Source organism: Pelophylax lessonae, assembly GCF_965119305.1.
Source record: "Pelophylax lessonae genome assembly, chromosome: 13".
In the NCBI taxonomy this organism is placed as follows: domain Eukaryota; kingdom Metazoa; phylum Chordata; class Amphibia; order Anura; family Ranidae; genus Pelophylax; species Pelophylax lessonae.
Genome location: NC_138780.1, coordinates 127,261,682 through 127,388,847, shown reverse-complemented (window position 1 = coordinate 127,388,847; position 127,166 = coordinate 127,261,682). Strand labels below are relative to the sequence as shown.

Below are 127,166 nucleotides of genomic sequence, written 5' to 3'. Positions count from 1 at the left end.
ATTTCTATTTTATGAAGATCTTTATAGCGCAAAGAATGCAATCAAAATTCTTTGCCATATATAAGGTTTAGATAAAACAACGGGAAATGTGAATATTTTCATTAAAAGAAGGCTCTTTGTACGATCTGCAGCAGAATTCCATCCTGAATATGCAACTGCAATTATCAGGAGTAAAATCAGAACGACGTAAAGATGAGGATGCAATTAGATCCAAGACACAAGGCGACAATCATTTTCATCAGCATGACTCAGTTCTTATACACAAGACACCGGTGCTAGACGCCATAGGAGGATTCCATGAGAACAGAAGAGAAAAAGACCTCTCAGAATCTCAAATGCTAATTCTGTACAAAGAAAATAAAAGGGACTCTCCTGATCTGCTCAGAACGCCTAAGGGCGCCGTTCACCTGCCTTATATGTAAAATCTGTTTTGGTGGGAGAATTATACCTGCTATCAGATGCATTTCTATTTGAGCATCTGATTCTATCTGTATGTACAATGTACAGCAAACACAAACTTGTTCCATTATGAGCAACTTCTTGCAGCATAAATTGCCGAAAGGACTGAAATACCTAAAAGTGACAAAGTAAACTATGTTCGAACAACCTGGGCAAAGAATTCATCCCTTAGAAATGTGGCTGTCCCTACAATACAGATGTTCGAGTAATTATGGTATATTAAGTTTGATAATTAAAAGAAATGGTTGAAATAAAAGCACAGAGTTTCCCAGTGGTTCATCCTCATTGTATTTGTACTGATGCCTCTTTAACTGTATGTTTGCAAATCGTAAAGAAGAAAAATAATGGAAGCTGCCATTGCGGACCTTTTGTAAAGATGCAAGTGCCAGGGCTGTCAACCTTTGTTTTATTACTTAATGGATGAGTGAGTTGGGACACCTTAAGTTCTATTCACATGGGCACATATCTGCAGATACCGCCACTGGGTGCAACAAAACTCTGCTATGGCTGCAAAAACTGGTCGATTCGCTGCATTCAGAACTGTCCAGAAACAACAACTCTGGAAGCACACTGTTTGCGCCCAGGAGGCTCTAATGACATAACTGCCCAGATGAGAATTTACATAAGGACAATGGCCACACCGGTTATTGATTAGTACAGAGTACACATCTGACTGCCACCACTGACAGCTGCTGCTGGTCACACACAAGCATTTAGAATCACCAGCAAGAAACTACTAATTTTATTCAACAAACGACCCTGGCCACTGCTAACCGACTGTGCGAATGTAGCCATACTTCCATATTCAAAACTAAGCATCAATACTTTGGGGCTCACAGGTAGAGTTTGCACACTGTATGGCCAACAGTATGTAGATACTCCTTCAAATGATTTTTCATTCAGGATCCCAGGCCAGGTCCATACAAAGTATTGTTTAGCTTGGTGTGCAGGAACCCCAAAGACCTGCACAGAGTCTAGGCCTCAACCTTATTTAGCACCTTTCTGGTGAATTTGAATGCCATTTTTTTTGTGTGTGTGTGAAGGTGTAGTGTTAATTAATATTTGGGTATGAAATATGATAAATAGGGTGAAGGATTATTTTTTCTCCCACCCCCCCTCCCTCTTTTTTTTCCCCCTTCCCCTTTTTTTCTTGAGTGTTCACAGAATGCGTATTTAGGTAATTTTGAGTTTTTATAGGTGGCAGTTCTTACTGGTTCCCCCTTCTTACATTAATAGATATTGTTTTCACTCATGTGGGTGTTTTTTTGGGAAGTATAATGACATGGAGGAGTACTACTTCTCTTTCGGGGAGCATAAAGACATGGAGGAGTATTTAATGTTTGTATACTTTAGAAATGTTATATTTATATGTATGTATGTATTTTCTTTTTTGATTGGTTGGTTTTGTCTTGAAATGTTGTGTTTCCTTTTTTCAAGGTAAAAATTAATTTAAAATTTAAAATTATTAAAAACATTTAACAAAAAGGAATGCCAATAGTAAGCCAGGTCTTCTCATCTGACATCAGTACCTGATCTCTCAAATGCTCTTTTGGTCGAATGGGCACAAACCCCCTCTAGACAATCCAAAATCTTGTTAAAGTTATCCCAAAACAGTGGAGGTCATTACAGCTGCAAGTAAAGGAGGAGGGGTGACTTCACATTAATGCCCATGGTTTTGCAATGGGATGTATAAAAAGACCATATAGGTGCCCCTCTCAAACAGAAAGCAGCAACCTGGCTCTTCATTGGTCAACATGTAGAGGGCCAATCCACAGAGCTCTTGCTAGACTAGCAGTGTGGTTGATTAGAGCACTGTTTAGGGGGGAGGGGCATGTTGAAACATGTAAAAGCCGGGTCTCTGCTTTGTCTATGAGAGCAGGGGCCCAAATAAAAAGGCCTAAAAGAATCATATTCAAAATAGCACAGCTGCTTTACAGAAGTATATCTTGAGGGTTAAAGGAGTTGTAAAGTCAGAAGGTTTTTCTATCTTAATGCATTTTATGCATTAAGATAAAAAAACCTTCTGTGTGTAGCAGCCTCACAGCACCCCCTAACACTTACCTGAGCCCCATCTCTGTCCAGCGACGTCTACAAGTCCCATGGCCGTCTGGGACTCTCCCTCCTGACTGGTTGAGACACAGCCGCTGCGCTGCGGCTGTCAAAGTCAGTTAGCAAATCAGGAGAGAGAGGGGACGGGGTCTAACCACAACTTCATGTCTGAATGGACACGAAGCTGCAGTTTGGCTCAGGTGACCCCATAGCAAGCTGCTTGCTGTGGGGGCACTTGGCAGGAGGGAGGGGCTAGGAGCAGCAATGAGGGACCCAAGAAGAGGAGGATCCAGGCTGCCCTGTGCAAAACCAACTGCACAGAGGAGGTAAGTATAACATGTTTGTTATTTTTATTTAAAAACGAGACTTTACATTCACTTTACCTTGGGTTTTAAAAGTCTGTAAAAAATTAATCGGAAACTCAAAAAAGAGAAATTTTATTGTTTGATTGCCTATTGATTAAAAGAAACCTGAGAAATATGGGGGCTGCCATTGCTGACCTTCTTCTGAAAATGCTACTTCCCCAGCTGTCTGTGGCTTCACTTATTTTCTGCAAAACTCTAATCAAGGAGCATAGACCCAGTGAATTCATAAAGCTTCAAATGCATGCTTGTTCTGTCCTGTTGTCTCAACTGATTGCAACCAGTAAATCGGCATAGGGCATTTTTAGGAGAGGTTAGCAGTGGCGGCCTACAATTATCTCACACAGTACAGGTTTTCTTTGACACCAAGGACACGTTCAATGGCAGAAATTGATGTGGACAACAGTTAAACTTGGGATTGTTTCTGGAAATACAAGGCAGCTGGTAACTATAGAGGTTATCATACAGAGAAGATTGAACGCTCAAAAAACATTGTGTTAAAGCTGAGATGATGTACAAACGCCATAAAATCAACATCTTTTTTTATTACATAATAGAATGTATACATTATTAACAGCACAGGCCTACCTTATTTTGGGAAAACAATATAAATCAATAATCAATAAGACCATCAAGAAATACCCAATGAGGCTGGAAGGTGCCCCATATATCCCATTCATGACCACACAAGCATCTTATATATACAAGTACCATTTCATACACATTCTCAATCACAAAGATTTATCAGGGCCTTATTTGCACAGGTTTCAGCATTTGTAAAGCTTTCAGTGCAGAAAGCTTTGCAGAAGCCTTCAGAGTGACCCTGTTGATACACAAACAATATTTTAGCTTGCAGCACCCTACTAAAGAGGATTACTAATACTTCCCTGTCAGGCAGCCGGCAAAATCAGCATTCATTATCTCCCACAGCAAGGGCCCTGCTGACAGCCAACACTTCCACCTATGTCACATACCGTGTCCCCCGCTGCACACTGCGATCCTATCTGCCATCACTGGGCCCTTTAGTACTGCAGTGGTCAGCAATACGAACCACAGCATGCAGCGGGGGAAGCAGCATTCAACACTTCCAGAAGTATTGGGTAAAAATGTCACCCATAGTTCTGCAAGAGACTTGCCACTCACCGGGCAGATACATTTTAGTTTTCTTTATTTGCAGAAAACAATAAAAAAAAAAAAAAAGAAAACAGATCGATACAGATCTTAAAGCTTAATTTTAGGCATGTAAATTTATACAAAAAGTTACATTGGTCTAAGATGGATCAATGTAAGTATGTATGCGCCATAGCTGTGGGATCCCTGTGAAAGCTGCCACTAGCTTTCTGAGTCCCTTGCCAAGTTGCTACCCTGCTGCTTAGTGAACACAGAGGATAGCTCACCCAGCACATGCACCATTCAGGAAACATTTTGCTTTTTCTCAATTAAAACAAAGTATTCTCTGATTGGAGAAGATGAAGATTTTGGTGTAACTGACCCACTACTCCTCCCCATCCAATCAGAAAATGCTTTGCATTCAGTGAGAAAATAGCACCCATGTCAATGGGGAAGCCTCCTCTGTACACAATGCAGAAACGCAGGCGTTTGGCACAGGACCTGGAAGCCAGTGGAGCTCAATGTAGTAGTGGTGCCTACTACAGGGATTTCCAGCTTTTAGAGGGATTCCACAGGTATCCTATATACATAGTTACATTGGTCCAAGCTGGATTAATAGAACTATGTAAAAATTCCACAAAGAGAGAGACTCACAGGCCTCATCCTAATAACATAGAAAAAGGAATAGGTACAAACTGGAGCAATAATTCTAATCTTTTTGAAAATTACCATTCCTGGAATTCAGCTTTAATGGGAATGACGATTGTCACTTTGAACCAGATGCTCCTAAGCTTCAGTAGACTTTCAACAAATTCAGCTCTACTTGAAACCTGAAAGCCTACTGAAGCCTGGGGACAGTAGACCCTTTGTGATACCAGTTTAATGCTCCTACACTAGAGCTACGGGTTTCCATAAAGGCTTTAAGAAGGTGTTAGAAGCTTGCAAATGTTTTGTAAGGGCTTGTTGTTCACATCACTCTCATACCTATACATACAAGGCCTAACATCTGAATGTTGGAAGCTGTCAAGACCCCATCATTAACATTCCCTCCAGTTAGATCCTACCTCCATAACATTAGAAGATTATAGTTTAAAGCAGAACCACAGTAAAATATATTAAGCTTTATTACATTTACATAAGTCTACATTTTATTAAGCCATACTGTCTTTGAAATATTTTTTGTATAAAAAAAAAAAAAAAAACTGCTGCTGACAGCTGTTTGGATTGAACGCACCTTCCCACCCGCTTAACTTGATGTAAAGAACTTTTACACATGTACTGGACTTTAAAAATACAGTTTCACCTTACATTGAACAGGGACTACTGCTAAAATGACTACAAGTACTAGCAGACGTCTTAAGACACGGATAAAATCAGTTGGTGTGAAATCACCATCATTAGGTGTTAATTATCATCCAGAAGCCTATGCTGCAGCAAGGCTTTTCTTACAAATCAAGCGGCTAGAGGCAAACGCCTTTCCTGTCTGGAAATATCATCAACCTGTATCTCAAAAAGTGAACTGCTTTCCCCTTGATATATGAACAAAATGAAATCATTAGGACCTCAAGCCAATTTGTAGCAATAAATTGCCACAGTCCAACGCATCCAAAAATATATTCAATGATGCACAGTGGCTCTGTCATTTATACTTAAAAAAAAAAAAAACACCTTACTGCAGAATGGATTTGATCACATTCTGAAATTTTATTTTGTGAAAAAAAAAAACCAACCAACCAATCAGTTTTGATAGCTGAAATATTATTGGTTGTTGTCAAGAACACCTTTTCCTCTTCAGGTAAGCAAGTGTTTGAAAGACGAAGCGCCTATAAATTGCCTATAGCAATTGTTCTCTCCTCCTTTTAAGTTTCATGCACAGTATATACATGGGGGAAGATGGCCATACATTGTAGATTTACAAGTGAACAAAAAATTCTTAGTACACAAAATGACTTGAAGAAAGTCAATTGAAAATTCTTCAAAGTTTTGTTTGCTTAAAACGTTTGATGTTGGAATGGACTTTGCTAAGCAAAAACCAAACACTGTTAGAGATTTGTTTCTTTGAGAACATTTTATCACCACTGCAGTCACAAATGGGCACTGATCTGACCCAACCTATGGCTGGAAAATTAAACAAATGTTCTTAATATGAAAAATTTTAAAATGACATTCTACTAGTGTATGGCCAGCTTTAGTCCTATGTTGGCGACGTGGCAGGTCTGATATTTACCAAAATGGCTGATATGTCGGAGTATTGATAGGTTAATATGAGCCACTGTGGGATGTCAATCAGTTCATACTATTTTAATAAATCCAAAACTCACTGCAGAATATATTTGGCAGTGGTGATGCCAAATAGAAATATGATCAGCGCTTCTACTTCCAAAAAATTGTGGTTACACAAAAAAATAATGACAGGTCCTCATTAAATCTGCTTCTGATTTGCTCATACAGGCAAAACAGACCGCTCTTGTTTCAAACACTTTGCTTCATGAGGCTCAGATGGTGTTTTATCTGTAGAAATAAACGTAGTCGATTCCTGTAACAGAAATGGAATCTGGGCAGGTAAGGATTAAAACTTGCACAAATGGATATAAACTGCAATCAGGAGACCTGCCATTTACAAAATGCCCATTCCTGCCTTTGCTCTCCATGCTCCAATCACAAATAATTGGCACAATGCGCACTCCCTTAGCAGTAAGTGTTTTTTACAATTACAGATCTATAAAAAGAGCTTGCTGTGTGTAAGTGAGAGAGGAATCAAACGGGACGTGAAAAGCATTGCATGATTCAGGAGGCCCTTTGAACGTCAACAGTATCAGCTATAAGCAGATTTTAAAAATAAAAAGATGGTTCAATGTGCAATGGGCCACCTCACCCTCCTCTGGTTAATGCAAGCCAATTGCGGAGTGCTTTGCAGAAGCGGACACTGATACATCTATGGCAAATTTGATCCCTAGTTTCATTTTTGTTCCTCTAACCCTTTACATATGAAGGGGCAGGGGGCTTATAAGCAGATATGCATCCAGCCATGTGCAGTACGTTATAGAACTGCAAAGGAAAAGAAAATAGTGTGGCTGGTTAATGAGGCGTGATCACTGAACCGTGCAGCTAGCAGTGATGAAACAGTCATGTGATCAAATCAGCAAAACGGATGTCTTGTTTAAGAGAGCTCCTTTTCTCTTTGGGAACATCTACTAAGCTTCATTTCTGCCAGCTGAATGTACCGGATTACGTTGGTATCTAGAAGAAAAAAACAAAAGAGAAAAGAAAATAAAAAATATTTAGTGTGGAAAACTATCTGCACATTGGGTTTCATGTTTTCAGTGCAAAGGTACATTATTCTGAACATCTGCATAACCCCTGAGCTTGACCTCTAAAACCCAAGGTGTCCCTAAAGATCATCAGACAAAACTAAAGTATCAGTTTAAAGCATATTTTCACTTTTGCAGTCAAAGAGGAGAAAACCCCACTTTTTTTAATATTTCTTACCCTTTACTTGTTTCTCAGGAGGAGGCGTCATGGCTGACAGCAAGGTTTTTTGAACATTGTTAAAGTGAGCCTGTCCCAGGTCTGTCCTCATTAACATACTATTCAAGAAGCCCAGCCTCTGCACCTTTAATCTTTGTTAGGACAAACAGTGCTCAAATCTAGTTACAATTGATAATGGAGAAGATCTGTCTGCACAGTCCAGACAGGGATAATTATGGCATACACAACTACCCAGCCCCCTCCTAAACATTTAGAGCTATGTAGAATTGTTTAAGGGAAAAAGAGGAAGAAATCCCTAGTGCCGCACATCTACAGAGTCCTACATCTACAACCTCAGCCTGGGATCCTGCAAGGCCATGCACCAACGCACTCCACCCCCGAGGGGGCTAAGCTCTGTCCCTCCAGCGCTTAGTCATGTACACTTTGTCCCCATGACTAAGCTCTGGGGACGGAGTGAAACATGTTGAGGGCATGGCTGGACGGGAGCCCAGGCTGAGGTTGCCACTCTTACCACCATCACCATAGGACTGCATCGATGTGCGGCACTAGGGATTTTATCCTCCTTTCCCCTCAGTGATTACAGGAGCTGGGACGAGCTCCATTCCTCGCCTGCAACAGTTGCGGAGCTACTCGTGTTACTCCCCATGACTGAGCCTGACCGACACACTAATCTATCGTGGGTCGCAGTACGTAGGATTTTTCCTTGCACGAGGGTTCAGAATAGAGTATCTTAAAAAAGTTGTCGTTTTTTTAAATTTAAGTTATCCTATGTAATATAGAGCATGTAACAAATAAAAAAAAAGTAGGTGTTATCCCAATTTGGCTGCAAACGTGGAAATACATTTTAAGACAGATGTTGTCAGGTTGCATCACCCACCAGCTTCACATATCTTTTGGGGACTTGGGAAAAATATTAGTACTGAAATTCTTAGCTCCGCAAACCTCCTTTATCCGACTTTTAACATTTCAAGCAGCCAGAATTGGTAGGCTTCTTACATCACTTTTAGAAAGAATACAGGAGGATATGACCAGAGTAGACATAGTGCCAAGATTATCTCATTTAAGATTTGGATGTAATTGGTGACCAAGCCAAATTGTTGTGGCGTACAGCTACCTGGCCACAATTAAACAGTTTCAGTAGCAATATCCGTGGCTCTTAAAATACACAATGGCACAAATGTGAGGTTTTCCCAGCTTTCACACACTTCTTCGCACAGTATTGTGGTGGTTATCTGCTGGTTTAAGGCAGTTTATTATACCCACATGGAGAAGCACATACCTCCCCCACTGGCACCTCTTCCTTAACCGTGCACACGTGTACGTCTATCTCCCCAAACACAGCAATTTTGCGATTGAGGAAATATACTGTACATGCATGTGTTGGTAAATGCTGATGCAGAAGCAATTGCACTTTACACACATAAGGCTGGTCATAGCCGTTCACTTGTACTGGTGGCTGTATGTGGTACCCACGGCTTCTGAGACACAGGAAAGCAAGGGAATTTATGCTTGGGGAGTTTTCAGCTGATAAATGACAGCATGCATGAGGTTGATGAGCAAATATGACCAAATGGTGGAGTGATCACCAGGAGCTTTCAGACAAGCCTCCACAAAAATGTAGACCAGGGTTTCATGGAACACTAGGGTTCCTACAGAGGTTGTTAGTGGTTCCTTGAACAATGAGCAATTTCTGCTTCTCGCATAAGTTCCCACTGGCACCATTGATCTTTTTTGTTATCTGTGAGGGGGGTAATTCTTTCAAATGACCAAAAGTGTAAGGAGCATTCTTCCCAATGACCAAAAGTGTAAGGAGAATTCTTCCCAATGACCAAACCTGTAAGGAGCATTCTTCCCAATGACCAAAAGTGTAGGGAGCATTCTTCCCAATGACCAAACGTGTAAGGAGCATTCTTCCCAATGACCAAAAGTGTAAGGAGCATTCTTCCCAATGACCAAACGTGTAAGGAGCATTCTTCCCAATGACCAAAAGTGTAAGGAGCATTCTTCCAAATGACCAAAAGTGTAATGAGCATTCTTCCAAATGACCAAAAGTGTAAGGAGCATGCTTCCCACGAATATATCATGAGTTCTAGATATAGTAATCTTAGGCAGGGGTTTCCTGAGACCGGAAACGTATTTCAAGAGTTCCTCCTTGTTGAAAAGGTTGAGAATGGCTGATGTAGACACATGCTACACATGCACAAATATGCAGTTAGTACATCTAAGCCCCCGTTCACACTTAGGCGACCTGGTCGCCGCAGGTCGCCTTCCATAGGGAAGCTGCGGACCCGTTCTAATAGGAGCAACACAAGTCGCTCCGACTTCGAAAAAGGGTCCGGAGCTTCTTCGGGGCGACCAGGAGGCGACCGCCATAGACTTCAATGTTATGAAGTCCGTGGCGGCCGCTCCGAGGTCGCGGCGCGCTGCTCGCACCGCGACCTCGGAGGTCGCCCCTGGAAGTAGCGTCGCCCCTATGTGAACGGGGACTTAATATACAAATAATCAGACACTTATGTAACAGGTAGAGGTCTTAAAATAAATGAAGAATAGCAATTTAACTTCAAAACATAAATAGTTGAAATATTGTAGAAACATTTTAAAGCTAAAATGTAGCTAAAATGAAAAACATAAAAGTCAGCCAGGCTATGAATGGTGCAGCTAGACTGAAAAGGCCGGCAAATTCAGGCTCTCTTAAGGAGATATTCTGAGAGCCTGGGGGAACAGACAATTCAGGTCTGTGAATGCTGAAGCGGATTCCTTGTCTACCCATTCAAAAAACAACCATGCCAAATTTCAGAATCCTGAACACTGAATACCATTCAGCAACATTTGTCAGCTGGACATTAAAGATGTGGCACTGATATCAGAATACAGATTTCATAGTGCATACAGACAGACACAACAGGCTCTACTAGGAGGCTGGTGGTCTTCCATCACCGATCTGGGTCCTCCAGTATATATCCCCTCTGCACAGAGCCTGCACCAGGTCAACTACCAGCAAATACTGCACAGCACCTTCTTTAACTTTTTCGCTCTATGGAATAAACCAGTGGTCTCCAAATGTGGCCCTATTCTTCCTATGGACATCAATGGCAGGACACTATTCTTTCCCCTGATATCAATGATAGGGCACTGTTCTTCCCAACTGACACCAAAAGTGAGGCACTATTCCCTCCACTGACATCAATGATAGAGCATTGTTTACACCCATTGATGCAGGTATTTTTAACTCTCGCTGACTACAGTCTGGCCCCTCAAAATCTGAAGGACAGAAAACTGGCCCTTTGTTTAGAAAGTTTGGAGACCCCTGGAAAAAACAAATGACTTTTTTTTACTGGATATCCTGTCCCTTGCGTAATTGGGCGTTTGGGCATCCATCAGACACCCATTGCATGCAGCACATTTCACCGACAGTATCCATATGCTGCCTCAGGAGTGCCTGGTTGAGTGTAATTTTTTGGACATTTATAGAAACTGAATATTAATGAAAAAAAAACCCCTGGTAGGGAACGGACTTTAAGGGCCGAAAATAACACCACAAATGTAAATTAAAACATAATTTTAATAGGTCACAATAAAATCAAAATAATGAAGATGAATACATATAACACAATAATGAATTGTAAAAACTTGTCATGGTTGGACAAAGAGGTTGTGGAGCATAGATTTCCAATAGGCACCCGACACCCTACGCGTTGCGGGAGTACCCTTCATCAGGGGTGTGGGCAAAGGAATGTAATATGCATACATACATACATTTGTTTCCTTTGCTAAACTCCCTGATGAAGGGTATTCCCGCAACGTGTAGGGTGTCGGGTGCCTATTGGAAATCTATGCTCCACAACCTCTTTGTCCAACCATGACAAGTTTTTACAATTCATTATTGTGTTATATGTATTCATCTTCATTACATTGATTTTATTGTGACCTATTAAAATTATGTTTTAATTTACATTTGTGGTGTTATTTTAGGCCCTTAAAGTCCCGTTCCCTACCGGGGGGGGGGGTTTCTTTGTTATTCAATTTGGGATGTTGGCCCTATAACACCTCGCTCTACCTAGATGAGTGCCCCCTCTATCATTTATAGAAACTGGAATTTGGCAAGGCTGGTGCAAAGCCACAAGCATCTAATATGGTTAATTTAGCACACAGAAAATCAGTCAATATTTACACCACAAAACAGAGGTATTTCCCTGTATTAATTCCCCCCTCCTTTGTCCAAGGCTGCTCATCTATCCCTAACTGCAGGCAATTGCTGCGGAGCCTGTCATTGATTAGTACAAGCTGACCGGCTGCAGCCCATGAACACATGGCTGTACATGCCGCAAAAATGCTGATCTGGATGTTGTATGGCTCTGGTCGGCCTTGTGAATGAGGCCTTACTGAAGAGTGAAAAAATAAAGCTGGTTGCAGTTTTATCAGGCCGGACATTTGTGAACTGGTGGATATTTGTGAATGCAGAGAGACTGCAGCCAATTCTCTAATATAAACCAGACAGCAGAATTGGTCAGTGTACACAATAGGAGATGTGTTCCTCCCTTCTGACTTGGGCCACAGTACTGGCCTAAGCCGCACACACAAGAGTGCGCTCAGCATTACGTATTCTGCTGTCACAAGGCCTGTGTGTATATAACCTCTCCAGAATATTTCACAGTGAGGGTCTCCCTGAAAGGGGCTCACTGCTGCCAGACAACACAAATGCCTGAAGAGCTGACAGAGGGAGTTGGGTAGAGATCACATTTAGTGGGAATGCGTTGCATGTTCAAATTTACATAACTATTACCTACCATCATATTGAAACCATTTGGCTCCTAACTAATGAGAACATCTTTAGAAATGTAAACTGCTGCATGCAAATCCAAGAGCTTTGTTAAAAAATAAAAATGCATGCTCTATGGGGAGCCAATAGCATTTGCCAAGATAAAGCCAAGCTTCTTCCTTGCGTTCTGTGTTGGGTTGGTATAGATTGCCCCCTATCATTTCTGTACTACAAAAAATGGCCTTTTGTCAGAAAAAAATGGGCAGGAATTGTATAGCATTTCAGGACCCCGGATGCTGCATTTAGCTTTGGGCTGTAGATTTGCTATGCTAGAGGTTAAAAATCAGTTCCCAGTGGTACAAACAGATTCCATTGGAATAAATTGAGATCGCAGTCCAAATAAGTGACAGGAGGCAGACCTGACCAAGAGGTGTGTGTGTGTGTAATTATATATATATATATATATATTGTGAGGGGTTAGCTCGGTAGCGGGGTTCGTTACACAGAGAGACAGCCGAGGAGTGGTTGTAAACAACAGTCTATGGGTTATTCTTCCAATTTTCTTCAACATTTGCAAGCATCCAAAACAGCATAATTCAAAACAAATATAAAATAAACTCTGGCCACTTGGGGCATCTACCTTCACACACAGGAACCTACCTATGGTGTCTGTCCCAACCTACTGCTGGGCAGACACTGCTGGTCATACAGCAGAAAACTAACAGTCTTTGTTTTCTTTTCACACAGAAAAAATCCAACACTTCACCTTCAGAAGTCTTTCAGCTGACTGCTCTCCTCAACTCGCACAGCTCCAGGATGCATTGAACTCACTGCTCTCCTTAACACACAGAGGTCCAGGAGGCATTCAACTCACTGCTCTCCTTAACACACACAGCTCCAGGAGGCATTCAATCAGTAGTCATCCTCTGGATAACTTATAGAGGCCTTAATTGCCTTATCCTGAATAGCTGAAGCTTTTTCAACGTCCTTACACCTTTCTGGTTACCTCTGCAGCCGACACCCTATAGTAATTGGTGAATTGTCTACACAAGGCAGAAATGTATTTCCCGTCTGTGACAACACTCACAGATTTACCTGACTTCCTGTCACAATATATATGGGTGTATTCACTTTTGTAAGAGTGTGTGTGTGTAATATATATATATATATATATATATATATACACACAAACACACACACACACACATACATACACACTGGCCACATGGTGAAGCCAACTTGCTGAAGTTCAAACCGAGCATCAGAATGGAGAAGGAAAGGGATTTAGGTGACTTTGAAAGTGGCATGGTTGTAGGTGCTGAGGAATTTCAAAATCTGCTGATCTACTGGGATTTTCATGCACAACCATCTCTAGGGTTTACATAGAATGGTCTGAAAAAGAGAAAATATCCAGAGAGCGGCAGTTGTGGTTGTGTGGACAAAGATACCGTGTGCATGTCATAGGTTAGAGGAGAATGGTCAGACTGGTTTGAGAAGATAGAAAGGCAACAGTAACTCAAATACCCACTTGTTACAATCAAGGTATGCAGAATACCATCTCTGAATGCACAACACATTGAACCTTGAAGCAGATAGACTATAGCAGCAGAAGACCACACCAGGTGCCACTCCTGTCACCTAAGAACAAGAAACTGAGGCTACAATTCGCACAGGCTCACCAAAATTGCATATTGTTGCTGACCATATCCATCCCTTTATGAATACAGTGTACCCATCTTCTGATGGCTCCTTCCAGCAGGATATTTCACCATGTCACAAAGCTCAAATCATCACAAACTGACAATGAGGTCACTGTACTCCAATGGCCTCCACAGTCACCAGATCTCAATCCAATAGAGCACCTTTGGGATGTGGTGGAACAGGAGATTCGCATCATGGCTGTGCAGCCGAAAAATCTCCATAAAGTGGGCGGTGAATATATAGATTTGTTTTCTTTTATTATTTTTACTAAAATATTTACCCATTTGCTAGAAGTTCAGCTTTAAAAAAAAATACTGTGGTCTCAAACATAAATATCTTTCAATAGATATCTGATTTAGAAACCCATGATGACGTTTAAATGAAATGCCTAAATATGAGTCAAAGGGTGATTAATTACATCAGTTACACATTGTGATGCGTACGGCATTAGTCACTAAAGGTGGGAGGACTGATTTTATGCAATTTCCCTCGGTAACTTGACCACCACAATATTTTTTCTGTCCTCCCACCTTTAGGTTGGGTGCACAAAGGGCGTTAGTGCTACTAAGGGCGCTTTCACGCCAACGCAGTACGGTTTTTCCCCAGCGCAGTTGCAGCGCAGTGTGTCCGTGTTTTTTTTTGCAAGTTACCTGCGCTTTGCCATAGACTTCTATTAGATTGGGCAGTTTTGGTGAATTTTAGGAAAAAGCGCCACGATTCCTGTATGCAGGACTTTTAGTGCTCTTTCAGAAAACCAACCACCACCAAAAAATCAGATCTAATAAAAGTCTATGGCAAAGCGCAGGCAACCGGCATGAAAACTGGGGGTACGCTGTGTAAAATTTACAAACAGAATGCAATGATTTGCAAATCTCAAAATTGAAAAAATATACCATTTAAAAGGAAAAAAAAAAAAAAGGTAATTTTGAAATAGATGGCAACAACACATCTCAAAAAAGTTGAGACAGAGCAAACATGGTAAACACTACCACGGTGTAGCATCCCCCCTTTTTTTTAACACCCTATAAACATCTGGAACGTAGGAGACCAATTGCAGGCGTTTTGGGAGAGGAATGTTGTCCCATTCTTGCCTGATATAGGATTCTAGCTGCTCAACAGTCCTGAGTCTTCTTTGTCGTGTTTTTCCTTTCAAGACGCACCAAACATTTTCAGTTGATGAAAGGTCTGGACTGCAGGCAGACCAGTTAGGCACCCGGACTCTTCTACTACGAAGTCATGCTGTTGTCAGATGCAGTTTAGCATTTTCCTGCTGAAATATGCAAGGTCTTCCCCGAAAAAGTCATAGTCTGGATGGGTGCATATGCTGCTCAAAAACCTGGACATATCTTTCAGCATTGATGGTGCCTTTTCAGATATGCAAGCTTTCCATTCTATATGCGCTAATGCACCCTCATACCATCAGAGATACAGACTTTTGAACTGAGCGCTGATAACAAGCCAGAAGATCCCTCTCATCTTTAGTCTGGAGGACGCAACGCCCATGGTTGCCAAAAAGAATGTCAAATTTCAGATCGTCTGACCGTTTTCCACTTTGCAACTGACCATTTTAAATTCACTTTGACCCAGTTTCTGGATCATGGGCAGATATGGCTTCTTCTTTGCACAATAAAGTTTAATTTGCTTTTTTGGATGGCAACGCAAACTGTGTTCCCAGACAGTGATTTTTGGAAGTAGCCCTTCCCGAACCCATGCATGTCCATCATAGAATCATGCCCATTTTTTAATGCAGTGTCGTCCAAGAGCCCGAAGTTCACGGGCCTCTAATATTGCATTTCAGCCTTGTCCCTTTTACACAGATTTCACTAGATTCTAGGAAACTTTTGATTACCATTATGTAGTGTAGATGATATATTTAAAATCTTTGAGAGTACCAGTGGCATGGAATCTATAAATCGCTACCATGCAATGGTAATTGTATTTCTTTTGTCTTTGAAAATCTTAATAAACATCATTGATAAAGAAAATCTTCACAATTTTACATTGAGGAACATTATTCAGAAATTGTTCAACAATTTTTAGATGCAGCTTTTTACAGATTGGTAAACCTCTGCCCATCTTTACTTCGGAGACACTCTGACTCTCTAAGATGCTCTTTTTATACCCATATCATTTTTTTTCAGTTAAAAACATGTTATACTTACCTGCCCAGATCCTCCTCTTCTCAAGTCCCTCTTCTGTGCTCCTGGCCCCTCCCTCCTGTTGAGTGCCCCCACAGCAAGCAGCTTGTTATTGGGGCACCGGAGCTGAGCCAGAGCTCCCTGTGTCCATTCAGACATGGACCTGCGGCTCAGACCCATCCCCTTTCTCTCCTTATTGGCTGACCTACTTTGATTGACAGCAGCGGGAGCCAATAGCATCGCGCTGCTGTCTCAGCCAATGAGGAGGGGAGTCCCGGGCAGCCAAGACACTCCTGCGCTGCAACATCACTGGATCTAGATGGACCTCAGGTGAGTATTAGGGGCACTGCTGCAAACAGGTGGTTTGCATAGAATTAGGAGTACAAAAATCTTCTGGCTTTACAACCACTTTAGTTGCAAAATGTTCTTGTAGCTCTTCCTTGTTAGTACCACTTACTTTGCTAGCTTTTTGTTGCCCTATCCCAACTTTTTTGAGGCATGTTGCTGCCATCAATTTCAAAATTGCCTTTTTATTCTTACAATAGTCATTTTTTCCACTTTAAACATTTGATATGTTTTCTTTTTTTATTATGAAAAAATATGGATTTAGGAAATTTGCAAATCATTGCATTTTGTGTTTATGCAGATTTTACACAGAGTCCCAATTTCTTTGTAATTGGCGTTGTACATCTTCTTTAACCACTTTAAAACAGCGCTGAGACCACGCTGGGAACACTTCCTGGCTGCTATACTGGCCCAGGGTGTTTAAATTTATAAAGTTGACTGCCGGCTTTCATGTTAAAGTTAAACGTGCAGCACAAAGTGCTGCCCCCCCCTTGCCATGTATACTGGGCTCCACTGTCCCATCTGAGTGCAGTCATGGCGGGTGTCATTGGGAAGGGCAGCAGCAGCTCTATGAACAATGGTACATAGACATACTCCCTAGTAGATGGACCAGGAAGCAACATTTATGACATCACTTCCTGGTCTGGAGCTGTCCAGCACCGGGTGAAGCAGCTGATGGAACATAATCTGTGTTCCATCAGCTGCAGTGGAGTACAGAGGAGAAATCCAGAGCCTAATAGACCTTAGGTGTTCCAAAAAGAGAACCTACCACCTATATATATCATATCATATATTGGTCCCCTATGTGATAACAATAAAAGTTATGTAAAAAAACTGAAAAAAAAAAAAAAAAAAGAAAAGAAGAAGCTTTAAAACATTTAAAGAGACATATTAAAAATAAAAAAACAAAAACATTTTTAGAGAGCCCCCCCCCCCGCATACATATGAAAAGCCATGTGTTGGGGTGCCTACTTACAAAAATGGTGATTACCCTACACGTTCCATATCGCTAAACACTCTAGAGTGAGATCATTTATTTTAGCACCAGAGCCCCTGTGTAACTCTAAATTTAGGCCCTGTATGGGGCTTTTAAAGCGTTGGTTTTGCAAAATATAGGGTATTGAAGTTATTTTGCCGCTTCACGCAATTTAGACAATTTTAATGTTTGACATATTGGGTAACTTTTTACTTAGCACAACCTCATTAAATTAAATTGCGTAATGTATTGCGTTTATATGACCTTAAATTAATTTTAGTGTATTTTTTTACTGAAATTTTTCCTTTCATAAACAATTGTGCTAATATCATAGGACACAAACTTGGAACTATCACTATTTTATTCTCTAGAGTCTGCTTTCAAAAAATATATAATGTTTGGAGTTTTAAGTAATCTTCAGGCCTAAAATTATTTCGAGATTGCAATTTTTTAACGATTAATCGTGCAGCTCTAATCCTGCCATGAAAGTCCTTGTTCAGGCACTTCCTGTTATAGGATGGCACCGGTCTGTACCCATCTCCCAAATGCTCTTCTGCATTGTCACCCTGTCACAGGTAATTCCAGTGCGGATGATAAGCTGCCATACAGTTACTTAAAATGCTGGCATATTCTGCCATTGACACCCTCAGAAAGCCCACCCTGAGCAAACACACACAGCCGCAACTGGAAGCACATGTAGACAGGAAACAGATAAATAGGCTGGGGGATAGCAGCAGCTAAAAAAGGATGAAAACTGTATTTTCTAAGAAAAAAAAATGAGGGCAAGTATTTATGAAGTACAGAGCTTCAAACCAAGAGTGAACCAGTTAGGACCTGCATTCACTGTAACATCTTTTTCTTGTTAAGGGCTCAGTCACATTAGAGCACTGAAATTCCTGTCCATATTGGGGAAAAGAACAATTGGCATCTTAGTTTTGCTGTGAAAGTGTAGATCTACAAAGTCCAGTGACAGACGTCATCCTGGAATACCAGATCACCCTGCACATAAGCCTCAGTCTATCCCATAAATAAGCCTTTTATACAGCCGGGAAAGCATTAATCGATCCTTTGCTGGACACATGGGGTTAATTTTAGCAGAGATCCAATGACTTGTTGGATGGAATTTAGGCCTTGCAGGCCTTGGAACTGTCTCATTTTTACATGCCGACACAGGTGAGATGTCTCAGCATATCTACAGAGGTATGCGCAATGCCTCGTACAATGCCTGTTCAGACACTCCATACACTTGAATCATTCACAGCAGGCACCTCACTTTTGTAATATATTATATAAAGTATAAAAGTCACTCATCTGACCATTCAATGGTGTGTTCACGGACTCAACTTATTTTGAAGGACTTTTCATTAATTCAGTGTCTTGCTTCTCACTGCATGAAAGTTCTACTTCCAGATTAATTTTGGCAAGTGCAGGCGCATAAGACTAGTTACAAATTTACTCACCCAGGATCAAAATTTGCTTGTTGCCATTAGATTTGACAAACATTTTCCATCCTTGTTCTTTGATTTTTTTTTTTATAGTTCTGAACTTGATCGTTCCCTTTCCCTCTTAGATAATCAAACAAAAGTTCTGAAAATCACTATTTTCTATTAAAATTCTACAGGTCTAAGACCAGCTTTACACCATTAGACTATAACAGCCGTGCACTTAGATTGCCGATTAAATAGCAATTACTGTAACAGCTATGTTTGCATTAGGATAGATTAGAATACAACTTTATCTTGCCCCCACCCCCCAATTTATGTCCATTCACTCTGCCACTTGCCCTAAAAAGGGTCTCAAAGTTAGCATTTTAAGTATGGTCACTGCTAAACATGACTTCACTCCCCCTTCTCTTCTCCTGCATTCCATCATGTCAACAGCCACAGACTGTATAGGAGCACTGATGTCACCGGAGTAGAAGAGGGGAAGAGGGACAGCTAAATTCCAGATGTTGCAGGGCAGGGCCCTTCATCTCCTCTTCGCTACTACCGCATATCCACGATATGTGCATTCCATACTGCTCAAGCCACATAACTTTCCTCTGATGCTTTCCAGTTGTTGGGGGCAGAGCTTTCCTTCATTGCATGTACTGCGAGACATAACGTATGTGAACCTTTCTGGTATTCTGCATGAATGGCTTCTTAAAATTTGGTCTGAAATGTACGCAACTAATAATAATAAAGTTATTTTTATTTACCACAATACACAACATTTACATTTACTAAAGAAGTGATTTAAAAAGCTAAGATTATAGATGGAAAGAGTACGTGATGCCTTTTTATGTAGTATAGAGTGTAACCTTTCAACTAGCAGTGACCACAACCCAATGTTTTCTGTGGTTGCAGATCAGACCTGCAAAGCAGTCAGAAAGTATTCTTCACCTATTCCTGTATAACAGGGGTGGGGAACCTTTTTTCTGCCAAGGGCCATTTGGGTATTTATAAAATCATTCGGGGGCCGTACAAAATGATCAACTTAAAAATGTGCCTGTTATATTTGGTCAAAAATGTAATTAACTCACCCCTAATGTGACGGATGCAACTGCTTCTCTTTGGTGAGGTTTGTGATGTTAGCTGGTATTGATGTTGCTACTCGCAACTGGTTTTCCATGTTTGCGTCTGTCAGTCTGGAGCGTAGTTGACTTTGTGGTGGTAAGTTTTGAAAAGAACTGCTGGTGGGTACAGCTGGCTGGTACTGCTTTGGGTACTGCTGGCTCAGGCTGGTACTGCTGTGGGTATTGCTGATTCAGGCTGTTACTGTGCTGTGTGGGTACTGCTGATTCAGGCTGGTACTGTGCTGTGTGGGTACTGCTGGCTGGTACTGCTTGCTCAGGCTGGTACTGCTGGCTGGTACTGTGCTGTGGGTACTGCTGGCTGGTACTGCTGGCTGAGGCTGGTACTGCTGGCTTGTATTGCTGTGGGTACTGCTGGCTGGTACTGTTGTGGGTACTGCTGAGTGCTGACTCTGTTTGGTACTGCTGTGGGTACTGCTGGCTCTGGCTGGTACTGCTGTGAGTACTGCTGGCTCTGGCTGGTACTGCTGTGTATGCTGCTGACGGGAAATGCTGGCTAGCAGCGGCGCCGCACTGGAGGAAGAGGAGATGTTTCCTGTATTGGTCACAGGCGGAGTGCATATGATATAACGCTGCCTGTGACTCTCTCAGACCGTCAGAACGGAGCTGGAACTATATAGGAAGCATTGGCTCCGTTCTGTCAGATCAGCTGAGAGACACAGACTCAGCTGCACGGGGGGCCGGACCAAATGACTTCAAGGGCCGCATGCGGCCCCCTGGATGTAGGTTCCCCACCCCTGCTGTATAAGGAACATTTCAGCTCATGTATATTTTTGGAATGCCTTGTTTAAAAGTGCCTGCTACATGACACCGCACAGCCTTTCAATGAGACGGAGGTCAAGACTCCAACTTTGACACCAAAGTACAGAATTTCTTCTGTTTGGGGCATCCTGTTAATGATTTACTTCACAAAAAAAAAAAAAAAAAAAATTACAAAACACTCCAATTAATACTTAAAGTGGAGTTCCGGCCACCCAAAAAAATTTCAATAAAATTCCCCCCGGGACAGTCAGGGCTAGTGCATTCCACAATGAATAGCCTCTGATCTGTCTCGGTTTGCACTTACTTTTTAGAAGAAATACTTACCTTGAAAATTTCTTCTCCAGCGCTGCCATCTCAGGTGTGGGCAGCTGAAGCCAGCGCGATTCTTTTCTGCGTCCTCTTCCGTCCTCTTCGGTCCCACGATGCGCTGCGCCGGCCCCGCCGTCACTTACGGGGCTGCAGCGTCATCCCTGCACAGCTTCTGGCTGTCTCTGCCCTCTTCTCACCAAAGCTCTGGGTCCTCACATACAGGGCTAATAACCCTGCCCTGTACAAGGTGGGGGTGAAGGCCATCAGTAGCTTAAGCTGACCATAGATGGATCAAAATTCTGCTGGTTCAGCAGGAAATTAATGAATTTCGATCCATCTATAGCCATTCTTGCTCAACAGATGTTGATCTAATGAATGATTTCTATGGAACGTGAATGCTGGAAAACGCTAATTTGGTCAGCTGTTGCAGCACTGATCAGTGTATTCTGACAGTGGAGGAGTCAAAATGCAATAAGGCTCCATTCACAACTGAGCGTATAGTTTTCAGGTGTCTTTTTTGGACTTTTTTCTGGCGTTTTTTGCAAGTTGTTTGGAGGGAGACATTGACATCCGACCAAAAATGCTTGTAATCTGCCAAAAAAGAAGCTTGTGTACTTTTTTTGAGCTTCAGGCGTTTCGTTTCAAACGACAAAACGTTCATATGTGAACAGGGACCACTGAAATGAATGGGATTTAGCTGGTTGGGCATTTTGGAACTTCAGAGGTGAGCATTTTATAAGCTAAAAAAAAGCTCAGGTGTGAACAGGGCCTAACACCGCAGGGAGGATTCTTCTATCCAATTTGTGTGGATGGGGTTATCCCTTTTTTTATTTTTTTTAAAAATAAGCAAAAGGAGAAATCCATTCAGAGTGGAGGCTGCAGCGGGACAAGTCGCACCACTGGAGAGACCCTGCTGGAGTGAGGAATTATTTCAGGAAGTATTTCTCCTTATTCCAGGCACCTCTTGACTGAATGAGCATTTAACCCTTGCAGTGTGGAGAGCCCAACTGTAAAAGTAGTTTTTTTTTTTCTAATTCTTGGAGTTGAGTTGAAATAATATAGCCTTTATTATTACGAGTTAGCTGAAGATCAGCTCACAATTTGGGAGCCATTCATGTAGAATTCCGACAATTCCTGAGGGTTCGACAAACTGTTTCTCACAACTGTGTTCTGTGTGGTTTTATAGCTCTCAGTACTGCAATTAACTTACAAGGTGTGCTCACTTCAGAGGAAGGAAGAATTACAAGTGGAGTGGCAAGATCATCATTACCCAAATAATTATAGTAACACACTACTTTCATTGTTACCCACTCAAAAATCCCTGTCATTCTGGTGACATGCCCTCTTTAAGAAGTAGTTGTCTTCTATTAAAACTCCTAGCCATGAAAATAGCTTAATTCCCCTTAATTAGTGCACTACTTCATATGTTATTGGCATCAATGGATTTAAAGCCAGCTAAGCAAGGAACTGTTCAAGATAACAGACTATTTTTTTTCTAATTCACTACATTCTTGCAAAAGAAGAAGCAGGCAAAACTTTCTGGATAGAGTGAGGATGGTACGTATTTATTGCTGCCTGTGTTCCCATTGGAGAGATTCACCCCCCACCCAACCCCACCCCATTTACTGTCCTGAAGTCCGAACATCAAGTAGGTAAATATCCCCAAAAAGGCTACTGGCTGAAAAAGCAGTTAGCCCCCGTTCACATCAGCGTGATTTGACAGGTCAAATCGCACGTCAAATCCCAGCCTATTGCCAGTAATGGCACTGTCCCAATCAGTGTTACGCCAACTTTACGGCGCCGCACCGGTTTCCAAAAGCAGTTCCTGTACTACTTCTGGCAACTTTCTACATCCATGCGAGGCTCCTTTATATCACAAGCTGTGGCAGTAATGGCGTGCTTGTAAAGCAAAGAGAATTCGTTCTGCTGCATGTATTATTGGTTCTTTTTATTATCATTTCAGGGAACTCCAGGCATTTTATGGTTCTGAACATTTCTGGGTTCATGTTTGCAGTCATGGTGCCAGGAACCAGGTGAGCAGGAGATTGTGGATTCTCAAAATGTAGCAGAGGTGACATCATGGCTATTCAAACCACTTAGGTTTCAATAAAATGTACATATCCATACCCATGGAGCGACTACATTGCTAAATGGGTAGAGGGGGGTTGTGGTTGACGTTCATCCCCCTAAAATGATGACCTTATCAGATCTTTCTAGGAGGTCCTACAGAGGCTCTCTCTCGAGAGAACCTATACATGAGGCCAAAGAGCAGATCAGCCTACTTGTAAACAGTTACAGCTACATCATACATTAAGTAAAGGCAAAAAACTGTAATATTAAAAACAAAGCTCCAATCCCAGTTGACACCTAATCGGGGGAAATGCTTCCGGTTGAGACAGCTGTGACGTTAGCACGCACGGACCGCACTGCAGGCGGCCGTGAGGTCATGAGAACCGTTCTACATCTCAGAGTCTGTTTTTAAGTCTTTTTAACCTAATAAATATGATTTTATAAGGAATAATGCACTATTAGTCCTCCCTTTTCTACTCTATATATTCATCTGTGACCCTTAAGACGCTTTTCGTTATTTGGTCCATGGATCCATCCCTCACCAGCATACATATTCATTGACCCTTTTGGATCTGGTAAGCAGCCAATTCAACTCTATTTGCACATTGGTGATACATGCAGCACTCAGAAACGATTGAGTGGTCACTGGTTGAGCTTATTATCATATAAAGACTTTACATAAATTTTTATTTGCACTATATTGCACTTTTAGCTACATATATTGGCAATGTTAAGCATTGATTTTGCACTTTGTTTTCACAACAGTGCATACATACATTAAATATATATATATATATATATATATATATACACACACACACACACACATTTTTATATAAATTTTCTCCTAGTATTCAGGAAGCCTCAGATACAGCAGTTGTGATTGATCACAGGCCAGCGCTTCTTATTTTCACTATACATAAAAACAAAGACATTTTGGGAAACCTGGTTTGTCTCCCACCAAAATTGAGCATTACAGTGTTACTAAACCCAGGAGCCTGCATTCACTATATCTGGCCTCCCACAGTACACAGAACATGGAAATGCAATCATTTTTGTATATATAAACTGCTAATACTTTTTCTCATCAGCAATATATAGCAGTCTTGTGACTTCTAGCAGTGTCCAGCCAAGCACCTCTTAAAGCTTGTAGGAGGAGTTTTCATTCTCTTCTGACTGCCCTATGAGGCTGCATGACCCTTGACTTTCTGTCTGGACAGTGTTGATTGGCCCTGTACTGATCACATGCACCATCTCTAGCAATACATACCCAACTGAACATATGCAGACTGCCTCCTAGGGCTCTGTTCTATCAGCAGATGGATTGGGGACAGCAAAAGAAGGGGTGGATCAGAGAAGACAGGATCAAACAGCCTTTTTATATAACACGAAGGATTAACCCCTTAGGTTCCATAGTGAATATAACAGGCATGCTTTACTGTATATACAGACTGATTTTACTGTTGTGGATTTAGGAACACTTTAATAACCCTATTATGCTCCACTCATGACAAAAAAATCATCAGATTTGGCCAAAAATGCTATTTATGTTCTTTTAACGTTAACTTAAGCATGTGCAAATATTGTGGTGAAATTTACTTTGTACACTAATCAGATGTTAGCATATAGCTGTTCATACATCATTAGATTTCTTACTCTGCAGTGTTTATGAATGAATCCCCCTTCTGGACCATTGTATTCTATTCCATGGTAGTGGTGGGTTTCAAAATACCCAGACAGTGACTGCATCTGATTGGATGCAGCTGCTTTTTTACCAACAATTTTCCATTGGTCTCTTTTTCAAATCGAGTGATAGCTTGCGGACAGGGGCCGACTAGGCCACTCAGTAAGCAAATTTTAAACAGTATATGAACAGCTTAAGTCATGGTTTCTTTGTGGAAAAATTAAAGCTTGTTTGGCTGTACTTCCCCTGTGGATCACAGTACTGCAGTTCGTTCTGCACTCCTGTGACTTGTTTTTAGCTGACAGCAGGCTGAAGCCAGCTGGAACTACTGGAACTAATAGTCGCCGGCTCTCTGCTCATGAAGCTCTATGCACCGAGCGATCGGTTGTGTTGATAGATCCGCTCTCAGTCATAGACCCAGCTTACCTTCAAGAAATTGAGAAATCCCTCTCCCAGCTCCCTAGGCCCCTCTTATGTGTAAGTCACCTTGTCTATTAGAGGCACAGGGTGACCGAGAAAATAATGGACAACTACTTAATGGACACTGAGAATATAGTTTTGATTACTTCAAAGGGGACAGTAATATTTATCCACAATATTCCTCAAGAAATCTATGATACATTAACTCCACTGTATCAGAATGATAGAACATTGTATGAGCTTTGACTAACAATAAACGCAGCGCTTGCAAATGAAATTATTAGAAAGTGCTCAAATTCTTAAAATTCATTAAAAAGAAATCCAATGATATTGTGCAAAATAGTGCAAAGATAAACACTTTCGTGCAATACATAAATAAAAGTCTTTGATAACTCCCAAGTGGGAGGGCGAAACGCGTAAAAGTACTTCCGGTGCGGCAGAGTCTGACGTCACTTCCTGGTTTCCGTGGAACGCATGCGGATGCAGCGTTACCGGTACTAATCTCCTTTGCAAGCGGTATTGTTCCTCATCTATGCTGCAGATATCCTATTACACTGTAAGTAGATTTTAATGCGGAAATAAATATTACTTAAAACGGGCTGTGGATCTTTTCATTTTTTGGAGCTGCCAAGGGCCAATATATTTAAGGGGTCATTATTATAGAGTGCTGCAACTGGCATCATTGAGAGGATCCATCATTTAGTTTGCTCTGGCCAACCATTCATAAAGGGTCACAACAGGGAGTAAGCCCAGAGGAGTTTCCTTTTGGTGACAAAAAAGGATAGGTTTAACTGGATGGACTGATGTCTTTTTTTAGCCTCACAAACTATGTAACTATGACAAGCTTCCATTAACCGCCAAAGGGGTCCATCAGTTCTGGTGAGTAGGGTCCCAGAAGGGGATTGAGACACCTGGCACCAGTTATCACCTTAGGGCACTTCAGCACTTTATTTGCAGTATCATCAGCACCTCTTCTAATATACTGTATTATACTTTGGACTTTTTAGCACCATTACCACTTTTTTTAAGTATTTCACGAAAGTGTTAATATTTTGCACAATAGCATTGGATTTCTTGCAGTTTTGCACTTTTATTATGAATTTTAAGCATTTGTGCATTAATCATTTCATTTGTTGAACAGTAGCTGCATCACATATTCACATATTTATTTGGTTTTTGTATTCACCTAGCACGGGTGAATAAATGAAATTGAATTGCTAGTATTATTGTATGAAGTCTGCCATGAAGTCTGACTTCTGAATAATCAAAGCATTACTTAGATGTGGATTCCAAGTACTTTAATGTAGGAGATGGACAGTCTGCTACTATGGTCTTCTGCTATTGCCTGTTTAATAAGGTGTTCTGTGTTTATACTTGAGATAATGTGTAATGTACTTTGTTTTAGCCTTGTTGCAGTGCTGAGTTAATTAGCATGTTAATTATAACATTGTCTAGGTCTGGATTCCCATTCACCTATTGTTTCTGTCCAGGTGGCTAAGTAATTAGCTCAGGTTAATTAGGTTTCTGTATACAATTTAATCTTCATATGATAATGTAATCAGGCTCACCTGACCTTTACAAAGACACTTCTCTAAAGAAAAAAAAATGTTCCAGCAAATCCCAGCACATCTAGTAAGAGGTTTGCTCCTATTGGTGCTGTAGAGTGTAGGTTTCTATTGTACAGCATCATCTAGTGGCTGAAGAGCAACTGTATTATTTAAGAAAAAAATCTATATCTTTTATCATTGAAAAGCAGTCCCTAAGCTCTAGTCAATTAACTCCATCTAGGCCAAGATGTTATGAATGTGGGCCAAGTAGGAGAAAAGCATTTCCTTAGTATCCTCTACCCTGACAATCAGACTGTGACACTGTAAAACCATAGCATGTCACAAGGTAAGAGGCTGCAGCAGAATTTGTAACACCAAAGCATGTCACAAGGTATGAGGCTGCAGCAGAATTTGATCTGTGTCAGACATTTGTGAACATTGTGAAGAACTGTACAGGCACCAGGATCACCCCACAGAGTTGTGTCATTTCGGAGCTGGTATATCTGTCCAGTAAGTAGATGCTGACACAAGATAATGCCTGAACAAAGATGGCTTCTTATGAGAAGCAGATGGAAGTCATTGACAGGGAGATAATTAAAGCGGAACTTCATTCTCTCAATCAACATTAACTATTTTTAATCGTGATGCTGCTAGCATTAGCAAAGCTCAGTTCATATCGATGTGTGTGTGTGCGGGAAGCGTTTACTCGGTCAGGCAGCCCATTCATTTGAATAGGCTGCCATGCCTGCATTTTCCACAGTAAAAAGGTGCATGCACCTTTTTGAAAATATTGAGAAAATAATCGCTGCGATGCCTGCACCCGCATAGATGTGAACCGAGCTTAAATTGATAGTAAAATACATCATATTTACTGGTTTTAAACCTTTTTGTTTATATTTTTTTAGTTACTTCCTGGTTTCCATGCCTAGGCAAATGATGTCATACAGGAGGGGTTTTCTCAGCTTAGCACACTCTCCTGCCTTCAAGCTTGAGCTAAGGGCAGATGGATTCCAGGAAGTAAACGCTTCATGAATCATCTGCCCTCACTCAGGATGGGCACGACCAGAAAGGCTAAGGGGTGTTTTTCAAAGTGAATTCTTTGCAAAATAAAGTATGGGATCATGGAAAGATAGGTGAGATTTTTTGGAATATTGAATATTAAAATTGAATTAAATAGCATTTTTGGTTTGCGGTGCTTAGATGCAGGCAATAAACGTACATCTTACTTATGTAATCTACTGCTAATTTAATAATGTCAAAATGGCAGAACTCCCCCTACGTTCACATACATTTATTCCCATAATAAAATGTTACCTGTTGGCTGTCTACTCTTGGCTTCCTTCAAGTAGTAGAGTGCTTTGTCATAATCTCCCAGGTGGTAAAAGGCCACTCCAGATCTGTACAAGGCCTTGAAGTTCTCTCCTTCCTTCTTCAAGACCTTCAGACAATATTCTTTAACCCGTTCATAGTTCACCAGCTCCGCCTGAAGAAGGCATGCTGTGGGAAAATACAGAGACATTACACTCAAAATACCTGTAAAATAAGCAGCATACTTGTACAGAACAGTACATTTAAAGTGTAAATTGTACAGTGAATACAATTCCCCTAAGGGAAAGAAGCAAAGGCTAATGAAGTAGGATTAAGCAGGAGGTGGGGGTGGTGATGGAAACAAGAAAAGCATTGACTTTCCCATCTTGGGGGAAACCATACAACATAGGCATTAAACTCACAATACCTGGTAAAATAAATAGCATACTTGCACATAACCAAACATTTAAAGTAACTTGTACAGTGTGTATAGTTCCTCTATGGGGAAGAAGGAAGGGCTAATGGAGGAGGATTGGGCAGGAGCTTATGGTTGAGGAGGAAACAAGTATGCATTGACTTCCCCATCCTGGGTGAAACCGTACAACAAAGACGTAAATAAAAGGTGAGATGAAGGCATGAATGGAAGTAGACACAGCTACAATTTAAACAAGGGATTGGAGAAGAAGGCCAGAAATGTGAACGTAACGTTAGGCAAAACCTCACTTGTGCTCAGAAGTCTAACATCTCTATGGAAGGTGGTCCTCACATTAACATAGCATGGTAGGACATTTCATTTGCATGCTTGTGTTTGCCCCAAGCTCATGTTAGAAAAGTATTATGTATGGGGTGGGGGGGGGGGCAGTTGAAAAGAGACCATTAAAGGGTGGTCCAGAGGTTTGGAGAACATTGGACAGGAGCACTCTGGGTGAATGGGGGCAAATATGGAAGAAAGAGCAGGGGTGGCAGGGAAATATTGAACATACCTTGAGTAGAAGCAGAGCAGGGTAGTGGTGAAATATCACCCAATGAATAATGGATGAAGAGCGAGGGAGAAGACATAGAAGAGTGGACAAGCAGAATGGATAGTGAGACATAGAATAGTGAACAGACAGAATAGATAGAGTTCAGGGGAGCGGAGAGATATAGATAATCAGACAGACAGAAGCAAAGAGTTGAGAGAGAAGGGGGTCAGACTGGATGGGGGTTTAAGAACAATGATGACAATGAAGTGCAAAGGAAAGTTGTGAAATATGAATAAAATACAACAAAGTAATGAGCACAGCTTTTCTAGGCCAATTTTTAAGAGCCCATTGAATTAAACATGCAAATCATGATGTAATATGCCTGTTCCTTTCATCAGTTTTTATTGCTTTTTTTTTTTTTAAAACATACAGTATGAACAATATGTACATTTTAACATAAATGTTTACGGGTTTCCAGAATGAGGCGTATGTTAGAGACAGCAGGCACATGGTTTGAGTAAGTGTGCTGTCAGCCTATAATAGAACTTAGGAGCTGAGAGCAGTTTGGGCAGATCAACATTTTTCTGTAATTGCAGAGTCTTTAAAAAGAGAAGTGCTGGAATAAAAAAAAACAAAAAAAAAACAAAAACATACAGTACATACCTAGATGGCTGCAGCATCAATCCTAAGCTGTAGCTTTCCCACCACTGCCTGTACACCGAGAACTGAGCAATCAAAGACTGCTGATTGCCCAGTTCTCAGGTCTGCTCTGAGCACAGAGTGGTGACTGTAAGTCAACGCTCTGTGCTCTGCCCCTCCAGTGCTCACTGAAGTTGTTGGACTGTGGAGGGGGCAGGAGCAGCTGGCTCAGGCTCTCAGTAGAACACTGGGAGGTGGAACCAGCTGCTGGCAGGCATCTGGGAGGATCCTATCATTGTCAGGATCCCTTCAGAGCCTGCACCAGCTATGTGATATCAGCCGACAGCAGACTTTTGCCCCCTGTTAGCTGAATCTGGGTGACATGAGTGTAGAACTAAGTTCAGTCCTGTGGCCCACATGGCCAAAAAAGTGGTTTGGCCATACTTCTCTTCTTTAGAGAAGTAAAACAGAGAAATGTGTATGTATTACAGATATCTACTGCATATGTGTGTTTTTTTTTTTTACCTTACTATGCAGTTTAAGTTAAACTTTACCCCAACGGTTATTGTTTGGTCACTTGAAACCAGGAAGGTTAGTGGTTGAAAGCAACAAATGTGCCCAGTGTATGGTCAGCATAGAAGTGCAGACTGACCCGGTCACCAGTCCAGTGCTTGAGTCCACTTCTGATTCGAATAATCTTTTAGTCATCAAGGGCCCACTGGAGAATGCTGATCAAAGCAGCACTACTGCATTACAAGGTGCTGGTATATGTGGTATTTAGGATTTGCCCACCACCAGAGAGGACCAGAGGGATTAGAGTCACTTGGCCATACCAAAGAAGCCTTGAAAAAAAAAAAAAAAGGTATGTATATTTTTTTTTTTAATAGATGCAAGGGTTCTCCAATGGGGAGATCCCAAGCCTAAAGCAGGGTTTTTAGGAATAAATGCCGAATTAGGAAGCAATACACTAATTTTGTGCCTTAGACTTTTCCATGACATGATATTTCCCAGCCCATCATCATTAGCGGTTATTTTTTTCTTGTTATTTTTTCTTCAATATTGCTAAAATTATGAAACATATGGTCCTCCAGTTCATGTACAGTTTATCCACCTGCTTGTTATATAACAAAGCAATTTCAGAGCAAGCACTTTGTAATAACATATGTGCACGAGAATCGTTCGCATCTGTTTACTTTCGTGTCCCATTAGTAATCACAGAATTGTGCAAACAACATTCCAAACCACCTAATACAAAGTGCAACATTGTCTTTACAAACACAGTAAAAACACAGCGGCCAAAAAGAGATTGCCTCACTAGGATTTCCAAACAGGCAATAAATGTTCACTACTCAAAAAGGATTTTAAACTACTTCTATATAATTATGTTGGTCATAAAACTAGATGTGCATGTGCAAAAGATGTGAATATTTAAAAAGGCAAAATATAAGGGTTTGGGGTCAATTTTATAGGTTTTTAAACAGATATTTTATGCCTGGTTTGTACTATTTATATAAGATAAAATATACACCTAATAAAGGATATTCCAATGGCATCCAGACAAAAGGTAAGCGTGTTGCTACACCAAAAATCCCATATGAATAGGATAAGAGCCAGACACCTGTGCCCGAACTCACGTGCTACTTGCTGTTAGTTCAGTGAAGAAGTGAGACTCCGACACCAAAGCATCTTGGATTTAAAAGGAATCATTATATTTCTCCAACAGGACATAAAAAAAAAAAATATTGACGTGTTTCAGCCTTCTGTGGAAGCCTTAGTTATAATAAAATAACATACAATTATGCCTGTCTTGTAAAATGTATTAGGAGTATTTATATATATATATATATATATATATATATATATATATATATATATATATATATATATATATACCTAATACATTTTACATATATATATATATAATTTATTATTATTAAAATATATATATAATATATATATATATATATATATATATATATATATATATATATATAAAAATATATATATATATATTTTTTAATAATAATAAATTATATATATATATATAAAAATATATATATATATTTTAATAATAATAAATTATATATATATATATTATATATATATATATATATAATAAAATATATATACACACACATACTGTACATATATACAGTATATGTGTGTGTAATAAAATAACATACAATAATGCCTGGCTTGTAAACTTTATACTTTATGATATAAATATATATATATATATATATATATATATATATATATATATATATATATATATACACACACACATATATATATATATATATATATATATATATATATATATATATATACACATATACATATACACACACACACACATATCTATATCTATCTATCTATCTATCTATCTACACACACACACTAATAAAGGGTATCCCTATATCACAGTAGCCACAGAACACTTATGATTTTTTAGGGTCCCATTCACATTACTGTGCTAGCACACATGCATTAACGACCTTTAACGAGCGTTGCATTAAGTCACCTATCTACTGTAAAGTAGCAAAAAAAGTGCATGTGCAACAGGGATTCAGGCAGAAATAAAAAACTGACAAAGGATCAAAGTCTTTCCTCTCGTCTGTGTAGCTGGTGGCGAGTTCCTCTCAAAGGAAGTAAGGGGAAATCTCTAACTGAACCCTGGATAGGAGTAAAAACCTGACAAGGGTTCTAACCTTTTCCCACTCAATCCAAAACTAAGAAACTAAGAAAAATAAATTTTGGCTGGACCTACACGTTAACTCCTTTTGTTAAATTTTTACCTATAAGTAAACTTATAATAAGGCTTCTCTCTAGGTACAGTAAATATCCCCTTAACGCGATATTGACTTTAGAAGCAGCTGGTGACATTACTGGTTGTAAACCCACCTTTATAACTTTTACCTATTAGGTAAGCCTTTAATAAGGCTTACCTATAGGTACTTTAAGTATCTCCTAAACTTGCACCGTTTAGGAGATATTTACATTGCATGCAGCCGATGACGTCATTGGCGCATGCACTCTGAAGAAACCTGAGACAGGGCCACCTGTCCCTTTCTTTAGAGCAGTGGTTCCCAACTCCGGTCCTCGGGACCCACCAACAGGCCAGGTTTGCAAGATAACTAAATTACATCACAGGTGATATCATTTGCTGCTCAGTGATTGCAGTATTCTAGTCTGCATCCCCCAAGGTAATACTTAAAATCTGGCCTGTTAGTGGGTCCCGAGGACCGGAATTGAGAACCACTGCTTTAGAGCCCTGTGCCCTGACCGGCGGCTCCCGCCAGTAATACAGCCAGAGTCCACAGACCCGGAAGGAAGACGGGCGAAGATGGATGCGGCCGCCAGCGGGGACAACGTGGGCTTCATTTGCAGGTGTCAGGTAAGTGTCACAGAATGTGCTAGTATGCGATGCATACTAGCACATTATGCATTTACTTTGCAGGGAAGAAAAAAAAAAAAGGAAGAGTTAACTTCCTACTTAAAGGAACAGCATACCAGTGCCATTCCTTCAGAGCCCTGTGCTGTAAACATTGACTCCCACACATAACGTCATCGCGGCTCGGCCATTCATACGACCAAAGTCCGTGATCCCTGAAGGAAGACCATTGGAAAAGCATACAGCTGAGGTTTACTACCGCTTTAACGGTCAGACATAACGAGGAAGGAGTAATTTCTCTGACTTGTGTCTACTGTGCTTTTAATTTTCAGCTTCAGCTACTGAGCTCTGTAAAAAAAAGAAAAAAACAGGTGTGTATTATCCCACGATCCCTAACCTAATGTGTCCCTCACTTCTAACTTGTGTCTGGTGGCTGCAACCAAACAATTGCATTCCCACCAAACCAAAACCTTACTTTCAATACACAAAACTGATATCAATATTCAGTGACAAACTTTGTGTACAATAAAATAAAACAAATGTGACCGTCCCAAATGACATTAGTTCAATTAGTGCTTTTCTTCTTTCAAATATTTTTCCATTTAAATGTGCTTCTCATATCCCACAGTTTTTCCACCTTCTCCCTTGTGGATTTCAGTAAATACAATTGTGCAGTGACTCCCACCACCTTTCACTGCGCTCACCTCCAGTTTAGACCTGTTTCTGGGGCTCTTTAAGCCTCCCTGAATCTCTACTTCTTGGCTTGATATAGGAAACCTTTTTTCACGTTTTTTTTTTTGTTTTGTTTTGTTTTGGCCCAGACCATAAAAATAAAAAAAAATGTACACAAATCAATGGCAAGTTCTCTTTAAAATAACAGTTTAAAAGCTTGGCCATAAATATGTACTATACAAAGCTGGACCACCCTTTCGCCTTAAAGCGGAGTTCCGGCCTCGGGGGTCAATGTGAGCTAAAAATACCCCCGGGGCAGTCAGGGATAGTACATTCCACAATGGCTAGCCTCTGAACTGTCCCGGGTCGCACTTACCTGTAAGAAGTAATACTTGCCTTGAAAATTTCTTCTCCAGCGCTGCCATCTCAGGTGTGGGCAGCTGAAGCCGCAGCGTCCCTCTTCGCGTCCTCTTCCGTGACGTCGGAGTCCCACAATGCACTGCACCGACCCCGACGCGCGGCATCCCTGCACAGCTTCTGGGCATGCTCAGAAGCTGTTTAGCAGTGAATGCCACGCCTGCACCGGAAGTGACGAGCGGGGCCGGAACAGGCGCATTGACTCCTGGGAGCGATGACGTTCAGCTCCCAGGAATCATCGCAAACCGGAAGTGATGGCGCGGGCCGCAGAGGGAGGAAGTGGAAGGAAGGGGAGTATATTTTCTTCTATAATAATGTAAGTGACCAAAAAAAAAAAATAATCGCCAGTATCCATTTCTTTTTTAGGTTACCCTCAGCAAGTGGATGGCCCAAAATCGATTTTATCGATTTTGAGACCGGAACTCTGCTTTAAGTCTAACATAGTGTTGACATAGTAATCGGAGGTTTAGTATTGTTCTGACCAGTAAAATATTTCTTCTATACAGTAGTTGTCTAAACACTATTGTCTATCAAGTGACATTATTTAAACACAGACACTCCAGGAGCCACTTTTTCCTAACTCATGGAGGACAACTGAATATTTCCATATACAATTTACAAGATTTCCATATCAGTGATCAGTATCAGTATCAAAACATCCTTATAAGTTAAATTTGTTCAGCACTATGGGTTGACTAACCTGTTGTAGGTGGTTACACCAACAGCCAGAAAAAAAACATTTGGTATCCTTGTCCTCACATGTATTGACAGCTGGATCTAAAGCTTAATTACCAAAAACAAATCTATAAGGCCTTTATGACATTAGATATTCAATGCCTTGAACTAATCTCTGCAAGCCAACAGCGGGTCTTCAGCAATGTCTTAATTGTTGACTGCTCACTGCTTTAAATTTCTTAGCTCCTATTTTTCTTAACACTACCATTTGGAACCAGTGTCTACTACAAGACAAATTTCCACATTTAGTTACAAAAGAAAACCGGTCATGAAAGGATGGTACTATAGCTGCTGACCACTCCTTAAAGTAATCAAGTATATCACAAGTTTTGACTCCACTGGCTGCATGTTGGTTTAATTAATGTATGTCTCCATTTTACTACAAGCTTTAATTCCAAGAAAATTAGAGAACTGATAGAAGAGGAGCCATCAAAATACCTTTAATATAAAACAGCTCTTCTACCCCTCCAGGACCTTGTATGCAGTTCTTGGCTGAACTTTGCAGTTAAGTAACAAACTCCTTGCTTTGAAATGAAACGCAGTGCTGTTCAATGAGCTTTTAAGTGTGATGCAGCTTTGCAAACTCAATCTGGAATTAAAGAGTATAATAGGATAACTAGCATTACCTAAAGGATTAGACAATGCACTTGGATTGTGACTATTTTATCTCATTTGCCATGGAAAGCAGTGTGAGGTCCATCCCACTGGGCTTTATTAAAGCCCCAAAGACTGTTTCCTTTTTTAGAATAAACTCATGAGAAAAAATAATGAACAAATTAATTTAGAATAGGAAGTTATTTTTTTTTTCAACTTTGTTGGCTTTAGGTCTTTTTTTTTTCCATGTTGTCATACGTGGAATGCACCCATGGTAGAGCTACAACTGAACGAGCCTGTTTTTTTACATTCCTATTGAATTATACAGTAAGAGAAAAAAGTATTTGATCCCCTGTTGATTTTGTAGGTTTGCCCACTGACAAAGAAAGGACCAGTCTATAATTTTAATGGAAGATTTATTTTACCAGTGAGAGACAGAATAACAAAAATATCCAGAAAAATGCATTTCAAAAAAGTTATAAATTGATTTGCATTTAATGAATGAAATAAGTATTTGATCCCCTATCAAATCAGCAGGATTTCTGGCTCCCATGTGTCTTCTGTACATGTAATGAGCTGAGATTAGGAGCACTCTCTGAACGGGAGTGCTCCTAATCTCAACTTGTTACCTGTATAAAAGCGACCTGTCCACAGAAGCAATCAATCAGATTCCAATCGCTCCACCATGGCCTAGCCCAAAGAGCTGTCCAAGGATGTCAGAGATAAGGTTGTAGGCCTACACAAGGCTATGGGAATGGGCTACAAGATCATCGCCAAGCAGCTTGGTGAGAGGGCTACAACAGTTGGAATAGAAGAAACACAAAATAACTGTCAATCTGTCTGGGGCTCCATGCAAGATCTCACCTTGTGGAGTTTCAATGATCATGAGAACGGCGATGAATCAGCCCACAACTGCACAGGAGAATCTTGTCAATGATCTCAAGGCAGCTGGGACCATAGTCACCAAGAAAACAATTGGTAACACACTAGGCCATGAAGGACTGAAATCTTGCAGGGTCAGCAAGGTCCCCCTGCTCAAGAAAGCACATGTACAGGCTCATCAAAAGTTTGCTAATGTACATCTGAATGATCCAGAGGATTATGCCTCTTAGGACTATCTCTGGGTCTCTCTCTCTCAGACCACTCAACCACACAGAGGGCAACACCCATTTACCCATATCCTACACAACCACAGTGGCTAGTATATATATATATATATATATATATATATATATATATTGTGACAGGAAGTCAGGTAAATCTGGGAATGTAGACACAGGAAGGAGATACATTTCCACCTGATTTTGAAAAGTTCACTAATTATTATAGGGTGTCGGCTGCCAAAGGCAGCAGGAAGGTGTAAAGAAGTTGAAAGGCCTTCAGCTGTTCAGAATGAGGAGATCAAGGCCTCTATAATTTGTCCAGAGAAAATCTATTGAGTGCTGCCTCCTGTCGCTGTGTGAGCTGGGAAGAGGAGGACAGACATACGTGTACCTCCCGACGCCGTGTGGGCATGGGAGAAGGACTGCTGCCGCCTGTCGCCGTGTGGGCTGGGAGAGGGGGACAGTCGGATGTGTGCCTCCCGACAAGCTGGTGAGCATGGGAGAAGACCCCCTAAAGCGATGTGAAGCTAAGGAGGGTAACCACGAGTGAAGACGTCTCAAAGGTGAGAAGACAAAGTGTTCCATGTGAAGAGTGTGCAGAGAAGTGTTCCATGTGAAGAGTGTGAAGAGTAAAGGGACATGTTCAATGGACAATGTTTGTGCTGTGTGAAAAGCAAACAAATGGACATTTGAGTGTCTGCTGTAGGATCAGCAGTGTCGGCCCAACAGTAGGTTGGAAAGACTTCTTAGGTAGGTTCCAGCGTGAGAAGGTAGCCGCCCACAGAGGCAAGGATTTATTTTGTCTTTTATTTTATTTTGGCTGTTTTGATGCTTGCAATTGTGTTAAGTAAATTGCATGAATAAATCAGTCTTGTTTTCAACCTCTAATCGGCTATCTCTCTGTGAAAACGCACCCCCAAAGGGGTCATCCACACCCGCCACCGAGCTAATCCCTCACATATGGTGGAGGTATGCAGTGGGCATAAGCAGAGATCCCTGCAAGGAAGTGCAAATGTTTGATGAACTTTGTCTGGTGCATGAGATTGCACAATCTATGTGTGCAGGAGAGAAGATCCTGACAGAAAAAAAAAAAAAAAAAAAAGTGTTTTAAAGAGACAGGGGTCTCAAAATTATTTGATGAACTTTGTTGTGTCTGGTGCAAGTGACTGCACAAACTGTGTGTGCAGGAAAAGAGATCTTGCAAGAGAGAGAGAAAAACTACATGTGTTAAAGAGACAGTGGTCTGAAAAATTTTTGCTGGACTGTGAAAAATTTGTTTGTGGAGTTATTGAAGATGGGGCGTTCAAAACGCCTGAAGAATGCAAAGATAGATGAAATGAGAGACCGGATTCTATGGATGGAGGGGATGTTGCCGTCTGAACCAGCCCCATCCATGCCTAAAGAGAGTCTACTAAAGAGGAAGGTTGTTGTCCCTAGCAACACTGATGAAACTGCTATGGAGACGCAGTGTGCTCAGATGAAAAGTAAACCCAAAATGGGGGAGATGCTGAAACAACGGAGCTTTGCAGCTCAACAAAAGGATCACCAAGAGAGCATGGCAGGCTGGAAACAGAGACGCCAGCAGCCAATGGAGGCCATCGGTTTGGAAGAAACCGAGTATGTGTGCAGGGCTGAGTTGGATGCCTTGCAACGGAAAATGGAAGAAAAGGAACAAGCCTTGGAATTGCTTAAAATGGAGCATAGAAACTTGCAGGAAATGAATGAACTACTCAAGTCTCATGTGTTACAGTGGGAAGAATCCACTGCTCTTCTTTTGGTCGAGTTGCAAAAATGTCAAGACACTATAAAGGAGAAAGATACCATCCTCATGGAAAAGGAAATTGAAATTCAGACTTTGCAGAAGCAAAGTATGTGTGAAATGTTGGAGTTGCGTAATCAGCTGGAAAAAAGTCTTCAGTGTTTGGAAGTTACAAAAATAGACCTGCAGGAGTCGCAGGAACAGAATGTCGCTCTGAAAACGACATTGTCTCTCAGCGACAACGAGAAAAGTGAAAGAGAGGCTAAATTACTGAGTACTGTGTATGAGCTCACCACTTTGAGCAATGTGGTAGATGAATTACGTGCAGACTGTGAAAGTTGGAAAGGTGAAGCCCAACGTTTCCAGCAGCAGTTAAAGGAGAAAGAAGCCTGTGTGGCAGAATTACAGTCTCATTCCCAGAAACTAGCCAATGAGGTGAAGGCTCTTATGCAGGGAAAAGGAGATTGTGAACATAAGAGGGAAAAAGTAGAGGCACAGCTTCTGGAATCGCAAGTCAAGGTGTCAGAAGGTGACCGATTGTGTGCTAAGCTGTCAGAGAAGGCAAACCGACTGCAGGTTGAGTTGGACAATGTTACAAATCAGCTTTCTCAAGCAGACAGCAAATCTAGAGAAATTGCGGAAGATTTTTCTATCTTGGAATCGCAGCTGCAAGACACGCAGGAACTCTTACAGGAAGAGAGGTGTCAAAGGCTGAGTTTTAGCACAAAGCTCAAACAAATGGAAGATGAGAAAAATGGCTTCCTGGAACAATTAAAAGAGGAGGCGGAAGCAAAGAAAAACCTATCAGAGCAAGTCGCAACATTGCAAGCTCAGATAGCGGATATGAAAAAACGCATGGAAGAAAGCGTTGGTTCATTACAGTGTGTTGAAGATGTGAAAAAGAAGTTTGATCAGATGCTTGGTGAAGAGAAGACTGTGTCTGCAAAATATGCAGAAGAACGCGCACGGGCAGAAACGGAGGTGCGTGATAACGAGAGCAAAGCCCTGTTCTTGGCTCGCTCTTTGGAGGAAGCTCTAGAGTGTAAGGCTGAACTAGAAAGTGTTAAACAGCTGCGTACAGAAATGGAAGAATTGGTCAGCTCCAAGGATGATGTTGTGAAAAGCGTTCAGGAGCTAGAAAAGTCTAAGCGAGCCTTAGAACAGCAAGTAGAAGAGATGAAGATTCCGTTGCAGGAACTGGAAGAGGAATTCCAGGCAACAGAGGATCTGTCCCAAAGAGGGGATAGTGTGCCTGATGCAGTTTTTAAAAGGATCAGTGTTTTGGGGTCTGTCCTGAGTGAGCCTCAGAAATGTGATGACACGTGGCTTGAATCACCCCTTTGGAATAAACCGTTCCTTCAAAAACTTCAAGCATTGGAAAATGTATCATTAGAGCTTCAGCAAACAAAAGAGTTGTGTAAGAAATGTGATGATTTCTCAGTTCAGGCTGAAAACCTAGTGGAGAAAACTAAAGCGGAGAAAACTAAAGCAAGTGATATAAATCTGGGAGAAAAAAGCAAACGCCACCTAGTGGAGAAAACTAAGGCTGTTGGTGAAAACGTGAAGCAAATGAATAAGTGCCTTTCAGGGAGTGTTTCCAAAATGGAACTGGTGAAAGACGGGTGGCAGAAATTTGATCGTGATCTTGAGATGCATTCCATGTGGAATTCAGATAGAGAAAAAGAACTAGGTGACCTTGAGCGGTCAAATAGTTCAGCAGAAAGTGCATTGAAGAAACCTGTAAAAGAATGTGTTGCAGTTCCATGCTTCTTCACTGATGCAGAGAGGAGGTCTATAATGGATACCACCCAGATCGCTGGGTTCAACTGTGTTGTTGCCTTTGACCCATATGTTGGTGGAAGGAAAGTTGATGATGTTCTGGTTGGCTTCTTCTGTGAAGAGTTTGGCAAGAAATATAAACTCAATATCAAATCAAATAGTAGGCCTTTACTGCGACTCGCTCAGGAGGGCGAAAAGTTTAAGAAGTTGATGAGTGCAAATGCTTCAGATCTGCCTATGAATATGAAATGTTTGGTGAATGATATTGATATCTCTGGGAAAAGGAATAGGGGTCACTTTGAAGAAATGTGTGACAGCCTGTTGTCTCAATTGGAAAATCCTCTGCACAGCATCTTAGAGCAAGCAAAGCTCAAGAAGGAAGATCATTCCCTTTTACAACAAAAAGTCAATGATTGTGTACAGCTGTATGGAGAGGCAACTCAAGTCACAGAGGGATGTCAAGAGTCCCTACTTGGAACAAAGCTTAGTGAAGCAAAGGTTCTCAAAGTTTTGTGGAAAACATTTATGGATTGCAGAGAGAGGCGTCTTAAGAATGTTGAAGACATTAAGACTAGCCCAATTGAGTTGCCTATGGATCACGGTCCTCCATGGTGGATTGGACAGACGGTTATGAGGGACAAGCTGTCTGACATTTATGAGAAAGCTGTCAATGAAGATGACAGAAACGAGAAGGAGCAAAATGATGCCAAAAATGCAGTTGAAGAATGTGTATATGAGATGAGAGACAAACTGTGTGGCATTTATGAGAAATCCGTCAATGAAGATGACAAAACAGTTTCATCCGGAAGCTTGAGGATAATAGGAGGCTTATCAGTGAGTCAGCAGTGCTTGACACATGCGTGCCTGGAAATCTGTGTCCCAACCCTAGGGTTGAAACAAGAGGGGGGGGTATGTGACAGGAAGTCAGGTAAATCTGGGAATGTAGTCACAGGAAGGAGATACATTTCCACCTGATTTTGAAAAGTTCACTAATTATTATAGGGTGTCGGCTGCCAAAGGCAGCAGGAAGGTGTAAAGAAGTTGAAAGGCCTTCAGCTGTTCAGAATGAGGAGATCAAGGCCTCTATAATTTGTCCAGAGAAAATCTATTGAGTGCTGCCTCCTGTCGCTGTGTGAGCTGGGAAGAGGAGGACAGACATACGTGTACCTCCCGACGCCGTGTGGGCATGGGAGAAGGACTGCTGCCGCCTGTCGCCGTGTGGGCTGGGAGAGGGGGACAGTCGGATGTGTGCCTCCCGACAAGCTGGTGAGCATGGGAGAAGACCCCCTAAAGCGATGTGAAGCTAAGGAGGGTAACCACGAGTGAAGACGTCTCAAAGGTGAGAAGACAAAGTGTTCCATGTGAAGAGTGTGCAGAGAAGTGTTCCATGTGAAGAGTGTGAAGAGTAAAGGGACATGTTCAATGGACAATGTTTGTGCTGTGTGAAAAGCAAACAAATGGACATTTGAGTGTCTGCTGTAGGATCAGCAGTGTCGGCCCAACAGTAGGTTGGAAAGACTTCTTAGGTAGGTTCCAGCGTGAGAAGGTAGCCGCCCACAGAGGCAAGGATTTATTTTGTCTTTTATTTTATTTTGGCTGTTTTGATGCTTGCAATTGTGTTAAGTAAATTGCATGAATAAATCAGTCTTGTTTTCAACCTCTAATCGGCTATCTCTCTGTGAAAACGCACCCCCAAAGGGGTCATCCACACCCGCCACCGAGCTAATCCCTCACAATATATATATACACTGTATTTTCTGGCGTATAAGACTACTTTTGAACCTCAAAAAAATCCCCCAAAAATGGGGGGTCGTCTTAAATGCCGAGTATAATATCTCCAAGGTAACCTAAGTATAAGTATTACTGGTAGATGAAAATTAGGGGGGTCGTCTTATACGCCCAGTCGTCTTATACGCCGGAAAATACGGTATATATATATATATATATATATATATATATCCTTTTCTTGACAATTTTATTCACCCCTATCTATCGCTTTGACTTCACTATGGTCTTTTAACCTGGATACACTGTTCCTATTCACTTCAATTCAGTTGCTATTCTTTTGAGCACTGCGATTCATTGACACTTGGTCACTTCACTCTCCCCTTTCTTTGTTTTTTCCTTTTTCTTTTCTTGTCTTCTTTCCTTTCTTGCCTTTATATCCATGTTACTACTACACCTTTGGTATTTTAATCATATTTTCTTTTTTATGCCACCTGCATCATGTGGGGTTAGTAATTCATACACACCTTCAAAAACTCTGATTAGATTTTTCTCTCTGCTACGATTATCATATGATGCAATATTTATATTTACACATTTGCTTCAGCAGTATACATGGACATTCAAGGTATTTTCTCTACATCTCTTGGTCCTTTTTGTCCCCCATCTGTTCTCCATTGGGATGTTTGTCACCCACGCCTCCAGCTCCCGGACTGTGCTCTTTGCCACCACCTCGGGATCACAGTGGCATTTCATTCAATCTTGGCTCCTTCCAATTGCAAGTATGTATTCCCAGCATAGGGTCCTGCATAGGTCTTCATACTTTATTAGACAATATGTTGTGTGTGTGTGTGTGTATATATATATATATATATATATATATATATTAGAATTAATACTGATACTCCATGTACTTTTCAGACCAATTGATGATGAGCATACAATCCTGAAGAAGTGAGCATGTTTCTCACGATACATGTCAAGTTCTATGATGCTCCAATTCAATTATGCATTGTGTTTACTGTACTTTTAAGCATACTTTTATTCATGTATGTACATGTGGTCATACATATTATGATTGTTACATTTTCAATAAAATTGATTCATTGGCCCCTCCGTGCTCACCTCAATTCAAAGTCCCAGGGCATACTTCTCTCCTGTAATGATCCAGAGGAGATCTGGATGAAAGTGTTGTGGTCAGAGGAGACCAAAATCAAGCTCTTTGGCATCAATTCAGCTTGCTGTGTTTGGAGGAGGAAGAATGCTGCCTATGACCCCAAGAATACCACCATCAAACATGGAGGTGGAAACATTATGCTTTGGGGGAGTTTTTCTGCTAAGGGGACAGGACAACTTTACTGCATCAAAAGGGACGATGGATGGGGCTGCGTTCCATCAAATCTTGGGTGAGAAGCTCATTCCCTTAGCCAGAGCATTGAAAATGGGTCATGGATGGGTAGTCCTGCATGACAATGACCCAAAACACACGGCCAAGGCAACAAAGGAGGGGTTTAGGAATAAGCACGTTAAGGTCCTGGAATGGACTAGCCAGTCTCCAGACCTTAATCCCATAGAAAATATGTGGAGGGAACTGAAGGTTCGAGTTACCAAACCTCAGCCTCAAAACCTTAATGACTTGCAGAGGATCTACAAAGGGGAGTCGGACAAAATCCCTCCTGAGATGCGTGCAAACCTAGCGGCCAACTACAAGAAACCTCTGACCTCTGTGATTGCCAACAAGGGTTTTGCCGCCAAGTACTAAGTCATGTTTTGCAAAGAGTTCAAATACTTATTTCACTTATTAAAATGCAAAACAATTTAGGACTTTAAAATGCGTTTTTCTGGATTTTGTTGTAGTTATTCTCGCACTGGTAAAATAAACCTACCATTAAAATTATAGAATGACCATTTCTTTGTCAGTTGGGCAAACATACAAAATCAGCAGGGGATCAAATATTCCTCCCCCTCACTGTAGTATATTTTAAGAAGGTAAGGGGTAATTCTGTTATTTTTTTGTATTAAATAATTTTACTATACAGAGTTTATTAGATACTGACCTTTGACTTCATTTGCTTAGGGTTTGTTCCAGGTCAGCGTCTCCAAGTCTGGAAGCCATAGACAACTAGGAAGCTAGCATTTTCAAAATAAGGTCAGCAATAGCAGTCTACTTTTTGCTCTTGGTATCGGTTGCCTTTATAGATTGGGAACACATACTTCTATTAGTAAAAAGGTACCAAGTACCAAAATAAAACATAAGCCAAATCACAATGTTTTTTGTCGCAGTGGCTAAATAGTTTCTGGGATTGATCACACCCCGACAATAGATTATCGTTTCATTAAAGTACAACTAAATGCTCCTGAAGTACAATCTTATTGCAGGCACTACATGACACACAAGCCTCAAAGTAAGCAATAAAAAAAAAAAAATGTTTACCCTCCGTGACTGAGCCAAGTCCTCCTTTGCGTCTCAAACACTCCCCCTCCCAGACACTGCAGCTCACAGTGGGAGTGTTGCCTTCTTATCACAGAAGGCATTTACAGTTCCTCGCCAAAACAAGGAGCCCAGTCTCTGCTGATGGGTAAGTGGCTGGAGTCATGCAAATCATTCCTTTTTGTCATTTTAGCCATCTCTTCATCCAGAACAGCTGGTTTATAGTATAGCCATAATATTACAGAGCCAAAATTACCAAGTTGCATTATGACCACAGTCCCCTAATGAGATGGAAGGTATTTGAGCTCCTGAGCCATTAATCCCTTTCCTTGCAACCCAGTTACAACACCTAGTGGGCTGATAGGGAATGATAGGTAGGTTAATAGATTAATAGGTACTCATCTTCTTTCAATTGAATTTCCTATCATTTGCAAAGCCAGAATTAACAGCTCCAATTGCTAACCAATAGCTATGCTAAAGCATAGCTGCCCCACTTTGTACCTCATGGGGTACCGCTGAGCTCCTTATGGATGTTTTCCAAATATGCCCTCTTGTGGCTAAATAAAGCAGTTTATGAATTATATAAACTTGGGGTTGTTCCCCAATGGCAACACAGTCAATGTCTTTTATAAGCACAGTGTCTTGAAGTTGTACCTTCAATTGCATATGGATTTTGAACTCTGTAGAAATTCCTTTTATCAATGCCTCAAGCTTAGACAAGCTCTACATGCCAAAGAGAAAATACAGGTAATAAGAACTGCCCAAATTCTGTTAGCAAAGCAAACATGGGACCAAGACCTAGGAAATCTTTCTGAGCTATCCTCTCAGTATGCTATCTAAAATGTCATGATTAGTCGGGCTGACTAATCAAATTGTTTATGCTACATAGGGCATACCATACATCTTGGTTCTTATTCAAAAATCAGATTACATAATGACTCAAACTGATGCGGGAGAGATGGAGCGGATTTGTGGCCTCTACACTAAGCACTACATTTGGCATCTCTCTCATGTATGAGCCCCTTACAGGTATACATGGCTTTTTTGACATAACCACTCTGGATCAGAACACTACAGAAGCTGTCTGCAGAGCTCAGTTTATAGTGTGAAAACTGATCGCCAAGAGCTGGATTACCTCGCCGCCATCAACGGATGAGGAGAGGTGTAGAGTGATGCATACTACACTCTCCTTTGAGAAACTAACCTAAACTTGTAGGGGGTGCTCAATAAAATTCCAGAAAATGTGGCCCTGATGGTCTCCAAAGTTGGATAGCTTCTTGTGATCTGATCCTTCCCCAAAAAATGTGTTCCTCAAACACCCAGTCTGTAATAAATGTCCCTTGCTGGCACTTCATTTGAGTGGTAATGATAGTTGTGCTTAATAAGGACTAGACAAACTACATTATGTATATAATGTATTATGTATGTAAGTTGACATGTCTCTTGGTTATTACTCTTATTTTTATAGAAGATTGATGTGGAGTCCAGAGTTTTGAGGGGAGTGTTCTTGCAACCTGTACATGTTAAAAGGATGCGTCTGCAACCATTGTACATTGTTCAATGCAATCCATGACTTATAAATCACAGGAAAATGTGAAATTTTTGCTTTACTACCTGTCAGCAGAAATATAAGGAATGTGAGGGATGGGTTTTGCAATGCCCAGTGCTCTCAGTTCAACAGACTGCTAGAATTTTATTCACTAGCATACCAAACCAAGTGACAAGGGGACACTGACAAAATATGACATACATGGAATATCTAACAACACGTGACTTTAACCACTTCTGGGCCGGAAGGTTTTACCCCCCTAATGACCAGGCCATTTTTTGCAATTTGGCACTGCAGTGACTAACCGGTAATTGCGCAGTCATGCAATGCTCTAGTCCGAAAATTGAGAAAAAATTAAATTTTCTACTTTTTCTTATAAAAAATATCCAATAAACTAAATTTTTTTTTTTTTACACATTTAGGCCAAAGTGTATTTAGCTACAGGTCTTTGATAAAAAAAAAGTCTCAATAAGCGTATATTTATTGGCTTGCGCAAAAGTTATAGCATCTACAAACTACCGTGTATATACTGGAATTTACGCAGGCTAGTTTCTAAATGCAATTCTCATTTCTTGAAGTGCTAAATTGGCAGGACAGTATAAAACCCCATTTATTACCTTTTCAGAAAGTAGGCACCCCAAGGACTTTCCTGAGAGGCATGTTGAGCCCATTGAATATTGAAATTTTTTTGTCACAGGTGTTTTAAAAATGACAAAAATAACTACACAAAGTTGTCATTGAAATTATATATTGCTTACGCATGTCATGGGTATATGTGGAATTACATCCCAAAATACATTTTGCTGCTTTTCCTTAGTATGGTAGTATGGGGATACCCCATGTGTGAGAGACTTTTTTTGCACTCTAGCCACGTACAGGACCCCGAAAACCAATCAATGCCTTCAGGCTTTCCAAGGGCGTAAATTGTTGATTTCACTCCTCATTACCTATCACAGTTTCAGAGGCCACGAAATACCAAGATAGCACAAAACTCCCCCCAAATGACCCCTTTTTGGAAAGTAGACACCCTAAGCTATTTGCTGAGAGGCGTATTGAGTATTTTGCAGATCTCGCTTTTTGTCAGGTTTGAAAATTGATAAAAAGAAAATACATTTTCCTTTTTCTTCATTTTCCAAAACAAAGGAGGAGAGCTGCAAAAAATACTCATTATGCCTCTTAGCAAATACCTGCTTGTAAAAGCAGTCCAAATGGTAATTATCTGCTAGGATTGCTTTTACATGAAAGCCGACCGCTGGCTGTAAAAAACAATACCAAGATGATGCCTAAATCTGCAGGCATCATCCTGGCATGACCAGTCAAGTCCAGCGACATACCATTACATTGCTGGTCCTTGTTGGGCATATATTATAAGGTTCTCTCTTTTGCCATGCAGCCTGTAGGCTGAATGAAACAAAATAACCAATCTAACAGATTCCTCCATTCACTTTGATCGATGTGGATGAAGAAATCTGTCAGAAAGTGTGTGGTATGCCCACCATTAGACCTCCCAGCATCCACCCAATTCTAACTGTAAAAAAACTTCAAGGCTAGGGTTTCTCAAAATGTGATAGCCATCTAACATCTTTCGAGAACGTGTGACCATGTATACTAATACTCTACTAGTGTGAGGTAACGACGTAAACAGTCCCCGATGCAGAAACCAGGTTTGCCAGGACAGGAGGGGCAAAAAAAGCAGGTGTCATGACTATATCCACATTTTCTATAGACACAACATCTTCTTTGGTGTGCTCTTTGGGTAGAGGTACTAGGGAGGACATCCGGAAAATGCCTCTTATGCAGCCGGCTCACTACATCTGGATTGTGAATTTGGGCCCCAGCACCTTCTGGATACAGAAGGGCTGTGATGATCTCTTCCTGGAATTTTAGGAAGGATCCACTTCTTCCTGACACTTTGTACAGCACATTCAGCGTTCAGCAGAGCCAATTTAAATTGAAATTGAAGTATACAGACACTTTTTTGTACCAGCGCCTGGCCTTACGGGCAATTAAGTACCGCACGATCATCTGGTCATTGAAGTCCACCCCTCCCATGTTAAGGTTGTATTTGTGGACACAGAGGGGTTTCACAACAACACCAGTCGCCGTTACAATTTGGACTGTTTTATCTGCGTGAATGGAGGACAGAATGAAAACATTCTGTGTGCCCCTCTACTTCACTGCAAATTGCTTTGGTCCACAATAGATCTGTACAGATCTTCTGTGAAAAACAGCTCATAAAAAACCAAGGGGAGTAAAATTGTCTGAATTTCGGGTTGGCCAGTGAATGGGTGGGGGGAATACGGGCCCTGCAGAAGTGGTGGGCTTCCAGTCAGGATTTGCAAGCGCATCAGGAAGGACACTATGCTACACTTTTTAGGTACCTAGTGTGACTCGCAGGGGAAAAAAGCACCTGGTTGTCAAGGACTGTTTGAACCGCTACCAAAACAATCTAACTGCTAGTGCAAGCAGAGATCAGGCCTGACTCTGCTGATGCTGCAGTTTAGGGTGCTGTGTATTGGAAGGGACAGTAATCTGCAGATACTGCACTTCTTGGGAATGGGCGAAGGGGCTAAACACAGGTGATGATCCTGCCAACGCTACGTTTTGGGAACCCTATAATAAACTATTGGGGACGCTAGTATGGTTTTGATCTGATCAAAGATATTGATCCGTTCAGACACTATACTAGTAATGGAGGTGTTTAGTGTGTGTGTGTGTCACTGGCAATCAAAGGGTTCAAATTTATTACTAAATATACGGTGGGCAATCTGACGCTGTCCTGGATTGACGATAACTAACGTTAACGCTAACTGATGTCACCTGTGACACTGATACAGTGATCAGAAAAAAGATCTGCACACTATAATAGTGAAACTGACAGGGCAATAAAAGGGTTAACTGGGGGTGATCAGGGGGTTAAATCTTTATTAGGGGAGGTATGGCGGGTACCCTAAACCTATCTGGGACTGCCTCGAACTACCACTATTTCTCACACTAACTGAAGTCACAAGTGACACTAATACAGTGATCAGTACATTTTCTGTATACTGTATGTATATAGTGATACTCTAACAGGGAGCGAAAGGGTTAACTGGGGGGGGGGGGGATGATCAGGGGGTTAAATATGTGCCTATGTGTGCTGGTGTCAGTGTAGTGCTTGTTTACTCACAGTTGATGCTCTTTTCTCTCACGCTGGAACCGAAAAGGGCTCCAGGAGAGAAGAATGCATAATTTCCTGTGCCTGTTTTTCCATAGGCACAGGACATTCTGCAATTGGTCAGAAGCAATCACAAGGTCCAGGCGAAAGATCATTGGCCTGAACCTGATGACCGATTGGTTCTGAACCGAATCAGCACATTGCAGGGACGGCGGACACGGCACCCCCTAGCCCCGCGCGCAACCGACATACAGTTACGTTGGTTCGTGCAGCAGAGCCACCTTGCCACAATAAAACTGCGGTGGGTGGTCGGCAACTGGTTAAAGTAAAAACACCGGAAACTGCTCCCTGCCTTCATGAGCCTTGCATATTGAAACCGAATGCCAAATCAAAAGAGCTGTAAACCGCTACTCCCAGCAGTATGATGGTTCTATTCCCATAGGTTCCCCACATCCCCCTTTTGGGGTGAGTCGGTGAAGGACTACCCCCACCAACCAGTTTTTTGACTGGGACCCTTTTTGCATATACTCCCAGCAGTAACCAGTTACACGGCTATCAATCTTCTCTTGGTCTTTCCTGGTTCGGCATCTTCTATTTTTGGCCAATGGACATGGACACTTGAGTTACATCATCCTGGGGCCTGGTGCTGGAAATAGGCTAGGAGTGCACTGCACATGTTCTGCAGGCAGTGTACACCAAGAAAAAATAAAAATAATATTGGCTAGGTAATGTGTTTGGTTTTGTTTTTTAAAGTAAATTTACCAAAAGTTTACTGCTATCAATTTTTTTATTTTTAGTTGCATTTTACCTTAGCTAATTAGTACCCTGAACAATCTACCTTTTAACTTCAATTTCTCATAAGAAGCTGTAAAGTGACACTTTATGACATGTGACATCATCCAAGCTCTCCAGTTCCTTTAACCACTGCTGGTTATCTACAGTAAGAGGTCTAAGGCACATCCTCACCAAATTCACCATTATTGATGATCACCATTCTATTGAGATCTGTAGAGTCTTCCTAAGTACTGTAGGGATATTTAGGGATGGGACTACTTTGCTGCTCATAGTTCTTTTGAGGGCCTGGTAAACACAAAGCTGTAGCTGAGGATCTCCAGTTTCATTCCTTGTGCACATCTATGCTTCCTTCCATCTTTGCGGTTTACTGATTATTCCCCTCCTAGTACACACAATAAGAATAAATCGGACAGATGATCATCCGTTTTTTTTTCTTGCATACTAGTCTCATATCAAAAACGAATAGGTTACTAAATTTACGAAAATTCTAGTACAACAGAATACAACTTTCGGAAGGGATCCAATATTTTGTATTGTTTTATAATATAGCCTTTCGTTTCTGAGCATGCGTGGTCTTGGTCACAATATTTTTCATACAAATACTATACTAATTACAAGCAAATCGTTAGCTCTGTGATCGTACGAGAAAAAATGTCATGCTTTCGATATGGTCACATGAACAGTTATGATGGGCTCTCTAAAGCTGTGTAATAATGATCAGATTATCGGAGGATCATTCTGAAAGCGGTGTTTTTCATCCAATTTTCTCACTCACTCACTTGTACTAGGCATTACACATCAGTTCACGGTTTCTGGTCTATTCAGCCTGCTCTGGGTTTGATGATATCAGGAACAGTTCACTTTTCAAGACCGCTAGAGCGCTGGGGTGCTGGACCAGTCTTGTGCTCAGAGAATTGAAGGATTAGGTGTGTATATCTCCATTCTCCACAAAAACAAGCAGTTAACCCTTGCAGTGCAGGCACAGCCCCGCTGCAACTGAGAAAAAGAAAGAGTTCAGCTTTAAGGATCCACAGAATGGGCATACATTACCAAAAGTATTGGGGTGCCTGCCTATACACACACATTAACTTTAATGGCATCCCTGTGTCTATGGGAATGTTTGACCAATCTTCCAGAAGCGCATTTGTGAGGTCAGACACTGATGTTGAATGAGAAGGCCTGGCTCGCAGTCTCCGCTTTAATTCATCCCAAAGATGTACTATTGGGTTGAGGTCAGGACTGTGCCGGCCAGTCAAGTTCCTCCACCCCAAACTCGCTCATCCATGTCTTCATGGACCTTGCTTTGTGCACTGGTCCAAATCATTTGGTTGGAGGGGGGGATTTTGGTGTGGGGGTCGTTCTTCAAGGGTAGGGCTTGGCCCCTTAGTTCCAGTGAAGGGAACCCCTAAGGCGTCAACATACCAAGACATTTTGGACAATTTCATGCTCCCAACTTTGTGGGAACAGTTTGGGGATGGCCCCTTCCTGTTCCAACATGACTGCGCACCAGTGCACAAAGCAAGGTCCATAAAGACATGGATGAGCGAGTTTGAGGTGGAGGAACTTGACTGATCTGCACAGAGTCCTGACCTCAACCCAATAGTACATCTTTGGGATGAATTGGAGTGCAGACTGTGAGCCAGGTCTTCTCTCAAACATCATTGACTTACCTCACAAATGTGCTTCTGTAGGAAAAGTCAAACATTCCTATAGACACACTCCTAAACTTTGTGGAAAGCCTTCCCAGAAGAGTTGAAGCTGTTATAGCTGCAAAGGGTGGGCCAACTCAATATTGAACCCTATGGACTAAGACTGGGATGCCATTAAAGTTCATTTTTGTGTAAAAGGCAAGCAACCCAATACTTTTGGTAATATAGTGTAAGTTCATTTTAAGAGTAGGGTCTTCAAAAAGGTGCTATCAAGACAGTATAAAATAAAGTCCTAGACTACAGTCAATAAAATTCTCCCTGTAACTTGGAAGGATACTAAAATGCAGAGCTACACGCCAGTACAAAATATCAGTGGATACGTGTTGAAGCATGGAGAAACAGACTGGAAAACGTTCTCCTTCTACAACACCTGGCTAGAGTTTGGAACTTAAGCCTATGGCTTTCCATGCTGTAGAAGTGAAAAAAGCACAAGGTGCACAGACTGTATAATTCATCTTTGTACAACAAAATCCTACTGGAAACTTGCCAAGTCTCCTTGCCAGCATTTTTTTGTGAACAAACAAAAATGTAATTAACAAGAGGTGTCTGAAATCTGTAAGTCTTATGTAAAGATAGAGAGCCAAAAATAATCCCAAAAGGTGTGCATTATAAATCATAGAGTTTTAAAAAAGTTGATTTTTGAGGAAGGGAAGTGGAGCGTGGCAAGTACTGATTCCTTCCAAGCCGAAAACGCTTTACCTTCGTGCTGGGCAAACATTTACCGAATGTGAAATTTGCTTCTTTTATCCACATTTTTAATAAACGCAATATATTACTACGATTGGTATCCCTTTTTGTATAGAATGCTTATTTATGCACATTACTGGAGCTGGTAGAACAGAATGAGGAGTGGAAATATGTCCCCTTACCTATGGAAATGTCCATGAGCGCAATCAGACCTACTTATTAAAGAGGAGCTCCAGTCTCCCTACAAAAAATTAAAAGTCAGAAGCAACAAATACTGTAGCTGCTGACTTTTAATATATGGATTCTCATCTGTCCAAGGATCCAGCATTGTCCTCACCCGAGCCGACTCTTCAATCAGCTGTGGTTTCAGGCGCTGGCATCTTCATGAAGGGAAACCGGCAGTGTGGCCTTGTGGCTTTACAGCCGGTTTCCCACTGCACACGTGTGAGCCCCGCTGTGCTTTGTGAATGGTCCCGCAGTCTTCCGAGATCTGTGATATGTCCCAGAAGGCCTCAAGGGAAGGAGGTGGGGGCCTAACGACTACTCGGATTACCATGGTGATCTGACCAGAAGTGGGAGCAGGGTCCCGTCATAACCAGGTACCTGCTCCCCCCCCCCCCCCAAAAAAGTGACAAAGTTGGGGGGGGGGGGGAGAGAGAATGTAAATAAGCAGAACTTCTACTTTTGGGTGAAATTCCACTTTAAAAGAAGTCAATACCTTCTGGTGCATTGACCCCCCAAAAGGGTTTGGAGTGTTTGGGTGAAGGTTATCACAGAGTGGATCTCCAGTGGAAGTATAAGGAAGCGCGTAAAGATCCAATCGCATTTCTTGTTGCACTTTATGGGAGAACTGGTCACTTTATATGTAGCACAACAGAGATGTATGCCAACTTAACACAGTGAATCATTACACCCCCCACCAGCATTTTTTAGCTTACAACACTATTAAAACCCAAAACCAAAAACGTAACATATTGCAGCTTACCAATCAGCTGTGGTGGCTGCATTCGTTTTCTTTTTTTGCTTCTTTCCCCCTCTATTTTTATCTGGAGATCAAACCAGTAAAAACACCTCCTGTATTAGAGTACCCCCACTCTGGATGAATGAGCATAGGCGGCACATTTGAACAGCAGCATTGCAAGTCGGGGGGGGGGGGGAGTGTTGGATGACCTAGTAGATTTAGATACACTAAACAAATTGAAGCCAGACTCCAGCTCACACTTTATAAATCAGTAAGAGCAAACAGTTTTGTTTCCTTTTTAGATAACAGTTTTGCATGAATAAATAAAAGCTGATCATTGTGAGCACCCCTCTCAGTGGTAAATGATTTGTCTCATCTTTGTAACTCATACAATCTGAAAGAGATTGGGCTTTTGAAAAACAACAGACTTACTGACTGGATAACAAGGTGAAAAACAGAGGACGGGGAGCCTACAGAAGATGACTAATGTAGCAACCACTACGAAGAATTGGTAAGATGCAATATAATATAGGTTTGCTTTTGGGTTAAATGCTGCTTTAAAAGTGATATTAAAACAGAGAAGTATTATTTGTTATAATTCATTCATATAAATCATATATACTGTATATATTATGCCACTGTATTTTGTTTTTTTAATCCTCAAAGTACCCTACTCCTGCAGTGCTGTTGTGTGGTCACATGACCCTTCCCAGTTCTTCATCATCTGCAGGGAAGGATCCTTGGGAGGGCTTCTATCACTCTGCTGATGTTTGCTCTCTACAGTATGCGCCCGTGTCTGCACAGGCCTGATTGGTGCTGTGCCAATCACATGACTAAAAAAAAAGGTTTCAGAAGAGCAATTTAAATTATATTCTAAATCTCAAAAAAAACTTTTCTTCATCTTCCTTATTGAACATCAAACGTGTATTTTTGTGCATTAATTAATATGGTGTAGGTGGAGTCAAAAGATAATTGACACTAGCTTTCATTTTGTTCAGATGGCATCTGCATCCAAGGCCCTTTTTACTTTACAGGTGTTAATATTTAATACTGATTTAATACTGATTTATATTCAAACAAATCTTTTTTTTTTGTCAGTTTTTTAGTAAACTTAATCAGCATACTATATCCCTTCCCCATAATGTTTGGTAATATGAGGAGAAGGGAGGGGAGTGTCATTTACCACTGTGTATATGCCCACATATGTGACGCTATAGTCATGTGGGCTGCACAGATAAGAAAAAAAAAGGAGAATATGAAGAGCTTAGAAGGGAACTGAAACTGAAGCATGATCAGTAGATGACAACAGCTGGTCTACACAATCTCAGGCTACAATGGGGACTTGGAGAAAATGGGAGGGACAGTTGAAGGCAGGATAAATGACTTACATTCACTCTACACAAAACAACTGCTTCAGGGGCTGAGTGTGCACTCTGTTGTATAACTAGCAATGAGTCTTGGTTTAATGACACTTTAAGCACTTTGGCAGGTACATAAATTGTATATACATTGGGGGTATTTTATATGAACCAACGATCTGTCAGGGGTCATTCATGGAGGATGTATTTTCAGGCTTGTTGATGTATATTCCAATGCAATCAAAATAAACTGATATCCAAAAATCTTTGCTTTTAATAGGTATACATGTGATAATAAACGAGCAGGGCCCTCTAGTTCCTCCTGTTTTGAATTGTATTGTAACTGTATTGTCTTCCCTCACATTGTAAAGCGCTGTGCAAACTGTTGGCGCTATATAAATCCTGTATAATAATAATAATAATAATATATGAAGCAGCGTAGTGGGTTACCCTGCATTTAAATTCTCAAATCAATTTGGATTGGCTTAAAAATTCAATGTCTACCAGCTGCAGGCCAATGAATGAACAGGATCTAGGTGTGCCTGCTACCTGAAAGGGGAAGTTGGGATACTTTAACCACTTAAGCCCCGGATGATTTGGCTGCTCAAAGACCAGGCCCTATTTTGCGATTTGGCACTGCATGACTTTAACGGACAATTGCGCGGTCGTGCGATGCTGTACCCAAATTAAATGGACGTCCTTTTTTTCCCACAAACAGAGCTTTCTTTTGGTGGTATTTGATCACCTGTGCAATTTTTATTTTGAAAAAATAACAATATTTTTCACATTTTTTATATGAAATTCTCAAAAAAAAAATTAAAAAAATCAATTTTTTTTAACATTTTAGGGCAATTTGTTTTCTGCTACATATTTTTGGTAAAAAAAAAAAAAAAAAATCGCAATAAGAGTATTTTGATTCGTTTGCACAAAAGTTATTGCGTTTACTAACTACGGGAAAGATTTAGGTCATTTTTATTGTTTTTTTTTTTAACTAGTAATGGCGGTGATCTGTTATTTTTTTTGCGGGACTGCGATATTGCGGCGGACAGATCGGACCCCTGACTGACATTTTTGACACTTTTGGGGGAACCAGTGACATTACTACAGTAATCAGTGCTATAAATATGCACTGTTACTGTAAAAATGACACTGGCAGGGAAGGGGTTAACTCTATTGGTGATCAAGGATTTAAGTGTGTCCCTAGGGGGCGTGATTCTAACTGTTAGGGGGCGTGGCTAGTGAAGTAATCACAGTGACATACGATCCTATATAGCAGGATCACATAGCCTCTGTGCTTACTTCAGGGAGAATGACAGACGGCTGTGTTTACATCAACTGTCTGTCTTTCTCCCTCTTCTGTGGGAGATTGCGAGTGGCAGGCGGACATCAGAGCCGCTGGTCACACGCGCTGGCTAGGCAGGGAATGAGCGGAGGTGGGAGCGCGCCCCCTACAGGTCCGTGGGCGAACGACGTAGTACTACATCACTTTGCCCAAGAGAGGCTGACTGCCTCAATAAATAGTCATGCGGCAGTCGGCAAGTGGTTAAATAAACATACAAACTAACCTCCCTGCAGCAGAATCTGTGTGATGCTGCAACTGCCCCCCCTCCAGCTCTAAGACCGCTGATCGCTCAGTTCTCAGTCAGCCCTGAGCAATCAGAGGCGACTGTCAGTAACTGCTCTCTGCTCTGCCCCTTCAGCGCTCAGTGGAGTGCCAGTTTTGGGGGGGGGGGGGAGCGGTTTGCCGAGTGGCTGAGCCGGCTGCCAATCAGGCATGTGTGTGGACCCCAATAATATGGTTGGGATGCTTCCAGAGCCTGGAGTAGCTATGTTACATCAGCTGACAGCGGGCTTTAGCCCGCTGTCGGCTGATTCTGCGTCACAGGAGAACACAAGTAGGTGCACTCCTGTGACCCACAAGAGAAGTATGACCAAAAAAGCTTTGGCCATACTTCTTTTAACTCCTTCCCACCCGGCCACATGAATACATTTTAATAAATTTCAATGCACACAGAGACAATAGAACATCCACATTTTTGGTAAAATATAAAATATAGTGTTGCATCGGGTAAATAGATACCAAACATATCAAGCTTAAAAATTGTGCAATTTCCATAGGTGACGCTTTATAAGCCTTTATTGGTTACCAGTTTGGAGTTACAGGAGGTCTGGTGGTAAAATTATTGCTCATGGTCTGATGTTTGCGGTGATCTCTCACATGTGTGGTGCTATCACTGTTTATGTATGCGTACGGGACCAACGTGCGCGCTCACCTTTGCACGCGAGCACGTGGGAACGCAGTGCTTTAAAATGTGTTATTTATTTATTGGTGGGACACTGGTACACCGACAGATGTTTTTGTGAACTTTGTACACTGACAGGTGTTGATCGGCTACTGGTGGACACTGACAGATGTTGATGTTGCAATGGTACACTATTGCAGAGGTTTTGTGTACTGGCACAGATGTGATGGGGGACTGACAGATGTTTTATGTGGGCACTGTGACAGATGTGTATGGGGACAGGGACAGTGGTGCTTAGTGTACTGTGTGTTTTATGGGGGGGGGGGGGGGGGGAATCGTTGACAGCTCTATGTGTAAAATCATTGATTGATGCAGATTGGAGGAGGTTAAGATAGATGGCTATATAAAAAAATATCTTTGGACAGTAAAGAATACGCAAGCTACAAGACACGCTAGGAAGAGTAAAACAAATTTGTTCATCACAGCCGTAAACTAAGCTATTAGACCTTAAAGGAATTTAGTGTTAAAACACCAATATTCTCAGGGAATTTGGTACTAAAACAGCCAACGTTTTATTTCCAAGGACTCCATACCCTCTGGCATTGTGCCTAGCACTGGCACTCAGCAGATGAATTACCGTTCATTTAAAAAGGAATATCACCACCTGGGAGAGAAGCACTGTAGGTCATTATATTTAACCTCAACCGTACAGCAGTTTGTGAAGGGTTGCTCAGTAATAGCTTATCCATTATTTTAGCAGCACAAGAGAATAAATACAATCCATCTGAAATAAATGGACATGCCAATATTTGCTTTAAGGGAAACTGAACTCTGGAAGCTGTGCTCAAAAAACAGCAGGCAGAGGGCAAAGAACATGTCATGAGTATTGCCTGTGGTTTCCTTGCAGCGAATCCCCGAATACTAAGTTGCCATGCCTTCTTCTGCACTTTGTGTGTGTGTGGGCAACCAGCTTGGTAGAGGCAAGTCTTTGCTTCCTCATGTCAGAGCCTTCAGCTAGAACAGACTTTTTCAACCAGGGTGCCTTCATGTTTCTTCATGGGTGTCTTGGCAAAATGCCTAAAAATTGCCCAAAAATTGTATATAAGCCAGCGGTTGGATGGAGGCTGCCTTTTAGTTACACAAAGCCACAGGTTTTCATTGTGCACCATTTTACAACCTTCTAGCCATTGGCATAACAACAATCAATCATGTCATTGGTTGAGGAGGACATCGGGTGCCTCCACAGCATCCCTGTCTGTCTCTCTCTATCAGCACTGGAGGAGGTCACATTGCTAAATGAGGAAGAAAAAAAACTGAGGGAGAAGAGAAACATTGGGATACTAGACAGTATCATTATGCAAAGGTAGATTTGCTTTGGAAGAATAAGTCACCTCTAACATTAGGTGTCCTCCGTGTGTGGATGTTGCTGCATTATGTAAAGCAATTTGTTTATTTTTTAGATCTTAGAATGGGGTGATTTAGTGGGATTCTACCTGCTCTGCAGTAGTGAGGTTTGAGGTTGTACTGGTATCTGTATTAGCGTAATTCCTGGAGCAGGGGTCTCAAACTGGTGGCCCTCCAGTTGTTGCAGAACTACAAATCCCATGAGGCATTGCAAGGCTGACAGTTACAAGCATGACTCCCATAGGCGGAGGCATAATGGGTCTTGTAGTTCCGCAACAGCTGGTGGGCTGCCAGTTTGGGACTCCTGACCTGGAGTATGAGACCCCTGACCTGGAGTATGACATGACATCATTTATAATGATACTTAGTCCCAGTTCACACCGCTGCAGCTTTGAAATCATGCTACTTCATTTGTATACAGCGTCTTTTGAGCTTTGCCTTTTTCTTTTTTTTTTTAAATCAATAGGGAAAATGATCATCTGTTGCATCATTTGTTGCTAGATTTTTTCAGCGTTTTTAGCTTTTCCATCAGCATGATTTTTCTTTTTATTAATTATTCATTTATTTTTTTGTTAGGATAAGGGGTTAGGCTTAGGGGTTGGGGCTAGGGTTATTGTTTTCTTTTGTTAGGGTGTTACTACTACTAATAAATAAAATGTAAAATACACAAATAAAAATAAAACATAAATAAATACAATAAGTGAATACTATGTAATAATAAATAATTAGCCCCTAACCTTAATACCTAGCCCTAAAATAAAATAATATAAAAAAAAAACAATTATAAACACCCTAACACAAAATAAATTATTATTATTGTATTTTATTTGGGTGTTTTAATAATATTTTTTAAGGCTGCAAAGTGCAGACAACTAGAGGTGCCAGGAGAAAAAGGAAGGCAACGCTAGCCAGGTATTGGTATTTTCAAAGTACTGTGTAAACAACCCAATGGATGTAAAAAACATTTATTGGAAAAGTCAAAGTTTTAAAATATATGGAATATCAATTAAATTGAATACAACCAATGGTGTACCAGACCGATTCCAGGTGACGATCGGTGAATGACTGCAGGTCCACTGGGTCAGTTGGACCGAACCGCTGGGGTGAGCTGAAGGAGGAATATCATCCAAAGGCTGTGGGAAAAGCTGTATCGAATCTGTTGTTTGGATGGGAGCCAAGCTGGACCAGCTGGAGTTCACTGCGTGGACTTGATAAAGCGCATGCGCGCGAAACATGTTGTCACAGCAACGTCTCCTCCATGCGTTCCAGGCTGATTACACCTCTGTGTTTGAGACTTCCATCCTGCTTCTGGTTTGCTGACACGTCACGTGGTGAGAGCCGGCTGGTCCGGCTTGGCTCCTGTCCAAACAACGGCTTCGATACAGTTTTCCCCATAGCCTTTGGATTGCTTTCCACCTTCAGCTCACCCCAGGGGTTTGGACCAACTCACCCAGTGGACGTGCAGTCATTTACCGATCGCCACCTGGAATCAGTCTGGTACAGCATTGGTTGTATTCAACGTCATTGATATTCCATACATTTTAAAACTTTGACTTTTCCAATAAATGTATTTTTACATCCATTGAGTTGTTTACACAGTACTTTGAAAATACCAATACCTGGCTAGCACTGCCTCCCTTTTCTCCTGGCAACTTTAGGCTGGTTTACAGCAATTCACTATCAGCAGCACCGGTTTGGTTTGGAAGTTTCTACAGTACAGTTGCCACAGTGATAGCGCTGGAACTTTTGTTGCAACAGACAACTAGAGGTGCCTACATATACCTGTAAATGTGGCCAAAAAGTGGGTTCACTTACAGACAAAAATCCAACACTAGTTCTAGTGCCTTTCAGATCTCTGTAGTGTTGGAGCTTGCCACCATGTTTTGGTCCCCACATGCAGAAGGCAGGAAGGGCCAGGCAAGCTTCTTCACCAGGAGTACCAAAGCTTTGCAAACCGCAACAGCAGCACTCATCTCTGGGTTTCTGCACTTTAAACCTGGCGCAATTTTTGTTGCGTTTGTTCAATAACAGAATCTCTTCAAAGTTTAAAATAACAAACATGTCACACTCACCTGCTCTGTGCAGTGGTATTGCACAGCGCGGCCCCAATTGTTTTGTGTCCCCCAGCGGCGATCCTGGCTCCGCCTCTTCTCCATGTGTCCCTATAGCAAGCCGTTTGCTATGGAGGCAAACAGAGTCTGCGCACTCCCAAGCTTTGTGTCTTTGGAGCCGCACACCGTAGACTTACACAGCAGGACTTAGCTCCGCCCCCCAGCTTCCTCCTCACTGCATTTGACTGACAGAAGCAGGAACCAATAGAAATAAAAAAAAAATGTTTTGCCTTAATGAAAGGAATGTTTGAAACATTTTTAGCTTTAGTATCGCTTTAAAAGAATAACTAAAAGGCAAAACACTTTTCTTTTTAGTTTTGGATGAAGTGGAGAGGGATTAGAACACTTGTGAGTTTTTTTTGCCGTCTGTGCCCCCATTAGGGAGATTCACCCTCTTTGTCCTTTTTACCATTAGCATTAAAAGTGAGAGTAAGAGAACATCTCAAAATGTTGGGTTGCCCACAGAGAAGAAAGAGGGGAAATCTTCCAATGGTGGACACCAGTTCTGGTGACCTGGGGGTCCCCAAAGGATTCCCTTAATTTGCAGGGATTTATCTCACTTCCTGTTTGGCTATGGGACAGAAAGTGAAGGGGTAATATCCAAAATGGGACACAGATAGCAAAAAATATTGGACAGGGGTTATAACCCTACTCTATCCAGAAAAAAAAAAAAAAAAAAAACATTTTGCCTACAATTCTACTTTATTTTTAAGCAGATCTAAAACATAAATTGTACTCTTGCAAGATACCAACTCTAACATTCCAAAAGCTGGCTGTAACTTCAGAGGCTGCATTACTGCCAGCTTTTGGACACCTACCCGTCCGATCCATGCGCCACAGGCAGACCCCAACAGTATTATTCTCCAATAGCTTTCAACAGCAGCCCTGAGGAAGGGGGAATCCTTGTTCCCCCAAAACCCGTTGGCTTTATTTTATCTTTGAAACTTCAAATAAAATGTTTTTAACCCTATATTTACTGGACACCGGGTGCTACTTTACTTCTAACTTTTTCAATTACATTCCGAATTGACCTCTAGGCCGTACCCAAAGGCAGCAGCTCAGGCCCCAATAGCCCCGACCACCTTCTTCAAGTCCAGCACTCATTTCTGGAAGTAAATCGTTTCCTCCTGCCCCCACTTACTAACATCTAAAAGCAGCGCTTGTCAAGGGAGATCTCCGCCCCCAAAAAATATCTATGAGGACAACCAGATTGTCTGCCTTTTCTACATGTGACTCTAAAAGTTGGCCTTATAGCATTGTACAGCTTTTGCTGGTTTTCTATTATGCAATATTATAGTGTTTTTGCTGGATGAGATCTGGGACTGAACACTGATAATATGATTTATAACATATTTTACAGCGTTTTGACTGATTTTCCACTGCTAGTGTTGGAGTTTAGCAACAAAAGGGAGAATAAGGGAGGAGGCATAGTCCAAGCAAAATGCAAGTTAAATAAAAAGTCAAAGTTCCTCCCTGTAGCTGATTCCAAACGTGGCATCACAGGGCCCCAAATCAGAAAATAACTCCGGTTCATATGAGAATTAGCTAAACAGAAAGTAACTGACTGCTTTCTAACAGTAATTGAACTTGGCTGGATTCTCCCAAGACAAATAGAAAACAAATTAGTCTTATGGCAGCCTTCAGATTGTCCCCTGACTCAAGCACCACTAGATTTTATCAGCTGCCATACCCTACTGCCATTCAAGTACTGGTGGGGTCTCCATGAAGTACCAATGCAGAAGTGGAGTCACTGAACTCAGGAAGTGCCGCAGTCTTAATGCCATAGGTAAATCCATCCAGTACTACACCCTGAAGCGTTTTTTTCACACTTTTAAAAGTACAGTGATAGCATGCAGTGCCTTACCTTTCACAATCTAGTATGCTGGTTGGTGATCGGTGTCTGCTACCTGCCCTGAACATTGACTTTTGTCCTAGTTTTTCATGTCTGTCAACTGTTCTGACCTCTGCCCGCTATCCTGGCTGTCCTGGTCCTGCCATCTGTTCCAGTTCATGGCTACCTAGTGACTTCTGCTGTGCCTAGGGCAGGGTGAACCCAAGGGTCGTGACCTGGGGTCAACAGGCAGCTGAGTCTAAACTCCTATTGGGGGTTCCTGGGGAACACTGGCTGGCCCCAAGACTCCATGGCTGGGGGGAATCCCATATCACCTACTCTTGTGTGGGACCTTCCTTCAGCAACCTGGCCCTACACAGTTCCAACGAGAGCTGTGTACTGCATCTTCAGCTATCACTCTTTGCTGTGCTACATTCTCCTGAGAACTTGCCACTGGCCTACATCCCTCAAGTATGCCTACCATCTTGTGGAATATCCTGTTCTCTTTAGTTAAAAGGGTCCACATCAACGTGAAGCCTCACTGACACCACAGCAACGTGAAGCCTCATTGACAGCCAAAAAGTGGGTTGTTCATCGTCTTCTCAACACTGTACATTTCTACTGCATTTAATGTACTCAATAACATACTGTATAGTAGTCTACCAGTGTGACTCTGGGTAAGTCTTTAAAGCGGAGTTCCACCCTAAAATTATACTTACCTCCATCTTCTCGCTCCGGGTCACCTGAAAAACAAATGGATAATCGCAATTTTTTTTTTTTTTTACTTACCTTGTTTAGAAGAAAATATACTTACCTTACTTCCTCTTCCTCCCCTCGGCGGCCACGGCGATTCGTCACTCCCTGGCTTGCAATGATTCCTGGGAGCTGAACGTCATCGCTCCCAGGAATCAATGCGCCTGCAGCGGCCCCGACGTCAGTTCCGGTGCAGGCGCTGTCATACCTTGCTAAACAGCTTCTGGGCATGCCCAGAAGCTGTGCAGGGATGACGCTGCGGCACCGGAAGGGACGTCGGGGCCGGTGCTGTGCATCATGGGACCGAAGAAGATGGAAGAGGACACAGAAGAGGATCACGCTGGCCTCAAGCTGCCCACACCTGAGATGGCAGCGCTGGACAATACATTTTCAGGGTAAGTATTTCTTCTAAAAGGTAAGTGCAACGCGGGACAGATCAGAGGCTAGCCATTGTGGAATGCACTAGTCCTGACTGTCCCGGGGGTATTTTTATTTAAAAAAAAAACTTTCCCAGGGTGGAACTCCGCTTTAAGAGTCGGTTTCAGGTGTATTGCATAGAAAATGGTACATGTATTGCTAGGACCATACCTGTCAAGATGAAGGTGGAAACACTACTCTAGGGGTGCAATAACAGTTGGCCTCCAGGCCCACAGATCCCTTCTAGAATTATGAAACTGGGCAAATTGAACACAGGGACCCTTATAATACTTATCCCTCAGATTTAGGTAGCAGGTACCATTCCAAAACATAAGACGTCCGCTTAAAGATTAAACCAACCGTGTAAAAGCCCTTGATTTGTGACCTAGTGTGTTTATACCACCATACAATACTTGTGCTCCCATATAATTTTGAGGTGAAATTCACCATGTGTTATGGATAATGCGTACGGCCTTGTATATCCACACTTTTTGCTATATATAAAAAGAAAGAGCAAAAGGATCTCGTGCAATGGAAAACATGAACAAATTCTCAGGGGGATGTGAAGGAAACAGGTGAGACTCCCTTCAATGACAAGTCATCACATCTGTAAACTGCATAGCAACAGTTCTCCGACACCACCTCTACTAATAATGAACTGTGCTGTAATATTTATCGTGAGGCTATGCTGGTTGCAGGAAGTGTGAGGGATCGAGTTGCAGAATATGAAAGGACAGGATATGCCTTTTCTTGGCTGCTTCCATATATTGTTTTAGTTGTACAAGGTGCTGTAAAACTGCTCACAAATGCATGGAGAGCCCCTAAATATTATTGTGAGTCCTGCACTGCCAACGCATTTCAGCTGGAGTCCTTTATAGAAAAACATGTAAACTCTAACTGTGTGAGTATTAATTTGCAAAAGCAATGTATATCAAAACAATTGCCATGGTTTTTTTTTTTTTTTAATAATCTTTGAAGCCACTTCCTGTCTACATGCATGCAATTAGACATGTGCATGGCAAAAATAAAATTGTTTTGTTTAGTTTCGATAATCTAGTTATTTTTGTTTAGTTAGACGCAAAGTATGAATCGCCTAAAGTATGTACAATACCACCCAGTGTGTCTTAAGCTGGTCATACACGGGTACAAATTCTTAGGAAACGTCCTAAACTGGCCAAAGATGGATCCATCTATGGGCAGGCTTGATGTACTGAAGTCAACCCATCAGATTTTTTCTGCATTCGATTACTGCCTGAGGCTTTTGCAGCTAGCAGTAATCATTGTGTTCTGACAGCAGGGAAGGCTGCCTGCCAGCAGAACACAATAGCGCAGCGGGATGGTTTCCTCCATCAACACATTATGTGTTGATGGGGGGGGGGTTAGGTGATTTTCATAGGTTGCAGTAGAGCTGCACGATTCTGGCCAAAATGAGAATCACGATTTTTTTGCTGGGAATAAAGATCACGATTCTCTGTGTAACATCTTTTACATTATAAAAAAAATTGGGATAACTTTACGGTTTTGTTTTATTTTTTTATTCATTAAAGTGTATTAATTGCGTTTGAAAGACTGCTGCGCAAATACAGTGTGACATAAAAATTTACAACAATCACCATTTTATTCTGCAGGGTCTCTGCTAAAAAAAAAAATATATAAATGTTTGGGGGTTCTAACTACTTTTCTAGGAAAAATAAACTGATTTAACTTGCAAGCAACAAGTGTACGAAAAAGGTTTAGTCTTTAAGAGGTTAAACTTCCTTCCTCCGGCAGAGGGAAAGAAAAGATACAATGTAATCATTTGTGTTTACAGTTCAGTGGGAGACTAATGCTGATAGGCTTTTGCGGGAGGCTCTTTTTTTTTTTTTTGACAGCTGCTCCCTCACAGCAATGTAAAGAATCCAGCAAGTGTCATGTTAAAATCGTCAGGGGGGAGTGAATCGCGATCTCGATTCTGTTACGATTAATCGTGCAGCTCTAGGTTGCAGGTTAGAAAATTTCACCACCTTTGGCTTGCCTTAGGAAAATTTGTACAAAAATTCTCAAAACAGCCTGAAAACATTTGAATGTTGTTTTGTTTTTTTTTTTTTTTTTTTTGTTTAATATCTTTTTATTGTGGTAGAAAGTAAAATGCAAGAATACGAAACCAGTAAATAACATCATCAAGTAAAATTCAACAAAATGAAAACAGGCATGGATGAACTGGAGCACAGACGTACCATGTAATATCACTTTGTCCAGTATTTCGCTAATATAAAAAAAAGATAAAGGGGGAGGAGAAAGCAAAGCAATAGGAGAGGAGGAGAGAAAAAGGAGGGAGAAGGGTAGGAAGGCGAGGAGAAAGGGGAAGATGAGGGAAGAAGGGTTTGGACCGTTGGCTGATGGAGGGAGAACAGACTAAATAAAGAAGCAGAGTAATTAATTACCCCTATATAATGAGTGGTGGAGTCCATTAGGCAATTTGAATGTTGTTAAAAGGTTTCATTAGCTTTTAACATTAGATGATCGAAAAGAAACATTGATTTGACCCACTAATAATTAGAAAAAGGAATTAACTTTCTTAGAACACTCTTTTCTAAAAATTTTCATTTGAAATTCTACCAATCTATGGCCAGATTTACAGGTGAGCCCTTGCTTTTTACTGGTGAACTGTATATGAAAATGCAGTTAAAGAATTTTGGATTTGCCTTTTGTTGAGTTCTTTGCACCAACCTAGAGCGACCCATAGGCTTAAGCCTTTTTGCCATGGTGCACTGTAGAGTGTTTAGCTGGCTGATAGTTCGTATTAGGCAACGCTACGCCATCTTTAGCTAACACTACAATTTAAATTGATATGCCTTGGCACACCTTGGGGCACCCCCCCCCCCCGGGGCACAGGGCACCGGGGCAACCCCCCCCCCCCCAGTCATTTGAAGCCAACTGGCTCACTACACACAAGCATTCAGTACAGTTTAGCTGTTTTCTACACCTTGGTGAGATGAATGAAGAGTGTAGTTATCTGTGGGTGCCAACACTGCTGCCTCGTATATTTGTACTGTTCCCGATACTAGCATTCTTACAACTCTGCAGCAAGGATCTGTCAGTACATTGCCTAAAGCTGCACAAACATATCAAAAGAAATGAAAGCTTTATAATTATACCATATAGCTTCACAAAAATGTAGCTCTGAGCTCCAGGCTCCACATGCCTCTGCCAAAAAACATTACACTGCATAATGAATAGTATAGAAAACAAAATCCTATGTGTCGCTTGAAAAGTCCTGATAAACACAGTCCAACCGACACCTTGGGTTTGTTGAACAACTGTTTGTCGAGGGAATGATGGGGGAGAAGATGGCACATGGAGGTGTTACGATTTCATGCAGACGTATACTTTAAAACAAAGCACGCGTATCCTTTTTTGCCACATTTCCCCTACAATTCCTTTGCACCCTACTAAATGGAAGATCTGTCAAAATCAGCTGCAATATAGCGATCACAAACCTCTATGAGAAACCTATACTACAGCGTATGGCACATGCAAGTGAGGAGAAATCTCTGCTTGCTTTTCAACACCTTCCTTCCTCAGGCATGCCCTGGACATATTGGTGGCACCCAAGGAGGATAGTGTGGATAGCAGGACTCAAAGTACCAGAGTCTGATGCCAACAAGCAATTGGCCATTCACCACTCCTGACGCTATGGGAGCATAGAGAGAAGGAAAAGGTATGTGCAATGTACCCCGGTCCCCAATGGAGATGGAACTGGAGAGAATCCAGAGAAGGGGAACAAAGCTAATAAATGGACTAGAAGATCTCAGCTATGGGGAAAGACTACAAGCATTGAACAGAGAGGAGAGGCTTGTGAGGGGACATGAGACTGATGTACAAATACCATCAGGGCTTTTTTTCCTCAGAGAATAAGTGCAGGAACTCCCCCTTCTAAGTTATTTGTGTCTCCGCCCCCTACCCACCTCTGAGCACTAACCCTTGGTTCCACCCCTACCCACCTCCGAGCACCGACCCTTGAATCCACCCCCTACCCAGCTTCTAGTACAGTCCCTTTTATAGAATATAGAGCCAAGTATAATTTTGTAGTGGAATGTATGGAATTTGGTTATGAGAACAAAAAAAGCAATAAAATAGATCCCCCACAGCCAGCAGCAATAGACTCCCCCAGAAGCAGCAAAAGATCTCCCAGCAGCCAACATCAATAGACTCTCTAGCAGCCAGCAACAGTAGACCCCTCCCTAAACAGTAGATCCCTTCCAGCAACAATTAACCCCCAGTATCAAAAGATCCTCCACCAGCAACAATAGATTGCCGTGCAAAAATAGATCCCCTCCAGCATCAATAGATTCCCCAGCAGCCAGCATCAGTAGACCTTCCAGCACCCCTTGCCATGGCATACATTCAGTGCTGGAGGTGCCGGAACTGCGTTCCCCCGCGTTCCCGCTGAAAAAAAGCCCTGAATACCGTACTGGTGACCCTATTTTTTTTTCTGACCTGCAATGTAAGGGCATAATGTTCAAGTAGGCATCCATACTAGCACATGATGTGAAACTTACCTGCAAAACAAAGCCCTCCATCGAAGTGTTGTCATCGCGGGAGGCTGCCTCTATCTTCCCCATCTTCCTTCCGGGTCCGCAGACTTCAGTTGTATAACTGGCCGGAGCCACCTGTCACGGCACAGGGCTCCGAAGAACAGCAGGGGTAGCTGTTCCTTTAGAGTGCATGCGCAGATGACGTCATCGGATGCATATACAGTAAATACCTAATAAAAGGTGCACGTTTAGGAGATATTTACAGTACTCATAGGTAAGCCTTATTATAGGCATACCTATAGGTACAATTCATCTATGGGAGTTTACAACCACTTTACACTGCGTAGAGGGTTCCTTACTGTCAAAGCAGTAAGGGTGTGGAATTCTCTTCCACAAGCAGTGGTATCAGCAGGGAGCATCGATAGTTTCAAAAAACTATTAGATGGGCACCTTAACGATCACAACATACAGGGATATACAATGTACTACTGACATAAACACACTTACACCACAGGTTGAACTGGATGGACTGGTGTCTTTTTTCAACCTTACCAACCATGTAGCCACCTCCTCCTCTTGCCTTACATCACTATCATCCTTTCCCTAAGGGGGTCTCTAATGGAAGTGCAAAGGCTACCCACTTTTTAGTCACCGGCTAGGATTTTAGATAGTTTTAAGCTTACAGAGAACTCCTCAGAGGGGTCTGTCTGGGGTTCCTCATGTAATCAGTGCACTGTTTCTGGTAGAATACCTAATATTGTGGGTGATGTAACAATTATATTCCCAAAGCTGCTGTGGTAATAGCAATCTGCAAATTAATATAAAAAAGTTGTTGACAAATGTGCCATAATTATATTATTACACTGCTTGGCTATATACAAGTACTTAGTTATCTTAATGTGGTTGTAAACCTCAGACATGAAATATGAACAAAGCATATCACTCTATAGTGTGTAGTTGTCTCAATTAAGAGCACCGTGGCTTTTGTCTGCTGCTTTGTTCCTCGGTTATCAGCAATAATCACTTCTGACAAGTTTTCCTGACACCAAGAAAAAAAATGGTAACCGGGGGACCTCCGGCTTATTGACAGCCTTAGCTATGTTCCTGTGTGCTGTGTAGAGGGGGTGTGTCCCTCCAACCAGCTGTCAGAGCTCTCCTCAATGAGCTCTAAAGAGAGTGTAATTTCAGCTCTCCATCTCCTTTTTTCTGTCAGCTCAGAAAAGCTTTATAAATTTTGGACTTAATGTAGAGAAGCGAAAACAGCAGATCAACAGGTACAACATATGTAGGGCGACTGGTTTTATCTCTGTGTATCACCTGAGGCCAGTCATGTCACAGGGTTTATGTAAGAGTGTACAACCACTTTAAAGGATAAGTGTACTTTAGAAATATTTATAAAGTCCCAAATTTAGGCGTGCCTTGAAATGCCAAAGCCTGGAGGCCTCAAGAGTTCCCTTCACTGAAACTAAGGGGCCAAGCCCAACCCCTGAAAAAGAACCCCACACCATAATCCCCCCTCCACCAAATGATTTGGACCAGTGCACAAAGCAAAGTCCATAAAGACCTGGATGAGAGAGTTTGGGGTGGAGGATTCCTAAAAGTGATAGTGGTACGCACCACTATCACTTTTATGAATTCTATGTTTGGCAAGTTTCATGAGTACTTTGTAACTGGTGGGAGCAGCAATTTAAATAGCACTTTAGTTATCTTCAGGTCTCCCATAGCAGCACACATTTTTCATTTTCATTCTTTTGGGGTGGAGGAGTTCGACTGGCCTGCACAGAGTCCTGACCTCAACCTGATAGAACACCTATGGGATTAAATTAGAGGGGAGACGGCAAGCCAGGCCTTCTCATTCAACATCATTGCCTGGCCTCACAAATGTACTTCTGGAAGAATGGTCAAACATCCCCATAGACACACTCCTAAACCTTGTGGACAGCTTTCCCAGAAGAGTTGAAGCTGTTATAGCTGCAAAGGGTGGGCAAACTCAATATTTAACCCTACGGACTAAGACTGGGATGCCATTAAAGTTCATGTGCGTGAAAACTTTTGGTAATATAGTGTAGATATGGGGCGTTTTTGTATGCACCTTGGTTGATGCATTGGTGGACAGCCATTATTTTCTACAACAGTTCCTTTCCTGTCCTCACCTTGGTGCATGCACTGACCTGTAGCTTTAAAATTACCTATAATGGCTTTCTGGATTCGGGATCTCTGCGCAGGTAGTACAGTAAACTGTAAATTTAAAATCATCTATGACATAAACTCATTTTATGGGGTTCTTCTATGGTAGTTCAGTACTGAAATTAAATACTATTATGTCCTGATGAGGTGGCCATAGCCTGGCCCCGAAACATGCACAGACCTGTTTTGATGCACTGATTAATAGGACCAGGGCCGCTGATAGGGGGGGGAACACCAGCCCTCTTGTAGGGGGCCCGAGCACACAGGGGGGCCCACACAGAGAGGGGGATTAGTGATGGACAACAAATACAGAAATCTTCCTCCAGCACCTGAATCTGGTCTGTCCCTCTCCCTGCTATCAGCTTTTATCTGTTGAGAAAGAGACAGTTATCCCTCACTAATCCCCCTCCCAGCACTTATCTCTGCTCAGAAGTTTATTTGTAAATTGTAACTTTGTTTCTCTCTCTCTGGCTCTCTGATCCCTGAGCTCCAACTGCCCAGCCTGTATATTTTCTATCATTACTCATCTTTTTTATTTAACAGTTTTTTTTTTAGATTTAGAAGGAATTATGCGAGTTAGGTTATATTTGTGTCTGATAATAGTGATTTTGTTGTAATTTTAGCTAAATATATCTTTAATATTTTCTTGGGGGGGCCCTGCCAGGTAGTCTATACGGGGCCCCATGATTTCTAACAGCAGCCCTGAATAGGACCATTATGGTATGTTAATCCTGCATGAAGCCTTATACTGATTATCCTGATCCTCATTGACAACTGTCATTATTATCAGTTCTGTACTTATTTTACAATACCTACACATTACCTGCAACACTTCTAGAAGGACCGGCAAAAAATGATTCAGGGTTTCTCTTTCGGGAGATCAACTAGTTTAAATATAAGTGCCTTCCATGATTCTGATGCCGGGATTAATAGGTTATATTCAGCAATCTTAGCAGCTCCGTCATTAGATACTATAGAACATGGGTGCTCAACCTGTGGCCCTCCAGCTGTTGCGGAACAACAAGTCCCATGAGGCATTGCAAGCTGTTGACAGTTACAAGCAAGACTCCCAAAAGGTAGAGGCATGATGGAACTTGTAGTTCTGCAACAGCTGGAGGGCCACAGGTTGAGCACCCATGGTATATATGGAGTTCTTCTTTAGGTTTAGATAGGCTTTAATAAATAATTTTATATGTGTCTGAGGCTGCCTATCGTTTGCTGCCATTGTAGTGCAACTTCATACACCATCTGCATTCCCATGTACACAATAACAAAAAGCTTATGAAGACCGTTTACTACTCAGACAGGGCACTATATCATTCCATGCCACATGCCTGTATCTAAGTGGTGTAATAAAAGGCAGTAGTGACCACTCTCCAGCCAAGTATAGTCTTAAAGTCCCTCTGGAGCCCAACAAGGAGCAGCTGCCATTCCAAAAATAGGAAGTTATACAAAGAGCAGAGGAATGGCACTCATCTGCCAATGTACATCCCTTGGTGAAACTGCCCCCCCCCCCCCAAAAAAAAAAAAAGCCAATCCATCCTAAATACAAACACCACCATCACTCTGAGCAAGTTCTATACAGTACTCATCTGCTTAAAAAATAATGAGAAAAGCCTCTGCACTGCCAATTACCGGGGAAGTCTGGTGCCCAGCTGTCTGTTCGGGCATGTTGATCAGCTGCCTTTCCAGTGACAGAAGTGGGTACGCTAATCTGTAACAAGCTCATGCCCAGCAGTTGATACTGCAATATGGGGACGGTTTCCAGCTGTCAGTTATAATGCCAAAATAAGGACAAAGCATGCCAGTTTATTTACAGTACAATGCCAATCTCGATGCTTGAAAAATGGACAGCTAGCAATAACCAGTGCTTTCCCTTAAAATGTAAATCAAGACATCGGAATCTCTACTGCCGACATGCACACAGGTGTACATATATGATGTATAAAGCTTTATATACACTATACAATGTTAGTAGGCACAGATTACCAGCTCCACCTTTACCCAGAATGGCGTGTTTATGATGCAATTTGTGCATCTTCATCATTTATTTCAGACATAAACAGATCACATCATCAGCATTGCCTTCATTGGATAATTGTTCTCTGTCTGACCACAAAACAGCAGAATCTCACCAACTGCGGAGTAGACTAGGATACGGGTGGTGGTGGCTGCCAGCCATAGGTGACACATTGTGTCTGAATCAGGCACACGACATCTATCAGCATGATGGTAATGGAAAGGGTAACTGATGACCCCCCTTCCACAGCAAGAAAGAACATTATCAATCCTGATATAATGGAGGACACTTTAGGCTATTAAGGCACATTAGATGATGTCCCATCCCATGGCTCAGAACCAGGCAGGTCACTCTGGTAGGCAGCTGGAAACTGGCAAATAAATAGATTCTCTTTTATATAACCACGGCCATTCCAGGCATATAATGTGATCATAAACTGTGATGTCGATGTTTAAAGTGATATAAATCAATAATAATTATACTTCATAAAAATACACCGCAAACAGGAGGTGAGTGGCTGAGTGGGGCTATTAGTGAGATCCTGACTAAAGGCCCGTACACACGTACCGATCGTCGGCATACAAACGTCGGTGGACGAAGGATCTGCCGATTGTACGCGTGTTAGTATGGTGCCTCCGACAGATGTCTGCGCACAATCCGCGGACAAAAGTCTTTCTTGCAAACATGAAAATTTTTGTATGCCGACACCAGAACGGACGATTGTTCGCCTGTCAGTACACAATTCGGCCGACAGACCGCAGATTTGCAAGACTGGGCATGCTCAGAAAATAGAAAACACAGGGAAAGTTAACCATTACATGACATCACTTCTGCAGTCGGCGGACAAAATTCTTGTGCTGTCCTTGTGCTGTCTTTGCACTTTTCAGCAGACACCGACATCCCGGGGAGAAAAGAGGAACATTTGTATGCCGACCATCGGTACGTGTGTACGGGGCTTTAGAAATGACCAAGCACTGTGAACTACCGATTACTTCTAGAGAAACGTACCAGAGCTTGGATACAAGAAAAGGGAAAAAAGAAGGTATGGCAATGTTACACCGATACACAATGGTAGATCATGTCCAACTCTCTGGGGACCAATGGTGACATAACACTCCACTTTCCCACAGGTGGACTCTCCTATACAAGGGTGGCCAGCAAAGCCAGTCTTGTTTCAACTTAGGTGGATGCTCTACTCCTTTTCATTAATTCACATCTGCCCAGGTGGGTCACCATGCCCCTAACCTCGGTAATGACACCACTCTATGTGGAAGGATGTACCATCTGTGCAAACTATGCAGCTGCACAGGGGCCCCCTGGTAATGACACCCCTCTGTGGGCACCCAGTCGGAACATACAATCAGTGCACACCATGCACCATGCTATTCTATGTAGGCACCTAGGGAGGTAAAAGTATTTGTGCTCACCATGCAGCTGCACAGGCGCCCTCTGGGTGTTGGGTGCTGTCATTACAAATGTACACTACATGTGGGTGAAATGTGTGGTAGAACCCCTCTATGCTTCTAGTAATGGATGGGCACACAGTGTTAATACTCAGCAGGTAGTTGACTGTGGAGCAATAACTGGGTCTTATACAGGGGCCCTTTTGTGGCCCCATTCAGCACTGGCTGGCATATTTGGTCATCACCTACCTCCACCCTGAGTCTGGGGGCACCATCCACACATGGCTCAGCATTACAACCTTCCAACTATTCAGGCAGGGTGGAGTCACATTGGGCAATAGACATCACATAGGGCACAGCATATCACACCTGTACACCCAGGTACAGGACATCCTATGGGACACAGGACATCACACTCACACACCTGGGCACAGGACATCACATAGGGAATGGTATAACACACCTGCACACCCAGGCATAAGATATCCTATGGGGCATAGGCAGAGCCGCTGTCATGGGGGTACAGGTGATACACCTGTACGGGGCCTGAGCGTCAGGAGGTGCCAAGGTCCCCGGCAACCAGGAAGTGTGCACAGTGCAAGAGAGAGGAGATGGGATGGGGGAGATGGGACTGCAGGAGGAGGACATGGGATTAGCAATATGGGATGGAGAAGGAGGAGGACATGGAAAGGAGGATAGGAGGGCATGGGATGGAAGAGGGCATGGGATGGGACTTGGTGGGACAGCCAGTGGGGGGCCCTGGGGAATATTGATAGTCAGGTCCAAGGGGGGCCGAGGCCTAAAGCTGTGTAAGGGGCCCCAAAATTTCCAATGGCTGCCCTGGGCATAGGACATCACGCTCACACACCTGGGCACAAAACATCACATCTGCACGCCAGGGCACAGGACATCGCACTCACACATCTGGGCACAGGACATCGGACGTCACACATCTGGGCACAGGACATCGCACTCACACATCTGGGCTTAGGACGTCACACATCTGGGCACAGGATGTCACACTTACACATCTGGTCACAGGACGTCACACTCACACATCTGGGCACAGGACATCACACATCTGGGCACAGGACATCACACATCTGGGCACAGGACATCACACATCTGGGCACAGGACGTCACACATCTGGGCACAGGATGTCACACTTACACATCTGGTCACAGGACGTCACACTCACACATCTGGTCACAGGACATCACACTCACACATCTGGGCACAGGACATCATACTCACACATCTGGGCACAGGACATCATACTCACACATCTGGGCACAGGATGTCACACATCTGGGCACAGGACGTCACACATCTGGGCACAGGACGTCACACATCTGGGCACAGGACGTCACACTCACATCTGGGCACAGGACATCACACCTGCATGCCAGGGCACAGGACGGCACACTCACACATCTGGGCACAGGACGGCACACTCACACATCTGGGCACAGGACATCACACCTGCATGCCAGGGCACAGGACATCGCACTCACACATCTGGGCACAGGACATCGCACTCACAAATCTGGGCACAGAACATCACACATCTGGGCACAGGACATCACACTCACACCTTGGCACAGGATACCACACCTGCACACCCAGACATAGGATATTCTATGGGGCACAGGACAAAACACCCGGCCACTATGACAGAAAATTGTTCTGGTTGGGTGTAGTAGCGCCAACCTATACCATAGCGGAGCTGTGCCCCCTGCATATCGGTGATCACCCACCTGCCAGGCTGTTGTAACAATCCACCTCGATGCCCTCCACTGCCCTCCTCTGCTCCTCCGTTATCCCGGGCTGGGTACCGGCCGCACTGTCCTGTTCCCCGGGGAGCCCCTTCAGCTCCAGCAGAGCCCGGTGATACTTGCCGATGGCCTCCCGGTACTTCTTGTCCTTGTAGCACTGCGCCCCCTGGCATTTAAAGTCCATGGAGCGATGGATGAGCTGGCCCGGGTCCCCTCGGATGGCGGCGGTGACACCGGTCCGATCCATGTCCTCCGGGCTCCGCTTACATGCTGAGGATCCGCCGATCGGAGAAGCCGGGGATGGGTCGGGAGATCGGAGGAGAAGCCGGGGATGGGTCGGGAGATCGGAGGAGAAGCCGGGGATGGGTCCGGAGGAGAAGCCGGGGATGGGTCGGGAGATCGGAGGAGAAGCCGGGGATGGGTCCGGAGGAGAAGCCGGGGATGGGTCGGGAGATCGGAGGAGAAGCCGGGGATGGGTCGGCAGAGTACACGGCGTCTGATGAGAGCAGACACAGCACAGCCCAACCCCCGCCCCTTCCTTCCCCAGTTAAAGGGCCAGTCCTCCTCCCTCTGCTGTCATTGTCACCGACCCGTCCTCATCTATGGGGTCGCAGACACCCCCACCGACAGATATCTCCGAATGCCACCCACACATCTGCACTGACAACATCAATACGTCCTCTTTATTATTGTTGTTGTGTTTGGTGCAGATTATTTGTATTTAATGTTCTTTGTGTGTTTTGTGTATTTGTTGTTTCTGTCACTTCATATTGTTTGTTTTTTTTATCCGATCTTTTATTTAATTTTCTTGGCACAAATAACGGTACAGGAGAGCAGATCGGAGCTCCCATAACCCTCAGGAGCCGAATAAAGTCCTTTACACCCCATACACCTTAAATCGGTATTGAAGCCACTCTTTGAAAAAGTGCTGGGAGATAGGTTTCTTCTGTCATAAGTATCTCATAAAATTAGAATATCATCAAAAAGGTCATTTATTTTATTAAATCAAGTAAAAAAAATGAAATTCATATATTCTATATAGATTTGTTACACACAGAGTGATATAGTTTATTTTACTTTTGATGATTATGGCTTATAGCTAGTGACAACCCAAAGTTCAGTATCTCAAAAAATTAGATTACATAAGACCAATTAAAAAAAAAAAAAAAGGATTTTTAATACAGAAATGTTGTCTTACTGAAAAGTATGTCCATGTACATTATAGTGTGCACTATACCAATACTTGGTCAGGGCCCCTTTTGCATAAATTACTGCATCAATGCGGCATGGCATGGAGGGGATCAGCCTGTGGCACTGCTGAGATATTATGGAAGCCCAGATTGAATTGATAGAGGCCTTCAGCTCTTCTGCATTATTGGGTCTGGTGTCTCTTATCTTCCTCTTGACATTACCCCACAGATTCTCTATGGGGTTTAGGTCAGTTTGCTGGCCAATGAAGCACAATGATACCATGATCATTAAACCAGGTATTGGTACTTTTGGCAGTGTGGGCAGGTGCCAAGTTCTGCTGGAAAATGAAATCAGCATCTCCATCAAGCTGGTCAGCAGAGGGAAGCATGAAATGCTCTACAATTTCCTAGTAGAGGGCTGTGCTGACTTTGGACTTGATAAAACACAGTGGGCCAACACCAGCAGATGACATGGCTCTCCAAATCATCACTGACTGTGGAAAATGTCATCTGCTGGTGTTGGTCCACTGTGTTTTGTCAAGTCCAAAGCCAGAGCAGTCCTCTACCTGGAACTTATAGAGCACTTTATGTTTCTCTCTGCTGACCAGCTTTATGGAGATGCTGATTTCATTTTCCAGCAGTACTTGTCATCTGCCCACACTGCCAAAAGTACCAGTACCTGGTTTAATGATCATGGTATCGCTTTGCTTGATTGGTCAGCAAACTTGCCTGACCTAAACCCCATAGAGAATCTGTGAGGTATTGTCAAGTGGAAGATGAGAGACACCAGACCCAACAACGCAGATGAGCTAGAGAAAAAGGGAGTTGAGGATGCGCGGACTTTAAAAATAGATTGCTGCACTTAAAGCGGAGTTCCACCCTGGATTTTTTTTTTTTTTTTTAATACCCCCGGGACAGTCAGGGCTAGTGCATTCCACAATGGCTAGCCTCTGATCTGTCCCGGGTTGCACTTACCTGTTAGGACAAATACTTACCTTGCAAACGTCTTGTCCTGTCCAGCGCTGCCATCTCAGATCTGGGCAGCTTGAAGCCAGCGCGTCCTCTTCGGCGTCTTCTTCCGCCTTCTTTGGTCCCACGATGCTCTGCGCCGGCCCCGACGTCACCTCCGGGTCGCGCGCGTCATCCCTCCACAGCTTCTGGGCATGCCCAGAAGCTGTTTAGAAGGGGATGACGCGCGCGACCCGGAACTGACGTCGGGGCCGGTGCAGGCGCAATGATTCCTGGGAGCTATGACGTCCAGCTCCCAGGAATCATTGCAGAGCCAGGAAGTGACGACGGGCCGCGGCCGAGGAAGGAGGAAGAAGGAAGTAAGGTAAGTATATTTTCTTCGCTACGAGGTAAGTAAAAAAAAAAAAAAATATGCGATTATCCATTTCTTTTTCAGGTGACCCGGAGCGAGAAGATGGAGGTAAGTATAAAAATAGGGTGGAACTCCACTTTAATAATCCTGAATGTAGGAAAAATGTATGAAAAAAGTAAATAAAGTGCGCTATCTTGACATAAAGTAAATACTTGCATGTAATGTGTATAAACAAAGCTAGAATCTTGACAAAAGATTCAAAAATGTATCACGTTGATAGTGTATATGGATACAATGTGAATATATATATAAATGAGAAAACAAACGTCAAACCATTGCAAACAAATCGGTGTAAACGAAAATCATCACAGAATATGTGCCTGAATATGAATCAAATCGTATTCAGTAGATAACCTATGTGATAAAAAAAACAAACAGTGAAAGAAAAGTCCAGTCCCATGAAGTGAAAAAAACATCCACATCCAGTGACACAATGTTACTCATGCTAAGATGGATAGCTGATTAATAAAAATTGGCAGCTTACCACAAGGCTGTGGTCATACAGCTTGATAGAGAAATCCACCACTTATACACAGATCGGGATTGGGCTCCAACACAAATCAAGGACCCAGACACAGAAATATGGATACAGGATTAAATCTTTGTTCGTCCCAGGTAATTAATTCAAATTACACACAGAGACCTGTGATCCTAAATCTCAGGACACTCTGTGCTGATTCCTGAGAGAACAATGGTCTGCTCTGTTTACAACAGCAGACCGCTGTTCTCTCTCCACGGGGAGCAATCGCGGCCCCGTGAATCAGCTTCCCCGCTGGCGAATGGAGGCGCACGCACGCCCCCATGATCGCTCCCACAGATCGTTGTACAGATACGGCGATTTGCGCAGCCGAGCCAGCCTGCCGCAGTATATATGCGGCAGGCGGTCGGCAAGTGGTTAAAGTGGTTCTTCACCATGTTGTCAGGGTGCCTGGAAACCAGACCACACGAAAATGCAAATAAAATAAAGCAATTTATTAATGCAACAATAATAAAAGCACACCAAGTGAGAGGAGCGAAATCAAGAAAAGCTGGGGTCAAGTTCAGAAGCCGGGATTGAGTCCAGGAACGGGTAGTCATACAAGCTGAGATCGAGTCCAGAAATGGGTAGTCATCCAAGCCAGGATCGAGTCCAGGAACGGGTAGTCATCCAAGCCGAGATCGAGTCCAGAAGCAGGTAGTCTGCCGAAGCTGGGTCATCAACCGATGCAAGGTCATCTGCCAATGTGGAATCCAGAGCCAGGAAGGTTATCAGCCAAGCCAACTCATGTACGGAAAAACCACAGAGACCAGAGGACTGCTAGCAGTGATGCACCTTGGAGCACAAACACAAGGGCAAGGTCTGAAAGCCATCAGGTGATATATATAGTCAGGTGTGCAACATCATCACTGAGCGACGCCCAGGTAGCAGACAAGTGATGATGCAAACAGTTTATGAGTTTATAAGAGACAGTAGTCTGCACATGTGCAAGATGGCTGCCAACAGGAAGGCAAGGTAAGACCTTGACACATATAAACAAAAATGTAAAAGTCAGCAGCTCCAAATACTGTAGCACCGTAGGCCTGGGCACATCCTTATCACTCTGTGCAGTGCCGCTTCCCCCGGTGTTGCGCCCCCTGCAGTGCTACTGGCTTCCCTCCTCTCCTTTCCCACAGCTACTGCACTGGATGTTTCAGTATGGAGAGCAAAGAAAGGGTCTAGTTAAAATGTTATTTACTAGCCTCTTCTTTTTCCAAATGAACACAGTGAACACACTCACTCACTGTGTTCATTCATAACTGAAGCATAGTAATCTGTGTTTACTATGCTTTTATTTGTGAATGAACAGGAAGTCGCTCAACACAGAGCACTTCCCATTCATTTGGTTGGACTGGATGGACTTGTGTCTTTTTTCAACAAGATTAACTATGTGACTATGTAGCTTTACAGACTCTGGGGACCTGTCATTCACTGTCCAGTACAGCTATGGCTGCAGAGAAAGGCATGTGTATATGAGATTTGGGGTGCACACCCTAATGCAATAGGCTGTGCACACCCCGTGTAGGACACACGCCTACCTGTCCCATGACTCAGCTATGTCCTCACCCAAACTGGCTCTTTGCCAGTCTTCAGGTGCAGGAGCCGGCATCTTAACTGTGGGCAGCTGACTGTGACTCCTTGCAACTTCACAGCCGTCTGCCTGGCTAACATGCTGCATTTCGTGAATAGTCTCACAGTCTCCTGGAACCTGTGACTTGTCCCAAGAGCCTGGGGGGGAAAAATGCTGGCCGAACTTCTATTTAGATTGCTACAGCAATCTGACCGGGAGTGGGAGGGGGTACCTGTGAAAATCAGGTACCCACCTCCCCCCATAAAAAACATTCCAAATATTGAGGGGGGGGGGGAAGAACTTTCCTCTTTGGGTGAAGTTCCTCTCCAACATCTGCACAGTCTACTACATTATGGACCAATTTTGACCTTAAAAAGGGAGCTTATCTATAAATAATTTATGTTTTTTGGCAAAATCAGGCCTAAACCTTGTACCCTTGTAGAATTGGCAAATGTTTTTCAAAGGTTTTTTCATTTCCATACACTGTGTATTGAGATTTGTAATAAACAAAAAAGAGAAATCCTTATTCTGATTTTCACTTTCCTTCTTATCTTCCACTTTTTCTTCCTTTCATTTTTCTATTACATTATTTTTGTAAATGACTTCTCCTATACTTAAGAAAAGCAAAAGGAAAAATGGACTTTCAAGGCACAATACATAAAAAGAAGAACACTTTATTGTTGATTGACATAAAACCAGAAAAGATTCTTCATACACCCCCTAGGGGGCGATAGTAATAAGTCGAAATACACATGGCACAATGGAGTAAACCTTGCCAATAGGACATACAAGAAAACTATAAATAGCAAAAAATGCAGTAAAAACACAAATTGATAGGTGAGGACGCTATACGTTACGGTCGAGGGGTAACCCACGATACAGGGCAACGCAGAGCGTCCTCAAAGATGTGAGTACAACTTGCACATAGGGACAGGTTCATGTAGCCAGATGCTCTACATGTTTCGCCTGATGTTCAAGCTTCTTCCGGAGCTGTTTGGATACACGTTCCCTATAAAGATGGTGGTTCTTCCCCATCCGGGGGTATCGATCTGCGGCTGCATGAGGCACACGAGGAGGACGCGCTGCATGTCTGTTTCTGTCAGAGGGATTGCTCTGGACTAAGCCTTTCAGCCTATGTATGTTTTGTACTGGTTATTAGTGATTGTTTTCTACCCAGACAATCAATATGTCCTAATCGGTTGCAGCAGTGTGCCCTCTGGAGATGCCTCAGCAGTGATTACTATATTCTTTGTTACTTCTTGGCTACTTCTTTGGCGCCTAATTGCTGGCTTCAGTGAAATTCCATCTTTATAGGGAACGTGTATCCTAACAGCTCCGGAAGAAGCTTGAACATCAGGCGAAACATGTAGAGCATCTGGCTACATGAACCTGTCAATATGTGCAAGTTGTACTCACATCTTTGAGGACGCTCTGCGTTGCCCTGTATCGTGGGTTACCCCTCGACCGTAACGTATAGCGTCCTCACCTATCAATTTGTGTTTTTACTGCATTTTTTGCTATTTATAGTTTTCTTGTATGTCCTATTGGCAAGGTTTACTCCATTGTGCCATGTGTATTTCGACATATTACTATCGCCCCCTAGGGGGTGTATGAAGAATCTTTTCTGGTTTTATGTCAATCAACAATAAAGTGTTCTTCTTTTTATGTATTGTGCCTTGAAAGTCCATTTTTCCTTTTGCTTTTCTTAATTCAAGATTTTTAGGATGTGGCACATGATTTTGTACTTTGCTACGCCCCTGTTTTTTGCTGCATTAGGGTTGGCGTAATAGTCTTGTCCGACTTCTCCTATACCCCTTCTTTGAACGTTGGCATTATCCTATCAGATTGTTCCAGGAAATTCCTTTTCAGCTTTTTTATTCTAGCACTTTGTCTTTCTGTTATTGCTGAAATCCAACTGGAATGATGGCGGCTTGTAGTTGGTATATTATTATTAATATTATTATTATACAGAATTTATATAGCGCCAACAGTTTGCGGCAGCCCTTTTAAAAAATAAAGGCAAAACTAAAGACAAAACTTTTTTTTTTTTTTGGTTTTGGATAGAGTGGAGAAGGATTAGAACACATGTCAGTTTTTATTGCTGTCTGTGCCCCCGTTTAGGAGACTGACCCTCTTTTTTCCTGTTTACCATTATCAGTGAAAGTGAAAGTAAAAGTAAAAGAAAATCCCAAATTTCAGGTTGTCCCCAGAAAAGTAATAGAGGGAAAATCTTCCAATGGGGACACTAGGTCTGGTGACCTGGGAGTCCCCAAGGTATTCCCCTAATTAGCAGGGATTTCCTCTAGCTGCCTGTTTGGCTATGGGACAGGAATTGAAGGGAAATGTCCGCAATGGAGCACAGATGGCAGAAAAAATTCTGACAGGGGTTAGAACCCTCATTTGCTCTATCCAAAATAAAAATAAAAGTTTGGCCTATAGTTCTACATTAAGGATTTATTACATAATTTTCCATGTTTAAAAACAAAGTGGCCTAAAATGTATTTTACTTGAATCACTGGTTATACCATATCTATTATTATTGACTGTAACAAAAACACAAAAACACTCCAGTGAATTTTATCCACTTCTGTATTATAAATACATCACCAATAAATCTTTTCCGGCCAGCTAATTCGGGCCAATGATCACAAAAAATTGACTTTAATTTACATTTGGACATATATTGATTTGCCAGACTAGGAGTGAATTTTGCCCCCATGGCAATGCCATTTTTCTGTAGGAAAAATTCCCTTTTATACCAAAAATTATTATGGGATACAGCAATTTATTTCTTGCAACACTACCTATCTGACATATGTATCTGAATGCCCCTGCAGGCTATAATATTTGGGACGTACTACACACAAACTAAATCAGAGAATAACATAACAGGGAACATGTGAGCAATACGAAAAGTAAATACAAGAATCATAGTGTTAAAAAACACTTTCACCCAAACAGATTACAAATTTTATGGAATTGACAGAATGGTTGAAAAGTGGAGGGGATTAAATCTTAAAAGAGACACGTAAAACAAAGAAACAAAATGGATCTATTTAATAGATACAATACGACCACAGGAATTAAATATTGAGATAGATTTGAACAGCTTATTGAATTATTTAGATTCCAAGATAAGCCAGCAATGTTTCAAGTATCCCCACCCTTTATCAAGCAAAGCTACAAAAGGTTATTTTGTAGATTTAGTGTAAAGGAACACACCAAACTGCCAGGTTAATGAAATCTGAGCCAAAATCATGGCAGGGATATCTCATTTATGGAGTATTTTAGACATATAAGATGCCAGGGCCTCACACCCCTTGCATGTTCCACCTATAACTAAAATGTAACTTTTGGACAGACTGTCCCTTTATAACTTGGATGTGGAACTTTGAACCAATAGCAAATTGTATGCTGCAGTTAAGAAAAAAGAATAAGTGGTCAAACATAAATGCCAAAGCACCCATTCACCAATGCGCCACGCAAAAATATCTAAAAGTGTAATTGGAATTACAAAAAAAGTGAAAAACAATTGCTGTACCATAAAGCCAATCCCTATATGAAGTTCTGATGACGAAACGCGTCAGCCCGTGGCTGTACGGCAAACAGTAGGACGTGTTAGGAAGGATCAGAGATGATGTTCTGGCGAGGTCCTGAGTTTGGTGAGATATCACCCTGATGTTTAAACCTTATCACTGCAATGCTCTAGGAGTTTTGTCCCATGCTTGTTTTAATGTATTACATGTAAGTACAATGTGTGGAGGTCTTAAATAAATTTTATACGGATGTTGAACATACTGCACTAGTGGAGCTTTCCTTTGTCCCCTATGTATATAAGCTGATCACACTTGAAACAGCAATGGCAGAGATCGCTTGCTTGGATCCATTAACCCCGTGTGAGTAAACTGCTTCACTGCTGAACACAAGAGTGTAAGGCAAAGAACTATGGTGAGTTTACACCTAATGGGGAGAGGCGAGTTGTGCACAAATGGTGTGGTTTGAAGATTTCATCTTGGTTGAAGGAGTGTTTCTGTGTACTGCACTTTTTGCTCTTATAGATATGGACTTTGTTGCACATTGGACTTTGGTTTATATGTGTGTTTAACCACTTGCCGACCGCCCGCCACAGATATACTGCGGCAGGCTGGCTCGGCTGCACGAACCGATGTATAGGTACGTCGGCTGGTGGCAGCACCCCCATTAGGCAGTGGGAAAGCCGATCCATGGGGCCAGCGGCCGTGATTGCTCCCGATGGAGAGAGAACGACGGTCTGCTGTTGTAAACACAGCAGACTGTTGTTCTCTCTGAAATAATCACAGAGCCCCTGTGATCCTCCTTTTTAGGATCGCAGGTCTCTGTGTTCATTTCACAAGTCCCCCCCCCCATACAGTTAGAAAGCACTCCTCTAGGCTCACACTTTACCCTTTGACTGCCCCTGGGCAGGGCCGGACTGGGAATAAAATTCAGCCCTGGAAAAAATTTCATACCAGCCCCATAGCATTATTATACCGGCCCAATAGCATAACGCCATTATTTTCTTGTTTATAAAAGGGAAAACCATGCATTTTAAAGCAAATTTGAAGAGTGTATTATATACAGATAAGATAGATATAAAAGCATATAGGGCTTTATATATAAAAGAGCGAATTCTAGTTAAAAGTGGTAAAAGTGCGGACATGGTACAGGAGATGTCAGGGGCTGTGCGGACATGGTACAGGAGATATCAGAGGCTGTGCGGACATGGTACAGGAGATGTCAGAGGCTGTGCGGACATGGTACAGGAGATGTCAGGGGCTGTGTGGACATGGTACAGGAGATGTCAGGGGCTGTGCGGACATGGTACAGGAGATGTCAGAGGCTGTGCGGACATGATACAGGAGATGTCAGGGGCTGTGCGGACATGGTACAGGAGATGTCAGAGGCTGCGGACATGATATAGGAGATGTCAGGGGCTGTGCAGACATAGTACAGGAGATGTCAGAGGCTGCGGACATGATACAGGAGATGTCAGGGGCTGTGCGGACATGGTACAGGAGATGTCAGAGGCTGCGGACATGATACAGGAGATGTCAGGGGCTGTGCGGACATGGTACAGGAGATGTCAGGGGCTGTGTGGACATGGTACAGGAGATGTCAGGGGCTGTGCGGACATGGTACAGGAGATATCAGAGGCTGTGCGGACATGGTACAGGAGATGTCAGGGGCTGTGCGGACATGGTACAGGAGATATCAGAGGCTGTGCGGACATGGTACAGGAGATGTCAGAGGCTGTGCGGACATGGTACAGGAGATGTCAGGGGCTGTGAGGACATGGTACAGGAGATGTCAGGGGCTGTGCGGACATGGTACAGGAGATGTCAGGGGCTGTGTGGACATGGTACAGGAGATGTCAGGGGCTGTGTGGACATGGTACAGGAGATGTCAGGGGCTGTGCGGACATGGTACAGGAGAGGTCAGAGGCTGTGCGGACATGGTACAGGAGAGGTCAGAGGCTGTGCGGACATGGTACCGGAGATGTCAGAGGCTGCAGACATGATACAAGAGATGTCAGGGGCTGTGCGGACATGGTACAGGAGATGTCAGGGGCTGTGTGGACATGGTACAGGAGATGTCAGGGGCTGTGTGGACATGGTACAGGAGATGTCAGGGGCTGTGCGGACATGGTACAGGAGAGGTCAGAGGATGTGCGGACATGGTACAGGAGAGGTCAGAGGCTGTGCGGACATGGTACAGAAGATGTCAGAGGCTGTGCGGACATGGTACAGGAGATGTCAGAGGCTGTGGGGTCATGGTACAGGATCGGTGGCAGCGGTGGTGGTGAGGGGGGTGGGATCGGTGGCAGTGGTGGTGGTGATGAGGGGGGTGGGATCAGTGGCAGTGGTGATGAGGGGGGTGGGATCAGTGGTGGTGGTGAGGGGGGTGGGATCGGCGGCAGTGGTGAGGGGGATGGGATTGGTGGCAGTGGTGGTGGTGAGGGGGGTGGGATCGGTGGCAGTGGTGGTGGTGATGAGGGGGGTGGGATCAGTGGCAGTGGTGATGAGGGGGGTGGGATCAGTGGTGGTGGTGAGGGGGGTGGGATCGGGGGCAGTGGTGGGGGTGAGGGGGGTGGGATCGGTGGGTAGTGGTGAGGGGGATGGGATCGGTGGCAGTGGTGGTGGTGAGTGGGATGAGATCAGTGACAGTTGTGGTGGTGGGGGGGATGGGATCACTGGTGGTAGTGAGATCAGTGGCAGCTATAGTGGTGAGGGGAGATTAGTGGCAGTGGTGATGGGGGGTGCCATCCTGTGGGGGTGGTGAGATCAGCAGGGGCCAGTGGTGGGTGGTGGTCTGGTGGAGGTCGGAGGATGGGACCAATAATTGCACTGCTGCTGATTTCTATGACTAACTTGCTCAGTCGATTCATCCAGTTCATCATGCTGCTCGCTGCTGTCCTCTGTGTACTGACAGTACAGTACTGCATGTGATGTGGGACTCTCGGCACCGTGAGTGACCGACCGTCCGACATCCGTCTTGCTGAGTCACATGATCCACCGGCGCCGCGCAGCCGCTCCCGCCAGATATGATGTCCTGCCGCTCATAGCGGCTGACGTCACATAGGAAAGACTTCCCCGGGGCTGCAGCGGCCGCGGCGCGGTCCCAATAGCGGCCGTGGCACGAGCGGTCCCAATAGCGGCCGCGGCGCGGTCCCAATAGCGGCCGCGTCTTAAAGCGGCCCACCAATCTTAAAGCGGCCCCAATCTAAAATCGGCCCCAAAGCGGCCCCAGGGCCGGCGGCCCACCGGGAAATTTCCCGGTATCCCGGTAGGCCAGTCCGGCCCTGCCCCTGGGTTAACCCCTTCCCTGCCAGTGTCATTATTACAGTAACAGTGCATATTTTTAGCACTGATTACTGTAGTAATGTCACTGGTCCCCCCAAAAGTGTCAACAATGTCAGTTAGGGGTCGGATCTGTCTGCCGCTGATCGCCGCCATTACTAGTAAAAGAAAAAAAAATGAAAATGATATAAATCTTTCCCCTAGTTTGTAGATGCGATAACTTTTGCGCAAACCAATCAAAATGCGCTTATTGGGATTTTTCTTTTTACCAAAAATATGTAACAGAATGCTAATTGGTCTAAAATGATGAAAAAATTTGATTTTTACATTTTTTAATTGGGAATGTTATATATCAGAAAGTGAAAAATATTGTTGTTTTTTTTCCAGAATTTTTCACTCTTTTTTTGTTTATAGCGCAAAAAATAAAAACCACACAGGTGATCAAATACCACGAAAAGAAAGCTCTATTTGTGGGGAAAAAAAAGGCATATATTTTATTTGGGTAAAGCGTCGCACAACCGCACAATTGTTCGTTAAAATAACGCAATGCCCAATGTCAAAAAATAGCCTGGTCATTAAGGGGGCAAAACCTTCCGGTGCAGAAGTGGTTAATTATTTCACACAGGGTGATTTCACACTTTATATTTGGTTTATTTTTGATGTTGAGATAACGGAAAATTCCTATCATACTTACCGTAATTTTCCTTTCCTGATGGCAGCCTACGTGTGGGTTAACCCCGCCTCCACTCCAAGGGTATAGGACCCCCCTCCCATAAATTTCAGCTCTCAGGTACAGCAGGTGTTCCATATCTTAGCCGAATCCAAGACGAGAGGGTGGGTACTCCGGCTGCCATGGAGACTATCAGGAAAGGAAAATTACGGTAAGTATGATAGGAATTTTCCGTTTTCCTGTCTGTCTCCATGGCAGCCTACGTGTGGGAAATAACTAGCTCACTCCACACGGGTGGGAATGCTTTAGCAAAGAAAATTTTAATTCATGCTATTTGCAGACAAAACAGTCAAACCAAAATTAACTGAGGACAGAGAAGCAGGCTCTACACAATAGTGGGTCATAAAAGTATTGACTGATGACCACGAAGCCGCTCTGCAAATCACATCTGGAGCCACGTGCCGCGAAGCCGCCCAGGAAGTAGAGATACTCCTTGTAGAGTGCGCCGTCACCGCCTCCGGAGGAGCCAGCCCCTCAGCTCTATAGGCCTGTTGGATAGCTGCCACTATCCATGAAGCGATAGTCCTAGATGAAGCAGGTTTACCTCTGTTCTTTCCCCAGAACAGGACAAAGAGGTTGTCAGACTGCCTGAATGGTGCAGTTGCTTGAAGATAGGCTTTTAAGGATTCTCCTACATCCAACGGATGAGGATTGGACTCATTAGATGAACGGAAAGTAGGCAGGACAATCTCCTGATTCTGGTGAAACACTGAGGTGACTTTCGGATTTGAATTCAGCCTGGGTATCAGTACTACCCGATCCGGAAAAAAAGTCAAGAATGGTTCTTTACATCCGAGAGAACTTAATTCAGAGACCCTTTTAGCCGAGGTAATGGCTACCAGGAAGACAGTTCGGATGGTCAGGTCCTTGATAGAAGAAGAGGAATCTATGCCCGATTTGGAGAGGGCATTTAGGACAAGAGGTAGATCCCATTTCGGGAACCTAGGTCTTCTCTGAGGATTGAGCCTGATTGCTCCTTTGAAAAATTGTTGGATTAGTGGGTGTTGGGCCCACATGACCCCGGAGAAGGCCGATAAGGCCGAAACTTGAACTCTAAGAGTTGCCACTGAAAGGGGCATATCCAGACCAGCCTGAAGAAAACTTAGTATTTCTTGAATCCCAGGGACTGAGGAAGACATACCTTCAGGATATGCAGACTCCATGAATCTTGCCCAGATTCTACAGTATACTTTATTAGTACTTGGTCGTCTAGCATTCATCAAGGTGGAAATGGCTGTAGATGGGCAGCCGAGCGATTCCAACCTTTCCCTCTCAAGAACCAGACCGTCAACCGGAGAATTGCAGGACAGGGGTGCACTGATGTTCCCTGAAGAAGCAAGTCTGGTCTGAGGGGAAGAGGGACCGGGTCCCGGTAACTCAGTTGTAGGAGTAGCGGAAACCATGGCCTGTTCGGCCAGAAAGGCGCCACCATCACTATCTCCACATCTTCCGCTTGAAGTCTTTGCAGGAATTTGAGAATGATGGGTACTGGAGGAAAGGCATAAGCCCTGCTGAACTCCCACCTGTCGGTTAGTGCATCTGTCCCGTAAGCTTGAGGACACTTGCCCCTCGTGACATACTTCCCCAACTTGTGGTTGCAAGGGGAGGCGAACAGATCGACTTCGGGAGATACTCCCAACGACAGAATCCATTTGAACGACTCCACATGGAGCGACCATTCGTTGTGGTTCAACTGGACCCTGGACAGAAAATCCGCTTGAACATTCTGTGAACCTGGGATGTAAACTGCCGAGATGTTTACTAGGTGAGTCTGGGCCCAGGACATGATCGGGTCTAATTCTCGTAGCAGAGAGAGACTCCGTGTCCCACCTTGTCTCTTCACATAAGACACTGCCGTGGTGTTGTCCATCCGAATCATTACAGATTTCCCCTCTAGCAGGTGTTGGAAAGATCGAAGACCCTGGTAGGCTGCTCGGAGTTCCAGTATATTGGAGACTGGAGTGTGTCTCTGAAAAGACCATCTCCCCTGTGTCATCTCTGTCAGACAATGAGCCCCCCAACCTGAGTTGCTGGCGTCTGTTGTGATTATAGTCCATGAGACTGGAACCAGAGAATGACAGTTGAGCAGATTCCTGCGTTGCAGCCACCAAAGAAGACTGTATCTCATGCTGGAGGAGATATGAATGTACTGATCTTTCTCTTCTGTGTTCCATTGTTGTAGGAACCCTTTTTGGAAGGGCCTCATATGCCAGAGAGCCCATTTGACCATTGGAGCCGTGGACACCATGGTGCCAATGATTTTGAGGCACTGAGAGGCTTTCAGCCGAGGAGAGGAAAGAGCCGGAAGGATTCTCTCCCTCACTACCGGTATCTTCTCTAATGGGAGAGAGATTGAATTCTCGACGGTGTCGAATTGCGCCCCAAGATAGACTAGGCGCTGAGTAGGCTCCAGCTGACTCTTTTGTAGGTTTAGCAGCCAGCCAAACTCTTTGAGGGTCGATATGACCTGATCTCTGTGTGCCAATAACTGATCCTTTTCTTGAGACAGAAGCAGAAGATCGTCTAAGTAATGATGTAGACGTATACCTTTCAATCTTATGAAGGCTACCACTGCTAGAAGAACTTTGGTGAATACTCTGGGTGAGGTAGACAGGCCGAAGGGTAGGCAAATGAATTGCAGATGCTGATTCCGAACACAGAAGCGAAGATATTTGTGGAAGTCGGTTGCCACAGGTACATGAAAATACGCATCCTTTAAATCTATTGAGGCGAGCCAATCTCCCGGCAGTACTGCCCTTTGAATAGTTGAGAGTGTTTCCATCTTGAATTTTTCGTTCTTTATGAACTTGTTCAGGTATGTGAGATCTATAACAGGTCTCCAGGCCCCGTTCTTCTTCTGGACTAAGAAGAGGGGTGAGTAAACCCCTTGAAATTTTTCTTGTTCCGGAACCGGAGCTACCGCTCCTTGAGCCACCAAAGCGTCTACATAGGCGAGCAAGACTTCTCTTCTCTCTTCTAGACAGGGTAAATGAGTTGAGATGAATCTTGGAACTGGATCTGCCAGAAATGACCATCTGTGGCCTGTAGAGACCGTCCTGACGGTCCAAAAGTCCGTGATTGAGGCCGCCCAGACATGCTGAAAATGGAGAAGACGTGCCCCCACCTGACATGCCTGGACGGGCCCAATCTCAAAAAGATTTAGTGGAATCTTGTCCAGCAGGCGCTGGATTTTTTGATGACCTGCGAGTAGAGGATTGACCACCTCTCCAGTTTCTTCGGAAATCTCTATTAGGCTTGTAAGAGCGTGCATCTCTTGATCTCTCCGTGTATTGCCTCCTAGGTTGAGGCTTCTTCTGACCAAATAGTCGTCTGTCTTGCGGGAGGAAACCTGACTTTCCGCCAGTAGCCTTGGCAATGGCGCTGTCTAGTTTGTTTCCAAAAAGGGAAGTACCCTCAAAAGGGATCTTACACCATGCCTGTTTAGAAGCTGGATCTGCAATCCACGGGCGAAGCCACAAGGCCCTCTTTGCTGTTACTGAGGATAGCATCGATCTGGACAGAAGACGCAGAACATCAATAGATGCTTCTGCTAAAAACAATGAAGCCAGCTTGAGTTCGTGAATAGGGGAACTTTCTACGGCTTCTTCCGAGAGACTTCCAAGTTTGGATTCTATATCGGAAACCCAGACTTCCATGGCTTTAGACATTGTTGCTAATGCCATCACAGGTTTGCAGGCCGCGCCGGCCGTCACAAAGATCCTCTTTAGGTCCAGATCTATCTTCCTATCCAAAGGGTCTTTGAAAGAGACCGCGTCATCTAGTGGCAAAGTGACATGCTTTGCTAATCTTGTAACTGCCGCATCCACAAGAGGAGCAGATTCCAGACGGGCGACATCTTCAGGTTTAAAGGGATATAATTTCCCAAGTTTGGAGGATAAGGAAGACTTACTATCCCCTTTACTCCATTCTTCAGTAATCACCTCTTGTAATTCAGAGAGGGAAGGGAAGTTGATACGCTCCTTACCAAGGTGCTTGAAGAACTTCCGCTGCTTTTTCTGAGGAGACACAGGATCCTCCCATCTGAGAGCTTCTTTAATGGCTCTGATCAGGGGTGAAACTAGGGCGAACTCAAAGCCGCCTACAGCCCCTTCTTCTTCCGAATCACTGTCAGATGACTTTGCAGAAGTAATACTCGGTTGAGAGGGGCCTTGATCTTCCTGCACTTCCCCTGGAGAACTGGATGTGGTGGGACCAAGTGGTGGAACTGTACCCCATTCTTTCAGGGACTGTTGTACTATTCTCTTCACTAGAGATTCCAATCTTTGATCCTTTTGCCCCCTCTCACCGGCTGCATGAGCAAAACATGGCTCACATAGGGACTTGTCCTCCGGGACATGCGCCCCACAACCCCAACAGGCTCTCTGGTGTGTGCGGTGACTCTGGTATCGTGTATGGTGTCTGGGGGAGGAATTGGAGCGTCTCCCTTGTTGCCTACTCCCTGATGGAGATTCACGGCGTTTAGATCTGGAGGATGAACTCCCACGAGGTCTGACAGGGTCTCTTTCTTGTGGTAAATCAGGCCTGGGAGAGCTGATGGAAAAAAGAGAAAATCGGGGAGACACTGGATTTAGCCATGACCTAGGGACCAGCAAGCCCTCCCCGCCCCCCCCTCTGAAAAATGCCAGCACCCACCTGTTGTGAGAGGGCTGGCCACAGGAGGGCGGTGACGCAGGATCCATACTTCAGGCCAAACAACCAGACTGATAAAGAAAGGTAATACATATCAGACACCATGTCAGTGATACATTGTGAGGTGACAACCCTCCGCGCCCCCCCCCCCTCTGCAGTCAAGTCTCCATTGCACATACCTGTAGCAAGGAATCCAGAGACACTGGGAAGCTGCCGCAACGCCCACAGTACATTCCCAAAGTACAGGGGAATCGTCAGCTGTTTAAATCTCCCGCCGGAATGACGTCAGCGGTGATGCGGCCGCGATCGCTAATGCGCATGTGCGAACCAAGCCTCGACTTCGCTCGCGGCGCACTGCGCATGCGCGGGACCACGAAGCGTCTACCGATTGGACGCTAGAAGCAGAGGAGGAAGAGGAAGGGTTTGTTGGAACGCAGGAAGGGTTTGCTGGAACGCAGGAAGCGTTCCAGCGCCATTGGGCCAAACAAACAAATTGTACAGTGATAGAAAAAGAGACAAACAAAGTGTACATAAATAACAAATACCGCTGCCATGAAGGGAAGCAATGCGAATCTTCAGACCCATGTCAGAGAATGCCAATCAAGCTTCAGTCGACCGCAGAGAGCAGGGGATTTTAAATGTCACTCACCCGCCCGTGGCTGGGCTCTGGACATGCAGACACCATCCAAAGTATCCTAAGGTAAGCTGGACGTAGTAAGACATCAGAAGTGTAGGTCCTTGGAGGAGGACAAAAAATGAACACCTGCTGTACCTGAGAGCTGAAATTTATGGGAGGGGGGTCCTATACCCTTGGAGTGGAGGCGGGGTTAACCCACACGTAGGCTGCCATGGAGACAGACAGGAAACACTTATTCACAGGAGGTAGTGACAAGAATTTAATAATTTTTTCACGGATGTATTTGCTTATACATTTGTTACTGTTCACCTATAATTTGCTGTAAGTGTTTAAACATGTCTGTTGCAGTTACATTTCTTGTAATATAAGATTTATTTCACTGGGGTCTATTATAGCAGCATTTTTTTCTGGTCACCAGAACGTCAGCTCCTTACTGGTTTACTTTTATTTTGTGTTCTCTCTAGATATTGCACACGGACAGATAAGTGTTGCATAAATGAGACATAATCTCAAGATGTAAATATTTGAAGTGTGACATCTGACAGCAGTTCAAACATTTTCAATGATTTGAAGTCAACAGAATGTAAAGAAAATGGGCATATTTTATGCCCAATTTTCCCCATGGGGTAGTTAACAGGGCAGTTTATTTATAAATTAGGTGTAGGCCTATTAAATGAGGTAAGTAGGTGCTAGGTATAGGCTGAGGTAGGCCTGGGTCATTAAGGTCATTTGAACTTTTGACCTGGCATTCCTGAGGCTATTTTCCCGCTCAGCAGAGGCCTGTAACTAGGGAGAATTTTGAACTGCGGGGTTTTCCCGCCCAATAGTAGCCTTGTATCTGGGCAGTTTTTGCGGATTATTCTTTTTTCCCGCCCAATTCAGAGCTCTCAGAGCAATAAACCGGCCGGTTCTGGTTCAGAACTGGGCTTTATAAAGGGGCTCATTGCCGCCTTTTGTCAGTCAGTCATCGCTAAGAAGACCAAGAGGATTGAACTTCAGCTTCTATCAGCTATTTTGTGGTGTTTCTCCCCGGCTTCTCAGAAGATAAGTCTGCGGGTCAAGACTCGAGTGAGCAGCTTTCAAGAATATCGGCTGTTGTGCCAAGAAGGCTGAAGTGTCTCACCGTGTCAAGAGCAAGATGAGCCTGATGAGACGTCTTATCGAGAGGGCCGGCGGCGTTGGAGGAGACGAATGGATCCGTCGGTGTCTGGACCTGCCGTTGGAGGATTCGGTCAGCCAGCCTGCAGATGTCCGAGCGAGAGGACCCGTCGGTAGCGGAGCGGTGGAGGCCGGAGGAAGTCTTCCAGGCATGTCGGAGTCCGGCGGAAGAATGATGGCGTCCACGGAGCCGGAGGAGGAGGAGCGGTCGCATTCGTCAATGCGCAGCCGCGGAAGTTCCGTCACCTCCGGTCGTGACGGGGTCGCCGGGAAGCGGAAGAGGACGCCCCGGCAAAGATTTTCTCCCCCTTCTTCTCCCCACAGGAATCCCGGACAGCGGAGGGACCAACGCTCCTCAAGTCAGCGGAAGAGCAGCGGGTCAGCGGCAGCGGCAGGAGCGGGACGGGCAGCGGCAGCAACGGCATCGGTAGCAGAGGCGGCGACAGCAGCAGGACGGCCGGCGGGTACGCAAGCGGCCGTAGAAGGAGGAGGACAACCATCCACAAGTCAGCCCACCAGGGTGACAGGTGAGAGGAGCGCTAACCTGTCTGCAAATAGGCAGAACCTTTTTCCAACAGGTGAAGCAGAACGGGAGCAAGGAAGTAGCATCGCCAGGGACTATGATTCTCAAAGCGGTGAGTCTGGCAGTCGGCCAGTTAAAGAGGATATGTTTAACCTGTTTGGAAAGTTTTTCTCTGACTTCAGTACCTTAATGGGTAGAGTTGATGATTGCAATAGACACAATGCTAGTGAAGTATGGATGCCACCTAGTGGCGAGTTTAGAGAAGATATAATTAGGGATTCCAATGTTGATAAGAGTGTCAGCTCTTTTAGGCTAGCTCGGGAGCAGAATTTGCCTGAGGTGGCCTTAAGGGAACCGTTGACATGCGAGGTCTCTTCCCTTGGCTTTCATTTGTCGGAGGCCATGAAGGATAAGATTTGGCAAGGAGCCTTTATTGATATCCTCTCATTATTACCGTCTTCCAAGGAGTTTTTCTCCAAAGCTGACAAGAAGGATGAGGAGGATAGAAAGCGTCCAGTTACAAAATCATTCAACAATTGGCTCCAAGCATTTTTTATTTTTTCTGCAGTTGTTTGTGAAAAGTTCCCCAACAAAAGTTTAGGTCTGTTACAACACATGGATATCATATTAGAAGCCTATAGGCATTTTGGCGGTACAGCATGGTACAGCTATGACGTAGCATTTAGGCAGAAGCTGGCCGTGCAACCCAACCTTAAGTGGGGTGTCAAAGATGTTAGTCTATGGCTGGACCTTTTCCTTCCCCAAAAGCCATTTCTTGCTAGATCAAATTTCAATACACAACAATCCCAGCAAACGGTTACTAGCTTTAAAAAAGGGGTTTGTTTTAACTTTAATGAGTCACAATGTCGATGGCCTGGCTCATGTCGTTACAAACACGAATGCGCCTTTTGTTCAGGGGCGCATCCAATTGCCAAATGCTTCAAAAGGATGCAGTCGGCAAATCAATCAGCCGGTGGAGTTCCCAAAAGCTTCGTCCCCAGTGATCCTCAGAAGCATGTTACCCTGGCTTCAGCTGTACCCCGACAAGTTGAAGGCTGACCTGCTGTTTGAGGGTTTTAGTGAAGGTTTCTCGCTCCCCTCTTTCGAAGGTCAAGGCTGTACTTTTGTGCAGAATCTAAAATCGGTTAATGGTTTAAAAGAAGTAGTCCTAGATAAGATTCATAAAGAAATCAGTATGGGGAGGGTTATGGGTCCATTTACCTCTCCTCCGTTTGAGAATTTTCGGCTTTCCCCCCTGGGGATAGTGCAGAAAAAGGAGCCTAATTCTTATAGGCTCATACATCATCTGTCCTATCCTCAGGGAGGATCGTTGAACGATCAGATAGAGGACGAATGGGCAACGGTGCAGTACTCTTCATTTGAAGATGCGTTAACTAAGCTTAGACGTCTAGGTAAGGGGGTTCTGATGTCTAAAGCCGACATCAAATCGGCTTTCCGGCTTTTACCAGTTCACCCAAAATGTTTCAACTCCATAGGTTTTTTATTTGAGAAATTATTTTATTTTGACAGATGTTTACCAATGGGGTGCTCTCTGTCTTGTTTTTATTTCGAGTGTTTTTCTTCTTTTTTGGAATGGGTGGTAGCTCAGAAGTCGGGTATGGATAATATCATTCACTATTTAGACGACTTTCTTTTCTTGGGTTCAAGTGGGACAACGGACTGTCTTTTTCTGCTGAATACTTTCCAAGATATTTGCAGAAGTTTTGGGGTCCCCTTGGCTCACGAGAAGACGTCTTTGCCATCCACGCGCATAGAATTTTTAGGGATAACGATAGATTCTCTTTTAATGGAATTCAGTCTCCCAGAAGAGAAAGTCACAAAATTGACCAGATTACTCATTACAGTGATCCGCAAACGCAAAGTTTGCCTGAAGGAAATGCAATCGTTATTAGGTTTATTGGCTTTCGCGTCTAGAATAATTCCTTTAGGTAAACTTTTTTCTAGGAAATTGTATCTGGCTATTTCAGGTTTAAAATCGCCTTCAGCGCATGTCAGATTATCTCACGAATTGCGTGAGGACATGTTGGTATGGACGCAATTTTTGATAGGCTTTAACGGGAAATCAATTTGGCAAGAAGAATTTGTTTTGGATTCTGATTTTTGTTTATATACTGATTCGGCGGGTTCTGTGGGATTCGCTGCCATCTGGCGGTCCCACTGGTGCGCGGACAACTGGTGTAAGAGATGGGTTTCTTTGGGCTATACGAGGAACAGCGTGCTGATTGAGCTTTTTCCTATTTTGGTGGCGCTTGAAATATGGGGTCACCATTATAGGAACAGGCGTTTGTTAATTAGCACAGACAATAAAGGCGTCATGTTCGCCATCAACTGTCTGTCAGCGAAATCCTTGCCAGTAATCAAATTGTTGCGATTTTAGTTTTTAAATGTTTGCAATTGAATATTTGGATGAAAGCAAAATACATCCCTGGTAAGGACAACTCCATGGCAGATTCTCTGTCTCGCCTACAGGTAGAGAAGTTTTTCAGCATATACCCAGAGGCGGATCGATCGGGCTTTCCTTACCCGCAACACTTATGGGACCTGGTTTAGAGAGTATCAGCAATAATATTAACAAGTCTTTGGCCCCATCCACCCTAGCTGGATATCAGTCGGCTTGGGTCATGTGGGTGTCTTTTTTGCATGAACGTGTTTTGGAGCCTAGTCAAATCTCTGAAAATTCAGTTTTATTATTTCTTAATTCTCTTTTCCTGAAAAGGATGTCTTGGTCACACGTCAATAAAATACTGGCAGGAATCTCATTTTTTAACAGGCTTAGGAACTTGCCATCCTGCAATTCTTATTTTTCAGTAAAACAAGCTCTTAAAGGATATAGGAAAAGTAACCAATACAAAGACCTTAGAAAGCCAGTTACTTTGGAGTTGCTAGAGCAACTTTGCTACACTTGCAATTTGGTTTGTTATTCGGAATTCGAGTCAGCTTTGTTTCAGGCTGCATTTAGTCTAATGTTTTTTGCCGCTCTGCGCATTTCCGAGTTAATCCCAGATGGGAGATTTAAGGATGCTGGCCTTTTTGCATCTGACTTGATTGTTTCGGACCACAACGTTCATCTCTTTATCCGCTATTCAAAAACGGACCAATTGGGCGTAGGCAAATGGGTTACTTTAAACAGTTTTTTAGGTTCCAAAGTTTGCCCTGTCATGCTGTTAAAAAAATTTCAAATGATCAGGCCAAGGTCGAGTGAGTTATTTTTTGTGCATATGTCAGGTAAACCATTGTCCAGGTACCAGTTCAACAGTGTATTTAATAAATGTTTGCGCAGGCTGGGACTAGAGCAGGACAAGTTGTCATCCCATTCGTTTAGAATAGGGGCTGCCACTGAGGCAGCTAGGTTAGGTTTGTCAAGTACAGTACTTAAAGGTATAGGTAGGTGGAAATCGGATGCTTACTTGTCTTATATTCGTCCTAATACTTTTTCATAATCTCTTTAGGTCAACAGCGGGTGATTTGGATCCTGGGGCATTCCTATATTCACTGGGCAAGATTGAGAGCTGAAGGCAGATCTTACAAGGAAAACCTGGGTCTGGATCTCAGCAAGTTTAAAGTATTTTGGTTTAGCAAAAGAGGGATGAGATGGTCCGAGTTTCGGTTTTCAATTTTTAGGTTGTTGCAGTTTACTTGCCCCCCGGATGTGCTCATTGTCCATCTCGGGGGCAACGATGTAGGTAAGGATAGGACCCTAGACTTGATCTTTAGGATAAGGGATGATTTTCAGTTAATCAAGTTGCATTTTCCCAACATCTTAGTAGTTTTTTCCGAAATTGTCCCAAGGTTAGCATGGCACAAGTTTAAACATCTTAAACCACTGGAGAAAATAAGAAAGCGCATTAATAGAGCAGTTGAAAAGCTTTTGCCTCAAATGGGTTTCTTTTCTTTTAGGCACGTAGAATTAGAGGGTTGGGTGGATAGTCTATACAGGTCGGATGACACCCACCTTTCAGAAATAGGTTTGGACATTTTTAATTCAAATTTAGGCACGTGTATTGAAAAGGCCGCGGTGTGGGGGTTGACAGGAGGAAATTAATTCCCTCCTGTCTTTTGGATAAAGTTTTGATGATGTGTCATTTAATGGCACCCGGATCTTGGTGATCGGGTGGCTTACAGTTTTTCATATTTGTTATATTTTAAATATTTATTTATTTATGTTTTATTATAAATAATAAATGGCCGCGGCCTAAATATTTTTATTCCAACAAAAAGAAAGGTGTGGTGTCAGTTATTTATTGAGTATAGTTATAAGTTTTAGGGTGATCCTGGATACTACCCCATGTAAAGAAAATGGGCATATTTTATGCCCAATTTTCCCCATGGGGTAGTTAACAGGGCAGTTTATTTATAAATTAGGTGTAGGCCTATTAAATGAGGTAAGTAGGTGCTAGGTATAGGCTGAGGTAGGCCTGGGTCATTAAGGTCATTTGAACTTTTGACCTGGCATTCCTGAGGCTATTTTCCCGCTCAGCAGAGGCCTGTAACTAGGGAGAATTTTGAACTGCGGGGTTTTCCCGCCCAATAGTAGCCTTGTATCTGGGCAGTTTTTGCGGATTATTCTTTTTTCCCGCCCAATTCAGAGCTCTCAGAGCAATAAACCGGCCGGTTCTGGTTCAGAACTGGGCTTTATAAAGGGGCTCATTGCCGCCTTTTGTCAGTCAGTCATCGCTAAGAAGACCAAGAGGATTGAACTTCAGCTTCCCCCCCCTCCCCTCCCTTGGATGTCGCGGCTAAATTTATTATTTAAGGGTCACCTTTGTTGTTGCAAAGGGGGACAATATGTATTTATATTTAAGAATTAATATGGATAAAGTTTTGATGATGTGTCATTTAATGGCACCCGGATCTTGGTGATCGGGTGGCTTACAGTTTTTCATATTTGTTATATTTTAAATATTTATTTATTTATGTTTTATTATAAATAATAAATGGCCGCGGCCTAAATATTTTTATTCCAACAAAAAGAAAGGTGTGGTGTCAGTTATTTATTGAGTATAGTTATAAGTTTTAGGGTGATCCTGGATACTACCCCATCATCACAAGTCATAAAAGCACAGAAAAGCAACAACATCAATAGACGTGTCAGAGCTGTATTTTCGGGTTCATGTGTAGTTTTCTTGAGGTCCTTAGCCAAGCCCTTTAAGACTGAACTCTAGACATAGAGAAGACACAAATGTACAGTATGCCGTTCTGTATTCATGATTACATCCCCAAATGTATTGTTTACTATTGTAAAGACCTAAATTTAACTTAGTAATTGGATGACATTATCCCCTATATCACAGGGGCAGGTCTGGGAACCAATCTGCCTGCAAAAAGTGTTGACAAAAAAGGATGCCAATAGGAGAAGAGAGCAGAGTGAGCAGAGCAATAATCTCATAAGCCTTCTGCTGCTCTTTCCTTGTCCAGTTATCGGACAAGGGTGTAGAGAGGACACCAATGTACCGTATATCTTAGCTGTAACATCTTTTTGTCATCTCACCGGCTGTGCTGAGTGAAGTGTGAAGGGGCTGCAAATCACCTGGTGAACAGAAATAAAAATATTTTAAAAGTAAAAGAACTCCATTATATGTATTTAATGTTTGTATTTACCAGTTTTCCTAAAGTGTACCTTTCAGGCTTTGTACTAGGCATGTAGGTGGGGTCAGGACGGGACAAAGGGGTGGGCAGGAGGGAGTGGCTGCCCTAGGCACAAAGGTTTATTGCAGGGATGGGTGCACCCTGACCCTAAGGGAGGGGGGGGGGGTGCAGTTTGGCATCTTTGCCCTGGGCACTGGATGACCTCGTCCTGGTACTGGGTGGGGTGCAGCGTGGTGTGGAGTTAATAATTCACACAGTTGTGTGCAATATAAAAACTTGTATTAAAGTTGTAGCGCTACTCCCTAGAGGGCCACTGGATTTTGGATCCCCCTATTCCTGCACAGCTAGGCAACACACATTTTCCAACTTGCAGCCAGATACAGAAACCAGTCCTTGGGCTTGTTTCTATGCTTTTATTGAGGGAATATAATTTGGATAGGGATGAGGGGTTATGGGATGCTGAAAACTGAGTTCAGCAACAGCTTGGAGGACATTTTCTCTATGTATAACTTGCAGAAAAAGAGATTCTAGACTGTACTACCTCTGGAATAATGTCAGTCCTTAATGGATCAGTAGCAAATGTATTCTGGCAGGAGCTTTATGTCCCCTAGTAGAAATAGCAAAGTTCCAAACTGTATGCAGGAGCACTATGTCCCTTTGGTGAAATATTGCAAAGTCTCAACTGTCTTTCCCTGTCCCCCAATTCAGCTAGGGATTTTGCAGCTGTGGTGGCAGCTCTGCACATGCTCAGTTTTCAATGAGTTTCTATGCTGAGAAATTCCTCCCTATCATATCTGAGCGACCATTGTGACTATAGAGTCACACATGTGGGCGTATGCACAATGGTAAATGACAGCCCACTCCCTCCCTCCTTCTCCATGCCAACTAACCAGCTAAATACAATGGGGATGGGATATTTCATGTAGATTAATGGAGGCTTCACCCCCCTCCTGTTCTAAGACACAGGCTGGAGAGGAGTAACACAGCCTGTGACTGGCAAAAATCCACCCACACCATGTTATTGCCAAAAAATAATAAAGATATGATTTCAAATATATATTTGTATGAAAGGTTATTTACCAGCACCATGGATGACCTGCTAAATTTGAGTGGGTTTGAGGAGGTTGGCTTTATGCACCAAGCTTGGCCCCAGTAGACCTGATTATAGATAGGATATTGGGGTAGAATGCTGTTGGTTACTCAATGCTGGTTATTACTATCTGACTTTAGAGTGTACAAAAATAATGCTCTATTGGCACTGTAATTTCTGTTTTCAGCCACTAGATGGGGCTGTATGTTCTCTTCACTAGTGAGCCCTATGCAATTGGAAGCCTATTTGTTTTGTTTTTTTTTTTTTTTGTACATTACAACTTTGCATTCTTCTGTAAGTGTTTAAAGAACATGTATGCTTGAATATGCTCAAATAAAACTTATTTTTGATTTAAAAAATTATATATATATATATATTTATTTATTTAAATATATATATATATATATATATATATATATATATATATATATATTATGATTTAAAACAGTTTATTGATGTTCATTTTTATTTTTTACTCTGTATTCCAAAGGCTGTTTTTTTATTTTTTATTTTAAACAAGTGACAAGCAGCAGAGGACTAGAAGCTCTTCCTGCTTATGTTTCCCTGCCTGGGAAAGAGCTGAGTCATGTGACAGCTGAATATCAATTAGGAAAAAGGTACTAAGATTTTTTTTTTTTTTTTTATTAAAATAATTACAGCACCATCCCCCATATACAAAAAAAGAAGAGATTCTGTAAATTAAATTGTCTCAACCCTCTGTTAAAGGAAGTTGAAAAATAGGTAACATACTGGACAAATCATTAGGTAAAAATAAAGTAAAAAAGCTTAAAATAAGAAAACCAATGCAGCCACCATATCTAAAAACAGATAGCTGTAATATATAACATTTTGGGTTTTGGGTTTAATACAGCTTTAATGATATGGACCATCTCAGCATCTGCAGCATCTAAACCTAAGATTAAACATGTAATATAGAAATATACAGTATGTTACAGCTTACCAGTCATTAGATGCATCAACTTTCTGTTTTTGTTCCAGTGATACTGCCATTAACACACTTAGGGCTCTTTCACACGGGCTTTCCGTATGTCTGCAAATCATCCTATTTTTTTGCGGATGATTTGCTGACATAATGTAAGTCTATGGCATTGCGGATGTCAGCGGAATACCATCCGCTGACATCCGATTTCCTTCCTTTCAGTTCTGTTCCGTTTTTTCGAACGGAACAGAACCCTATTTTTCCTCCGTTCAAAAAACGGAAAGGAAGGAAAATCGGATGTCAGCGGTGTCATCCGCAATCCCCATAGACTTACATTAGGTCCGCATATCATCCGCAAACGGATGGGATGATATGCGGACCTACGGAGCGGATGACAGAAATGTCATCCGCTCCGTGGAAAAAAAAAAGGACCGCAGCGGAGCTCTCACACGGAAAGCCCGTGTGAAAGAGCCATTACTGTTCTAGATGAAACAATTTCTGTATTTATAGAGGAGAAGCTATGTGACCTTAGGACACAACTACAACACCCCACACCTTTTAGTTTCTCTATTACATAGAGGGGAGGGGTTCTGTAGTCCGCATAGATGCCTAGTAACAATGATAATTGATCACAGTTAGTATCTCTATAGATACAGTGTTGTCACCCTAGGACAAGAAATGGGTTACTGGCAGGATCACCAGTGGGCATCATGATAAATAGAGAAAGTAAATCTTCCTAGCAGGGACACAGACAACAATTAAAATCTGACTTAGGGTCCCACCCCTTATCACTTTATTCAAAACTAAAAAAAAAAAAAAAAGAAGGGGTTTGGCTTTATACTGTATATACCTAATTCATTTAGTTATAAAAATTCCTTTGAAACAAATATCACATTGCTTCAGATTTTTTTGTAATTTTCTGTAACGGTTATTGATTTTTCAGGGGTGTTTGGCAAATAAGGGGAAGAAAAACCTGAAAATAATGGTTGATTCCTACTAAAGATACCAAAAGTCACCCAATCTGGAAATAGGAGCTGCACAAAGGCCATATGAAAAATGCATTGGGCATTAGACAGCTAGTGCAATATAATATATTACAAACAAGAAACGCTGAGCCGCACTCTAATGCACTATTCATGTCTCCTCTATAAACCTATGTTTAGCATCTATCATATTTCAAATGGGTTGTTCAACAAGAGGGAATCATTCGCCAACTCAAAACTAGAGCAATGGGGTTTGGCATCCAAGATAGAAATGTAAAATACCTCCAACATATGAAGCAACATCCAATTAGTAATTTACAGTGAACTATGTTTGTGGTAGGGCCTGGATATGAACCTGGGATCTCCGCTATCTCTAGCAATAACTCTTCCCACAGAGCTACCTGAGATGCTAGATAGCACTCTGTCTGATCCATTGGACAACCCTGCCTTGTGCCTTGACTTCAGCTGAACCTTGAACTCTTTGCTCCTCTAATGAAGTTCCTGATTTAAGCCGTGTCTCTACACCTGTTTGCCAGATTATTGTGCTCTCCCCAGCCAATATCTCACTCTGTCTTCCCTGTTTCTGCCCCTATCTTTTCCACCACTCTTTACTGACCCTTGACTTGTTCCTCGACTACGCTTCTGCCTGATTCCAATCTTCAACTACCCATAGCTGACCTTTGGCTTGTTTACTGGCTATGCTTATGATTGATCTTTACCTGCTATATCAACTTCTGGACCCCGGCTTGCTCACCTCCTGGTGGGGTGATCCCGAGTACCGCGACCTGGTACTAACACGCAGCAAAATCCATCTCCACCATCAGGAGCTCTAGTGAACACCGGTTAGTACTTAGACCCCGCACCTCAGGTGAGCCTGTGCCATTCACCAGGGTGACCCACTTGCATACCTATCCCACTATTCAGTTGTAGTTCCACTAATGCTATAGCAACTGGTCTCCGAGCCTGACCCCTGATCGTGAAAGTTTAAAAGAGAAGTGTGGAAATAAAAAAAACATACACACTCACATAGATGGCTGCAACATTGATCCAAAGCTGCAGCTGTCACCTGCCGGCCCTACATAGATAACTAAGTAACCAAAGACTGGTGATCGCTGAATTCTTGGGTCCACTCTGAGCCCAGAGGTGTGACTTTCAGTCACTGCTCTGTGCTCTGCCCTTCCAGTGTTCACTGGAGCGCCAGGCTGTGGAGAGGGCAGGAGCGGTGTGCTGACAGGCTGAGCCAGCTTCTGGTCAGGCATTTGGGTGGATCCCAACAATATTTTTGAGATCCTGCAGAGCCTGAACTGGCTCTGTGACATCAGCTGACAGCAGACTGTAGCCCGCTCTCAGCTGAATCTGGGTCATAGGAGTGCAGAACTAAGTGTACTCCTGTGACCCACAGGAGAAGTATGGCCAAAAGAGCTTTCCTATTTACTAATGAAAAGCAAGAGTGCATTCAAAGCACACTCCTGCCTTGTTTCCTTTTTGCTTTGTTCTAACGAATGAGCATTAAGACCTACACCTAACAGAACATACGGATGTAGCACTGCCCCCTAGAGGGCTGCTGGGTATTACACTTTAGGGATTCCCCTGGGTTACCCATAGCAACTGTTTGTGGAAAACGTAACACTTTAAGTTCTTGGCTCAGTCAAAGATCAGTCCAGGGAATGTTGGTTTTGTGGTTTTATTTAAATTGGGATAGGAGAAGGGATGAGTGGGATACTCCAACTGTTAACTATTCACAATGCTGAGGACTCTTAACTTGAGAATGCGGCAAGGCCGCTACTTCATCCTGCCACTTGAATGTAGATGAGATAAGTAGATAAGTGTTCCTATTGTATTTCTCTTCAGGGTACTCCCCTAGTACCCCCTTCCTCTCTGGGCTAGCTGACACCCATCCATTGGCTGCACTACCCGGAGTGGTCCCCTTCCTGGGCAAAACCCTGGGCAAGATCCTCTGTTCTCATGATACTGTTTTTCCAGAGTCTCGCATGCCCCAACCCCTCAGTCACCTTTCCTGGACCTCTGGGCTCAGCCTCACGCCACCGGTACACCAGGCCGACTGCCTGTGACCACCATCAACTGCTGCGGAAAAGGAGGCAGCCGCCACCCTTCTTCTGGGACTCTACTTCCTGCCAAAGACCTCTACCTTATGTGCCCGTGGCTTTTTATACCCTGTCCCATAATGCACCACTGTCTGTGCCAACCCCCTGGGACAGTACCAAAAGCCTGTATTTCATTGGTCAGGTTTCCTCCAGCATCCAACATGCCTCCCCATTGGATCAGCTGGGGACACTCCCTGAGACCAGATTAATCACACACTGGGCACACTGAGTAGACCTACGGTAACTATCAATCCTGCTCCCTGATAAGCAGAGTGCACACATATTATGCCTGCTGCTCTTCTGGTAAGCAGAGAGAGCCAAAACCACACTCTCTACCCAGTACCTGACTAGGAGGGTGCTACATGGACATACATATTGACTTCTGCTGTACCTGGCTACGAGGAGTGTACCCAATGTATGTGATTATGGTGTCATCATTGGACAACTGTGGTTTCATGGTAATACACATTTTCCAACAATCTTTATTATCAGTAATGTAACCTGCAAGGTACATGAGCTTTGCATACCTGAAAAATGAATGACAAGAAAATGATGATGATGATGGTTGTTTATGGCAGTATATGATGTACATCTAAAGCCCCGTACACACGTACCGAATGTCGGCTGAACGATCGGCCGTCTTTTGTCCGGTGTTGTCCTGTTGGTTGAAAAGTGATAAAGACTGCACACGAATTTTGTCGGCCAACAACAGCCGACTGCAGAAGTGATGCCATGTGATGGTTAGCTTTCCGTGTGTTTTTTCTTCTCTGAGCATGCCCAGTCTTGCTCATCTGCTGTTAGTCGGCCGAATTCTGTACTGACTGGCGAACAATCGGCCGTTCTGGTGACGGCCAACAAAAATGTTATAGCCTGCACACCCGATTCTGTTCGGCCGAAAAGTCGCAGTCGGTTGTCGGAAGCATCATACTAACAAGCCGACAATCGGCCGATCGTTCGGCGGCCGAATGTTTACGGCCGACAATCGCTACGTGTGTACGGGGCTTTTGTTTATACTTTTATCTTTGTAAATAGCAGATAATTAGAAATAAAAAAAAGTTTAATAAAAATGCTGTGTTGCATTGAGGGATTTTGTATGTTTAGGACTGATCTAGACTGATATTCTTATTTTACTAACTGTACCCAGTAAAAATGTTAAAATTCAATCTGTACTGCATCCATGGCATTCACATAAATGAGACTGTGACTTTCCATGTGCCAAACAATTGCCTCAGCTGAATTGGAAGAAGAAAGCTATTACAAAGCACTTTCCAAAACAAAATAAAACAGTAAAACCTAATGTGTTCTCAGGATAGGGCTCTTAACGACGGCCTCCACAGGACAGCGCCATCTTCTGGTACACAAGCACAATTTCTGGCAGGTACCCCCCCCCAAAAAAAAAAAAAAAAAAGGTTTAAAATCCACCATAAACTCTGCATCAGGAAGATCGGTTCTCTCACCGCTGATTATAAGAGGGAGCAGGCCTGCTGGCCATGAAATAGTTACCCAATCTGAAATATTCGCACTTCCAAAAACAGATGCTATCACTCATTCCGAATATAAACAATATACTGTATAAACTATACAAGAAGGACGACCTAAAAACATATTCAGCAGAAATAAACGCTATCAGTGTCACCGAGATGTCCTGAGATTTACACAATACTGACTGTACAGTTTCCAAAGCTCTTCATCAACCTGCCACGGGAACAAAGAACCCGTCATTTATAGATGGTATTATTTGTATATTCTATGGAAGCCTTTATTTAAAGGTTCTACAACAAAAATCACTCTGATGGATCTGACGTATCACAATTTTTGAAGTAAAACAAACCTTAAAATCCTGTTTTTCTATATACTGTAGATCCCAGAATGCACACAAATAAGATCTAATTTACTTTTTCCTTCCAGTGCTGGACATTGTATAAAGCTGAACTCTAGGCAGATATAAAAGACACCAATTTATCCAGCTCTGTAATATTAATACGTTATTAAATGCATTTTTAAAGTATATGTGAACCCTCACTTTTGCAAACAACCCATTCAGTTTACCCACTTGCCGACCGCCCGCCACAGTTTTACTATGACAGGCTGGCTCGGCTGCACGAAACGACATAGGGGTACGTCGGTTGGCGGGAGTGGTGCTGGTGGGTGAGCGCGTGCCACCGCCGGCGCACTCCCGCCCCCACTAGGCAGCGTGGATTCCGATCCACGGGACCAGCGGCCATGATTACCTTTGGGCACCCACAATCGTTCCCCGCTGAGAGAGAAGGACAGTCGGCTGTTGTAAACAGTTGACCGTTCTTCTTACTTTAACCACTTTACGTCTGCTCACATTGCTGCTACTGCAGCAATGTGGCTCGTTATCGTCCAGCGATGTAGACCTACGTCGCTGGACTCCTCCCCTTGTGAACGGCGCGTGCGCGCCGCCGGAGGCTCGCTCCCACTGTGTTCAGTCACAGCGGGAGTCAGGGCAGGGGAGGAGCAGCGGCGATCGCCGCTGCTCTTCCCCGATCGTCGGGGAATCGAGTGTGGAGATCAGCCCGCTTGTGTAAACAAAGCGGGCGGATCTCCTAAGTGACAGGCAGTGACAGATTGTAGGGTTCAGCATAGCTGAACCCACAATCTCTCCTTGTGTCACTCAGTCAACTCCCCCCACACATGTCAGTAAGCACCAGGCATACATTAACCCCTCCCTCTCCAATAAAATTAACCCCTTCCCTGCCAGTGTCATTTTTACAGTAACAGTGAATATGTATAGCACTGATTACTGTAGTAATGTCACTGGTACCCCCAAAAGTGTCAAAAATGTCAGTCAAGGGTCCGATCTGTCCGCCGCAATGTCGCAGTCCCGCAAAAAAATCCCAGATCGCCGCCATTACTCGTTAAAAAAAAACACCAAAAATGTCAGAAATCTTTCCCTTAGTTAGTAAACGCAATAACTTTTGCGCAAACCAATCAAAATACGCTTATAGCGATTTTTTTTACCATAAATATGTAGCAGAAAACAAATTGGCCAAAAATGATAAAAAATGTTGATGTTTACATTTTTTTGGGGGGAATTTCATATAAAAAAATTTGAAAAATATTGTTATTTTTTCAAAATTTTCGCTCTTTTTTTGTTTATAGCGCAAAAAGTAAAAATCGCACAGGTGATCAAATACCACCAAAAGAGAGCTCTGCTTGTGGGAAAAAAAGGACGTAAATTTCGTTTGGGTACAGCGTTGCATGACCGCGCAATTGACAGTTAAAGTCGCACAGTGCCGAATTGCAGAAAGTGGCCTGGACGTAAGACAGCAAAATCCTCCGGTGGTAAAGTGGTTTAAGTGCAGAGGAGGGGTTTGGGATCTTTTAGACCCCCAGATCCCTCCATAAAGAGTACCTGTCACTGCCCATTACAGTCACAAGGGATCGTTACATTTCATGTGACAGCAATAAATGTAATTAGAATTTTTATTTTTAAGAGACAGTGTAAAAATAAAATAAATAAATAAATAAATAAGAATAATAAAAAAAAAATTTCAAAGCGCCCCCTGTCCCTGTGTGCTCGTGCACCAAAGAAAACGCATGTAAGTCGTGCTCACATATGTAAACAGTGTTCAAATCACACCGTGAGGTATCGGCGCTAGCAAAAGACCTCCTCTGCAGCTCTAAACTGGTAACCGTTAACATTTTTAAAGCGTCGCCTGTGGAGTTTTTAAGTACCGTAGTTTATCGCCATTCCACGAGTGCGTGCAATTTTAACCGCTTGCCTACCAGCCGCCGTACTTATACTGCAGCAGGTTGGCTCTGTCTGGCGAAAAAACGTACCTGTATGTCATTTCACAGGACCGCTAGTGAGGGAGCCAATCAGCGGGTCCAGTGGCCTCCATGTCCGCCGGGCACCTGCGAGCGCTCCCTGTGGAGACAGAACGGCGGTCTACCGTTGTTCTGTCAGTAGTGAATACAGGGATCCTGTGTTCCTCTTATTTAGGAACACAGGTCTCTGTGTTCATTCGGCAAGCCCATCCCCCCACACAGTTAGAAAACACCCCCTAGGGACACATTTAACTCTTTGATCACCCGTGGTGTTAGCCCCTTCCCTGCCAGTGTCAGTACAGTAACAATGCATATTTTTAGCACTGATTACTGTAATAATGTCACTGGTCCCCCCAAAAGTGTCAAAAATGTCAGTTAGGTGTCCGATCTGTCCGCCGCAATGTCGTAGTACCGCTAAAAATCGCTGATAGCCACCATTACTAGTAAAAAAATAAATAAATAAATAAAAATGACAAATCTTTCCCCTAGTTTGTAGACCCGATAACTTTTTCGCAAACCAATCAATATACACTTATTGGGATTTTTTTTAACCAAAAATATGTAGCAAAATACAAAATTGCCTAAAATTATGAAAAAATTAGATTTTTAAATTTTTTTTTATTTTGAATGTTTTATAGCAGAAAGTAAAAAATATTGTTTTTTTTTTTCAGAATTGTCGCTCTTTTTATGTTTATAGAGCAAAAAATAAACATCGCAGAGGTGGTCAAATGCCACCAAAAGAAAGCTCTATTTGTGGAAAAAAAGGACATCAACTTTATTTGGGTACAGTGTTGCACGACCGCGCAATTATCAGTTAAAGTAACGCAGTGCCGTATTGCAAAAAATGGTCTATTTTGCGATTCGACACTGCGTTACTTTAACAGACAATTGCGCGGTCGTGCAACACTGTACCCAAATAAAGTTGATGTCCTTCTTTTCCCACAAATAGAGCTTTATTTTGGTGGTATTTGATCACCTGTGCGACTTTTATTTTTTGCACTATAAACAAAAAATAAATATATTTTTCACATTCTGCTATATAACATTCCCAAAAAAAAAAAATTAAATAAAAACATTTTTTTTTTTACTAGTAATGGTGGCGATCTGCGATTTTTTGCAGGACTGCAACATTGCGGCGGGCAGATCTAACTGTGGGGGGCGTGGCTTGTGAAATGACCATAGAGACATGTGATCCTATATAGAAGGATCACAGGGGCTCTATGATCATTTCAGGGAGAAGGACGGTCAGCTGTGTTTACAACAGCCGACCGTCCTTCTCTCTCAGCGGGGAACGATCGCTGCATCGGCTTCCCTGCTGCTGAGAGGGGGCAGGAGCATGCCGCCGGCGGTGCGCGCTCGCCCTCTAGCTTCCCGCTCTCGACTGACATAGGTCTACGTCGGTTTGCGCAGGAGAGCCACCCTGCCGCAGTAAAAAGGCGGCGGGTGGTCGGAAGAGTCTTTAAGGGGGTAAAACCTTCCGGTCCAGAAGTGGTTAAAGCATAACATGTTAGGTATCTATTTACTCAGCGTAACATCGTCTTTCACAATATACAAATAAATTGGCCTAACTTTACTGTTATTTCTTTTAAATTCAGTGAAGTGTATTTTTTCCCAAAAAATTGCATTTGAAAGACCACTGTGCAAATACCGTGTGACATAAAATATTGCAATGACCACCATTTTATTCTCCACAGTCTCTGCTAAAAAATATATATATCATTTTTGGGGCTTTCAAGTAATTTTCTCGCAAAAAAAACAGATTTTTACTTGTAGTAACAAATGTCAGGAATAGCAGTGTAAGTAACTGACTGTTACCTGGCATCAGCCCCTTTGTGAGCCCTGTACAGCACAACTCAGACTGGGAGAAGAAGAAACAGCACAAGGGGTCAATCAGTTGATATGCTGACAAGAAGCATGTTGATAGGAGCAGAGAGCAGAGTGACAGAACATTATCCAATTACTGTCTGCTTCTCCAGTCACTGTCCAGACTTGAGTGGGTCCAAGACAGCCTAGGAACATGGCTTAAATGATGCTGGCTATCAGACTGAGGACATCTAGTGGCAGAAAACCTGTACTACAGGGAAAATCCCTGGATTAAAAAGTTTGGTTTTGATATTTTATCTTTGGATGGGCTGTTTATTTTTATCTTATTATTTTTGTCTGGAGTTCTGATTTAAATTTTCTGCTGATCTGATGAAGATTTCTCTTCTCTCGTCTGACAAATTTTACTCTCAAGTGCATATTTATAAAGCAGTGAATGTGACTTTCACCAAACATTAACGGGTGGCAAACCCATCATTGTACTTTAAAACACACGAACCTCAAAGATTCACCTGCAGTTAATGTTTGATGAAAATCATTTCCACAGGTTGTTTAAGGTGATACTAAAGTGGAACTTCAACCAAAAGGCACTTTTAAAGAGCGGCGGGGGCGATTTTGACAGGTACCTGCTCCTATTTCTGTCCTGCGCTCGGCAACGGAAGTTCTCCACGCCCTGCAATCTTTTGGGACACTGACAGTTCTCAGATGACAGCATTCACCAATCCAGGATGCACCGCGTGACTTGCGCATGCACAGTGGGCACCCAAGCTGTCACAGTCGGGTGCCCATAGTGAAAATGCCGGTGCCGCCGAGGGAGGACAGAGGATAAAGACGGCTGGGGTGAGCTCCCTGCTGTATCATGGGACAGGTGAGTGGCTGTTTTTAAAAGTCAGCAGCTACATTTTTTGTAGCTGCTGACTTTTAGTTTTTTCTATAGGTGCCTGGAACCTAACAAAATACCAAACATGTTATACTTACCTGCTGTGTGCAGTTTTTTTGCACAGAGCAGCTCGGATCCTCCTCTAGGGACCCCCGCCGGTGCCCCAGGCCTCTACCTCCTGCTGAGGGGGCACCCGAGAAGGCGCTTGCTCCCAAGCTGCCGCTCTGCGTGTCCATTCACACACAGAGCTGTGGCTTTGCCCCACCCCCTCGCTCTCCTCATTGGCTCACTGGTTGTGGTTGACAGCAGTGGGAGCCAATGGAAGAGAGCTAAGGCTGTCATGCACATCATTGGATCGTAATGGGGCTCAGGCAAGTATGGGGGGGGGGGGCTGGTGCATATAGAAAGTTTTTCACTTTCATGCATTGAATGCATGAAGGTAAAAAACCTTTCTGGTTTGAGAACCTCTTTAAATATACTTCTTAAAGCCAACTGAGTGATTTTTACTTACAGATAAGACTATAATAAGGCTTTCCTGTAGGTACAGTAAATATCTCCTTAACATGCACCGTTTAGGAGATATTTACATTAGTAGCAGCCGGTGACACCACTGGTGCATGTGCACTGAGCTCTGAATGGACGCTGCCGCCCAATCAGAGCTCTGTGCCGCCGGCTGTGAATCCTGTGCGCATGCACAAGGGTGACATCACCGCCGGTCGACCATTAAAACAGCTGGAGCCCACCAACCCAGAAGGAAGATCGGAAAAGATGGAAGCCCTGTCAGCGGTAACATTGCGCCACTTGAGGGCTTTGTTTTAGAGTAAGTATCCATACCTCGACCCCACATGTAAACCATCAAACCAGAAGTGATGTTACTTCCAGTTTCATATGCACACTTTCCTGGCCAGTAGAGTCAGGAGATACATCTAACCAAGCAGATCATGTGAAGGGCAGGACAGACATTGGGGTCTATTAGACCCCTAATGTTTCCAAAAAGAGTACCTGTCACCTACCCAATGGTATCACATAAGTTTTTATTGTAAAAAAAAATAAAAGAAAAAAGTAAAAAAAAAAAAAATAACAAAATATATTAAAATGGGAAAACAAAAATTGGCAAAACTCCCGTTGCCCTGCACACCTGTGCAAACACAAATGCACGCCCAGGGTGCGTACATGTATGTAAACCGCGGCCGCACCACACATGTGACATATCACCGCATACATCCGAGTAAGTACAATAATTCTAGCACAAGAGCTCCTAGTTAACTCTAAACTGATGAGCTATAATGACTTTTAAAGCATCATCTATGGTGATTTTCGGACACCATTGTTTTTGACGATATCATGGGCGCACGCAATTTTAAAACTTAGAATGTTAGGTATCTATTTACTGGATGCAATCTCATCTTTTATATTTTAACCAAAATTGGGTATTATATGGCGTGGTGTGGCAGTAAAATTCATTATATTGTTTTTTTCCAGAAAATTTGTGTTTAATAAACAAATATCACGTCCAACAAAAATTTGCAACTATCTCCTTTTTATTCTACAGGGCCTCTGCTTTCAGAAACTATAAAATGTTCTGGGGGGGTTATGTAATTTTATTGCCAAATTTTTACATGTATGCGACAAAGAAAAAAAATGGTGCTGAACTGGTTATGACATTATCCTGCAGGGGCCTTTTTTTTTTTTGTGTATCTATAGACACCCCTGACGACGTCACTCTATGACGAAACGCGTCGGGATTGGCTGGTGCCGAGGCGCATGCGCAGACGAGGGACGTGGCGGCCATTTTGTCGGTTGGAAACCCACGCTACCGATATGCTAGTACATCTCTATGGACATGTAAGCTGCTTTCTTCCTTTTAAATAAATGCTGTATTGAAATATTACACCATGAGGGGATTCTGTTTTCTGTATTTTCGGAGTGCCTGAAGGAGGAGTTGGGGGAACCCAGGTAAATCCTTATTGGAAAGAGGCTTCTGGAAATGATTTGATCCCTTCCTGCCAGTGTCAGCAGCATTATTTGGGCTTGTCTTGACCCTTAGTTGGTAAGAGTACCCTATTATCCTGTTTTGGTGTTGGTCTTTCCTGTCTCACTATTCCTTATCGCTACAGTGGATGTGGACCCTGCCGACACTTTGGGGACTTACTCTTACATATATTCATCTGTCTATCAGCATTGTTGGATATGGACTAGCGCGACACCATTTTATAATATTTCTGTGAAGATACATGTTTTCTATCTTTTTGTGTCAGCTGCTTTCCGAAGATTGACTTTTAATGTACTGATTTTATTATTAGTGCAGATTTTTGATATGGTTTTAGCGCAGCAATTTTAACATTTGTATATCTATAGGCAGGGCATCTATTCTCCTATAGGCAAAATTCTCCAATAGCAGCAGTGCTGCTAGGCAGCGAAGAATAGAAAGGTCATTAGTTACAATGTTCTCTTATAGGAGGTGCTGGTTGCATTTTGTGATTCTAGGAAGAGGGTCGCTTTGATAGGAGGGCTGGATATATCAGTAGGCTTGTTGCTTTTAGTAAGTATATAGATGAAGAATTGTCTGTGTTGCCCATGGCCATCACAACCAGTCAAACTTTTCTTTTCAATCTCTAACCATACCCTAAAAATCTGAGTTGCTATCGACAACATACCTTTCATACACTTTGATAAATAAGGCCATCTGTGTCTGAGCGTTTGCTTTCCTTTCATGAGATGTTCCTTGTATTTTTTTGTTCTTACTTCAATAGCAGTTTTGCATTCCATCACCAAACACTGTGAGAAAGAGATCAATAACAGAAATGGGTGGGGGCATGTGGTAAGAAGAAAGAGACAGAATCACCCAACTGCGAAACCTTTTTGTATAACACGCCTAAATCATACAATAAACGTCTAGCAGAATATATTACCTTTGTACAGCATTGCTGACCCTGCCCCTAGCTCGGTAGGGCTTTGGTATCAACACAGCTATTGATCTCCATTATCTGTGAAAGATCAAGGACATGCCTAAAGAATGTTGAATTGCAACCTAAGTTTAAGTACAAATTGAAGAATCTAGGACCCCGTGTAAAATTTTGAAGCTTTAGCTTTTTTTAAATGTTTGGCTATAATAACGTCTATTTATTAATACCTATGTCGTGTGATGGTAGGGTGCCACGGGTGTGTTCAGATATTCTTTCAAATCCATGTGGCTGAGTCTGCCAGGCAGTTGTCACCTATATTGGGCCAATCATTTGCAGAGGGGCCACTCCCTGCCCCACAGCAGCATGTCTTCAAGAGAACTCGGCCGCAAATGATTGGCCCGTTACAGATGACAGCTGCCTGGCAGGCTTGGCCACATGGGTTCAAAGGAGCATCCGAAGATTACCAAGCTTAACAATAGTGCCACATGTTGGGCTGCATGGTCACCACATGAACTCCTTACCCATGGGATGGGTTTCCCCACGCACACTAAGATACTTAGAGTAGAGGGCTCCATAGGGTACCCGGGGACTCTGGCCTGTGCTATGCATCACCCCTTTGCATGAGCTTCCCCTTTTAGAGACACCCAGCCTGGCCTGGCCTGTATTTTCCCATTGTACATACCCACTGCAAGCCTTACAGCATAGAGTCCCACAGCAGACCTACACTGGCACAAGTTTTGGTATCAGGAGACGTTCCCAATAGAGGTTAGAATAAAGAAGATTCCGGGAAGCAGGAGGCCTTTTTCAAAGCTTTACTGAGCAATCAGTCAAAATCCATATACAGTGCATTGGAAAAGTATTCACAGCGCTTTACTTTTTCCATATTTTGTTATGTTAAAGCCTTATTCCAAAATTGATTAAATTCATTATTTTCCTCAAAATTCTACAAACAATACCCCATAATGACAACGTGAAAGAAGTTTGTTTAAAATCTTTGCAAATTTATTAAAACAAAAAAAAAAAAATCACATGTAGATAAGTATTCTCAGCCTTTGCTCAATACTTTGTTGAAGCACCTTTGGCACCAATTACAGCCTCATACCTTTTTAAGTATGATGCTACAAGCTTGGCATACCTATTTTTTCCCATTCTTCTTTGCAGGACCTCTCAAGCTCCATCAGGTTGGATAGGGAGCATCAGTGCACAGACATTTTTAGATCTCTCCAGAGATATTCAATTGGGTTCAAGTCTGGGCTCTGGCTGGGCCACTCACAGAGTTGTCCCATAGCCACTCCTTTGTGTGCTTAGGATCGTTGTCCTGTTGGAAGATGAACCTTCTCCCTAGTCTAAAACATTCAGAGGTCCAGAGCGATCTGGAGCAGGTTTTCATCAAAGATGTCTCTGTACATTGCTGCATTCATCTTTCCCTCGATCCTGACTAGTCTCCCAGTTCCTGCCACTGAAAAACATCCCAACAGCATGATGCTTCCACCATCATGCTTTTCTGTGTGGATGGTATTAGCCAGGCAATGAGCGTTACCTGGTTTCCTCCAGACTTGACGCTTGCAATTCAGGCCAAAGTGTTCCATCTTTGTTTCATCAGACCAGGGAATTTTGTTTTTCATGGCCTGAGAGTCCTTCAGGTGCTTTTTGGCAAACTCCAGATGGGCTGTCATGTGCCTTTTACTGAGGAGTGGCTTCTGTCTGGCCACTCTACCATACAGGCCTGATTGGTGAAGTGCTGCAGAGATGGTTGTTTTTCTGGAAGGTTCTCCTCTCTCCATAAATAAATGCCGGAGCTCTGTCAGAGTTACCATTGGGTTCTTGGTCATCTCTTTGACTAAGGCCCTTCTCCCCCGATAGCTGGGCAGTTTGGCTGGGCAGCCCGCTCTAGGAAGAGTCCTGGTTCCAAACTTCTTCCATTTATGGATGATGGAGGCCAGGGCCGGTTTTAGACAAAGTGTGGCCCTGGGCAAACCTAAAAGTGGGGCCCCAAATCTTTTTATATTCTACCAAAAATATAGGCGCATTTAATCAATTTAGCCAAATAAAACATACAACTACATGAAAATATGCTTTAATTAAATAACATTAAATAGAATAAATAAAATATAACAAAATCAATGCAACTATGAATTTTTCATCAAGAAAAAATCCAGTGTAGACAGTGTAGACAAGGCTTTAAAGAACAATATAACACTTCCGGTTCCGGCGCCTGATGAGCTAGGCGGCTGTAACGGCGGCTCCGGTAACATCTGACTAAAAGATCCGGCTTACTAGCTCCCGCGATCGGCGGCTCGCACCTCTTCCACCTCCTACACTTCAGGGGACACACCAGGTATGGACCGCTTCGTAACCCACGGCGCTCCGAGCCCTGGAGAGATCCGCTCGGAGGCGGACTCTCCCGCCTCACATGCAGCCAACATGGCCGCGGCTACCTCTCAACAACACACAGGCTCCCCGGCCCCCCCGGTTCCTATGGCTGCGGCTCTCCCATGTTCAGAGGATCAATACACTCGCATAGCCCAGGCAGTGGCCGCTCTGATGCTGCCCACCATCACAGCTGCAGTGGACAAGGCTGTCACGGATGGCATTACACAGATCCGCAGGGAGGTGGGGGAGCAGGCTCGGAGGCTCACAGACTTAGAGCACAGACTATCTGAGGTAGAGGACGAGGTCCAATCAAATCTATCCAATGACCAAAAAACGGCACAGACTCAACAATACATATTGGATAAGCTGGAAGATCTCGAGAATCGCTCGCGCAGAAATAACTTGCGAATCATAGGAATCCCCGAGTCTGTTACGGCTGCTACTCTGCCTGACATGTGCTCAAATCGCATTCCCCAGGCACTGGGGATTATAACACCATGCACAGTAGAAAGAGCACATAGACTGGGTCCGCCTTCCAATGATAGGCGCACACCGCGCCCGGTGATCGTGCGTTTCCTAAATTATGCTGACAGGAATGCCATTCTTAAATCGTACCGCAATGCCAAAGCGTTGCAATTGGAGGGCCACAAGCTGCTTTTATTTGCGGATTATTCGCAAGAGGTCGCAAGGCGACGAAAGGCTTTTCAGCCACTCTGTTCCGCACTGTACCATAAAGGTATTAAATTTACCTTGGCCTACCCTGCGACATTGAGATTTAATACCCCTGCGGGAGATTCTAAGTCTTTTACACACCCTGACGAGGCTTCTGAATTCCTCCAAGCGCACATGCAGGTGGCTATGGAGACCCAGGATTCGTTCCCTGTCTCCCCTTCTTTGGGAGCCCGGGACGCACGTAATCCACGGAAGGATTCATCTAAAAGAGCAAGATATGCGCACAAATCAAATGGAGACCGTCAGCGCTGACTGGATACATGATGCTCCCTCATATGGGATGTGTCACTCGAAATACATTGGCTCTACTACCCCCCAGGATTGCAGTTAAGGCTTTTGACATAATGCCCGGATGACCCCTGCTCTGTAACCTGCTCCTGAGTTCTCACTGTTAGGGCGTTGTTATCCTTCCTCCTATGATCCCTTCCTGGGGTAAAATTAAAATTCTTGGCTTCTTCACAGATTTTGCAGTTTTCAAGTGCTCATACCTGATGTTATCTTTATGTTATCTTATTGTTTTATCATTGTTTTTACTGGTATATGGTTTTCTCACCACTTGTTGTTTCTTGTTGCAATCAGCATCTCCCCACACTTGCCTTGCCGGACGGGCCTTACTGGACACCACTCAGGTTCCAGTGAGGTTGCGGCCGTAGCTACGCGGAGGTCCCAGAGTTTTTATCTGGCTCGCCATGTCTGGACCCGGCGACTTCCGGTTCTCCCACAAGAGGGCTTTGTCGCGGGAGCTGGCCCAATGCCTGCTAGTTCCGGTAACGCCGTGCTGGTGAGATGCGGCTTGTCAGGAAGAAAGCGAAGTCCCAGACTTCTATGGTACGTTTATTTGTATTTCTTTTGCTTTATATCCTTATTATATGTTCGTTTTTTATTGGGAACACCTATCTGTGTCTATTCCGGCAGAAGACAGGCTCTACTACTAAGATTGGCACTCACCCTGGGCCACGGCACCACGCAGACTCCCTCCCCTCTCAGCTATTATTAACCATGCAACTATGTATTCCCCTCCTGTTTGACCCTCCTTGATGTCAAAATAATATCATGGAACGTCAAAGGGCTCCGCTCCCCCCATAAGAGAATGGCGATACTACGACACTTAAAAAGACTAAAGGCAGACATTGCCATTTTGCAGGAAACTCACCTCCCTTCCTCTGATTTCCATCGTATGCACAAAACTTGGGTAGGACAGGTACGCGGATCTGCGGCAGTCAACCATAAGGCGGGGGTTATTACACTGATTCACAAAGGCCTGCCTTGTGAAATTGTTGGAGAACATACTGATAACGAAGGCAGGTTGCTCACTTTGACCCTTAAGATCAGAGACTCCACTCTGGCTTTAGCAAATGTGTATGCCCCAAATTCCCCCTCCAAATCATACTTTCAATCTCTTACCTCCTCCCTAGCCCCCATAGCCCACCTCCCTCTTTTGGTGGGGGGGGACTTCAATTCGGTGATGGATACCCTAGAAGACAGATCTAGGGATCAGGGCAAACTTTCCTCCCATCAGTTACAGCCACTTTACCTACCTGATTTTGCGGCTTCTCTAGACCTGACTGATATCTGGCGTCAAGCCAACCCGCTAGGCAGAGAATACTCATTTTTTTCCCACCCGCACGATAGTTTATCTCGCATTGACTACTTTTTCTGCAATCGCTTTTCCCTCCAGAGGTCATCCATTCCCCTAATTGGCGACATGGCGATTTCGGACCACGCTCCAATTTCTCTTGTATACTCCGATTCCCGCTCGCCTAATCCCACTAGAACATGGCGGTTCCCCTCCTTCCTGGCCAAAAACGTAGAATTGCAGTCCCTTCTGAAAAAGGTCTGGACAGACTTTTTGAACGACAACGCGCAACATGCACAGGATCCGAATCTCCTGTGGGAAACGGGAAAATCGGTCCTGCGAGGCCACATAATCGCTTTTAGTACGGCTTATAAAAGACAGACCTCAGCCCGATACCATCAAGCCAGCGACACTTTGAGACGAGCACAAGCTAACCTTTCCCTCTCTAACACGTTTACTCATAGAACTGAATGGAAGAAAGCAAAACAAGACTTTGACCATTGGGCTGAATTGTCAGAAAGTTTTCGGCACTCCCTTCAAGACCTTGCACTACACAAATTTGGTAATAAATCCGGGAAACTTTTAGCTCAGCTTTGTAAATCTCAATACACCCCAACGCACATTGCTAAAATCAAAAATTCTAGAGGCGAGATTTGTGTATCACAGGAGGACATCTCTCAGACGATGCACGATTTCTACTCCTCCCTGTACGGCCCAGAACACATTGACCCACAGACGGCGGACACTTTCCTGGGGGGAATTTCGCTCCCCAGGATAGTTCCAGCAGCCCTATCAGAGCTCAATGCCCCCATCACAATTGAGGAGGTCTCCGCTACTATCCACGCTCTCTCCCCTGGCAAATCACCCGGCCCGGACGGGTATACCTCTGATTTTTTTAAACTTATCTCGGACGTAATCTCCCCGACTTTGACCGCGGTGTATCAAAATATCCTAAATGGCGGTCCCTACCTACCCTCTGGTTACCAAGCCCATATTAAACTGATTCCTAAACCAGGCAAAGATCCTCTGGAGCCTGGATCTTACCGACCCATATCTCTTTTAAACCTAGATTCCAAACTACTCTCAAAAATCATCGCAAACAGACTGGCGAAAATTATGCCGGACATTATTCACCCGGCTCAAGCCGGGTTCACGAAAGGACGCTCGGCGACCTCTAACATCAGGAAAGTCCTTTCTGTACTGGAAATGGCAAAATCAAACCCTCTACATGACATGGCCATTATTACGCTAGATGCAGAGAAGGCCTTCGATAATGTCAACTTCACGTGGCTTTTTAAAGTGTTGGGTGAACTAGGATTCGACGGGCCTTTTCTGCATCTCATTAAATCTATGTATTCTTCCCCTAATGCCACGGTCATCACGAATGGCCACTCATCTGCATCCTTTTCCCTTTTTAAAGGAACCCGACAGGGCTGCCCCCTTTCCCCCCTGTTATTTAATTTGGCCATTGAGCCGTTATCCCGTTTGCTGACAGCTCACACTGGTCTACACGGTGTGCGAGTGGGAGATCAGGAAGTGAGGTCAGCCATGTTTGCCGATGATATCCTCATCTTCACCTCGAATCCTGCCAAAGACATCCCTCTAATCCATAACATCTTTACAACCTTCCGTTCTTGCGCGGGACTGAAAATTAATTTTTCCAAGAGTGAAATACTGCCTCTCGGACGAACTGATCCTCCCCCCTGGGCGTCGGAGTCCGTATTTAAGATTACCAAAAGTCACATTAAATATCTTGGAATTAACATAGGTAAAACCCCCTCATCTATATACACTTTAAACTTCCCACCGGTACTTAAGGACATCACAAAAAAGTTGGAAGCGTGGTCTGGGTTGCCATTGTCTTTGTTGGGTAGATGTCATCTCTTCAAGATGATGTGCTTCCCAAAACTCCTATACCCATTGCAAACGATCCCACTATTATTAAAACACAGAGACACACAACTCCTATATCAATCACTCCAAAAGTTCCTCTGGAGGGGAAAGCGACCTCGAATTGCTCTCAAAAAATTGTTTCTACCAAAATGTGAAGGTGGGGCAAACATCCCCGATATCAGACTTTACAATGTAGCCTGTCTTCTCCGAATAGGTTTAGATTGGGTGTCGGGCCATTCCCACTTCTCCAATTTAGATATAGAAAAGCAAATGGTTGCCCCTTACACCCTGGGGGCTCTCCTGCACTGCTCCCTTTCAGCTCTGCCAGCTACACTCAAAAACAACCTGCTCCTCAGAGACACTATAATTGCCTGGAGAGAAACGTGTAAATATCTTAATTTATCTACCAGATTTTCAAGATACCTACCCATAGTAGGTCACCCTATGTTCCCTCAACCTCTCCAATATGCTCCATTCCTGCGCTGGACTTTGCTCGGCCTAAGGAACTTTGCCCAACTTTTTGATACATCCTCGGGCCGCCCTCTCCCCCTGCAGGAGATCTGCTCCAAGTTCCACATTCCGCTTTCTGATTTTCTCCATGTGCATCAGGCCATTACCTTTGCTTCCCATCTCTGCCGAGATCTCGCCAAGAGCCTTAAACCCTCTCTATTGGACACACTCGTGGGCATTCCCAAGCCAAGTATTTCTAACATATACAAGCCACTCCAACGCCACCGTCTTCTGCAAAAAGCATCGCCATTTACATCACCTTGGGAAAAGGACTTTCACTTTGCAAACCTGTCGTCCTGCATCCTGGCAGGATACAGGTCTACTTGCTCTATCATAACCAATGAGTTCTGGAAGGAACAGCAACTGAAAATAGTCCACCGGGCTTATTCTCCCTTCACTTTCTCCCTCACCGCCAATGCTCCGCAAAAATGTGCATGGTGCTTGACTAACAGACCAACTTTATCTCACAGGTTTTGGTCCTGTCCCGCCACTTCGAAATTCTGGAAGGAGGTGGAAAGATATGCCCAACGGATCACAGGCCTTACACCGACTGGACACCCGCTTTTACTGCTGTTTGGTTGCCTAGATGGTTGTTCACTGGGCTTAGCCAAAACCGAAACCGAAATTCTTTCCGCAAATAAAGCTTGGCTGTCTACCTACTACATGGTAGCCAGGAGAGCCATACTTCATAACTGGATTAATTACAGCCCTCCTACCCTGCAAGAGGTCACTTCGGAACTTACGAAGCTCCTCAATAGAGACACCATCAATGCTCGGATTTTCACAGGCCTCAATAGTAAATTCTTCATGAAATGGGACACATACATCACTATCGAATACCCAACATACTCCTGCTCCTCCTGGATAGACTCTTTTTTCCAAGCAACTCTTTCAAAATCTTTATCTGACTCCAGTCTGCCTACAAATTCATCTACACCAGCCATTCCGCAATGCCCTTAACTTACTGTGTTATAGCCCTCATACGTTTCCCATCTTTGAGTCTGAGATGGACTTTAATACGCTTGCCGGTAGCTGATGAGTGACTTTAGCCTGAGTGCCCCTAACCTGTTGTGCCCTAAAGTGTGGGTGCACTCCATCGTGCACCGGCACTTTACACGTTCACGATGTAGAGTGTTCCTGGGAGTGCCATTCCCGTCACTATTTCTGCTATATGGGACCCTAGGAAGGCAACATAATGCTTGATATTTAGGTTACTTTTCAGGTGTGATTGCGTTCCTCCTATATTTCTTCATAGGTTCCCACCTTACCTTCTCCCCTCCTCGTTATTACTTGCCTTGCCTTTCCCAACCCTTCCCTCCCCCCCGCCTCTTCTTCTACAGTCCTAACTTCCAATATCCCTCCTCCTCCATCTCTCCCCTTACCCCCCCCCCCCTTTCACTGCTATCCTTCCCTAATCACTATGGTAATTTGTTTGGATTTATCAGTCTTTTCTGGTTCTCTTGTTTTAAATAGCAGTTTTCAAGTCAACCGTTTAGATGTTGTTTTGCTGAACCTTGGCTATTCTGTTATTTTGGAAAATTTCAATAAAACTTTATTTGAAAGAACAATATAACAATTATTATTAAACTAAACAATAAGAACGCTATACTAGAAGCGAACCTTCCTGGCTTTTGCTGCGGCAAAGTCTTCGATCACTTTTGAAAAATCCAGGCTTCTGAAAATGTCACGTTCGAATGCAATCTCTGCAAGACCATTTAAGCGATCTTGCGACATTGATGACCTCAAATAATTTTTTATTAATTTTAGCCTTGAGAAACTTCTTTCTCCTGAAGCCACGGTCACAGGAACAGTCAAAGCTACGCTCAGATTTGGGTATAAATCTAGTAGGTTTTGAAGATAGATGTGATTAAGAATATTAATTGGCGAATCCGATACATCATCTGGCATGCTCCTTATTGCAGAACAAATTTCCAATGTGAGGTCATTGGGATCAATATCGCCCATTGTTTCAACAAAGTGTCTGCAGCAATCTTCAAGTCTTCCTTCATTTTTAGCAGATTTCATTTCCTTTTTGCTAAAAAGAAAACCAAAAAGGTGGTAAAAGTCATTTATCTGTGAAAACCTTTCATTTATGCCTACAATTGCAGTGTCTATCAGTGGCAAGAAAAAGACCCTTTTCACGAATTCCTCTGGATTGCTGTGCTCTTCATCCACATGTTCATAATCGAACATTCTTCTCTTTGTTTGCCTTCTTCTGATGGGCAAGGAAAATTCAACATCTGTTTCATCAGCTATATCCTTTGCGGTGGAATAGGCCGATTCAAATCCACCTTCCCTGTAGTCTTTCAGAAAATGCATCACGGAATCAATTTCTTTTTTAAGTATGTCCATACCAACTTTAGGATTCTGAAATAGTTTACTTGTGCGGTTAATGTGGTACAATATATCGTGCCAAACAACGATACAAATTATGAACTGACCAGAGGAGATTTCCCTGTATAGGCTCCTGGCCTCTGCAGCTTTCACATCATCTTTTTTTGATGCAGCATAAATGACGAGGTCTTCAAGAGCAGAGCAAACATCCCCTAGGTTGTAGCGAACAACCTTTACGCTGTCAATACGGCATTCCCAGCGTGTATCAGAGAGTGGTTTAAGTGTCAAGTTGGGCACGTTTTTCTTCAAAATTGCCCAGCGCTGTGTTGAAGAACTGAAGAGCACATACAGTTGTTGTAACACTCCAAAGAACGTAACAGAGAGGACAGATGATTTCGCAGCATCAACAATGACTAGATTTAGTGAGTGGCTACTGCAGGGCATGTACAATGCTCTTTTGTTAATAGACAAAATTCTAGATTGCACACCTTGTTTTTTACCTTTCATGTTACTGCCGTTATCGTAACTCTGGCCTCTGCAGTCGTCTATGCTGATCTGTAGGTCCTGAAGGTGCTGTAAGAATACATTGCACAATGCCTCTCCAGTAGTTTCTGCCACAGCAAGAAAACCTGCAAAGTATTCAGACACTGATGCACCTACTGACAGTTCACATTTGACAATGCGAAGTGTGACTGACAATTGTTCAACATGACTTGTGTCTGGTGTACAGTCCATGATGACGCCATTGTATTTTGCGCTGCAAGTTTTTTGTGCAACCACTTGAAGTATGGTTTTGCCCATCTGTTTAATAAGTTCATTCTGGATGTCCTTACTCAAGTAGTGATCTTTGATTTTTTTTCTTTTGTATTTTCCTCACATGCTCGTTCATTGTCGAATCATATCGTGCAAGAAATTCAACTTGACCAAGGAAGTTGCCATTATTAGGATGATACAATTGATCTGTGCTTCCTCGTAAAGCTAAGTGGCGCTCAGCTAAATAACAGATAATATGTATGACTCTGCTGAGGATTGATCTCCAGTATGCTCTTTCTATTTCAATCTGCTGCATGTTAGCACTGTCGATCGTTTTTTCCTCACAGATGCCCCTTTTCAAGTAATGCCAGTCCTGCATGCACTTCTCATGTGAAGCTGAGTGTTCATGCTCCTTCAAATGGCTATGGATATGCTTCCACTTGTTGAAGCCATCTTTGGAGATCGCAATGCCCCGTTTTCCAAAAAGAGTACAGCAGAAACAAAATATTTTATCTGCCTGTTGTGAATATACCAACCAAGTGCGTAGAATTTTGTCTCCGTTTCCCACTTGAATAAAATAATTTTCAGCTGTGAAACGCCTTGCTATTTTTGACTTATCCTGTGGAAATGGGAAATCCATTATTTGCTTTGGTCCTCTCTTCACTAGCTCACATCTATGGGCACTAGAAATGGTAACAGGCCATAATGCTGGGTCATCTGGTAAACCTTAGTAACATTCACAGTTTCCATAGGTAAATCGATGCTCAGCAAAGCATCAGATTCTGTGGTTTCCCCAGCTTCTTCAGAGGTGGCTGATTCCATTTGCTGTGTCTCTTTGTCTGTTTGTAAAGGATGGATTGTTTCCTCAGAAACAGATGAGGATGGTAGTTCAGTGACATCATTAGATGTTGAACTTTCACCTTGACTGGATTCTTCCTGTGCTCTAAAGAATGTTGTTAGCTTCGGATACAAATCCAACATCTTGCTTTTTTCATCAGCTTTTTTTCTTTTTTGAGAACTACTGGGATAAGAACGCTTCATATTGCCACATTCAGTTCCTTTCCCTTCATTATAATAAAATAAAGACAGTTTAAATGTTATGGGTGTGTGTGTGTGTGTGTAAGCCTGGAGGGAATCTGTCTTCAGTTTTGAGCCTGTGGATAGGTGATAAATATTACCATAAAGTTTTTATTTTTTCCATTGAGCCATATAAGGCTTTATTTATTGCAGGACAACTTGTACTTTTTAACGGCAGTCTTCATATTTTGTGTTGTAAAAATAAAAATAAGAATTGTTTCATTTGTGGAATGGAGAGGAAGAAATTTAATTTTGTATTTTTTAAATGCCATTTACTGACATGTTATCTTTATTCCATGGATTAATATAATTACAGTGACACCACGTTTATATAGTTTCTTGACACTTTTTTTTTGGTGCCATGACCGGTAGTTTTTATACAAGTAGCATTCAATGCAGGGTCAAAAAATACACCCACTGGTCTAACAGGTTAGTACGAACGAGCACAGTAGAGGTTAATCATACAAAAAGATAATCAGAGTGAAATGCTGCCTTTGGTCGGCTCATTTTAGCCTGTATGCGGTTTCCTGACCGGACCTTAAACAGTAAAACCGCATACAGGACAAAAATGAGCCGACGGGAGGCTGCGTTTCACTCCGGTCGGTTCATTGAAATACATTAGACATGGGACCGCATACGGCAGCGTGTGGTTGCCCCTCCCCTCTCTCCCCAGCCATATGCGGTCCTGTACCGGCCAAAACGTGGTGTGAATGCACCCGTACACTACCTTTCATTTCAACGGGTCTGCGGACATTCCCCAATAGTGGCAGATTTTCAGACTGCTGGCAGACCCGTTAAAATGAATGGTAGCGTAACTTGCAGCAGATTTCCCACAGCGGGAAACCCGCTGCTAGCTACTAGCATGTGAATGCACCCTTATGCATTCAAGGTGACCAGTCTGTAGCCCTACAGCTATTGCAAAACTACAACTCCCAGCATGCCCGGACAGCCAAAGACAGTTTGGGCTGCATGCTGGTAATTGTAGTTTTGCAAACAGCTGGAGGGACGCAGATTGGACACCTTGGTTATCTGTGTGTCATGTGTATGTATTAGTGTATGTATTGTAGTGCTTTACTCAGGGGCGTTGCTAGGGACCTAAAACATCCGGGGCACAGGCCCACAGGGATCCATCAGGCATAAAATCCTTTTCGTCAACATCAGACCTATGCAATTCCCATGAAATCCATGCTACTGGATTCTACGAAATCCCATGACAGATAATTGCCTATTATGTTTTTTACATAGTTCTACTGCTCCTCAGCCAGGGCTATTATAAGTAGGCCTGGGTGAGCGAGAGAGAGAGAGAGAGAGAGAGAGAGAAAGGAGAGCGAGAGAGAGAAAGGAGAGCGAGAGAGAGAAAGGAGAGAGAGAGAGAAAGGAAAGAGAGAGAGAAAGGAGAGAGAAAGGAGAGCGAGAAAGAGAAAGGAGAGCGAGGGAGAGAGAGAGAGAGAGAAATGAGAGAAAGGAGAGAG

General features: G+C 43.1%; 1 protein-coding gene across 1 annotated transcript; it reads right to left on the bottom strand.

The window, feature by feature from the left end:
* Positions 1 to 6,151: 6,151 nt before the first annotated feature.
* On the bottom strand, positions 6,152 to 75,661 carry TTC9 (tetratricopeptide repeat domain 9). The gene is made up of 4 exons (XM_082274834.1): positions 75,634 to 75,661; positions 75,131 to 75,492; positions 28,067 to 28,249; positions 6,152 to 7,220 (listed from the first exon to the last, which is right to left on the bottom strand). The coding sequence occupies exons 2-4, from the start codon at positions 75,393 to 75,395 to the stop codon at positions 7,141 to 7,143; spliced, it is 528 nt and encodes a 175-aa protein (XP_082130960.1). The 5' UTR covers positions 75,396 to 75,492; positions 75,634 to 75,661; the 3' UTR covers positions 6,152 to 7,140.
* Between the last annotated feature and the right edge of the window lie 51,505 nt (positions 75,662 to 127,166).

What these genes read in the sequence shown, in the direction of transcription:
- TTC9 (XM_082274834.1), bottom strand. Translation starts at nt 75,395, where the DNA reads ATGGATCGGACCGGTGTCACCGCCGCCATCCGAGGGGACCCGGGCCAG. An exon ending in TTGTTACAACAGCCTGGCAG is followed by an intron (nt 28,250 to 75,130) that starts GTGGGTGATCAC and finishes ATTTTCCCACAG; the next exon opens with CATGCCTTCTTCAGGCGGAG. An exon ending in CAAGAGTAGACAGCCAACAG is followed by an intron (nt 7,221 to 28,066) that starts GTAACATTTTAT and finishes TTTTTCTTCTAG; the next exon opens with ATACCAACGTAATCCGGTAC.